The 122,543-nt window shown below is 36.8% G+C and overlaps 1 protein-coding gene and 1 pseudogene across 1 annotated transcript; both read right to left on the bottom strand.

Annotated features, from left to right (window-relative positions):
• Positions 1-2,482: 2,482 nt before the first annotated feature.
• On the bottom strand, positions 2,483-64,027 carry LOC128022194 (protocadherin-17). Its single transcript, XM_052609502.1, has 5 exons — positions 63,463-64,027; positions 59,890-62,692; positions 37,656-37,714; positions 37,337-37,509; positions 2,483-6,219 (listed from the first exon to the last, which is right to left on the bottom strand). The coding sequence occupies exons 2-5, from the start codon at positions 62,368-62,370 to the stop codon at positions 5,519-5,521; spliced, it is 3,414 nt and encodes a 1,137-aa protein (XP_052465462.1). The 5' UTR covers positions 62,371-62,692; positions 63,463-64,027; the 3' UTR covers positions 2,483-5,518.
• An 8,929-nt stretch (positions 64,028-72,956) lies between these two features.
• LOC128022860 (uncharacterized) lies at positions 72,957-73,053 on the bottom strand (annotated as a pseudogene).
• Between the last annotated feature and the right edge of the window lie 49,490 nt (positions 73,054-122,543).

The following is a 122,543-nucleotide window of genomic DNA, read 5'->3' as shown; positions in this document are numbered from 1 at the left end:
AGCATGAGCTAGTTTTTCAAAATGTGTGTGTGTATATATATATATATATATATATATATATTTTTTTTTTTTTTTTTTTGTTATTGAAAGCAGCAGAAATTAATTACAGATATTTATTTAATCATAGTAGACATTTTACTAGTGCCTGTTTATTTCATTTTATAATTGTATTTATTAGTCACATGGCATTTGCAGCTTATTTGAATGGCTCACAACAACCTGGCTTAACTCAATTGGCATACCTACTATATTTTGCACACATATAGTATTATAGTATACTTTTCTTAGCGAGTGTTGGCAGGCTGAGACTATTTCGGGTAACTAAAAGGTTTAGTCAAACACAGAAACTATAGCTCTCTCATGCACACACGTTGACATGAAGCATCCACCAGTGCTTGCCTCTCACATTCATGAGCAGTACAAAATTAACTTTAACTAAAGGTATAAAGGAATAAAAAAGAAACAAACCGAGATGAGCGACAAGCAGGGAAGTTATTTCTATCTGTGTGGCTTCGGTTTAAAGTGTTCTTAAGAACCTTGATGTCTCTTGAAGGCGTTGTTCGTGTAAATGAAACTGACTGAACCGTGGCAGTGCGCTGATCACAGAGAATCGTCTCAGTAGAAAATAAAAAGTGCTTGTGTCACACACCACTGCGAGATCTGAGATGCAGCCGCTGTGCTGTGTATTGTTATTTGTTGCGGTCGTGTCAAGTGCGTTGGCATGTCAAACTCATCACTATGTTTGAAAAATATATAAAAAATCCTCATTTAGAAATGAACACAGTGCTTCTCTTTCACTTTCTCACAACAAACTGCTTCTCTTTTTCCCGGGTACTGATAAACCCACTGTGCAGAAAAATAAAGAATGAAACTAGGAAAGTCTAGGAGTACATCCTTTGATACAGGAAAACAGATGCACGGGGTAGAATGAATAAATATATAAATAAATAAACAAGCCAACAAATAAATAAATAATGGAACAGACACGTTTGTGTCTTTACAGAAGATGAGAGAAGTTTCTTTTCCCGCTCCCAGAGGTCGATGTGCAGGTCGACCTGTGTTTAACGCACACCGCGGGCAACGCCTTCTGATGACATAAATAGCCGATCTTGAGCATGATTTTCTTCCCCTTGGTTTTTTGTCTTCCTGTTTCTTTTGTGATCGTGGCAGCTCATTTTAGTCACAATGCGGCAAAACTTTTAGAAACATAACATAAAACTGGAGTTCATTTATGAGGAGTGCTTTTTCATTAAATTGCTGTGCCTGGGAATAGTACAAATCCCAAAGTACACTGTGTGGGCAGGGTACCGTTCTAATAACACAAATACATAGACATATATATGTATTCATATATTCATTGTTTATATTCTCATATTCCATGATGTGAGCAGAGTGCACAAGGTCATTATGAGCATTAGAAGCTGAACTGGATGGATAGATTGCGATACCAAAACTGCTAAAACTGAGCTCCATTTGACATAGAAAACACAAAAGCGTTCCGAAAAAATCTGGCGAGCTTCCTCAACGGGAACATTTATGCTGCTGATGCATAGGTTGTTGCAAAAGCCATGTTTAATTATGTTCTCTTCGTTTTGGGTCATATTCAAAGGCAGCAAGTATGAAACACTGAATAATGCATTGAAACAAATTCAGTGAAATATATATATATATATATATATATATATATATATATATATATATATATATATATATATATATACAAATATATCCAAAATGTCAGGTGACAAATGTTTATTCTATAATTCTGTAATTAACTTTTAATACTTTTAAGTGTTGATATGCATATTGATATGTGAAATTGGTTTGTTTCTCTTGTATTAAACTTAATTGAGAACAGAGGCGGTGAGGCAACTCACTAGTTTTTGGAACAGCATAGAAGTCATAGCAAAATATATATATATATTTTTTTGTGGCAGGTTTTATGCATTGATAGAAAGAATAGAAAATATGATAAACTAAATTCATGACTTCTGATTTGTTTCATGAAACAGCATGTTCTTTTCCCAAATCATTCCGACCCTCTGAAGTACAAATGACCTTAAAGAGAATAGACGGCACCACTAAACGTTCACAAAGGATTTGCTGCTGCTGCTCATCAAATCATATATAGAGTTAGAAGGCTGGAGAGAAAAAAACAAAACCTTCAATTAACCCAAACAATGACCATTTTCGTGAAATTAGCTGCCCATAAAACAGTCTTTGTATTGCAAAAAACTACGCAAACTGTAGTCATGTGTGGCTGTTTTTAGTTTTGTATCTTGTAGACAAAAACAAGTTGCTGTTGCACATAAGCAGTCTTTTCCAACACGTGTTTAAAACAACATAACCTGTCCAAACGCACAGCAGCGAAGCAGAAAGCGAGAGCGCAAGAGTGAACCAAGAATGAAACTCAATGGAAATTAAACTCATAGAGTTTGACGACTGCTAAGGCATCAGTTGCCAAGTACAATATAAGCCCATGTATATTACAACACAACCATATATTAATTTAATAAAATACACAATATAGCTCTTTTACACGTAACAATTTGGCTCAAATGCACAGAAACGGCAGAAAAAAATCAATAAAAATGTTGTTTTGATGTAAACACATTAAATTGGATACATTTTGCACATTAAATGGTATTGTGTATAAGTGACAATGTGAAGGGACATTTTTTATTTTATTTTGTTGTTAATGTATTGTTTTTCTGGAATCGAAACAGTTTCATAAATATTTTCAACTGCGTTTTCATCCTGTGCACACCCTATTGTTTAACCCCTTACTAGTAACCCCCCTTTTTTGGCATGGAGACCGAAATTACATACCCAAAATAAAAAGGTTTCTGCTCATGATTCTTTCTGACTAGATACATAATCAACCTTTGTTCACAAAGCTGACACTTTAAAGTTTACTGTTCAGGAATCAGAATCACTCAGACTGTTATGATAATAGAGATATATAAGCTCAAACATAAAAACAAAAATAAAAATATTAAAAACATATGTTTTAAATGTATTTAAAAAAATGTTGATGTAGGAAATGAGTTTGAAAACACAGTGTAGCTAAGGCCACAAGTCTTCCAAGACTTCATAAAAAATTTCATAATCGAATCTGTAAAACTGTGAATTTTATGAAATATTTTCTAAGGCCATGTCATGTGTGTTTTTAGAGAAGGCTAATCAGATTGATTTATGGCCCTTGTCATCTCTGTAAGATCTCACATGTAAACATTCCTGTGCTCTTTGTGTATGTTTCACTGTTGAAAACTGCCCGAATCATGATTGTATTGTTCTCACCAAACGGTTCTTTCACACCTCCGCCAAGTATGACACATTATCCGCATTATTCTTTTATCATTATTCTTTTGTTTTTATTCCACCTTTATTAGCCTTGATTGTGGTTTTTCAGGCTTTACAAAGACACAAAGCAGCGATCTCACTTCAGTCTCTCTTTGCATTTAGCCCTTATTTATCAAAAGTCTTACTATAAAAATACAACAAAACATTTTCTTACGACCTTACGTGAATTATTGAGACAAAAATGCATTATGAAGAAGAAAAGCACCTGCTATTAGTAGCATTGGTGCTAACGTTAGCATCAAGCTACATCTGATAATTTATGAAATTATTAGTACACTTTTACTCAAAACTCACTTTAAACCCCGATCGAGTGTTTATAATAACTTCCTTTAGCGATCAGGGGCGGAATTTGGTCGTTTACTGTTGTAAAAATATGTTATTTGTAGCCTTTTTCATCGCTGCACAAGTTAGCATTTCCGATGTACATTTTCGATTTTTTTTATAAAAACGCCCCAGATCTCAAGAAATTCTCATACCAAGCTTTACTATCGTAATCGCGGGTTTATTATTCGGATATTTTGTGTGTACAGAGGTGTTTCAGTGTTGTTTTGGCCAGATAACTACCAGGAAGTGTGCAGGAAGCATGTGACACGATGGGGCGGTGTCCAGATATGAAACTCTAAGATTGACGTTTGAAAGACCCAATCAGAGTCTGAGTCACACACCGCACAAGCTGTGACTACTGCACGCACACACAGATCGCTGGGAGAGGCTGTTTATCATCTGATCGCGTAAATCCGTGGAAAATGAATAGAAATTACGATTCTGTCTGAAGAAATATGAAGTAAACATCAGTAAATATATCCATATATCTCCGCAGATATGCATCTTTGGTCTGTAAATCCTTATTGACGCTGTTCAGTGAGTCTATGTGAACACAAATAAACCGCTTTTGACGTGACTGAATATAAGTGAGTTGTGAATTTCTATTCAAAATGTGGCATAATACGGATTTATTATTTTGCACTCCTGACATAAATCACTAAATATCTGTCACTGCAACAATGTTTTATCAAAATATTGGTCAAATATCGAAGCTAGAGTCTTTAAACTTTCCATTGATGCACAGTTTGTCCAGATGAAGTAAGACAGTGATGTTTAATGTGCTGTGAAAGTGAAACAATAATAAACTGGGGCCGTCAGCGATGCTTGCACGCAAAGGGGTTAAGATTGTTTTTTCCCCCCACCTTTGTTTTTTTTTTTGCTTTTTTTTTTTACAAAATGTATAAATATTTTCATTGTTATCTGGACAATATACATAAGTTCATATATTTATATATATATATTAATCTATATGTATATATATAGATATATCTTTTCACAGTTGAAGAAAATTGTCCCTAATATACAAGAGAGTGACTGTTATAACTTAACGTCAGACACGTGGAGAGTCACTTTAAAAGTAGTGAAAAGCTGAAGACAGATGATCACAGAGGACCAATAAGTGAGCAAGAGTAACAGGTTCACCGTTCTGGAATGTTCCATATGTACGTATACATGGGGGAGGGCACAGTATACACATGATTAAAAATGACAGGTGAAGAATGGTTACATTTCATAATCAACCCTCCCCACCCGCCCTAAAAATTCATGGCCCCACACACCCTCAGAGTTTGCTGATATCATTTGTACTTATGCTGATATTACAAAGCCAATAAAAGTTAAAGAGAGTGTCTTTGTCTTGGTGTGGTCCAACCATTCTGGGGCATCCGATGCACCCCAAACCCTTTTGACTTGCGATTGTCAAAACAAACCATTTTCGTCCATCCCTTCTCCTACAAAATTCCCTGTAGGGGAAGGGTGGGACGCTCCATCTGTGGTTCAGTGACATAAAGACGTCACTGTAAGAAAGAGTTTGAAGCTGGTGGGCACTTGAAGAAGAAGAAAAAGCTCACAAGAAGCCAGAAGCAGCAACTTCTGCAACTCCGAAGAAATTCCCTTGCCACAAACAAACACAACACAGCGTCCAAATGAACGAAAGCAAACTGTTCTTTTGCTCCCTATGTTTACTCGTCAAGATCTTCACAACGTACACATGTTTTTTTTTTTGTCCTCGCAAAACGTCCTCATCTGCTCCAGCCACACTCTCTCGGAGAGCGCCTCAACTTGGTCCATGTTTCCTCCAGTGTAGTTTATTATGCTAGCAAAGTTTTTTCTACTTTCTGACGGGGGAGTTTTCATTTCCCCGACAATCCTGCAGCAGTTTGTCGATATCTCTGACCACCTGGTCTGCGTCCATGGTTCCACGGCCCATCTCTCCTCTGCCTTGCTCCAAAACGCTGTCCATTTCCACCGCCGTCTCCTGGCTGATTCGTGAACGTGCTGCGGCCAGGACTTTGGCTACGGGGTCGGAGTGAGGCAGCGTGGAGTAGCCCTGCTCTCTGTTCTGCTTGTTTGGGGAGATGTACTGTCCATCTGGGGGTCCGTAGTGGCTGGTGCTGGGCTTGCTTTCAGCTCCGTCACCCATACCTTTGGCCGAAGAGCATGGGGAACCAGTATTGCAGCCTTTGGTGGGGCTACATGAGGCAGACGGGACCTCCTGCAAGAGAGGGCTGAGGGCACGTTTGGTCTTTAGGTAGGGTTTAACATTTGCCACGAGGATGGTGTGGTCCCGACGCTCCTTTCCGAATGTGCAGAAAGTTTTTTTGCCATTGGGGTTGCAAACCGTCTCATAAGTTTCGGTCTCCACTGCGACTGCCTCCATGCCTGCTGGTACGAAGAGGTTGGTGCGGTAGTCCGAGCCCTCGCCTTGGGGAGTTCCCGCTCCTCCGGCTCCTGTGGTAAACTGGGGCATCCAACAACGGTCAGAGTGACCGAGCACTCGACACTCTTCTGTGCAGTTGACACAATCCTCCTCTGGAGAGAGAAAGAGAGAGAGAGAAAAAAGATAAATTTTGGCTTGTAATTTAATTAATAAATAACCATGTGGAAAGTTAAACAGAAAAAGTTAAGTCAAATGTAATTTAAACTCAAAAAAATTCAAAGATTATTCGTCACAAATGAATAAATGTCATCAGGGCAAAAACATCTTGTCATAATGTAACACAATGTTTCCTGCACCATTTTTAAGCAAAGCTGAATCACTAGAACCATTTACAAAATAAAGACATTTTACCGTAGTTGTGAATGTGAGTTTGCAGTCTTAATTTAATTTGGTGAGATAAAATGACAGTGAACCGGCACAATGAACATTCACACAGAATGAGCGATAGAATCTGATTCGTGAACAAATGACTCGTGTGAGCTGATGCTTTTATGAATCATTCAAAAAGACTCTTCCTCCGAATTCTAAAGAAAGGTAATCATGGTTTCCACAAAAGTATTAAGCATATAAAATATATATATATATTTCTAAAGGATATATCTTTTGACACTGAACACTGGACTAATGATGAAATTAGCATCACAAAATAAATAAATAATAATAATAATAATAATAATAATAATAATATTATATATATATATATATATATATATATATATATATATATATATATATATATATATATATATATATATATATATATTTATTTATTTATTTTTTTACAGAAAACAGTTGTTATAAATTCAAGAACCTCATATATATATATATATATATATATATATATATATATATATATATATATATATATATATATATATATATATATATATATATATATATATATATATATAGGTCTTACCAACCAAAAAATTCTGAAGAGTGATAAAGATATACACACACACACCACAGCCAAGCTAAACAAAGAATCAGCCTGCTCTCCTCCCATCATGCTCATGCATTCTACAGTACATCCTCCCTCTTTCCTCACCACACCTCTCAGTAGAACAACAATAGCTCAGTTTTGGCAAAAAGTGTGGCACTGTTATCATAAATTTATGTTACTGGGCTTTGAAGCTATCCCAAGGCAGCCTTTCCATATCACAAAGCCAAGTTTCTAATGCAGCACTGCATGTGTGTGTGTGCATCTTCACTCCTTTCATCTCAGCTCAGAAGAAACCACATTTTGGATTATTTGTGGCTGTTCCGATGGTGTGTCAAAAGGGTCCAGGAAAGTGAAATGGATTAAAAATTATGTTTTTTAAGATGGGAAATGAAGGGGTGGGGGCGGGGGTTAACAAAAGAGAAAACATGAACAATTAAAGTAAAAAGAAAAAAAGTGAAAAGGAAAGTGCAGCTGTTGTCCTGTGAATATAAATGCTCAAAGAGCTCAAGTAAATCTGAGACCCGGGTCGTGAACACATGCAGACCTCACACACGGGACCCCGTGTCATTAGTTCAATGTGCATTTGACAAGAGAAATTCAGTGATTTGAGCAGAACAAACAAAAGACTAACATCTATATTTAATAGTTTAAAATGATGTCTCTCTTTTGGGAGATGAAAACATGGAAACACAAACAACCTCATGAATCTATGAGAAGAAACATTTTCAATAGTCTAGCAGTCATCATTCACCCAGTTTAGACCTTAAAAATTGTCTTGGAATAACATGATAGCGGAAAAATGACTATAGCATAAATGCTAGAAGAATCTTCATTTGTGGTATTGATTTCCCGAACTGTAATTCCCAGCAATATTAATCTATCCTTCACCTTAAACACTGCATGAACAGATTAGAAACTTTTCTTATGAAAATGTAATTTTGTATCTCACTTTCATCAATCGTTTATTGCTCTATTTTCACGTCGCTTCTGTTTTCATTTTTCTTGAAAGAAACACTGGGACACAGTAATTCATAAAGCCAGTTAAAGTTTGAGAGCACTGTGATTTAGAAACGGATCCAGACAGATGTACTAATTTTCCTTGGATGACATTTACAATGCATATTGAAATACAGGGATATTCAGCTTGAGGAAACAACAGTTTATTTTCCTTATTCATTGGAAGTGCATTAATTCTCTGTGCTAAAGCGTTCATGGCTAAATTGTTTCTTTCATTTGTTTCTGGTCTGTGGGGGTTTTGCTAACCTTGAAAAAGTTTTTAAAGTCCCCTACCCATTCTCAATGGTAATGGTACACTGCACCTGTTTCTCCTGAGGTCAAAATATTTATTTTCAACACACACAGACATCTGCAAGGAAGTTCTGTATCGGGCCTAAAACAAAACCTAGGGGGGCACCTAGGGTTTTGTGCCATGTATGACGCCTGTTTGCCTATTTGTAGGGTCAGCAGGCTGGTACGTCCTCATGGACACTTTCTACAAGAGTATGAAAGGACAGGGGTAAGTACTATATAAGAGGGGAGAGAGAGAGAGCTTGACATTTAGCATGTGGTGCTCTTCTGTTGTGCGAGAGAAAGACAAAGGCTAGTCCTGAGTGGCACGAACTAGCATGCATGACAAGGTGAGCAAGAACATGCTGTCCACTTTAAATAATGAGATCTCCCACACACACACAAACACACATAAACACACAGTGTCCTCTTCAGATCCACAAAGGCTTTGAACTTGAGCTGCTTTGCTAGATTTTTCAGCTGCTTATCATCCCCAAATATAAATTAGCATGGATATGCATGTAAAAAAATAATGCCTGTGTGCATATGGGAATATCTTTGTATTTCACACTTTCACACATCACCGTTAGATGCAAGACTAGCAAAAGAAACATTTACACAACCGTTCAAAAGTTCAGGGTCAGTAACGTTTTTTAGAGATTAATATTTTATAAATATGAAATATTTCTTCAGCATATTAAAATAATTTTTGATAGTGTCATATGACATTGAAGACTGGGTAATGGCTGCTAAAAAAATATTACAATTTAATAAAAATATATTCGATTTGAATATGTCATAAAATTAATGTTTTACCATAATTTTGATTACATAAGAATAAGAAAACCTCTTACCAACCCCAAACCTTCAAGCGAAAGAAGAAAACAACAGAAATGCATTGCTACGCTAAGAAAGCAAATCAGTTTTGCCTTCTCCAACATGTTTAGAACTGACTGCTCGTTCAATGGAAGCACAATAAAGCATAAATAATCCACTCTGACACATCTCCATGCAGCCAGTGAGGAGGAACCAATCCTTCAATAGATTATTCATGCCTGGGTGGAACAGTTGACCTTGAGACTTAGCAGGGTCGCCATGACTAACAATAAGACATGTGACACTGGCTGAGGCCACTAATTCGTCGCCAGATCCAAAGCAGGAGGCTGTGTGTGAATTATTGCCACCCCTAAACCTCCTTACGTACAGTCGGCTCACAAGGTAACAAGCTGTTTTGGGGACACTTCATTATAATGGTATTTTCTGACATCCCTGTGTTTTCTTGACAGTCCACACACAGATCTATATATTGAATGGCTCATCCTGAGCTATGGGCTCCTCATCGGCCGCTCTGCAGGAATGTCAAATCAACTGCCCAATTATATCACAAGCAGCACACACTCAACTCTGTGCACCATTTACTAGTATTCGCAGACTTCAGTTTCAGAGTGCGAGGCTTCTGCTAGCACAGCGCTTGTCCCACTCATCAAGCTAATGATGTGTGTAGGAAAAATCTCATTTTACTTTGCACACAAAGTCCCAAAGGCAGAGCAACAACCCGAGATGACTCCATATTTATATGACAGTCCTAACAGAAGGTCACATCAGAACATATTAACTACTATTTGTTCTCTCTTGCATTTGGAAAAATAAGAGTTGAGATGTCTTATATTGTTTTTACATCTGAAAGGGTTGTAGGTACTACATGACTTGCTTAATGGACTTAAGGTCTGACTCTATAATATTAGCACAACCTCTCACTATCAATCTGGAATCAACAAAATTATTCAATTAAATTACAAAATGAATTCTTATGATGATGCCATACATATGTGTGTGTATAATCGCTGACTGCTGTCTCATTTGAATCAAGTCTTACATGTAAAACTGATTAAACATACAAAATCCTGCCAACAAAACTTTGTGACTGACCACATTAATTGGACGTAGGATCACACAATTAAACACTGGGCACTGTCTCGACAGTCTAATAAGCCAGCAGCATGAGCTGACATAATGAACATAGTCCTCATCCTCACCCTCATTTGATTTTTACCCAGAGAAACTTTCCTCTGTGCCTGGTGGGTGAGAGAAAGAGTGAAAAAGACAGGAAGGAGAATCCAGGCCACTTAGAGAGTTCAAAGCCATTTAACAAACACCTCACACTCTCAGTTAAAGAGGAAGCTTTCAAATGTCAGGGTTTCTTTCTTTCCTCACTCTATCTCTCAGAAGAATTCGGGTGGCTGGGTGCTTTATTTGATTCTCCAGCTGGGATGCAGAATGAGGGAGACAGAAAGAGAGATAGATACGTAGTATATTCTGACTCAGTGCATTAAGGCCCCCTGCCAAATCTTTTATTAGCATCTCGTTTTTCAGTCCCGTCGTTCCGTTTCTCTGTGCTCATTCGCCAGTGACCCCTCCCGATCGCAGCACTGCATTACCAGCTTCCTGCTTTCCTTGATTCACACCGTGTGTCTCAGCCAACATCAATTTCCTCTCCTCCCTCCTTCTCTTCCTCTCTCAATCTGCTGTACACCACCAGCGGGCGCAAACAGGAGGTGATGATCCAAGACATCAGTTATAAATCTGTCCTTATTATATAATAATAATAATAATAATAACAACAATAATAATACTAGGCTTTAAGCCATGAAAGTGACAGTAAATTTAAATAACAGAAATGAACAAAAACATATTTTAATATGAACTCTAAATTATAAATTAAAAAATAACAAATGTATCTAAAGTGGTGGTGCAAGGAAGTAGTATATGAATGAAACCTGAAAAAAAAAATAATTTGCAAGTGTATTTGCAAGTGGTGAAAATAATAAGTGGAATAATTTAATTGTAATCCTTTTATATGACAACACAAAGGGCATAATAATAATCATAATACTACTACTACTACTACTAATAATAATTATTATTTTAAATTATTTTTTTATTTTAAATATATATTAAAAACAAATAATATTTATTTTAGAATAAATAATTATAATAATAAAAATAATTATGTTGATGTTGTTGTACAAGTGTGTACATTTTGACTATATTTTAGGATTTCTAACTTTTATGTCTTATATTTAGACAAAGTGATACCTTTACAATTTATTATTAAATTAAAACATTGGGTGTACACTTCAACAATTCATTGGTAAATATTTTATTTATGACAACATGTAAAAAATTTAAACGTAAAAAGAAAAACGTAAAAAAAAGTCTAATACAAAATTATTAAATATATTTACAATTATATAATTTAAAATATATCACAAATAAAATATATTATATTAATATAATTATTTAACAAATTATTTTGAATGAAAATATTAAAAGAGGGGAAAAAATAGAACAGCAAAAATTTGATTGATATTCGGTTGAATGTTACATCAAATATCAAATATACATCTTAGATCTGAAAAGGTGTGACACTGGGGGTGATGTGGTGTGAGGGTACATGAAAGGGCACCATCACAGTGGGGTGGGGATCGTGAACACAGGCTTTGTGTAGAAAGTGTGATACTCGCACCTGTGCCCTGGCAGACTGGGGTGCAGTTTGTAGGGGGATATACGCGTGTGTGAGTTTATGTGTAGTCAGCCTTGTACCTTAAAGGTTCACAGGGCAGCTGGAACAGGCCTGTGTGTATGTTTGTGCAGTTGAACATATCACTGCAGATCTTTCACTTATTTTTGGTTATCTATGGTTCCATGAAGAACCTTTAACATCCATATACTGTTTAAGATGAGACACTACCAGAATTTTAAGTCTTTTAGAACACAACAAACTCACACAAAATCATGTGCCTTATTGCTACTAGATACATAGCAGATGAAAACCATGGGTGATCTAAAATCGGCTCAAGATATCAAATATTTTTGATATCCCCCTACTGGATGGAGTCATAAGATAAAAGCTAAAACAGTCTGTGAGCATCATATAGTACAGGTTTTTTGGTAGCATTTTATTTTACAGTCCTGTTACTCATGTACATACTATGTACATATTATAGTAATTACAATAACTATGTAATAACTAGGTACCAACCCTGAACCTACCCCTAAACCTAACCCTACCCCATGTAGTTACCTTGTGTTACCAGAACTTTCTTAGATAAATACACTGTAAGTACACTATAAGTCCATGTAATTACACATACTATAAAATAAAGTGCAACCGTTTTTTTTATTTTTTATTATTAAATCTGTCAACTCAAATCTGCAGACTCGAAAATTAGTGTCAACTTGTCCAGACATTAAATCGGGGAGAAAATCTGGGCAAAATTCTGAAAGTAGGCACAAAGCTCTCTGTAGGTCAGATCAGCGAAAGTTGCATGACCAACTTAAACATGAGCTAAATCTGTATGCCAAACTTTTTCAGTATTTTTTATCATTAAGAGTGTACCAAGGTGCTGTTTTACCAAAGGTTTGAACTTTGATCCAAGATAAGTTGGCAGGGATGGTAAGGCAGAAAATACCCATGGACTCCAGGGAGGCTTATCGACAAGCCTCCTGAAAATGGCAAGGGAACACGGAGATGCTTTAACTAAGCCAAGGACAAATGTCTTTCGATCAAACACTCTTTTTCATTATGCATTCTCAGTTGAGCAGCAGGCAGCTAATGCCTGGTTAAGTTGCTCTAAGCCGAGGCCTCAAGGTAGCCCACCTCCAGAGTAGACACCGAAGGAGACGACTCCAAACAAACACACAAAGCCGAATCAATGGCCATTCACTCGCAGGACCTCCTTGAAGACGGAAGTTGGCGGAACGAGACGAAAGTGCAAGGCAGAGAATGGGAGCTGAAGGGAGGAGAGAGGTTAGCAATAGATGTTTTTCTTCAGGCACAGCAGGGGCTCAGCGCGGGGCTAGCAGGCCTTAGCACTCACCTGTGGGGGAAAGATCTGTTGGCCTTTCAAAGTGAATGTGCTAACCTTCACAACACACATGAAAGGGACTTTGGAGGTGGAGGGCCGGGGCAACTTTTATGGATCTCTGGACATCACATTTCAACAAAGCGTACTCTCTTGGGTGAGTGTGTACTCGAATGCGGTGAAATTAGCTCCATTATGTTCTGCATAGTTCTATGCACTTTTGTGCCTCTCCCTGAGTGGGTTTAAATGTTTGTCTGGTCGGCAACTAGTTACATATATATATATATATATATATATATATATATATATATATATATATATATATAATTCCCAGATGATTTGATTCACCCGCACCATCAGGCTCTTCATCATCAGCATCTCAGCATCTCTGATGACACTCACACTCAGATCTGTCCTCTACACTCTAGATGAGTTTACACACACTTCTAAAGATTGAGCTCGCATTACAAAATCAGCTCAATCATTTCTTCCTCACAATATTTATATTAAACCACCAATATATGCACCATTATATATGTACAAAATAAGTACAAAAGAAATAGCTGTTTATATAATTTTCTAAGTTATTAGATGTATAATATATACATATAAATATATGATTTCTGATGACGTGTACCTGAAAAAGACTGAATGAAACCGGAAGAGATGTGCACACTCTGTGGTATGCCTTTTATGTGTGCAGTAAATATTGAAGAGCTGCGGTGACTGGGGCGAGACACCGGTGCAGCTCCTCACCTGTTTGTGCATTCAGAACGCGAAAATGGTGGAAAAGTCTAAATGAAGCTTTGCAATTAGGAACGGAGGAAGTCATGCTCATGCTGGGCAAAGTTTTTTGTAATATCTTTCTAGTGAGCAGTTCACAGTCAAGCTCTCCTTTGGTTTTCGTGCCATGATGGCCCGCTGTTGCAGCCAAAGTTCATTCTTGCAAAAGATTGAAAATCCACTGCGGGATTCCACAGGCGGGAAAGAACTGGATAGCAGGTGCAGGCACACACATACAGAGAGAGAGAGAGAGAGAGACAGACACACACACACACACACACACACACACACACACACCCACACAACCACCCACCCACCCACCTACTGTGAATCAAGTCCCACTTGCATATACTATATGGCTAATTACACTAATAAACACACAAAACACCTTTTTCATTAATTGTATTAATCTGTTTTAATTTTCCCAAATGGAATTAATGCAGTATTGCTTTTTTTTCCTCTCCCCTTCTCTATTTTTCATCTCTGTTTACCTTGATATTTCATTTTCTACAAAAATACACTGATGTTAAGCCTGGAAAACACTGACTCATCCAATTACAAAAACAAACCACCAGTTTTTCAGTAATGACAAATACAAAGGTTTTAAAAAGGGGACTGTTCCTTACATGACAATTATTAAATAATCTGGAAAAGTCTATAATACATGGATATATAATATAATTATAGCTGTTAACATTCCCAATTCAGAAGTATCAGTCTTATTTCTCCACAAGAACCAAGAACCACCTAAACACACCATGTCAGTGAATGTTATGTATTATCTACTGTATATAATTTTTATTTAAATTATATTTATATTAAATTAAAAGAATATTATATTTATATTTATTATATATAATATTACATTTATATTCTTTTTCTTTTTGTTTTATATTTTCGCCATTATAGTATTTTTTGTTTGATTGTTTCATTTAAAAAAAAAAAAATTGCTTTATATTTATTTCAGTTTCAGTTTAAGTAGTAATAAAAAATAAAAAAAATAAAAAACAAGAAAATGCCTCTGCAAGTAACTGAAATAAAATAAGTATCAGTAGAAGTTTTTTATTTACTATTTTATTTCAGCTTTATTTAATAAAACTTAGAAGAGTTTTAGTTTTAGTCTACAATACAACATTGGACTAATAACTAAAAACCAGGGAAATTACATTACGACCGAAAAGAAAGCTAACCAACCAAACATGAAAAAAAAAAAAAAAACCCTGTAAACAAGTATTTCCATCATTCAAAGTCAAACAAAACCAAACCGCTGCCCTGCATGGGTCTAAATCAATGTGATCTGAGAGGAATGGTAACTGACAGTAAGAAACTCTTTTTCTAAATCACTTCCTATAATGTAAATGTCACTCTCGGTCTACGCTCCTTCTTTCCCCTGCTGTTTTCCCACAATTGGATTTAATACTTTTCCACATGTCATCACTTTGTCACCGTGATGGTTCCCCGGAGTCCCATCCGGAGGAAGGATTATACGTCTGTCAATTATCTCATTTTCTCCGAGATGCAGGCGGATTGCTGTGGCACGGCGAGCTAACCAAACACACACGCTCGATGATGTCCAATCACTCATTACTAGACACAGCAGGTGTTATCTGTACTCATGTGTACAACTTCACAGTAATAGAGATGGCTTTCACCCCATTACGTGGTGGAATGGGAGGGAAGGATGCAGGGAAGACAAAAAAGAGAGACAGAGAGGGGAAAAACTCAGATGTGACCTTTTAATGAAGACGAGCAAACAATAGATGGAGAGATGGAAGATGGAGGAGGAAGATTTAGAAAAAAAATAAGTGAAAAGAATACAGACAAAGGGTCAATGACAGACGGAAAGTGTCTTTAATCAATCCTTATATGAACTAGCATGTGCGCGAAACCCCCTCCCCATTTAATTCTATAGCACGAGTGGAGTTTCAATCAAGGATTTGATGAACGTAATCATAGTGGTAATTGATCCATTGAAGCCGGCCCTCTCAGTGTGAACATTGAGGGTCTTGGGGAGAAAGCTGTTGAATCTCATGAGTGGCTTTCAGTGGGACAGGAAGAGAGCGCAGCCAGATCCCTCTCTATTCACACAGCTTTACACACAGCTGTAGTCCTTTCATTTTGCTTTGGCTTCCTTGCACCCCTCCTAATCAGGCTCTCTATTCCACCGTCCACTTGTTTCGTCCACTCTCCATTTTACAAATTGAGACAATTCAGTGTGATGAATAATAATAAAAATTATAATAATCTGCAATAAAATTGTAATGCTATTAATTATGCCTCCTGACCCTGTAAATTTTGTAATAAGGGATTTGGGATTTCCTACCATCAAAGCGATTCAAGATTGAAGTGACACTTCATGTTCTGCGAATTCATAGTCGGTGCTTAGTTGAAGAGTTGAATTACTTAACATAGCGTCTTAAAAACCGAGAAGCATATGTTCAATACAGAAATAATATATATTTACTTCTTAAACCGGTATTTAAGATGTCAATGTAACACAACATGAGCTTTTTCCAGAAACTACTGATATATGTAAAACAAATTACTGTTAATTTGATGAATGTAATTAATGTAAGGATGTTATTAATTTGATTAGAGTTTTGCTGATCCATTGGGAGCCCTAATTTAAACATCATTAAAAATATATTCAAATTTTATTGATATTTTGTCATTTTGTTTCTGTGATCAAAGCAACTTAGATCCTTAGATGACACACACACACACGCAGCTCAAGGAAGAGTTACAAACAAAGGAACCGTGAGTCATGGAAGCCTACAGAATGCGCAACGGCTCAGGTTCAACAGGAGACCTGACCACTTTTAATGCTTTCAAGAATGTCCCTTTAAAGAGTTTCCATGGTAACCATTGGGTTCTGCTATAACACCTTAGTTATTCTAATAATTGCTATCATAAAAACATATATAAATATTCTGTACTTAATTATTTTTCAATCTTTCGCTAATTTTTGCTCAAAGCAGTAGTTACAAAAAATAGAACTGTTTTATTACTAAAACTGGAACAATCACGGTATTTTGGTTGACAGTATGGTTACCATGGTAAATTTCTTAAAGCAAAGTAAACTGCATTAATATTTACGGGGCTTAATTATATACACTACTGTTGAAAAGTTTGGTGTCAGTGAGATTTGTTTTTTCAAAAGACAATCACAGTCAAAACAGGAATATTGTGAAATAATATTACATTGTAAAATAATTCTTCTATTTCAATATATTTTATTATTGTGATGACAAAGCTACACACACACACACACACACACACACACACACACATATATACATATAATGAATGACAACAACCTCAAAACAGAACAAATGAGAAAAGCATGACTATAGTAAGAGATAAGACAATGGTCTCTCTGTTTAAAGTATCAAATGTCTGAATCCTGGTGCTAACCTGGTTACAGAGCAAACGAACACGCTCTGAACGCACGTCTGTCCAGCTCTCATCCTGTATCTCCTGCTTCCATATCCTGCCGTGCTACCTAGCTTAGCATGCTAGCAGATTTCCGTTTCACTTTATTAAATTAGCATTGACCTTTCCTTCTCTGACAGGCACAGCACTGCGCCGTCTAGAGCCCCACCGCTTCTGAAGCCTTCGTATAAATACATATTTACTCTCTGCTTCATAAATTTGATCAAATTACAAAGAGATGTTTGACTGAAATGCAATAACAGATGCTTAGCCTTCGTGTAGTTGAGGGACACCAATTTGGAGATCTCACTTCAATATCAGATTTCTGTTTTTTTTTTGCTGCTAATTTTTTTATTTGTCCACATCTGCAGGTTGGTAATTTATATTGCAGTTTATGAAAAGTGCACATTTAAGCATTATAAACTCCAATGACTGCTTTATTGACTCCCCCAATGAAAGTAATTACATTTAATTCAAGTTTATTTGTATAAAGCTTTTCACAATGAATATCGTCGCAAAGCAGCTTTACAGAAAATGTAAGTTTCTACACTATATTTAGTAAAGGGATAATCAACATCAATTTTTATTATCATTATCATTTCTTTCCGTGTTTAAAGGGGTAAAAAAAAAACACATCTCTAAATCATTGTGGCACTTTAAGATTAAGGTCAAAGACTGGCGGGTTTACACGGGATGAAAAAGAGATTATATACGCTCAACAATGTTAAATCTCAGATTTGAGATTTCATCAAATCACCTGGCTTGTAAACAACTTTAAAATACATGTACATCTTACACTGACAACCAAACAACACATTACTGGAGCCGCTAACTATGCTTTTTGTATTTAAGAGCATAGTTGCAGCGTAACAGAAGAGGAAGTGAAATGTTCCTGAAAGGATGTTCACAGCTGATGACAGACTGTGGTCATTGTAAAGCCGGTTCACTGGGATTAGATATGCTCCACGGGCAACTCTGTTCTGAATTACAGATTAGATTCATGAGTGTCCTCATGTTTGCTCTGGAACCGGAGAAATGTGGAGCTGAGTTTCCCTATAAACAATCAAGCAATGACAAAAAAGGACCCGAAACCACAAAAAAAAGTTTGGGTAGAAGATATCAGAACAGCATTTGATTTGTACACGTTTAGTAGAAAATATATTAAAAAAAATTATGTTTTCGTTGGAAAAGTCATCTGTGGGTGGTTGCCAAAGCACTGCTACCGTAGGTGGTTTATTACAAATCCATACCCAGTGATAGCCATGCTATTGACTATTAATAGGATTATTCACACAAAAATTTTAATTATGTCATCATTTACTCACATTCATGTCATTTTAAACCTATATGGGTTCCCACTGAGGAATCTCAGGGAGAAATATTAGGGAGAGTTAAATACAAATATTAGACCACTTATATTAAACATCAATATTGAGAAATGTGATGTTATTGAGGACTACTGAAACTTTTAAGACTGGTAGATTACAACCAGGCTAAAAGCAGAGCTTAATTGCGCATGGCTGTCTCACTTTCTGCTTTAAGCAATAAAATCTGAGAGAGGTCATAAACGTATTTGCACTTGCTGAGCTGAAGCTAATTTAAACGAATGTGTCCCTCTCCACCACTGGAGCGTGAGATTTACAGTGAATTCAAATGAACGAGCAAACACTACTGATTTGGAGCAGGCTGTGAGTTCTTTCAGAACGACAAAGCCTGAGGTGAAAGCGCGATGAGACGGCCTGTTTGAGCATGACTATCTCTCTCCCCTCAGTGCAGGCCCAGGTGCTCGCTCTTCAGAGCCCAACAGCAGAAAATATCCCCCGACGGCTGCCATTGCACTTCGATTACTGGTCAGTGAACAATGAAGAATGTTCTAGAAACACTTGTCATGTTGATGTAGCAGCTGCACGCCCAACGCGCCTACGAGAGGCGATGGGGTGAGGCGATTGTGAACGGCTGGTGGGAAACCGAAGCTCGGAGGCAAATACTCCGATGGGCAGCTCACGATCTGTGCAACTGATTCTCAGAGGCAGGGCTGTAATTGGCAGAAGTGGTAATGAAGCATGAACTGAAAGTTTGCTCCATTCTGCATTAACTGGTAGAAACTGGTTTACAGAACATGCAATTTCAAAAACACAGTTGGTTTTTATTACACATATATATATATGACATATTCAATGAAAATGTCATAAACCAGACATAAATATTGATTTTTTTGCATTGCACTGCATTGCATTGGTTGCCAAGACATAATAATGGCTTCAAATCTGGTCCATCCAATCAGAGTTTAAAATTTCTAACAATCCATTTTATAAGTCCAAGTATAACAAATAAACATTGATTTTACCTGTTGAGATCTCATTTGAATGCCATTAGCTGTTGCTTAGCTACAACAGCAGTGTTTTCTCTGTGACTCGTGCCCTCCCTTCGTCTTGAACAACATCCTCATCTAAAGAAGCATCATCATAATCTCCAGACGGGATTACAGAAGGGGTCACTCCTGTGTCCAGTTTGGACTCAGCGTGTGAGGGTGAAGGAGAAGATCAGTAGGCCTGTGATCTCCAGATTTGCACTTTTTAATCAAGACAGATTCGGAACACCTCAGCCCAGATGGCCAGACAGATTTTACAGACTACGGGCACACGCCTGCATGTGACTGTGGATCTATAGCTCCAAAATAACCGCCTTACGAAACACACACATACCAATATAGCCACGTATGTAATGAGAACCATAACAGAGAATCTCAATAACTGATCCTCTATGCAGGACACTGATGCTTAATTGCTCTCTCTATCTGATGTTAATTGCTGATTGTATTTACAGTTGAAGCCATGGCCAAGGCTGATCCACTAAATACACTCCATGGAGATAATAAGAGAAAAGGGGTGCTTGATGGTGCAAACTGGTAATTTCCAAGTGAGAATTGTTTCTCGACCACATTCTTGACAAGGTAACATATTTGAACATCATATATCAGGAACAACATTTCTCCGCTCCCTGACTCCTTGTTGTCTTGGGTGATACTTCCTCCCTGCTCTCTGTTATGATAGTCAATGGATAAGATGCGTGTGTGTAGTGAGACAATAGACTTCCAATTAAAATAGCTCTTTCGCTGCAATTCCTCAAGGTGCTGCCATGTGACAGTTTAATTAACAAACCCTCTTATCTTAATTTAGCAGGAGAGAAAAAAAAAACACAGAAAAATGCAACAAGCTGAGGTTATCGAGAAAAAACACTCCCAACATTTACACAACTAATCACAGCCAGATTCAAACACTATACTCTGTATATCTTGTAGTATCAGAAAGGCCTGTGTTGCAGTTTGCGTGTTTGAGAAACTGACACTCTCTGCTAGATAAAAAAGCTTATGTTAATAAGAGTAATGGTGATATGTCAAATAATGTAGTAATTATGCACATCAGGATGAGACATGAAGTCAATAATGCTTCATTAAAGTCAAATGAATCAGCACTGGCAACACTTCTTATCAGTAATGTGACTCATTTTCAAGTGAAATTAATATTCAGTAGTGGACAAACAATCATTATAAAATAAAATTAATTATTACACTGTATATATATATATATATATATATATATATATATATATATATTCAAAATGCATTTTATTTTAAAAGTTTTTTTCTTCTTCATATATTTCAGTAAACATGCATTATACTATTAAACTATAAAATAATACAAAAATAATAAATAAATGACCAGCTATTCAGAAAGTATAGGGGATTTTAACATGAATATATAGGTACCATAAAGCAGAACGATTAATATCACAGTAAGTTTCATGGTAGGAGATACTGAAACGATCCGTCAAATTACCATAAAGCACACAGACTCATTCGCTCAGCAGCTGGTCTTTTGATTATTATTTGAACTGTAGGTGGCTTACAGCCCTCAGGAAACAACAGATCTGTACTTAAGCTCACCTCCTGAGGGGAGGCAGCACGCCTCCCGTTCCTCTCTCGGTCCGTTTATCTCTGTCTATCCTCCAACTAGAAACAGTCTGAGAGTAGACAGGAAATAAAAAAGACTGGAGGATAAAGTGGGATGTGGACACGACCCAAGTCAAACCCATGGTCGCCCACACATAAAAGTGCATCTATGCAATTCACTAGAGTATGTGCACAATTATTAGTATAATCTGCTATTATTATTTTATTTATACAGGAAATGTTGGTGAGAAGTGGGGGAACTGGATCAGAAAACTCAGATTCAAATAACATCAGGGTTATTTGAATAAAAATTATTAGATATATACTTTTTTAAATATTTTAATTAATATGTAGAATTTGAGTTTTAGTAATATTAGTATTTTAATTTAAATCTTTTATTTTTTTATTTTAGAGAATTTAAGTTTGAGAATATTTTTATACCATGGCACATTGTCACAAAATCCTAACTGCTAGTCTGTGACCCCAACCTCATTTTTATTTATGATATTCCCCTCTTCCTTTTTCTTATCACAACAAAACCTGGTTTTCCAGAAAGTATTCAGAAAGCTGCAATAAAATATAACTGATGAATTAAAAACAGCAGATAAAGCAGAATGCACTTTAGTTTTGAACATTTCAAACCCACTAAATTATTTCCCATCGGGGAGAAAAACCTATACATACAAGAACAGCGCGATAAGCCCAACGGGTGCAAACAGCTTTCATGTGCATCGCTCTCTAAACCCTTTCGCGAGTATGAATGTAAGGAGACCTCCCGTGGAGAGGTCGCACTCAGCTCGCTTAAACACAGCTTGAAGATGAAGTGCAGAAGATGTCACTTAGAGAGTACAACCTTGAGAATCTTCCCTAGCTGTCAGAACAGGAAGTCATCATTTATAAAATATGATAGGCAGACAAAAGCAAGAGCAATGGTGTTGAGCACAGAGCTTTATATGACAATAAATACGCGAGATGACAGGTTTGAATTACACAAATCTCAAATTTTCAGAGTGTCTAGTTCAATCCGTCAACATTGTACTCATCCTCATGTCGTTCCAAACCTGTTTCTGAACTGTTCCATTAATAATAATAAAAAATTGCTATATTGAAAAATAATATATATATATATATATATATATATATATATATATATATATATATATATATATATATATTATTATTTAATTTTTTTATTTTATTATTATTTTATAGAGAACACCACACTATGTTTACTTTTGTACTTCCTTCTTAACAATGCCACTACTACACAAGTGCACTCAAAACCCTCACTGAAGACAGAGCACAGATGGGAAGGAGTGGCAGAGATCCAGGAAGTGTGGACACATCATCATAATCTCCTCCTGGGGTATCATTGCTATGGCGATGCTGGACAACACGTTTCCCCCACTGAGTTTGAGAGGCGGAGGCGGACACACGCGAGTTTAAACTTACAGAGGTACAGATTTATTCAAGCACGTCCACATACATGTTAAAGTAGAGTAGTGTGCCAAAGAAGGGTCAGGAGGACTTCTGTAGGCCTGAAGGCCCGGCAGTACCCACACAACTAAACACTCATTACAGCACTCCTGTATGAGACCAGGGTCACATTAAACTTCCACTAATGGCAAAACAATGTCCAACAAATGATTTAATGCCAACTGGTTCCCCTTAAAAATGGCAAAGAACAGGATTTTTTTTTTATTTTGAATGCACCAGTGCTATGTGTAACTAAGCTGTTTTGGGAATCTACTTTGGGAATGGTGCAAAATCCTGTTAGCCCCATGGTTTAGCCAAAAATGAACTTTCTGTTATCATTTACTCACTCTTATAACTTTCTTTCATCCGTATGATAGTATCATAGTCAAAAGAACAAGAAAGTTCTACGTACCCATTAAAGTTCATTTGTTAGAACTAATTTAAGTTTGCCCTACACAAGTCAAGTAATTATTCTGAGCATTAGAGTTTACAGGGAATTAATTAGTTGGTCTAATTCACAAAATATGTCTAAATTATTTATTAATGAACCATTTCTCGAAAAAAAAAGTGAGTGATTGAAGTGACATGTGGCCAAGTATGGTGACCCATACTGGGAATTTGTGCTCTGCATTTAACCCATCCAAGTACACACACACACACACACACAGTGAACACACACCCGGAGCTGTGGCGCTTGGGGAGCAGCTGGGCGTTTGGTGTCTTGCTCAAGGGTATCATCTCAGTCGTGGTATTGAGGGTGAAAGAGAGTGTAGGTTATTAACTCCCCCAAGCGAAAATTCCTGCCAGACCTGATACTCGAACCCGCAACCTTCGGGTTACAAGTCCGACCACTAAGCCACGACGGCCCTCTGTATAACCTGCCTTTGAGTTGAACTCATTGACTCTAACACTATCAGTAAATCTTTTATCACATAAAGCTATCATGTGGCTTCAAAAGATACTGTAATAATACTAATGGTGCTTTTGGATTTCATTTTTTCTTTTTTAAGCATGAAAGCTTCACATTCATTGTAAGCATAGAAGAAAAAAAATGTCCTGAAATGAAAAGAACAATACAAATTTAAATAAATTAATAAATTATACAGGCTTTTGAAGACATGAGACATGAGTAAATTACGAAATGTTTGTGTATAGTTGAACTATTACTTTAACTATTAAATATCTGATGTTCAGCTTTAGTTCTAACAGGCCTTAAGTGGTTAAGATTGCCTTGAGGAAAGAGTTAAAATTAGTTCAAAGTCATGAGTAGAAACGTTCTTCAGTTCTTAATGATTCATAAAACATTCCCTGGATCGCTGGTAAAAGACATTGCAATCTGAAACAGAGGACATGAGGACCCTGAGGACAGAGGACATGACCATGAATTATTTCTAACCTGCTTCCAATCTGACACAGACATGGAATGGAATATATATATATATATATAGTATGGCTGAGACTGTTTCCAGATGGAAGACGTTGCAGAGAACAGAGTCCTCGTGCATGCGGTCACATTACGCTGTTCATCACAGAGGGAGGCCAGTGTGGATAAAAGGGAAATAATGGATAATTCATTATCGCAGAGAGACTGATAGAAAGGAGAGAGAGAGTGGGAAAGGACAGATAAACTGAATTCGTGATTTTGATAGACTTGATTAGGAAGGGTGGCTGTGTAGATGATTGGACACTTGAACCAAGGTCTCCGATTTGTGTTCGCGCAAAAGCCCAGCTTAAGAATAAAAACCTCAGGCCTGATTATTATTTGATAGATCCAATCAATTTCCATCCATCAGAAATTGAGTTTGCACAAGCTCTGCCTATGAAAACAGATGGCGCGGTCCAAGCAACAGCTAGTCGTGTTGCTATTTAAAACCAGTCAATTTCAAGTAAATCAATGTGTTTGAATGAACTGCATGGCAGTTCAAGTAAGTTTCAACAACTTTTAAAATCCTCCAGTCAGACAGTTTTTTTTCCCCCTTTGAGTCCAGGAGATACTGTCATATCTCAGGTCTTAATAACTCACTAATTAAGCCAAGCTTAATTATACACCAAACAATGCCTTAAAGTAAAAGGTTAGAACTAAAATGTGTGCCCAATCGCCCTGGGACTAGACTCAAAGCATTAATTAATCCAACATATGTGTTCTTATCAAAGTTAATAATCAGTTTAAGTGGAAATAAAAAGGGAGGGGAGGAAAGAAAAAAAATGTGAAGAAAAATGATCTACAGCTACTCTGAATGTCAAAAATAGATCAGGCTAATAGGACAAAACTCCTTTGATATAACATTTACAACTCATTTTACTTTCCCAAAGTTACATATTTTGTACGTTGAAACTTGATTTTATACATCATGAATTAATTGTGAACAGGACTAATGTATACCAAAAAAGTGTGCACGGTAGCACCAGAAATGTGTACTGAATGGTTCGTTCTTCTGAGAAAAAATTCTTAAAAAAAATAAAATAAAAGTTGCTCCAAACCTGCATTCCTTTCTTTCTTTTAAATTGTTTTTCCAATGTTCCCCACGTAAAGAAAGAAGGTCAAACTGGTTTGGAACATGAGGGTGAATAAATGATAACAGATTTTTGGGTGAACTACTGCTTTAAGAATGAACACGGTGTCCAACTAAATTCTTTGTGCTTTTTAAAGTCAGACTGAAAGTGCTGTTCTTTACACTTGACACTTGCTGGTGACGCCATTATAAATCCAACCTATATGTCTGATCTTCCTCTTAATTCTGTTTGCAACAGGAAACTACATTTGTTTTGACCTACACAGAAACAGGCTGTGTGAAAGCACAATAAATGTAATCCAATCAGTGACCTTGAGCACATATTTGTCAGAAACTGCAGTGACATAAACAGAAAACAATAGACTCTGTGACCCTGGACCAGAAAACCAGTTTTAAGTGTCAATTTTTTCGAAATTGAGATTTAAACAATATCTGAAAGCTGAATAAATATGCTTTGCATTCATGTATGGTTTATTGGAATCGGATGATATTTGGCCGAGATAAAACAATTTGAAAATCTGGAATCTGAGGGTGCAAAAAAATCTAAATACTAAGAAAATCGCCTTTGAAATTGTCCAAATGAATTCTTAGCAATGCATATTACTAACCAAAAATTAAGTTTCAATATATTTATGTTAGGAAATATAATAAATATCTTCATTGAAAATGATCTTTACTTAATATCTTTTTTTTTTTGGCATTGGATTTTTGGCATAAAAGAAAAATCGATAATTTGCACCCATACAATGTTTTTTTTTTCTTTTCTTTTTTGGCTATTGCTTAAAATATACCCCAGTAACATAAGACTGGTTTTGTGGTCCAGAGTCACAAATGTGGCGCTGACAATGAGGTTTAACAAACATCATCAGACATGGTTTGGGCATTCCCATCTGTCTGTGATTGAGCATGAAATCTGCAAAAAAGTACCGTGGGTCATGTATGACAGAAAACAAAGAGGCAAACAATTTTTGTATTAATGCTGCAGCCTACATCTGGAGCTGTCAGGTTTGTTTTATGAACTCATATGTGAAAATCTCTCAAGCACCATTAAAGTATATTAATCTACAGCTGATGTTCTTGGGATATCGGATGTAATAGTTTACAGCCACTGAGCCAAGTTTAAATGCTGTCTCTACTCAAATCTGATTGCTTTCATAAAGCATTTTTCCTTTCTTAGACAATAATAAAAAAATAAGGTTCAGGTCAATGAAACTGCACTTTTCTAAAGGCTGCTTCCCCCCCTAAAAAACATTTTTTCCAACCTTTATGTCAAAGCATTTGAACAAATGATAAGGTCAGATGCAAAAGATCATAAAGAACAAGTGTGTGAGTTGCACTTGAGCTGCTCTGCGCTGTGACTAGCCTCCAAAAACCACTGCTAAAGTTCTCCTCGGAAACGAGTCCTTGTCCACTTAGCTTGTGAGGGATAAATTAGCTCCTTAAGGATTAATACCTCCTAATTTCTTTATTCCAGCACCGGCTAGGGGGGGGGAAACACCCCGAATAGCATTTAGCACACGTCAAATAACGAGTTTTCATTTAAGAGGAAAGGGAGATGATGAGCGAGCGGCCAATGAGAGCAAAGGAAAATGCGTCTACGGCTCCGACGGGTCCCTTTTTAATCATGATCACACTGTACCGTGTGAAGAATAAGCCATTACTTATACAAACAGATCATAATTAGTCACTGCGGCGACAGGGGCGGCAGGCTAATGTCACAGATTTATGGTTTGCTCCCTCAGAAGGCAGAGGACACAGTGTCGTTATGACTCTCAGATATCATAACCATGATACTCGGGGCTAATGAGGTTCCAGCTTAATTACACGAAAAAGAGGTATGTGGGTATTTGCGCACAACAGGCTAAGGATTGGGAAATAGAGCTAAAATAGAAAAATTCTCTATATTGCTGAGCCGTTTCATGATAGTCAATATTTTTATTGAAAACGAAAATGTTTAAATGTAATAACTAAAACCTAGTTAAAAGTAATCAGTGTTTTCCACTGTTTAAACTAAATGGACATGGAACATAATTCATAATTTAACAATTTAACCAATAATAAGCATTTACCTACATATGTTTTTACTAAAACATTGAAATATGTGAAGACTTCCAGGGATTTTTTTATTTTATTTTTTTATCTGAAATTAATAAAGCTGGAGTTTAAAAATACAGCATGAAGTGGTTCACAGATCATAATTTTTGCTTGTTACTATGAAACATATGAAATAATAGTCAGACAAACAGTTGTTTCAATAAATGTATGGTCTATTGAAAAAAAAATTAAACATACATTTCTTTAAGAGTATCATAAAAGAATACTGAACCCACCAGAGGAGGGAAAATCATCTCAATTTTAGGAAAAAAAATAAAAATAAAAATGAAGTAATGTAAATTAAAAATATATTTTTTCTGTATAGCAGACTAATTACACAAAATGCATATTAATATCGGTTGTAGCTCGATATCTCCCAATCATATGCCTTAGTAAGATATTTAAATGCTCAAAATAAATAAAAGCTCTGTATTGTTATTATGGAGGGCAAAAAAGTAAATAAATAAAAGTAAATAAATAAATAAATACTGTGATAATTTAGGCTTTATAAATGCGCATTTCAAATACGATACAGTAGGCTAGATGGCTGAAAGATCCTGAAGCTTTCATCAATCACTACAGGCCAGCAGACACAGGACATCTTTTCTTAACCTCAGGGAAGACTTAAGGTCCACAATGCATCCGTTACCACACTAATACACTCACACAACAAAACAAAATGAAACTTTGTGTAGAGTGAAAGATAATCCCTTAAATCTTCAATAATAAAGGAAACTAAATCCTAAGCTCCAGATATTGCCCTTAAAAAGATTTGCAGCCTTTCCGTGGGATTGCGCTAGCTTAGACTAAATTGTTTTAATAGTGCGCGATGGGGCTTAAGAGTGTGAACAAGTGAGGTGAAGAAGACACAAAACAACAAGAGTGATACATGAATGATAAGACTCACGCTACTCCAGATTGCTCAGGCTTCTAATTTCCCTCTCCAAATGTTTCTTCTGACATCCGCATGCATCAATTGGGTCGTGCTTATTCAATTAGAGAACAAAGGCTGTTGCAGGAGACGCACTATTAATAAGTGTGAAAAACAAAACAAAACATTGATTTCGGGTTGATGAAATGATTATCTGAAATAATCAACAAAAGGCTGCCATCTGACAACCAAAGTATGCAAAAGAGCAGGTTTCACAGAAATAAAGCTCCTTTCATGAATCACTACAGGAATACTTCCTTCCTTGTTTTGATTGACGCCACTAAACTGAGGCATCTTTTTTCGTCAGTAGAATTGAGATGCAAACCATTAAACATCAATTAATCACATCTACCAGACAGATGTGATATAGACATATGAACCAACAATCTCCCATGTGGTACCTGTTTAGGTCCTATGCGTACGAACTCATTAATTAGAGTTCTCAGCTGAGGCTAGCGGCACCAGCTGTCGTCCTTAACATCAATACAACATTAACGTGAGTTTTCCAGACAAACAGGGGCGCCACTTATATATCATGTAGCCTGTGAACAGCCAAACTAAAACTAAAATAAAAACTAAAAAAAATTAATTGAAATAAGCATTAGCAGAAATAACTTTAAATATAAAAGAGTTAAGCTTATTTTATTTCAGCTACATTTCAAATTTTCGTTTAGTTTAAGCTGAATTTTTTATACAAAACTTTAAAAACTATATAGACATGCTAAAAAACAACAACATCTATGAAAAGTCCATAAAAATAGGGCTCAGTCGACTGTGTTAATGCTGAACATTTTTGTATTGAATTATCATAGATGATTTACTAATTTTATTTTACGAATTGCACTGTGTTGTGTTTCGGACTTTGAGGAAATTTTCACAAACTCAGTGGATAATGTTCTATCAGAAAATGATTAGTGACGCTGCTGTTTTTCTATCAATTGTTTATTTTTATTATCATTATTATTATTAAATATAGTTTTATTTATTTATTTTAGATTATTTAAACGTGCTTTACACTAAGAAAAAAAAAATATATATAATATATATATATTCTAAGAACTGTTCACCAAAAGGTTCTTTTGGGAACCAAAACTGGTTCTTCTATGGAAGTTTATGAGTGTAACAGTGTAGAGATAGCCAAATAGCTAAAAATCTAACCAGATATACAGTATATCTTCATTGGAAAATGCTGGGAGTCTGAGGTAGCATTCAGTATGCTAAATGTTTAGATAGATATCTTAATAGCATGAATATTACTTTGATGGTCCCTGAAAACAGCCTTCAGTGCTCCCAGAGGCTCTGTAGAAATAAATGGACGTGGTGTCTTATTGCGTTTGAGAGTGCAACAAATCTTCAGCTTTATTCCGTTATTGAACAATGCTGTCCGAGATCGGCTATCATTGTTTAAGTCGTGAGAGTCATTGCTTAGCCCCTGGTAATTGCATTGCTGGCGATTTGTAATCGTTATGAGGGAAAAGCCGCTCTTTCCCACGGGACTCGGCAGGTCAGCTGCTTTCATGCTCACGCAGTCACAGGCTATATATCTGCTATTGCCGAGCCTGAGCTCACATGACTGTGCCATATCTCTCACGCCAATGTTTCTAGGAACATGACTCATGAAAAAGGATGATCAGTTCTGATGTATGTTCTGATCACAATCTCATTTGCACAAAGTTAATTTAGAGAGTGTGAAAAAATGCAGAAAAGAAAGTGATTAACTATTCAGTGATTTTGACTGATGAATCACCGCACCACTGCCGAGAGGTATAAAAAAACATGAACAAAATAAATCAGAAGAGATTTGCTGACCTTTCAGTTTGTCTACGTTGTTAGTTGCATTTTTCTCCCGACTGCAAATCAATTACATTATTGCGACATGTCAGTTATTGTCGGAATGGATAGAGAACAAATTCGAGAGCTTATATGGCTAAATCTGATGCATGGTGACAGCTCTTACCAGGAAATAAAAAAAGAGATATGAAACTTGTCAGACATGAAAAATACACCGCCATCTAAAACTGTGAGATTCATGTGATATTAATGCATATTTGAGTCACTTTAAAAGGAAGACAATGACAGTGATTATTCTTACTGACAGTCGCCTTACGAAAGCATTGATGACACTGAAACTATTCCAGCGAAACTCAAAAAAGCCCTGCTTCCAGACTATCTGCAATATAAACCTCAGTAAAATGCATTTAGGAGATTACAGAGTGCATGAATGAAATCCATATAAAGAAATGAAAAGATCAATGCACTTTGATCTCTAAACTTACATATCAGTATATTTACCTTTCGGAGTGCATTTTAATTTTTATTTCATTTGTTTTCTAATTGATTTTGTTAAAAAAAATCAGCATATGACGTGGAAAATATGATTAACCCTAGTGAGTCAAGATTAGAAAGTGTAATATTAATAGAACATTTGGAAATTGCACATTTCCTCCACAAGCCTATGCTTTAACGGAGTAGACATTTGAGTCACAAAGTGTGTGTGTGTGTGTACTGAGGCTCTATGGTCTTAGAAAACAGGCTGATGTCACATACGGCATTCATTCATACACGTCTTTCTTTATCTGTATTACACAGACTCGCTTTTCTTTGTAGAAAAGAGAGAATAAAACAGATGTGGAACTTAAGGAATAGAGGTGAATGAAGCATTGTGGAAAGAACTGACAAGAAAGCCAAGAGTGCTCATACATTCCACTGAGCGAGTGTGTATGAATAGCTTTGTAGAAGTGTTGAGCCGTTTCAAAACACCGCACCGTCATCTAAACACGTCTGCATTATATGCTCAAAATATGACAGGAAATGACCTTTTTTGAGGGGTGAAAAAAAGAGCAAAAAAACAGTAAAATCTGTCAATATGGATTCCGCTAATGCCTGAGTGCCAGGAAGAGGAGGTAACCTAGGCAACAAGTGGGAAAAGGGCTTCAGTCGGAATGTCATTAATTAACTGATTTTGCTTCTTTGAAGTGAATGTGTTTAAGTATCACAAAGTGGGATATGCACACAAAAATATAGCAATCATTTTAGATATATTTTCAGTGCTTTATGTTTTTTCCTGAAGAAATATGATCTAAGCCCCTTTATTACACAACTCATCAGTTATTAAATAGCATTGCATGCATGCATGCATATCCCTCTTTAGTGCTTTCCATTAAAAAAGGTTGGAGCCATGTACAAAATGGTGCAAGAAAAGTAATGCACAGTTCTTTGCATAGAGACAACGGAATACATGTCCTTGATCTTAATGAATGAATCTTCAGTGCATGCTGTTCTGAAGGAAAATGTAATGATGTCCTCTGCTTTTGAAAACGACGTTTCTGCTAATGCAACCACAACCAGCGTAGGTAGGGGGAAATAATGTAAATTAATAATATCATAGCTTAACGAGTCTGATCCAACCAAATCCCAATGGAGAACATAATATCCAGTGGGCATATTCACTCTAAAATTAAAACATTAGACACACCAAGTTTAATGTCAATGCTACGTGTGAGAGGTAATGGCGTTATTGAGGAAAAACTGGACAGATGCATTTTGGTAATTATGGAGGGTCTTTATCGTTTAAAAATATTTATGAACTAGTTCAAGTTATACGTATTATGAATGCCGTTTTTCATCTAGTCTTTAAACACATGGGTTTTTCAGCACCGATTTCGTTAACGAAGGCCCTGCTGTATGAATCATGTATTGATGAATGAATCATGTTGCTGGAAGAGTAGTTAAACAAGGCTTGTAGAATCAGGATCATAATCGATATGTCTGATCAGAGCTTTCGTCTGAGTGTGGTGTTCTGACACGTTTTGGAGTCTTGATGTAGCGTCTGTTGTTTCCCAGAGCTCTGCCTCCACCCGACTGTTCAATTTAAAGCATTGCAGCAGCCACGGAGAATCAATCAGCCATTGCTCTCAGGTAGTTTCAAAACTATAATGCGTGTGTGACCAAGCATCACAGCGCTATGTTCCAATAGATAAAGTGGGTAAAAGAGATCTTGATTACTCTGCCAAAAAAGTGAAGGAAATGAATGACTGCATGGGTTTGTGTCTGGAGAAACTATGCTTTAGCATTCTTATTCATTTCAATGGCAGTTGCTTGGCTTGCTGACATTCTTATTTGAGCTCATTTTTACAACTAATCACTTTGGAGCTGCACGAAAATGCTTAAATTAAATTCTTTATTATTGATTATCCTGTTATGTCAAATCAAGAATAAAAACAATAAATTTTGAAATAAAATAAAAATAAATTATAGAATTAAAATAAAATATTGCTATACATACATACATATATACTTCTGCTTCTTTACTTCAGCCAAAACAACATTTGTCATTTTCTTTCAGTTTAACCTGAAATTATACAGTAATTTAATTTATAAACACTACATACAAATATATAAATCAAACAAAAACTAATAAAAAAATAAAAAATAAAAAAAAATAAAACACACAAAATGAAATTGCTTAACTTAAAAATGGTAAATATGAAATTAAAAACTAAATCAAGATATTTATAAAAAAATAACAAATAAAAAAATATATATAATAGTATATCAATGATACAAAATAATACCATACAAAATAATATCTAGCCTAATATAATATTACATCAGTGATACTAAAATAACACTGAACTAGACCAAGTAAACCAGACAAACGTGGGTAGTCAATGGGTCAGTTATTACAATAATTTTATCTTCTCCCATTTTGCTGCTTCAGATGAATAATCTGAAGCATTACAGTGGAAAAGAGGTGAGACAATTTGATTATCGTCCTCCAATCAAACACAATTAAGGGAGGTCATCTAGAACACTTACACAGCAATCTAATGGGACCTTTTCACGCACGCACACGCACACATTATCGTAGGAACACATCTAGGCACTTGCATATAATGGGCCGGTTTTCATAACTTATATACATGCCTATTGGACCGTGTGATGGCCGCTGATGAATTCCAATTGAAAAAATGCTGCAGGCAAAACTTTACATCAATTAATCAACAATTAATGCAAAAAAAAAAAAAAAAAAACTTTTCTGCCTACTTAATACACAGCTCCCAATTAAGAGAGCCTAATTAATCAATTTCAAACTAGCACACACACTGGCGACAAAAAGAAGAAGTGGGGAATAAAAGAGTATTATGTATTAAATAATATAAATATATAAATACATAGTACTCACAAATATTGAGCAAAATAGTTGCGAGAGTGCCTATGAAGCTTTAAAACAATGTCTAGGTAGACAACTTGCAAGTTTTTGGAACAAAGCTCATATTTGTTCTAAAAACAACTTGGTTCTGATCCAATTAAAAGCAGAGAGAATAAAAAAAGGTGAGAGGAACATGGCAGATAAAACAAACTCTTCTCTACAGGGATGAAAACATGACAATAGATCTATGAGGGACTGCGGTTCTATTCACAATGCGGATATGTTTCCAGTTGTGATTCCTATAAGTGTGTTTGCGCTAGAGGGTGAGCATAATTAGAGTAGATAGTGAGAGAGAGGAAGATGAGAATTGTCTTCTACTACCCTCTGTTGTTTATGTCTGTGTGAACAAGGTCTGGTCTCTGACTGAATTACAACTCAATACACAGCCCCAGGAAACACACACACACACACACACACTTATATGGGCATAGAAAATTCCCAACCTTGAAAACTAGCCAAGGTGCATGTCCAGAAAGAAGTGAAATACACATGTATATATGGGATTGTCATTCAGGAAGCTGAAGACCAAAACTACATCATAAAAGTCCAAAACCTGACACCAAATGGGGAATATGTGATAGACATAATGAGAAAGTGCATGATAAGACTCTGTCCAGCGATTGTGATCAACTGTTTTTTTTTTTTTCTGTTTCTCTTTTCATTCTCATATCTGCATTTAATTTTGCCCTTATGAATACACAATTTGCAATCAGTAATAATAGGCATACACATGTATCTAAAAATACATTTAGGGAGTGGATTCAATACCAGGGGTACGCATACCCGAGGGACTCACTTAAAGTCAACATGAAATAGCATTTAGTTCTGTAATGTGACATATTTTGGAACAAAACAGGCTATTTAATGAAAAAACAACAACAACAACACATGACTTATCAATTAGGAATTAACTGGAAATGTCTAGACCAGAATGAAGGCAACCTCAATGTCTGGCTATTGTTTAATATTATTTACAGGACTTTCCTCTCTTGGGAACAAAATCCGAAAAGGAAAGTTGTTCAGAGGCAGATCAATGTGCGATTTGTTTCCCAAATCAGTGCACTTCTGAAGATTTCATTGGTCATTAATCATAGTGCTGACTGCCTACACAACACTGTAACAAATATTAAAACCCAACCCTAGACTTAATGTTAGTATAGCAATGCTTATTAATGTTTGCTGCAATTGGATGCATCCATGATTTTTCTGATATGTGAACAAAATACTTAAAGTCTAAACTTTCTTGACAGGTGAGTGTGACAGAGTTGATTGCTTAAATGAGCTGTGGGGTGGGTTTGAGATGATTATTTTAATCATCTATTCTTCACAATTTAAAATACAATTACACTGAAAACTGTCAAACCTATGAAAGACAAACAAGCTCAGCTTTCTCATTAAAGAGTGAGGTAAATACTTGGTAAGTCCATTTACATCCAGAATATCGATTTTTTTTTTAAGTTTAAAAGTGAATAATTTTAATAATGTGCACTTTAATAACTTTAAAATGATTATTTACACAAAAAGTATCTAGTGTAATACAAGTCAAACCAAAGTTTTGAAAATAAAAATAATCTTCCTAAATAATGCATTAAACTCAACCAGCTCCACACACACACACACACACACACATCCACTGACCATAAACAGCTATAAAACTCCACAGTTAAAGACACCACTATAGCAAGCTGCATATGCAGTGAAACATAACATTCACTCAGTGTTGTTATAGCCTTCCAGCAACTGTAAAATATCAATTTCAAAAGCTTTTAACACAGATTTAGAAGCTGGCTCTAGTGGAGACGGTCTAATGTTGGAGGTGATAATGCTTACAAGAGGACACAGGGGATCTTTAGGCTAGCCTGGGCTTTCTCTGGACTGTCATGCGTCATCTCTGTGTGAGAGAGAGCATAGAGAGCACCTGCCTAAGAGAAGATACACCCAGCCCTCTGGAGGGATACTGGCAAAACAGACAGCCATTCCCAGTCTTGAAAAAAGAACATTGATTTAAATATTAAATATAAGAAAAAACACATGCAAAAAACACTGTTCGCTGTCAGGTTTTTTCATTGTTTGTGGTTTAGATTATAAAGCTCGTTGGACATGCAACTAGTGCAACTGTAGCTCTTGTCTTTGTGTGTGTAAGTGAGCCACACCGTTAAACTAGCTAATTTCAGCCATTCTCTAACTGTTCCCATGCACCATTAAATGGCTACATTCTCAAAATATCAAACATATGGGTCCCTTTAATTGGCCAATTTCTCTTGCCAGTGCATTCAGTCTATCCCTGAATCCCAATGAAAACACGCACACACATACACACACACAAGCCAAATCAAGGCAGACAGACTTGGCGCACTCGTCATCTGCCTCGGCTCAGATAGCGGCAGATTCCCCTCTGTTCTATTGATTAATTGTGCCATTATATTTGATGTATTGTTTTCTGTGGCCCATTTATTCTCTTTTTTTTCTCGGATTGCCATTTGAGGGATACGGCACCAGTGTAATAGTCTTCAACATGACCCAACAGACCTGGGTCTAGATGAATAAAACCATCCTTACATGCTTCCTTCCTGAATGAGTGCAGTGAAAAGGGAGCATGGGACTGCTTTCTTATCAGAAGTTATTGTTCTACCCATGTCACAACTAATTCTCCTACCAAGAGAGACCCAGAATAATTGTTCATATTTAATCAGGTGGTGAATATGACATGGCCTGCTGGATGATAAGTCATTTTCCATGTTTCATTATCAAAATTTTAAAGAAAGCGCCTCCCAGCGCCTAACCAGCACTCACTAAATGGAACGTCTAGAGTGGTTTGGCTTATAAAATCATAATGGGCCTGCCTGCTTTGATAAACCGAGAACGTGGCTAGAATACAAGAGAGAGAGAAAGAGAGCAAAAGGGAGAGGGAGAAAATGAAAGATGGACGAAAGAGAACAAGGAGAATAAGGGGTCTTAATGATGGAAGATAGTTTGGAAAGCAAAAGAGAGCAAAAGAATAAGAGAAAGAGATTAGCTGTTTCGAAAATGAAAGAGATTTTGAAATTGTTATGACTACAGTGAATGGAATATCAATGCAACCGATCGATGAAATTACAGTATGTTCCATGCTACATATGATTATGTCAAGGAAGCCTCCAAGGTGGAACATGCCAAAATTTTGCATCTAGTAGTATAAAACCATGTAGGACTGCTCCGATCACGATCGGCCGATCATTAATGCGCATCTCGTCAGTAAAGCCGGTTCCCTAATCAGCGGTAAATTCCATCAGGTGCGTGATTTCACATACACAGAGCCGTTGTTAACCAAGAAGATACGCAAATAAACGCTGAACATGAACATGGATTTGCGCAGCTTCTCAGTTAACAATGGCTCTGTGTAGTAACAGCTTCTCTATGTGAAATCACGCAACTGATGGAATTTACCGCTGATTAGCGAACCGGCTTTACTGACGAGATGCGCATTAACGATCGGCCGATCGTGATCGGAGCAGCCCTAACACCATCCAACACCAAAATGTACTGCATTTGTGGAACGTGCCACGTGGAGTAATGTGAGTAAAAAACGAGAGTAAAACAACACAAGGAACAAAAGGAATGTCCAACAACGATGAGCAAATAGCAAAAAGAAAGACTGTGAAAAAGCACACAAAAAGAGAGACAGACTATAAACAACTCAGTCTTTGGCTCCTAATGAATTTCCTGATGTTGAAGGACTCACCCTGCTCAAGTGGTTGAGGCTTGAGCCCAGTGGCCTTCATCTTGAGCGCTTCCTTAGCAGACATGTCACAGCAGGAGCCTTTATTAGTGTCCTGATCGCTGTCCGCTTGGTCGCTGTCCCCGTGCCCGCTGTCTCTGAGACTGGCTCGCTCCGGATCTTTGAACGTCGAGCTGCTACAAGTCAGAAAAACAAGCCGAAAACGATCAAACGGATTAACCCAGGCATGGATGCATGGCTTTATAGTTCTTATCTGAAGAACATTTGAGTACAGAGGAGTTTAAGACAAATAACGCTGAGAAAACTGCTAAATAGGCCTTACCTTTGAACAAACTGCTGCCTGTTACCCATGTAATTGGGCTCAGCAGGAAAATTGTCTGTCTGTGAAGGAAAAGGGAAAAGAGTTTACATCTTGCGCAACACTGAAATGTGTCCTGGTGTGCAACAGAATCTCCTGGTGAAAGAGACTGATTAATTATTCATAAAAAGGGTGTGGGAAAGAGGGAGAAATGGAGAGGGGCTTTAATCCTTAGATTTGTGCATTTTAATTAGCCAAGGAAACATGCTAATTAAACCTCCAAAACACTCAATTGCACATTTGTGAACTTAATGACCTGTTAGATACAAATAAGCATGGAGAAGCAAGTCAGAAAATGGAATGAAGTGGATGGAGATTGTTGGTATAAGAAAACGAGAGGATGAGTTGTTAAAAGCTTTGCACACTCACCCACACAAGCACAACCCTCTTTATCCATCAGGGAACATCCCATTTACTGTTGTTCGTAACAGAAGCTAATTGTATTTACTTCAGACTGACACTAACTGTAAAATAAATAAACAGGATCACTGCGATGCAGTGTGATCTTCATATCTACGGTTTACTGTCTGCACTACAGTTTAGTCTTAATGCTTATTAATGTCTCACTTAGTTTACTTTATTGCATTAGATTTTATACCTTATATTGCAGATTCATATTATTTATATTGAAAATATACATATATATATATATATATATATATATATATATATATATACACTTTTTTTTTGCTTTGTTATATAATATTTCTATGGAAAAATAAGGAAATAAATAATTAATAAATTATTTAGTAAATTTAATAAATATTAATAATTCTATTTAAATCATATTATATTAGATTTTTTTCATTATTTTGAGATTTTTTACTTTTTTGCAAGGTAAGCATATTATACTTCATCTCTGAAGACTTTGCATATCTGTCATCATTATATGGAGAAAAAAAAAAGACGTCCCAATGTCTACCAATCAGTTTCACCAATCAAAGATAAAGGTGAGTAATAAGAAGTGATTTTTTGAGTAAACTTGTAGTAAACTGTCATTTTTTTTTTCAGAGTTACGTCCACTCCTGTCTCTCTCTCTCAGTCTCATCAATGGCCGACGACCCTCACAGATCTCTCTCCAATGGGTTTCAGTTACTCAACTCAATGTTACATCAATGTTGCCACAAAGTGTTTGTGCACCGACACAGAGTCAATACAAAGTGGAACAGAACAGAATCTGGACTTAGCTGTGGTCCAGACAATATTGACACGGCTAAACGCAAGACTTAGGGAGACTAATGCACTGGTTCATTTCTCCTCTCCCTCCCATCCTCTCTCTCTCTCTCTCTCTCTGCACCATCATAAAACCTCTCAGACATCTTGATGGTACAGTAATGCAGTGCAGAAACGTAGTTTATTACTAACATACGCTTTTATGCCTGACATTACCACATGTACTCGGTATATAAAATTATTATCAACTTGTTGTTTCAAAAGACATTTGAAGGATGTGACCAGGAAAAGGTCCAAGAAAACAGATCTGGGTCTCTTAGATAAAAAAGCAAACTGCTATGTAATCAAAGTATAAGAGCAATGTTTATCTTTTCTATTATCTTATTTGCTTCGGAAACCTTACACCATTAAACAATATCTGGAGATTTGCTAGAAAGTGATATAATATTTTTCTTCAATGCACTGTTGGACTTCAAAAGAAGATATGTGAATGGTACGTGATGTCACCGACTGTTGAAATGATGAAACGAGATGGCCAATCCACAGCAGGAGGGGATTGTGGGATTGTGTGAAAGGTCACGTTGGCCTCTCCTTACCCTCGTGACCTTTACGTGACCTTTCGTGACCTCTATTGCAGTGTGGAGCGTGTCTTTCAACCCCAGCAGTTGATAAAAAGCACAGATGCAGAAGTCGAATCAAAAGCTAAATCAGCGATTGGAAAGCTTTACAGCTAACGTTGTAATTGCCACGAGTCTTTTGAAAATTCAAGGCGAACTCGGCTTTCTTTTGACTTATGTAACTTTAATTTCTGAGAAAAAAGTGCAGCACGTTTTCTTTAGCAAAAAGGTCAGGGGACAAATCAACCTTTTGCACAGCACTGATGCACGCAGTCATGGCATTTCAAGGTCTAAAAGGCACTGTCTGTTAATAACATACTTGCAGGGTTGCCAGAATGGAGGAAGACAGTTTACTATGATAGTAGCGTCAGAGTGCAGCGACAGGAATCGCAGGAATACAACGTCCACACATCTACGTTTTAAAAGGCTGATAAGAGTACTTTTCAGGAAATGTTTTACAACATCCTGCCTGTATGCAAACTCCCCCTGGAGAGAACGTTTGAGCGATAGAGCAAGGAGGATAGTGCTGGTCTAAATCAAGTTTCATGAGGCTTTTCTGAGATTACGCAAGCTGTGTCCGCTGGCCGTGGCGGCAATGGGTCATGCACGACTCCTTGCAGCCTTCTTATTTATCTTTTCTTGGCCCTGTGTCTTTAGCAAAACCTTCATCAGAAGCATCCAACCTGCAAAAATCCACAATCAGGAAAAACACAACACAATCTTGCAGGCTGGCAGCCAAAGTCTCCTGTTCGTTCCAACAGTTTTGTTATAAGCCACTATAAATAAAGGCTTTGAATCAACAACTAAAAGCTAATAAAAAGTACATTACAGCAATATAGATCACACAGTCTCCTGCCAAATAGCACACAGTAATTTTTACAACTCTTGGTCCTGGATTTAAAGGGGTCATATGATTGCTAAAAATGTGTATTTAGTGTAATGCAATGTGTTTATGTGGTTTAAGGTTCAAAAACCACATTATTTTCCGCATACTATATTTATTATTGTTTCGCCTTCATGCCCGCCTTTCTAAAACATGTTGATTTTTACAAAGCTCATCGTTCTGAAACGCGAGGTGTGCTCTGATTGGGCAGCTATCCAGTGTGACGTGATTGGCCGGTAACAGCAACAATAAAGTTATGCCTTCTTTCTTTCTTTGCGTTAACATTTGGGGGGTGTTATACAAAACTTTCCACGTCGTGGCATAGACATGTGGGGGCTTGTTTAAACGAGGCATTTTAGGTGGGAGTGGTGGATTTTAAAGATCGTACATATTTACAAACAGCTTGTAACACTCCAAAGATAAAGTAAAACTTAAAATCCCATCATATGACTCCTTTAATGAGACACAGAGGTGTACGGCATCAGGTAGCCATCAGCTGGATTTTATAAATAACGCTGCACTGCATGTCTGCTGTTTTCATATCCAGTCCAGCTGTTACATGCTAGCAGACAGCTAATGACCTGCACTACTTATTGCTGTTAGTAAACTTACGCCTGTTTTAATTTAAATGTTTAACTTTTAATTGAGGGCTCTGGACCATCATCTGCAGTACTGCAGTACCTCTTTATTAATAGAGACAAAGACTAACTGCTAACTCTTGATATTGGATAATAGTAAAAAAAAAAAAAAAAAAAAAAAAAAAAAAAGGACTTCTACACAGGCAAACCTACAGCTCCAGTTTTTATTTTCTTCTACTTTTCATGTTGTTTTACTACATAATATGCCATTAGAAATAATAAAACTTATAATACTAATAATAATTAACATCTGTAACACACACCTTAAAGTAAAAAAAATAAAAAAATAAAATAATAATAATCAAACTTCTTTCTTAAAATTAAGAAAATGTCTAAAATTAATAATATTATAAAAAAAAAATCATCATTAAAATATAATATAATATATACATATTATATTATGTATAAAATGTATATTTTTTCCCTAAATTTTATTGATATATTTGTTACTTTATATAATTTATAAATACTAATAAAAATGTATATGAATCAAAATGTATGACCCCCAAACCTACCCAAATAAGTTTTGTAAGATAAAGCTAACTTTTGAACATAAACTTTATATTCACCAAACAAAAACTAAACAAGCTCCTGCAACTCTTAGAAACACACAGTTGTCATCGCAAATAGTAAAACGTTTCTTTAAGCTCCCAGTCCGAAGAGAAAGTACAAACCGAGAGGAAATCTGTATGTGTGAGGGAGTGTGTGGGAGAAAAACAGGCTCTCTCAAGAGATAGGCGGAAAATGGCTCATCTATTTCAGTGAATCCTCAGTACCCTCTCTGGAGTGTTTTCACAGTGACCAGCCAGAGTTCTCCTTTCAATAGAGACAGATGATCAAAAGACAAGCAAATCTGTGTGTGTGAGTGTGTGTGTGTGTGTGCATAAGCGTGTTTACAGGACAAACACAGAGAGAAATAGAGAGGCACAGTAAGTTAAAGGTACTGAGATGGGGGGGAGATGCCATGGGGGAAAGGACAGATGCTTACGCAGCATAAATGCCCATCTGCCTTTCGGACGTCACTGGAGCTCTCCAGCTTGTGAAATGCATCTGGGTATTCTGGTGTGCCAGATATCTGCCCTCTGCTGTCTGACAACACAAACACGACTCGGAGAAGAGAATGTGCATTACGTAGAAAAACTGTACAGTTTCACCTTGCAAGTCTGCCAAGTGGACACAAAAATCGTTTTCTAAAAAAAAAAAAAAAAATTCACTCTTTGGGATGGTGGCTATATAGTTTTTTTCATATACACACAAACACCTATTTTCTTGTTAATTGAGTTTATTATTTATATTTATTATATGACTATATAATGGTATGTCTTTATTTTAGTATGATGTCTATTATTATAAGGATATTATATTTATATATTTATTCATTTAGACTAAATTGCTAAATTCTTTTAAAAAATCTCACTAAATTACTGACATAGTTTACCACCATAACAGATGTCAGCTTCACTGATTTATTGATATTTTGTTGCATTGGATTTACCAGCGAAACCTTTAATCTGAAACAAACAGCAATGAGAAATGCATTACACTAAAATAAAATTACATATAAAATACCTCTAACTTATTTTCAGTATTTTAGTTCATTCTTTAAAAAAATATATATATAATCTATAATTGTGTGACTTTATTCTTGTATAAGGCCTATCGTAATGAGGAGGAATATATATATGGGTTTATTCTCCAAATATTTTTTACCACCAAAACATTTATTTGGAGAGAAGCAACTATGAAAAATGCATTAATCTTTGGTAAATGTGAGCTACTGTAAAGCATGCAAAGATGCAAATGAACCTCAAAAATGGCTCACTTCCATGATTTAGATATATTCATGCAAAACTGCATACTGTACCGGAGTCCACATTAACTGTACCCCAGAAGAAAACTTTCCCAGCAACTAAACAAACCAAACTCTGACTGCAAACAGACTCGGGTCCAATAGCTCCTTAATTGAGTGTAAAACAGCCATCTGACATGACAGGCTACCGAAAATCAAAGGTTTCAAGGGCAAACGTCTGTTTGTCTGGCTGTTTGAACACTAGGCCCCTGGGTGGAATAGCATTTGCGAAATGTACACAATAAAGCTTCATAAACAAATAGCGATCGATGTTTACAACTACATGGCAAACAAGACCAGGACAAGTTATCCCTGTGCGTGCTGAGCCGAATCAAATGAATAAGAGAATAATCGGACTCTCAAGTGATGTATTCATTACAGGGGGAGAGACAAAGAATGGCACGAGCATTGATTGGGTCATTTCTCTAGTGCATTACCAAGTAATCAAATTCAATTAGCCGGTCATGTGTTTTCCTGTGGTTACTGAGCCTATCAATCGTCTGGCCTTAACGAACCAAATGCCATCGCCGCTCATTTCCTGCTCCCAGCCCCAGACCCCCAGTTAAAAGTTTTGAAAAATTAATTGCTTCCTTTGAAATTAACGCCACATGACTCTAGACATTTGTGGTCAGAGTTATATTCATCTTGATTAATTACGGGGAGCCCAACAGACACCGCAGGTCATCCGTTTTTATCTAAGCCTGGATTTGACAGGAACCTTTTAAATATTATAGCCACGGCACACTGCTTTCTGTTGTTTGAGAGTTTAAGCAGTGCTGATGTGCACGGACACACTAGATAAATCACCATTAATGCTGAAGTCTAATCTGTGTACGTCCCAAATGTCTATGTAAGATGGATGCTACTTCTGAGTGATATCATTGTCCTAAAATGATCCCAGACAGGAGCATAACAACCATTGTCACTTTACAAACCTCTTTATATTTCGCTTTGACTACAAAAAATTGCTCTTCATTTACTTACCCTCATGTCGTTTTTCATTCTTTTGTGAAACACATAAGAGGATATTTTGGAGACTGTTTCAGCTATTTATTTATTTATTTTCCATACAATGAACATCATTGGGGTCTAAGCAACACAAAAATGGACTCATGATTCAAAATATCATCTACTGTATTGTGTTTCACAAAGGAAAGAAGAAAATACTGACAGATTTGTCAATTTGTCACTTTTACAATTTTTGTTTTAATGACCACCTGCAATTTAGTTAGAACTATATGATGTATGTCATGTTACTATATTCATAACTAAAGCTAATAATAATTATATTGTGTCTCCCTTTACACACTTTTGTGATCCTAGCCTCTCCAAAAATTATTAACTAATTGCTATTTTAATGCTTGAAAAAGAACACTGGCCAAATTAGGCTTAAATCTAAACACAGATCCCATCACAAATTTACAGTGTGTTGAATACATGATATCCTTTCTGAGAGCAATTATTGGGATTTTCAGTTCCAGTGCTCATCACAACTACAGATCAAGTGATCTGAGCCACAAAAGAAGCTCTTATGCCTACTTAAGCTACAGTGTATCTCAGTGAAAATAACCACATCTAGTCACCATTTCTTTTTACAAATCCCAGTTTCAAAAATGAAGAGGGAGATTACAGTAATCCCGGCTGGGATTATAAGCGCTTCAGGGCAGTTCTGCTTCTATCTCCCAACCGCCCGTGTCCGGCCGACATGGCTGCAGTCAGTAGCAACTGTCATACAGACCAGATAAGACCCAATTTTCTCTTTGGATAAGGCAGAACATAATCCCATAAGTAAGTATGTTAACAGAAAAGACAGAAAAGATAGTGTCTGTTGTTTTCTAGTATGAGTACAGTGAGAAAAAAAAATATGTGTATATATATATATATATATATATATATATATATATATATATATATATATAATTTGCATTTCAAACCTTGCCTCTTAGGTTTGTTGAATGTGAAAAGCAAAAGGCTTTCTGACATTCAACTAACCCTTACAGCTCTGGTCGTAGTTCTTAAAACAAGTGAAGTGGAAAATACATTTCTTAAGCTTATTATGACATATAAAAAGGCTTTTACTGTGTAATTTTTCATGCTGAGACCCTCTACGACACCGCATTGAGACCTGAGGCAGACGGTCAAGGATAGAAGGACAGAGTTAGAACGAGAGAGAGAGAGAGAGAGAGAGAGAGAGAGAGAGAAAGAGTGTGTCTTGGCTTTTCAGTTAAGCACATTAGAGGTGCGATACAAGGTATAACCTCTCTAAGTCGAAACTTGGTGGATGGTTTAACCATGAGGCTTTAGAGAGCATGACTTGTGAAAGAGAGAGCAAAAGGCTTAGGGGTCATTCTAGGAACTGAGTGTTTTTTCCAGTTAGTAAGAAAATAAGTAAATAAGTAAATATAATATTATATCCAATAAATAATGGGTTTAAGTGTTAAGGAATGTCTTTGTTCCACTACATACCAAATCTCTCTCTCACACACAGACACACACACACACACACACATATATATATATATATATATATATATATATATATATAGAGAGAGAGAGAGAGAGAGAGAGAGAGAGAGAGAGAGAGATTTTTTATTTATTTAATAAGAATAAGATACAATACATGCACAATACAATATCCTACATATAATATAAGTATGTACATACACACACACACACACATACACACACTAAAACTAAGGGAAAGAGAGAAATAAATGGAGATAAAGAATCAGGTTTATTCTCTGCACCTCTTGTTCCTGTATTATTCCCTTTCAAGTAATGAGCCCTGCGGTTCGGCCAAAATATGCCCCTCGATTTCACTGACAGTTTAACAACCTCACTTCCCACGTTGCACTGCATGTTTTACCCATGCAGAAATCTCCCACATAATTTGATTTCGTTTGGATGAAGTGTGTGGGACTAATTAGAATTTCAAAAAGGTGTTACATGAAAGAGAAGCCCGGATGAGACAGTTAGCACAAAACAGTGTGACAGTTAATCCTTATCTGAAGCCTGTAGTTTGGAAAAAACCTAAGTGGTTTCTAAAAATGCAAACACGATACTATAAGATATAATAGTATATTGAGTTTTCACTCAATATCCTGTTAATCTTGAGTACCTATAGAGTAGTACTGCATCCTTCATAACTCCAAAAAGTCTTTATTTTTATTATATTTATAAGAGAAAGATAGTCTGTACCGATTTTTCCCGGAAAAACACGAGCGCCTAGAGGCGTGACGTGTGGGCGGAGCTAAAGAATCACGAGCGCCAGTAGGCTTTGCGTTGAGAGCGTTTGGAAGCTGTTACACAGATCCAGAGGCTGAAACTGAACAAGAGCAGCATCTGCAATGGCGTCTCTATGTGGTATGTACTGAAACTGTATATATTTGCTTAGCGGTTTTGGAAAATTACTAAGTTCCACTTTATGTCGTCTTTTTTTTTTTTTTTTTTTTTTAAGCTGTACATGTGGATACTGCAGTTTGATGACAACATCGCATGTTGTTTACTTGATGTGCTTACGCGCTGATAGCTAAGTTAATAACACAGAGATATTTGAAGCAGTTTTACTCACGGCATGTGGTTCCAACACACGATCGTGACCCTTTTTCGTTTGGACTGCATTATCCTTAAGAAATAAACGATGTGCAAATCCGGCGTCAAAGTGGGCCTTGTTTGTAAAACAAGCATCTTCGAAATGCAGGGAACAAACACAAACACTTGCACAACTCCGTTGATGCTCTGTAAAAATAAACTCCATCCACTGGTCCCTTAATGCTGTTCCTCTTTTGGTAATCTGTGCAGGGTTGTCTTGCCCTGGCAACCAAAAACACACTTCTTTTGTGACTTTTCGCGACGCTCTCGCTCTGATCAATGAAGTCTGTTGTGCTCTCAGTGCTGTGCTATACGGGAGCGCGCGTCTTCCGGCAGAAGTGCCTTAGGACCCATGTAAGGAAATTCCGCTCCATCTAACGTCACACAGAGCCATACTCGAAAAAAACTTTCCGAAACTTGTGACAAACCGGGTTTTTTTGGAACAAAAATACTCCTTCAAACGTACAACTTAATTTTTGAAACTTTGTCCATGTTTAGCATGGGAATCCAACTCTTTAACAGTGTAAAAAACTCAGGATGCATGAAATAGCATTTCACCCCCCCTTTAAGTACATTAGAAACAGAACCATACATAAATGGACGCGCACTAATTAAGAGCAGTTCTGGATATATGATGCCAAATTTTCAATGTGTTTCTTGAGTGGAAGGGTGTTAGAAGTTTCTGCTGGCAGCTTTGAGGTACTGCTTTGGAAATGTCAATCACACTTCTGCTTCATTGAACATGAAGACAAACAAACACATGTGCAATCTGCTCACTCTCATTGGATAAGTCACCCGTTGGGTTCACGGCTGGAGAATGCCGTCAGACCTCGGTCAGGGTGCAGGGTGTTTCGAATCGGCACAGCTCCATGCTGAGGAAACAGAGCTAGAGCACATGTCTCTCCACTATGAAATGCATTGGCGTGTAATTGATTAGTTAATCGTCCACGGTTGCTCTTAAAAGCCTAGAGCCTCACACAAAAGACATTCCTCCTGATTCTCCTTCAATGGTGGTCCAGTTCTTCCCGAGGACACCTCATCGTTTTTAGAGCACTTCAAAAACATCTAATAATACATCTAATAATGAGTCAAGATAGCTGTGCTTAACATTCACACACAGAAAGATTTACATTTACGCTTTTGATATTCAAAATTATCTTAAAATGAAATCCTTGAATGTAACGTCTTACATAATGCATTCCTAGGAAATCTAACAACCCTAGAGCAAAAATTGCAGAGCACTGAAAAATATATGGCGAGGGCACGAAAGATAAACACAGCATAGAAGAGTGTAAAAGTTAAGTAGCGCAGGGTGGAGACAGCAGAGTTGGAACAGGAAAATCAATACACTCAAATCTGCCCAAGCTTCTTAGCAGCTAGCTATATCAACCCACTTCATCTCAAACGCATCTCCTCATTAAAGACAACGAGGTATGACAAGAAAACGAGATTGAGAGATAAACTGTAACCTAAACCCTGCAAGCGCTCAACTTTTTACATCAAACTTTTACAGCCCATGTTGGTAAGAAGTGCACCAAGCAATCCTCCATGTTGCTGGAGCCTCCATTATTAGTTTTTCCATTTTACATAACGGGGGCCTTTAGAAAATTTCAAGCCAAACCACAAAATACATCCAACTAGACATCGGCCCTCGATATCATTCCGATCTGCTCGCTGTTAAAAGGCTGAAGCTGGAAACTTAAATGGAGCTGTGGTCGGGATTCTCCGGCCTCGACGCAAGAGATTAAATTATCGCTGGATAAGTATCTGAGAGGTTGTGTGTGGGAGCGCGTTGGAAGTTGGATCCCGAGTTGAGCTGAGGTGAAAACACTTGGTTGTCGTTCAAATGCAAAACAGATAATGGGCACGCCAAGCTAAACCTATTTAAGCACAACAAGCCTTCAGCCAATAGCCTTACAGCTCCCACCAATAGGGTTAACTAAAGCTAAAGGTGTTAAAAGTAGTGTGCAGCAGGTCAAAGACTACTTAATCTTCCCTTAGAAAAGACATCCACTGAAAAACACCCCATGCAGATACAGACGGTGAGTGCAGCCCAGTCTTGGACCACCTGTTAGTGAATTGGGAGCTGAGGCTATCATCAGCTTTGCCTAAGCCACCCCCAGGTGTTGTGCGAGTCATGCTGCTTTGGCCTCTGCGTCGTGGGTGTGTGGGGAAGAAACTGTTTATATTAGAAATTCTCAACTGGTCTGGCTTCAGGATCTAGATTTTACATTGGATCAAGATTGTAACCCCAACCCTAACCCTAATCCTAACCTTAATCGTTATGTTATAAATAAAATTATACATTTTATATATAATATTAAATTATATACTATTATATGCTATTTTATCAAAACATAAAAACTTGTCAAAATAAAAGATGTTTTGTATTTCATTCCTGTCAACAAAGGTCAATAAGCATATTTATTTTATTACCTTTAATGTGTGTGTGTTAAGAAACCTTATGTATTTATCGGGAAGTCCGATGTGAATGAATGAACGAACCTGATCTCTGCAGAAGAAATGATGGATTATTTATGTGCAACCCTCTCAGAGGTCTGAATGCAGAAAATACTAATGCATCAAGGAGCAGTGATGAGTATATGAGCTGCCTCTCGTCTCTCATATAAGCATGCTTTTATGAGCACAGCTATTGTTAATGGAAGCTTTTTTTTTTTTCTTCAAAGAAGATGAGAAGTTTAAAACGGGATGCTGGCTATGTCACTGGACCGCTTGTGTTGGTATCACTGAACCGCATCTGTGACATGTACAGTCTCAGGGAATGAAATATTGCTTTTCTCCTCCCCTTCTCCCTGAAATCCCTAACACAGCAGTTCACACACTTTCTCAAAATAGAGGCTGTTTCATCCCAAACAACTTCCTGCCGTTATGCTGGAACAATCTCCACAGACCATCAGGCCGGCGTGTGAAATTGGTTTTAAAATGTATTGAATAAATAAGTGGTTTAAAAAAATAAAGTACACTCAATTCAGAGTGTTATGTCCAACACAGAGCTTAAAGGAGTGCAGGAGATGAAGAGAAAGGAGGTGGTCATCTCTGATTGCCTCCTGAAGGCTCCCAAACTCAACCCTGCAATCCCAGTGAACAGCAGAAGATTAATTAGTAGTAGTTTAGATGGAGATGGGAATGAGAGACTGTGTGTCGCTGTTGACCTCCAAAACATTAGATTTTGTTTTTTGTTTTTTACTGCCAAAACCTAAATGGTTGTATCTAAAAAAAAATTCTAGGTGGTTGCTAGGGTGTTCTTGGTGTTTACTAGGATGTTCGAGTTGGTTGTTACGGTTTTAGGTGGTCATTTCCATGCAGAGATGCAGACCTCATGGTCTGTTCAAATCCCTAAGTATGAATGATAGCCTAAGCCTTAGAGCAAGCACCACTAACTACAAAACACCAAACTTGCTGGAGTGCTTTGCAACGCATAATGAAAGGATAGCGGTTAAACATCTCTATTCCCAGAGCATTTTGGAAAAAAGCTTAGCAAATGAGTTTACCAAATTAGTTTATAGCATACCACTTCAACACAAATGCTTTTTCTTACAAACACATGATATAATCTATACCAGAACAAAGATCACGTAAAGTGGTTCCCATGAGCCAGGGGTAGAATCCAGAATCCCTGAGACCAGACTCCATTAGACTCCATTCATTAGCGCAGCAGCCTTCCTTTGCAATCCGAAATGCTTTGATAAAGATTAAAATGTTGCCAACTGACTCAGCAGAGCAGCAGAGCCTTGAATTTAGGTCACGGGAAGATGATAAACAATTCATAAGCAAAGTCCAAAATTAAATATATAATATGATTCAATATAGTAATGAAAGAAAGCATTGTTAAGCTGCTAGACTGCTCTCCAAACAACTCCAGAAAGAGATGCCATGCACACAAAAACACTTACGCGTTCACACATAAAAGCCTGCATCAGTTGTGGCAGCACTCTGAACAATTGTCTTTCACTTCAAGGTGACTTGCTCTCTCTCCATTTCTCTCAGGGTCAGCTACGTGCATCTCTTCTCATACGTGTGTATAAATTGAGAAAAGCAAGGTTTGCCTAATGCAATGCTGTCAGAATGTCCCACAGCAGCCCTGTCCGCTGTGCATTAAGAACCTGTCAGCCAGAGTATGGAATTAATCAGCAACCCCCTGAAAAACAATTGCATAATCTAAAGCTATAAACTCAGCCGACCTTGCCTTCAAACGTGCTTAAATTTCCACTTTCAAATGGAAGACTGAGGCAGCTAAAGGCTCTGAGTCAATAGATTTCTCTCTCCTTTCAGCCCTCCAATCTCTTCTTCCTATAAAGAGGAATGATTTACTGGTCTTCCTGCCTTTCCAAAAGTTCTGAGTAAAATTCCATATGAGGATTTTTTTTTTTTTTTTTTTTTTTGAAAGTGACCTCTGCTTTGGCTTCGCCATACCTTTTGTTTGTTATGAAAATACTGACTTCTGCCTCAAATTCCTCATAATGGTGGTGCTACGGGTGAGATTCTGTCCCGAATATTTTTTTTTTCTGTAGGCTAACTTGTCTTTACTTGTTTTTTTATGTCTGCAAATTTTTTGTCAAAGAAAATGTTCTCATCATTTACCCTAATGTCTTTGCAATTCCAAGATATTTCAAAGGATGATTGTATAAAAACAAAACAACAAAAAAGTATATATAGATTTTTTTTGTATGAACTATTATTTTAAAAACACCTAGCCACAGCCACAAAGGCATTCATATCTCTAAGCCCTGAATGTTCACTGACCTTAGATCCGTCTAAGGATGGAGGCAACAAATTTCACGGAAAGGTGTGAAGATTGCTATGTTGAAAAGATAATCTAATCATCAGAAATTTGAACTTTGTCATCAGTGACATCAGCCATGGCACCTCTGATGCAAAATGATAAGAGCGTAGAGAGATCATATAAGAGAAAGTGAGGCTGCGATTATCAGCTCCGAGTCTCTTAGAAAACAACCCTCTGACTGGACCGGGGAGTTATAAACCGCTCACTCTTTAGATCAATCAATCGCACAGACACCGTGGATTGATCTAACTTTAAAAGGGCACCGATAATGACTCTCTTAAAGGTGGTGCATCCTTCAAGGTGCATCATATTTTTTTTATATATGCTTAAAACATTAGCATGTTTTGATGTACTGCTTTTCCAAATATGAGTGGATGGATATATATATATATATATATATATGTATATTATGGAAAGGTAGAACTTTCCTACATTTCTTCAGGCACAATAATGAGCATTACAGTTTCCCCCATTCGCGTTCCTATGAGTGGTGTCACCTGCCACCTTATACATATGTCTTACTGTATGTCTCTGCTTGGATGCTTTATTATTGAACTCAAACACCAAGGAAAGGACATAACCCTCACAAACAGAGAGATAAAAGGAAAAACAGACAGAATAAAAGAACCATAAACAGATTTTTGCCAGTCAAGCATTCTCACACTCTATTTACAAGGGTTAAGAAAAACAAACAGAAATACGAGCGCGATAAAAACTGCCAGCCATTTTCCTTGGGTGCTGACAGCTCTCAGCCCATCAGTGCAGGTGAAGATATGTAACTGTAGACAGATAAGACTGTGTACAAAACATGAGTACTGACAAGCTCACTCATTAAACTTGACTAAGCCACAGAGGCATGGTTTGTGTTACCAGCCGGCCCTGTCACATGACAATCCAATATCTCGAAAAAGATCCATCTTCCAGTGCACAATACATCACTGGAAGGACAGACCTAGAGCCAGGAGCTATATTTAGGTTTTTCACTAAAGCTAGAGGATAGCGCAAGGAATAAGAGACGAGAGAAGTATGAAGAACTTGTTCGAACATCACCCTAAGGTGGACAAGAACTGCACATATTTACTGTTTATGCTAACAGGAATTCTTTAATTACTGTTTTCTTTGAAAACATTTATGGAATCAGGACGTTGCAACCAGCAACATGTCTGTTAGAAATTGCCGAAAGAGTTCCGCAAATCGTAAAATGACATGATACGAGAAAAAGGAGACGGTTAAGAAGTAAAAAGCAGATCTCTCTTTACTTCCCAGAGAAAGAAAAGACCACAATTCCCACTGAGTAAATGTACCAAGAATACATCTGTTGAGAAAAAAAAATCTGTTTAGTGGGCAACTGCCAACACATAAAACACGTCATTTAACATTCAAACAAGATGCCATTTTTACCATTACCTTCTACAACACTACATGCAAATTCCCAGATCTGAATCTTTAATGCTAATGTAGGAACGTAGGCCTTTGATAAAAAAAAAGGAAACCCGGTGAATGACAGAAGTAAATAAAAGGAAAGCAAACAAACACAGCCTTAAGTGGATGCTGCCATTTAAACAGTTTAGCAGAAGTAGCCCCATGGGAGGTATCCCAAGAACCCTTCGGGGTCTAGAGCGGCCTTGCAGGGGAACTGACGCAATCTGCAAATAATGAAAGGAGAGATGATGTTTGAAAACACAGCTTGTGATTGAACAATGCTCCACGATTTCTGCATCACAGAGAAAGGATGCAGCCAGAGCTGAGAGGACTGCTTTCCTGTGGCCAAACAGGCCGCAACAGACAGCTGTGTGTGTTTTTGCTGTGAAGACGCAGAGAAAACGATCTGTTCGCATTGATTAAAAGCAGAATTTAGATGTTTTTGCTGTTGTCTTTGGCTACAAAGTTTGGAATTAATTATTGCAATTACTAACAGGTGCGACTTGCGGTTTGCTTAATCTACATAAGATTACAGCAGTGGTTCGAATACTGTTCGAATATCACGAACAGTGCACATGCAAAAATTTGTTTGTGAAATCTGTTACTGTGTGCATGTAGTCTTTCATTATCTGCTGATATGTAGGACTTAAATTCATTCATTGAATTCAATGTATATTATATCCAAATGTAATTTGATTTTGGCTTTATGTTTAGCAGCCACACTGTTCACAGAGCTAGCATTAACTATTTACAAGTTGCTACAGTAGCATTCAGACAGAAGGAACAAGGGCAGAGGTCAGCCATTTGACACATGTAACCTAGCAGATTTCTAGCTTAGCGTCTGCATCATTTAAACATGCAGATGATGTTTTTGTTTCTAATTAAAGAGCAGTTGTCTGATTGAATGTCTCATCTCAAAAACTAAGTGCCACATGGCTAAAAAGGCTATCTGGAATTTGGTGCCAGAGAGACAGAGTAGCGTACACGCAACCATAAGCCATCTGAAATGTGGGCGTCACTCTGCCCGACATCACTGACACAGTCTAAACCATGTTCATCAGTGTTAGCTTATCCCACTATCCAAAACAAACAAGCACATTAGCAACCAAACCTTTGACAGCAACAGCAACTCCAACGCCAATGCCCTTAAGCGTTAGCAAGGCTAGCTTTAGTCATTACTGTTTGCGTGGAGGAGCCAGAACAAATATTGAAAGGGAGTAACTGGGACTTGTTTCCCAAACACCCCACCGTGCAACATCCTTGTAGACAAGGAAAGAAGAACACTGTTATTTACTGTGAAATCAATAGAGAATAAAGAACATTTTATTGCAGGTATGATTTAAACATACATCAGAAGTATCCTGAACTATGTACTGCTCAATATATGATTTAAAAACTCAAACATAAAACCGTTTTGGGCAGTTCTAATTCAGTATGTCCTTCTCTGAGTTTCTTTCCATTGACCAAGCAAATTTGTTTAAGTGCCTCAATGTTTTCTGCCTCGAGGGTCAAATCTTGTGGTCTAACAACTCTTACCGGAACATTTCTCCTGTTCACATTCAGAACTAATAGGTTTTAGCGCTTACTTAAGTAATTAAATAATATCTGCACTATGAGAGCATTACTTGCCTGACACACTAACATAAATATCCAAAATTATCTGTGCTATACTCTCCTAAATCAGCGGTTCTCAATTCCGACCCCCTGCACTTCACATTTTGTCTCTTGTATGTATTTATTATGTATTATGTATTTCAAACATTTCAATTCTATTTTCTTAATGTTCACAAGGCCTACAATTCAATAAAAAACGGAACAGTAGGAACAGACTAGGACACAGTAAACTATTGCAGTCTATCTGGCTCCGGATTCATTGAGATAAGATGTATTTGGTCTCAAAGAAGGATAGGACAAAATCCGACAGCCATATCCGTTCATTTCTCCACACCATATGTATCATTTACCAATCCATCCACCCATCCATCCATTCATTCAGAGCCACGTCGTCAATCTAGCCCAACGACTCCGGCACAATGACTTTCTGAAGATTAATTCCATCGTTCAAGCGGAACTGTACAGGGACGGGGTAAAATTATGAATGTGTTTATGAGTTATTAATGGCCTCGGCCCGCTGGTTCCCAAACGGGTCTGGGGTTTCAAACCATGCATGGCAGACAGAGCTGGTTATAGAGCTATACAACTCAATAAATAATTCAACGGCATTACTTGGATTTCCAGAATTGCCATACATTATACATGCAGTTCAACAAATGTCTCTGCTATTATACACATATCTGTACACTTCAGCTGTGCCGTAATTAATCACCTAAATGTGTGCCAAAAAACTACAGAGATCCTTGCACCCCTTCTTGCTAAATTTTTTCATGCCAAGGTTTTGACACACTCCAGTGCACCCAAAGAAAATCAGCAACCATGTGAAGGAGGAAGGGAGGGGAGGACAGACGGATGGATTTTTGTTGTTGTTGTTGTTTCTGGCTCCGCAGGATTGATTTTCATCTCCTGAAGAACTGGGCTAATCTCAGTCCTTCTTCTAATCTGGATCCAAAGCACTTGAAACCAAAGGCTTCTTTGCAGATGAATAAAAAACAAGTGTCTGTTTGTGCAACATAGATGATTGCGTGTAGATGAAAGATGGACGCTCTTTTATCCAAAATATGAACCTATTTTCTAAAAGGTTTTGTGGTCACACTCTTCTGCTGCTAACAAGAAGCGGCGTAAGAAATTCAAGACGTATATCGCAACATTCTGGTATGGTCTTGTTCGGTTAAATTTGATGATTTATTAATGAGAGAGTACATATAGCAGAGGATCATATGAGTTCAGAATACACACAGATGCGATAAACAGCCACACAAACAGCGATCACGAGGTTAAGAAAATAAAACCCCTGCAACTTTAGAAAGAATAAAGCCTGGAGAAATCAAACAAATACCGGTAGGATTTACTGTAGGGTCTTATGTGCACCGTTTAGGCCTGGCAGACAAGAGCTGTTTAGATTTCCCTCATATACTGCAGAACACATCGATCATGTGTGTATATCAAAACCGCCTATCAATAATTCAGCGTGAATGCACCATCTGAAAATATGAACAAGACACCAAGGGCAGAAGAAAGAACAAATTTAATACACGGAAGCTTAAGAAGGACAAGCTGGGACAGGATCTTTTGTCTTTAACTCAAAGCCATAAACAAACCATCTATTTCTCAGGCAGAGAGCTTAAAGGAGGAGGGGGGTGCATTTCAAAATCTCTAAGCCTCAGTCCACAGAAGAGAAGAGAAGAGAAGAGAAGAGAAGAGAAGAGAAGAGAAGAGAAGAAACAATGGGTTGTTACACCCATCAATGAGGAAATGTTATGACACAATTTGCCAGCACACACATACACACACACTAATACCCGCTCCTAAACTGCACACACACGCACAAAACAGACTTTATAATGCAGCATGCAAGGACAGAACCATTAGCATGCATGACAGTGCTCACACTCCTGCTGTCCCACCGCAAAACACACACACACACACACACACACACACACACACACAGTGCGTGAAAGAGAAAGAGGGCACTAAACAGATTGTCATACATTGACTCTCTCATGCCTTGCCATTTGACAGTATTTCGCTTCAGTTCCCAAAGCAATACATCTAGAGCTCATGCAGCAATCTGATTACCTGACAGCCGCTTTTATCGCTCCGTTTTGCAAAAACAAGGTGACAGAAACCCAATCTCTATGAAACACAGCGACTTCACTGCACCACACAACAGCATTATGCCACAAGCACAACTACAGTCCTCATATCAAAGCATTTACTCAACAGCGTGATCCGTTGTCAACCTCTTTCCACTTCTCTCTTTCTGTTTTCAGGTGCATTTAGGCAAGGCCAGGCAAGGTTTATTTATATAGCACATTTCATACACAATGGTAATTCAAAGTGCTTAGTTTACTTGAAAGGAATGAAAATAATCATAAAAATACATATAATAAAAACATTTATATTCAACTAAAATTCATTTAAAATGAATTAAAACAGTAAAGAATAGAAAGTAAAATAGGAAATAGCAAATTCCATTCCATTTAATGGAAAGAAATGGCTCAGATGGACCATCCTTGGAAAGGCATCACTATTGTCCAGCGGAAAACTCCCTCCAATCACTGACCTTTACAACTGGAGTGTGTTAAGCCCGCTGCCCTCCCCCAGAGCTACATGAATTGCTACTCCTGCCTTACCGGTTTGACCTTAAGCGCCTCAGTTGACCTCTCTATTTAGGATAAATAAATGAAAAGGAAGGATTGAAGCATCAAAAGATTTTAAACTGCATGCAGCTTACAGTTCATGGACACCATTTTATAGTCACACTTACATAAAAAACTAAAACAAACAATCATAAATTTGACAGCATAAATCGAGCCTCATGCACTTTGCTATGCTTGCAGCACACTGAAGGCAGACTGTCGCCACCTAGAGGACACTTTTATAGCCAGGAGCACTAACCCTGCTTCTCCTGGCAGCTGTATCTGCCTCCCGCTCATACTTTTTACTCACATTTCCGCTCTCTAAAACTGAGGAAAGTTGTTATCTTCACCTAAAAAGCAAATTAAGTCCAAATAAAGCTAATAAATTAATTTCCCTGAGCATGTTTATTTATTTTTGAAAGGATGGAATAAGAAGTCTGCAAATAAATCTATGACTATTTATTAGCATTTTCTGGCCTCAAACATGCTGTTAAGTATGCTGCAAATATGAGGATGGGTATTAAATGCTCTCTTAACGACAGAATTAAGAAAACCCCCTGCTACCAGGTTAGAAAGATAGGCCTACCCCTGAAGATTTTCTTAAACCTCAATACACACCATTAAGTAATAGATCTGGACGCCTGTGGTGCAATTAAGTGTTATTACATGCCTTTATCCAGGAAACTTTTCTCGGCCAATCGAATTACACCCCTCATTCTGCTGTGTTCTCCCCGAGCAGACAGCCCTGGTTCTGTAATTGACCCTGAACCTCTTTTCATTTCAGACGTTGGCTATTACTTCAATGGCAAGTTGTTCGCAACCTCTCGATCAGCTACTATAAAACACCATTAAGGAACCCCTGGTCTTATCTTCTCACTGCTACTGTTGCCACCAGGCCTGAAAGGAAGCATCTGAAATGCCCTTGTGCAGTTGTGTGGCAATCAGTGGGGACACTAAGGGTTCCATATATATATATATATATATATATATATATATATATATATATATATATATATATATATATATATATATATATATGAACACCATATATGCATGTGTGTGTGTGTGTTTGTTATATCATTTTATTTTCAGCTTTCAGGCAACCTCAAGCTTTGATGACAGATGTACATGACAGCACCCGAACACATCGATCGACAGGGACTGGAAAGGGAGGGATTTCGAACATTTTTTATAACCTCTCAACTGGGATTCGCATTTCTATGGCTCTGTTTTTATCTCACTCTCTCTCTCTGTTCCAGGCCAGAGGAGAGGAGAGCCAGATTGCTTTACAGGCTCAGTAACAGGATAGTGGCTCTGCCTCTCACCACACTTCTGCTGTAAATAATGGAGAGTATATCCTGTAATGTATGGATCGGTGTAAACATAGAATGCACTCCAGGTATGTGTTTTGGAGCTTGTTTGTTTCAGTGACAGTGTGAAGGTAATGAGAGAAAAAGCCATGTATCTATGCTGTAGTGCTTGCTTCTGCAGTTTGATGAGACCTCTGCAGTTATTCTGCTCATCATTAAAGGACCTAGAATAATGGGCCCCACTCTGACCTTTGACCTGCAGCTGGGATGCGATGAATAGCAAAGTACACGCTCACACAATCATGGGCAGACACATGCAGCAAACACACAGATCTAGAGATCACAGGACACCCATGAAAACATACAAATACAAATTCATTCTCAGCCACAAAAACACCCACTTCGCACTTCTGAAATCATTCAGATAAAAGTTATATTTTTATTTTTTCATTAGCCACAATGCTGGCTATGGTTGTTTAATGGTAACATGTCCACAACAACAGTGTGAGACGAGTTATGCACCAAAGTTAGAGGTTCGTTCAAATCCATAACCCTAAATATAAGTAGATATATTACAACTTAAGTAGAGATATTACAAAGATCAAATTTATTTAAGGCATTAAATAAAGCTAGAGAGAGAGAGAGAGTTAAATAATGTTTGCCTGCTGTAATCTCAATCTCTGCACATAAACCTGAACCTGAGAGGTGACTTTAGCCTCATCTGACACGACAGATTTCAAATGACTTTAAACTGGCTTAGCAGCACAGACACACATAAGTTGTCACTGGCTTAACCAAATCGCTCTACACAAAGACGCATTAGCAAGGAACGAGGAAATCTGGGAAACCTCTTTCTTTCTTTCTATCTTTCAAAATGCGGTCTGAGCATCTTTAATAGAGAGAGGATGTCACAGTGTTCTTGAGTAGGAAGGTGAGACAAACCTGCTGAGTAAGTAATACAGTAAGGGTTTAACAATGCCAAGACTGAGAATTAAAATGTTTTAGCTCAAGACAAATTGCATTGCGTTGGTTGAAAATATGTTTTTATGTATTTATTTGACTTAGTGTTTGAGCAATAGCAGAAAAAAAAAGAAAGAAAACAAGAACATTAATTCTGTCACTGTGAGAGGGAAACCGTAGGAACCTTACATTCAAAGCACCACAGGAAACTACATATTGATTGAATCTCTATTCATTTGCAATATAGTAGCTGGAAATATATTCTAGGCAAGAGCAGCAAATCATCACGGTACCGCCGTTATGAAATAACAAGCCTTTAGGGCTGAACCTGTCAGTGCATCAAATCTCTCCACACCAGAAGTAACATCAAAACAATATCTCCTGAACAGAATTATGTTCCATACTCAATTTCCTCTTAACGCATTACCTGAAACAATATGAGCGAAGCTAGATCTCAAAAAATGATAGCAAGGTGCTTTTTGGCATCTGGCGAGAGCTGGAGAGAGACTCGAGTTTCATATTATCACCAGCTGTGATCCCCTTCTCCCCCCCCCCCCCCCCACTATGATTCTCTGGCTGCTTTGTATGCGCGCACATATCTACTCATCCATTCATGTATTGACCTAGTGAGACAGAGCAGAACGAGAGGAGGATGGAGGGTAATAAGGAAGAAGAATATAAGATGTCGTTCCTACCTGTATTATTGACATCCTGTTCACTGGGGTCTCGGTGGTGTTCGTAACAGGTCCCGTGAAGCTGGTATGACAGCCAACGTGCCCTTGAGGAACACTGAGGTTGTTGGTGGTGGGTTTGAGGTACATGACTTCTGACCTTGGAGAGCTGAGGGGCAGACGAGTTTGGTAGTCGAAGTACATGGGCGAGGTGGCCAAAGAGGGACTGCTAACAACGTTCATCACGTTCATGGTGTCCCGCTCCTCCACTTCGCTCTGCACTAGCATGATGTCATTCTTGTTGATCTTCTTCTTCTTGCCCTTGCCAAGTTGTGGATGAGTGTACTCGGCGATGCGACAGTTGTATGTGCGGATCTCCTTGTTCTCCCGTTTGCACTTGACTGCGATGGTGATCATGGCAGCGAGGAGCATAATTGAGATGATACTCAGGGTTACTATTAGTGGGAGCGACATGTCCCAGTTATGGTGTTCTGCGTTGATGCGTGGTTCACCCTCTGGTAAGGGCCCGGAGTAGGCTTTGACGATAAGTTTCGCCATGGCAGACAGTGATGGCTTTCCATGGTCAGTCACCTTGATGATGAGTTCCACAACAGGTGCCACCTCCTCCCACAATGGCTGGGCTGTCCGTACCTCACCTGTCACCGAGTCAATCTCAAACAGGTGTTCCTCATTGCCATCCGAGATCTCGTAGGTGAGACGGCCGCTTTCACCGAAATCATTGTCCACCGCTCTCACGGTGGTGATAATGTGTCCGACTCCCACGTTCCGAGGCACATGGATCTCAGCAGTGTCATTCTGAAGTAACGGAAGGACAATGACAGGAATGTTATCATTAACATCCAGCACACTGACACGGACAGTGGTGTTGCTCTCCAGGTGAGGGTTACCTGAATCCTTCGCCTGGACCTTAAAGTCAAAATACTTGGTTTGTTCATAGTTAAAACTCCTCAGGGCATAAATTGCACCATCAGTGGGTTTGATGTTAACATATGTAGTGATGGATTCCTCACTTACATTAGAAGGAAGAAGGGAATAGGATACTGTTCCATTTTGGCCCAAATCTGGGTCATGAGCAAGAACAGAACCCAGGTATTCCCCTGGGATGTTGTTTTCAGGCACCTGGAGGAGGTAGACCATTTTTGTGAAGCGGGGTGCATTGTCATTTTCATCTAGAATCTTAACAGTGAAAGACTTTGTTGAGTTCAGGGGTGGGTTGCCATTGTCTTTGGAGACAATTGTGATGTTATACTCATCTTTAACCTCCCTGTCCAGGGGTCTGTCAGTCACTACTGTGTAGAAGTTATCATAGTTCTCTTCCAGCTTGAAAGGAACATTCCCCAAAATCCTACACTGGAGCTGCCCATTGCGGCCTGAATCTTTGTCTGTGACTCTAACGAGTGCGATCACTGTCCCTGGAGCTGCTGCTTCACTAACCGCCCCCTGACGCACAGCTACGAAACCTATTGATGGCCAGTTGTCATTCCTGTCAAGCACTTTAACGGTGACTTTACAATGGCCAGGAATTGGGTTGGGGCCTTGATCCTTTGCCTGAACATCAATCTCTATAATTGGGTTCTCCTCAAAGTCGATTTTACCCTGAATCTTTACCACACCCGTTCGGGGGTCTATTGAGAACAGCTCTTTGATCCTGTCTGAGACATAACAGCTAAAAGAATAAGTAACCTGCCCATTAACCCCTTCATCGGGATCTGTAGCATTTAAATCTATCAGTACCGTGCCTGGGGGTGAATTCTCAGGGACTTCCACTACATATGTGGGCTGTTCAAACACAGGGCTGTTGTCATTGGAATCAGTGACTTTCACATTGATTTGCATTGTACCTGATTTGGGATATTCCCCTCCATCTGTGGCAGTTATAATCAAGGTGTGATGGCTACGTTCCTCTCGATCTAAGGCCCTTTGAACGACCAATTCAGGGAATTTAGTTCCGTCCCCTCTGGATTTAACATCCAAAGAGAATATGCTATAATCATCGCGCGTGATCTGATATGTTTTCAGGCCATTTTCCTTAGTGTCAGGGTCAAAGGCAGCAGCCAAGGGGAAACGTGTGCCTGGGACTGCGTTCTCAGATATGTCGATATCGATCTGTTCTGCAGGAAAGCTTGGTGCGTTGTCATTTATATCCTGTATCTCAACTTTAATCATGCAGATCTCCTTGTCGTTGGCAAACACTTCCATGGAGAGCTGGCACTTGGTGTTTTGTCTGCACAGTGTTTCCCTGTCGATCCTCTGTTTTGTGTACAATAGCCCACTTTCAGGATCCACGTCGATAAGGTGTGGGGCGGAGTTCTCCAACACCCTGAAGTTGGATTTTTTCCCCTGCTCTCCCAGTTCCAGCTCTGCATCCTTGGCAATGTTTCCAATGACGCCCTGAATTTTCTCCTCAGGTATAGAGTAGTTCAAGTTTTTCAACGTCAGGGCTTGCGCCCATAAAAGTAGGAAAAGGAAAACAGAAAGATGCATCCCTTTCAGTGAGAGTGTCTTGGGTTTCTGATGCGTTTTACGCCTCCGACCTGTTGATCTTCCCGGCAATATCACAATTTCTACCTTCAATTACTGAGGACACATGCCGATTCATGATAAAAAAATGGATAAAGTCATTATGTGGGCTTTTCCTTTGAATGCTCTTTTCTTTCCTCTGTAGCAGGGATCCCTTTATCCTGAGTTTTTACAACAAACGGTGAGGCTGTGCAGCTAATTTATATTCTGCTGAACGCCCAGGCGCATTGGAGGCATAATCGCAATCCTGTTTCCACAAAGAAATAGCCTTTCCCAGCCTTTTCGCCTATAATAAAAATAAAATAAAATAAACAAATCTGTATCAGATTACTGCATGTAATATTGCACTTGATCTTTACATTTTGACATAAAGATTTAAACAAGCACCTTGCGTCTCAATATATGCGCGTTTTTCCCTCTGTAGTGTGACCGCGTAATTCTAATGCGTAATTCCTCGTTCCCTGGCGAACGACGTGAATGGCATGTCAATCCAACCCTAAAATGCGTCGGAGTGCTTTACCGCCGAGCACAGGTGGATGTTTGTGTTATTCTGCTCTCAACATGTAGGCTAAGTAATGAGTCGAGGATGCGCCATGTGGCACGAAGAGTGTTACGCGCATCACACGAGTAATTATGGATAAAGGTGGTGAGCAAATTAAAACGGATAAATCGCTTTATATGTTCAGGCGTCCTCAAACAGCTGCTTAACTGATGTCATATCTATACCTTGCTGTCTTAAGGCAAACCCCTGAATGCAAATGCGTTGAAATAAGCCTCTTAACCGGCATAATCCGGCTGTTAAATACAATTCTTACATAGTCGCATAAAGCAGAGCAAATGAAACACAGTCCTGGATGGTTATTTATACTGCGCTTCTTGAATAAATACAAGAAGAAGCTGTTGCATCCTCTCTGGCACTGTGCGTATCCAGTAGCTGCAGGGACATTTATGACATGTCATTTCATGTTATTTTTATTATTATTATTATTTATTTATTTTTTTTCCAGGATGACACTTTGGAACAGAAATATGATGAGAAACATAACACAGGCTTACCTGTAATTTTATATCCAGTCTAAACACAACCATCACCAAAGACAAGTTACATCCTTCGTGCACCTTCCCAATGAGTGGAGGGAAAAAATAAAAATAAAAATAAAACCTCCAACTAGATTGTATGAAAAAAATAAAGTGCTCCGCAAAAGTGCGCTTGTAATGTCAATGAGGCTGATTAGGATGCAGTGACTCTCCACCGCTCTTGGACTCAGACTGGAGGCGCTTCAGGACAGATATGTTGACCCAAGAGTAAAATATACATCCACAACCGTTGATATCAACTGCGCGAACAGCCTCTTGTACTGCATTGATGCGGGGTGAGACATCCCCGTGATAAATGCGTCCTGGCACTCACAGGAGGCTATACGTCCAGTCAATAATACAAAAACCGAAGAGGGGAAAACAAGAGACTCCAAAGTTTAAATGTGGATATCAACCGAAAGTGTTCAGTCCAATCCGACTGTCACTAAAGCCAGCTGTCAATAACGATACGGGAATTAAGAATAAATGCACTGTGGTGTGCCGGTGTCCCTTCAGCCTCCGCTGCGCGTTTCTCTCTCTGACTGCCTCACTCTGTCTCATAGTGCGTTAAACATTGTTACTGATCCGCCGCCAACCAATGGATGGAGGAGGAGGGGGTTAACGCAGCCAATCGGATTCTTAGAATTCAAATTGTGGGCGGGGCTTTCAAAGCAGTTCTTTACGTGAGTGATGGGGACACGTTTCGAAGCGCAGAGAAGGGAGTTTATAAAAGACTCTTGTACTTGAGAGCTCGAGCGGGGTTGGGAATCTTAACGTTAAAGAAACGGTTTATAGATCAGCGGGTAGCCAGATTGTTCACTCACACGCACACACACACTAAAACTAGCTAAACTAGCCTATAGAGTAGGCCTATAATATGCATTTAAAAGAAACATATTTCTGGTTAGGAGTTGATGAGGATCACAAAAGAAAAAAAGTTCAAAAACACGCTGTAGGCTACTAGATGAATGATCAATAAGCTATACAAGATCATCAAGTTGTCTGTCTTGGTTTTATTTTTCTCTCCACACTTTGACACTGGTTTTGCAACTTTATATTTGGCCTTCGGTTCGAAAGAAAGCTATAAAAACAACAGTAAATTATATTTTTAGACCTGGATTTAAATTCAGAGACTCTAAGGAGTCATTATTAAGTTGTTAATTTGCTAGTTTGATGTAAATCTCATAAAATAGGCTTACCGTAATGTTTAGAAAAGGAAAAATTAAGATGCAAGAGTCTTGCTCAGACGGACTTCACATCAGCTAAAATTTAATTGTTTATTTTTGTCAGGTATGTCTGGTAAAGCGAGAGACTACAAAACAGTATATATCTCTAAAGACAGGCAGCCAGGTTTGAAAGTATTTAGAATACTTTGCCTATGTTTGCATACTTCAAAAATGTGCAAGGTTTTCATTCTGTCCTTCACTCAGGAACAAAAAAATATAAAAAGGAAAGATAAATGCTTTTAAATGCTACATAAATGCTTTATGAGATGTGCCAAGCAGTTAAAAGACGAAAAGAGAACAGGAATCACAAGGTGCTTCCACCAGCTCATCGGGCCCTCTAGTGGACACCCTTGAACCTTCAAATAGAGTTTCCATCATTTTTCAGTCTAACTTATGACGGCACATTACATCATACATTGTGTGTATATACTTTAAATGTACTGTATGTAGCACACACACACACACACACACACACACACACACACACACACACACACACACACACACACACACACACACACACACACACACACACACACACACACACACACATATATATATATGCAATTATAGTGCAATTATTTGAAACAAAAATAATGATATTTAGGTAGCACTCACCTTCCATCCACTGATCTGGTGTCAGTCACGCTCTGTAATGCTCTTTGATATGGCAAATAATAAATCTTATTCCAGATCTGCTGCCTTTTGTCTGATGCAAGATGGATTATATGGAGGCTGTTCGCATGGGTCTGACTCATCATTGGTCAACATGGGGATTGGAGCCGTTGTCTGGATTCATTGTGAATTCCGGTGCACGGCACCTTAATATTCTAGAGATGCTTCTCCATTGTCTTATCATTACAGGGCTGCCTCAGTAATGCAGGCCGTTTGAAGCCCCTCTGTCTCTAATACCCTTTGATTATGTGCAGATAGAGGAGTGTTTGATAGTGCTTCAGCTGTAAATCTTCCTGTTCAGGCTCAATATGGGCTGCCGAATCCTTGACCTTGGACGTGACCTCTCCTCTTGACGTCGGTGATGAGGTTTTTCCTGAGAAGTGTCGCACATATGTCCTGCTCACGAGGTGTGAATATAAATGGGTATAGAAATGGGAGTATACATCCATCTTTTTGCATCTTTCCTCTTATGTCTCTTCTTGACTACATGGAAGATGCATGGCAAGCTGAAACTCGAATGACTTCAGAGGATGTTGGGGAACTTTCTGAGAGAATACGGCACATGTGCTTGCTTGCATGTATATTGTTTTCAAATCTCTCTCCATCTTGCTCTCTTCTGGATTCCAACTGGATCTACTTCAGACTCTATCAGTGTGTCCCGAGGGTTTGGTCTTGATGAAAAACCACCAAAGACACACAATAGAAGCCCTGCTATTAACAGCTGTCTCTATTCTTCCAATTAAATTGCCTTAAGACATGTCGGCGACAGAAGCCACATTTGGACGGATGGAGGCGAATAGCTACATTAAAACACAATTTTGAATATTAAATTTCAATCTAATGGAACAGTTTTTCTTCAAGTAATGAGACTGTGCAAGGGCCTGCTCTTTTTGGAAAGGCTGCCTTAAAAGCAGCGTCTCTCTCCTTTTTCTCTTCCTTCTATGGAGATAAGGCTTTTATGTGGTACAAAATGCAATTTTTTTCATGTCTGCCGAGGACAATTCTCAGAGGAGCCGGTTCAGTGTAGCTGCCCTTTCCAGTAACATTTTCATCTGCGTTTGCTCTCTTCTCCTCTTGTTCTGTTTTGCAATGGTAAGGGACTGAAGGTTTATGTTAGAATCAGAGCTTTTCTGTCCTTGCACTTGCAAAATGACAGATGATAGAACTTCACACGTTTCTTTCCATCCATCCATCTATCTATCTATCTATCTATCTATCTATCTATCTATCTATCTATCTATCTATCTATCTATCTATCTATCTATCTATCTATCTATCTATCTATCTATCTATCTGTCTATCTGTCTGTCTGTCTGTCTGTCTGTCTGTCTATCTATCTATCCAATCCACCCACATACTAAAAGGTCCATAAACTAGTGAAACGAATACACCCCTGCTGTACATTCAGTGTTGAGAACAGTTAAGCAGGATTAGACACCACAATAACTCAAGAAAAAGGCCCAGTGTGTGGCTCCATCTCACTGTGAGCCTAGCAAGAATGTCTGGGTCAGACCTGGGAAGGTTTGAAAGAAGGTGTCCACTTTACCCTGCTAGACACCCTCAATCCGCCTTACAGCGGGGAGGTCTTGGCTGAGCGGAGGAGGAGAGATCGACAGGTTTGTGTGGAGTCCCTGCCATGCTGCATTCAGAGGACTCGTAACGGCGCTGAGGTGATGTCTGTGTGTGCGAAAGAGAGAGACCTTGCCAAGCTGGATTCAGAGACCTGACGCTGAGGTGTTTGTGGGCCATTCTGGTTTCTAAGTAAAATGCAAGAATCTGAGTGAACGTATGATTTTTTTGTACCAGATCGCAAAGATTTTGTACAGTTACTGAGGTGCTGAATCTACAGAGAGATTTCACTCATTTAAAAAGAATCAAATGAAAACAAATTGAATAATTTAAAAGCCTGGAATCAAATATTGCATGCCATTTTCGATATGCTTTACATTCTTACATATTTATATGTTCATGCTTAAAGAACAACATTTTTAGCAACTAATTAGATGTTAGTGTTGAGCTTATATGTATTCATTTGGCATATGTTGTTATACCAAGACATTATTGGATATTAGTGGTGGGGATTTTTCAGAGACTTTTTCTGTATGTTGCACCAAAATGCAAGTAGGTGGTGACGAGTGTGATGCTGACTCATTAAAATATATAAAATACCTGATTCATTCAGGTACAAAACGAGTGCCCATATGAATAAGTTACTAAATCATTCACTTAACTGATTAGTTCAATGCAATTTATTCTTTTATGAGCCAGTCACTGAATTGTTGACAAAATATTTGTTCAAATGCTTGGAAATGCATTTTTTTTTTTTTTTTAATAGTAGTAAAAATAAAAAAAATAAAAAAATAAAAAAATAGTATGCTGGTCCTGTTACTGATTCTTTCAATCAAAATGTTTGTGAGAAAATGGGATTCATTCAGCAACGAAACAATAATTTTTGAGCAAGTTATTCACTCAACAGAGACCTTTAAAAAACATATCCATAAAGCAACATCACTGTTGTGTGTGTTGCTTGGAAACGCACAATGCTTAATTTTGCTGTGGCTTTGTTTGGAGCTGCTTTCATTAGCAGAGGAAAAACATAAGTGCAGTCTATTATATTGACCTATTATTGTCGAAGCAGTTTGTGTTTAGGGTTGAAACGTCTATAGGATGTTTTCACGACACGTCATTAATCCATATTGGCGGTATTGAATTTACACAGTGCCACTGAACCGTAGGGAACTTGTTTATGTTTTTGGCATAAAACCTAAAGTATTTCACTATAGCTGCACTTCCATTGCAGATTTGCTGAAAACTTTTGTGATAAATGTAATTTAAAAAATTGTTATATATATATATATATATATATATATATATTAAAAAAATCAGCTACGGTGGCCATGTCAGAGCCGCAGTGTGTTGCAGACGTGTGCAGTGTAAATAAGGGGGTATCCAAGCATTAATGGCAAGGAAAGCCCCTTTGTATATGGGAGTTTTTGCAAAATCGACGTGTTTCCATTGAGCGTATTTGCAATTTCAATTTGCACAGTTTGAAGGGTAATGGAAACACATCTTTTGACGGGAAAAGAAATAGAAGGAAGAACTGTCGGGTCCTTCTGTCCTGCAGGTTTGAGATAAGCTGACAAAGGCAAAATTCTAATTAATGTTCTGTCAGCCTGAAACACCCCGAGAAACGTGAGATCAGTGGACGACAGTGATTTGGACTGCACGCAAATACAAATATGCCATTTTAATTAATGTTTATAAGATTCAATTAAGTAATAAACAGCTGAAAGTTTCTCGAGCTAATGGTACAAGCAGCCATTGTAGTCACATGAAAACACATTCAATCACTTGCTTTCTTCCACCATGGATAATTTACTCTTTTTTTTATATGCCTTATAAACATCACACAGACAAACCACTTAACTGTAATTGCCACTGTGTTATGAAAGTAACAACTCATAATGCAGGAGATGACAGGAAGTTACACATCACATCAGTCATTAGCGAAATCATTCCACTAACCTTAAACCCAAGCTCACCAAATAATGAATACAACCTGTGTAATTTTTTTTTTTACAACCAGTTTAAAACTTCCACCATGCATAGTTTCTAATGATTATGTATAAATAAAGTATGAATCAGAACATTTGAAAAATATAAGCACTGTAGAAAAAAAAAAATTGTAGTGTAGTTTCCACTAAACATTTGCATAAATCAAGCATTAAGTGTAGTAGTATATATCAAAGATCTACCCATAAACAGACCCAGATAAAATACTGATTAATGGTATCAGCTCTCAACAGCATCTGTTGCAGTAATGCATTTAAAACGGAAGTCAAAAGGACATTTTAGAGGTTTTAAAAGCCAAAAGGGGGAGATTCAATTTTTTGATCAAAGCACTTATTAATTATTTGGTACCAAATATGATGTATAGTTATCTTATTTGTCCTAAATCATGCTCCGAAAACTTAATTCAGAAATGACTTGACCTATAGACTTTTCTTCAACAAGTCAGCACATGTTTTTTGATTATTTCTATGAACTCAGACACAAGTTTTATGCCTTAGATGCTGTATTTAACCCGGAAGCGAGCTTTTCAGCTCAACTTGAATCATTTCCAACATAGAGATTGTACATCTACCCATCAGAATACAACACCCGCTTGAACATAAACACCCATGTTTTCAATTCAATGTAATTGGTGGGTAATTCTGTTGTTCTGCATTCATCATATTGAGTTGCCCATTGTTTTAGGCGTCTGCAAGGTTGGTGTATATATCTAAACAGGACACGAACTTGGCAGGAGAAACTAGTGCTCTACATGTGATTATTGATCAGCCCTGAAGCACGGCCAACTTTGAAGTGTCAGCACTGCAAGCGAGCCACTCCACGTGACAAAACGAGAAACACTCCAAACACACTTCTTGGTTTTGTTGTGTCTTGCGCTAGAGTTAAAGACGGGCTGTTACAGCGTAAACCCACTGAGTGCATTCATTGTAGACCTGGGATAGTTAACCAGCCTCCACAAGCCAACATCTCAGCACTTTTACATCCCTTTTCTCTGTTTTCTAGCCCTACGGGAATGATCAAAAATTCATTGTCTACATGAAAACAGAGCACGATCACTATACTCAAATCTATTTCTGTCCTAGTGGGAATTGCAATAAATTGGTTTGTGTTAGACAATGCTCTTTATAGACAGCGGGGACGGCCTCCGCGCTCTCATTTGTTCATCTCTGCCATAAGGCTGGAATAGAAACTTGCACTACTTCACACTAAAATGGGACAGAGGGATTTTTGTTCTTTGTTTTGGGGAGTTGGGTCAGCACATGATTTCAGGAATAGCACATGAAAAGGTAATGAAATGATTTTAAATTGTTCAAGTTTTTAATGAAGGAGCCCTAATCATTTACTGGGAAATCATAAATCAGACGTTAAAAAAAGCCATGATGCCACATCCTTGAAAACAATAAACGGATCTTTGCAAGGTAAAAGAAGATATATTTTTAGACGATAGTAAATACATTTTCACTTGGCCAGGATGATAAAGGTGATTTGTGCTGCAGTGTCTTTGCCTGCTGAGGAAATGTAATGACGTTCAAGCAAGATGTAAAAATTGTAATTAAAGGCTAGTCGATTTTCCCTTTTAGCCAATTTCATGTGAATATTTTTGCATTTGCATATTATCTGCTAAAAGTGAACTCTGTCAACGTTTGCAACAGGTTTTGCTTAACCTCAAAAGTGGGCGACAATACACGATATTCTAATATTGAGTTTATGGTGCCTTTAAAATTCTAACAATAGTGTATATTACCTTTCTTTAAGCGCAAGACTTCACAGAGCATCTTTACTATGACCATTTCATGTAAATCAATTATAAATGAAACAAATATAAATTACTTGAATAAAATAACTTCAGACATTTAGCTGGAAACAGTACAGCTAAACAATGCATGGACTTTTCTGTTTTATCTCTAACACACACACACACACACACACACACACACGTATATATATATTTACAATGTCACAAGTCATGAAATACATGAAAACCAGTCAGAGTTTTTTTGCTCTAGGTTACATATTTAAAGATGAAGCATCCTATCTACAGTAAATACATCATCTGCTCTCACATCTACTCTATGACAAGTGTGTGTGTGTATGTGTGTGTGTGTGTCAGAGACTGCTGAGAGCTCACAGCAGTGAATTCACATGACTGACAGCCTGACTCATAAATTAATAATGTGAATCACAGTCAACACGAAATCTATAATAAATCCCTAGTTACTTTAATCAGAAATCTCTCTCTCTCTCTCTCTCTCTCTCTCTCTCTCCCTCTTGTGATCTATTCTGCTCTCAGAGAATGTCATGTTTTCACTGCAATTAACAGTGTCAAAAATCAAACTGAATAAGGTTGAGTAAAATTATTTTGTTCCATATTCTGTAAGGTTGCTGCGCAGAACCAAACATTCAAAATCATTTATTTCTTCATTCCAACTAACAAAGTAATTATAACAAGGTCAAAGACTCCATCAATGATGAAATTCTTTTCTCAGCTCTTAATTTGGTTTGTCCTTGACTAATTCGCACACTTTTTGTCCCAACACATGCTCTTTATTAGAGCTTGTTGCTTGGAATCCTCACAGTAGATCTGTCAAACCAGAACCAGTTGAGGGTGTCACACATTCTGTAAAATATATAAGTACCGTAAAATAGAATGAAGAAAGGAATATGTGCGTACATATTTTAGGTGGCTGTTTATATGACGACAGAGACCATGTGTGAATGTCACAGGGCCAGGATGAGGCTGAAATCATGCCTGAGGAAGCTACTGAGAGACAACTCTGTTCTCCAGCTGCAATTTAGCCCCCATTTATTTTTATTATTTACCAAAAAAGAAAAAAAAAAGATTTGTGGACAAGGGGTCATTTTAGAGGGAAGAGAATGAGCAGGAAGTGAGGAGGAGAACAATACACAGAGCTTCTCCCCTTATTCATCGTTGTTTAATTTGGAACATTGGGAATAATAAAACGGCACATCATCTCTGTTCAGCTGGGTTTATTAAAGCCTTATAAATGTGTATTTTTTTTTTTAGGATACATTTGGGAGAATCTCATGAAAATGTTACCTCTCAACCCAAAAACAACATAAAAATTATCATTACTTTCACCAAAAATATCATTACCATAATGTGCATGGACATTTTTAAATATATATTTTTTAGAAATTCCTTTTATTATCAATGGGGATCTTTTTTTTTTTATCGTGTTGTTTTACAGAATATGAGAATATAATATAGTTTGTTGTTATTTACTGTAAATACTACCCTTAATATACATACTTTAGAATTTTTTTTTTTTATCACATCACAGTTATGAGATAATTTTTTTTATTTTAGTAATGAGAATTTGAAAATAAAATAAATAGTCAATTTAAAAAGTGAATTTGAATGGTCCTAAAATTGGCTTCATTTTCATTCAGCAAGATAAAATGTATTATTAACTGCTTTTTGTCTGTGTGTGTGTGTGTGTGTGTGTGTGTGTGTGTGTGTGAATTTAGAAGTATATACATGTTTATACTGAAAAACTTTGATTCATATTAGAAGAAAATTATTGAATGAAGGGACAATTCGAATATCAGTACACCCTGCTTTTCTGACTGAGGTGGTAGAAACCAATGAAAACCAGTCATAATTCCATTGATGCACTGCTGGATCACAATATAAACCTGTCCAACACACTTCTGAGGAAAGAGAGCTTTAAAAATAAGACACACAGTCACATCTAACTCGTCCTGACTCTTATTTTGCCATAACACTTATGTTAAGAGTAGCCTCTTATGATCTCACAATGCCTTGGCGCACACTCTTAAGTGGAAATCAAGGGTGACAATGTTACTGAACGTGATGGGGTTTACATACCACTCCTGCACACCCAGTGGCTTTCAATAGGAAGATACGCCAGGATGCTCAAGGGTACCTAAGTCATGGTATTTCCGGCCCAAGACTCGAACCCACAACCCTAGGGTTAGGAGTCAAACTCTCTAACCTCTAGGCCACGACTTCCCTCAAAAGAGGTGGAGCGCTTCACAGATTTGGGTGTCATCCTTTCGCAGGGGCCATGCTAATCTTCTCTGTATCGATCCAATGTAGGGAGCACTTACTCTCATGTTGTTCTTTCTTTCACTTCTGCAAAACAAAAGAAGATATCAGTCTCATTGCGATATGAAAGTTGATAACTGACTTTTGTTGTACGGAAAAAAAAAAATTACAAATAAATTGTGTGTTTTATAGTTAGAGGGTTAGTTCACCCAAAAATACAAATTAGCCCATAAATTACTCACATTGAAGTCACCCTAGGTGTATATGAATTTCTTCTTTCATACGAATCCATTCAGAGTTATTTATAAAATTGTCTTTGATCTTTCAAGCTGTTTGATGCCACTCAGCATGTGTTACACTGCATTGGTTGAAGAGAAGTTTAATAAAAAGTGCATACATTTAAAAAAAAAAAAAAAAAAATGAACAAAGGTCTCCTGTAGTGAATCGATGCAATTCTGAAAGAAAAATATCCATATTATAAACGTAATAATCACTTTAATCTAACCTGCACTCACTGTTGTAAAATGAAAGCAGGTGAGTCTCAGCGTTTGTTAAAAGGAAGCAAAATTTCCTTACTTTAGCAAAGGAAAACCAGTTTCCTCTTGGCTTCTTTACAAATCCTCGTTTTGTAACTGCTAACTGCTTTGTGTATATCTATGAGGGCAAGCCAGATTAAAGTGACTATTATGCTTTGAAATTGATATTTTTCTTTCCAAAAAAAAAAAACACAAAAAAAAAAACCATTGAGTGGCATCAACGGCTTAAAAGATCAAAGTCATTTTTTTAAAATAACAGTAATAGTATACCACGCATGATATTTAGACATTTGGTCAAATCCAGATGTGTTTTTCAAATCCAGCGCAACATATTGATCAATCTTTCTTGATGTATTTCCACCCCTTAAAATAGCACCTATTTAAATAGCTCTCAAACAGATCTATGTCCTACTGATGCCCCTGCATAGAGACAATGATTAGAGATTGATGTTCCTCACTTCTGAGATAAAACAAATCACTCGCTCTTTCTCTGACTTGCTCTGCCCCTCCTTCCTCTCTCCTCCTCTCCCTAAATAGCTGTTAAGTGTTTGTTCTTTCTCTTTCTCCTTCTGCCTCTCTCTCCCTCGTTCAATGCGCTGGCTTGTGTTTCTGCGGTGTACAAATGGAAGCGTGCTTGCGCAGGTATCGAACAAGCAATTCACAGCTGGTTCATGCTATTATCTTCAGCTACAAAGCCAAGTCAGGCATGTAACCCGTTTCAAGTGTCGTGTCCCCTCATGCATGAGCTGTGTTCACTCTTTCTGCCTGGTCACATGTGCTATTTCTCTCTCTCTATCGCTCTGCACTCTTTCAAGCTGGGAGCAATCAAGGTGGAGTAAAACAAATAATATTCCTTACTGACTTCCAGGTGATGTACCAGTCCTCCTGCCTAAAGAGCAAAACACTCAGTCTCTATTATTTATGACTGTTGAGTGCCAACTCTGTTATGCTGTTAAGGATGTTTAGCTGTGTTTAATTCCCTCAGGAAATATAGAGACAACTTAAATTTACCCGTTACCTCATGGGATGTTGTATCTCGCTACAGAAACAACGTGTAGCTGTGCAAACAAGTACCGATTTTTAAAAGCAATAATTCACTCAGAAATAAAAAAAGTACTCACCCTCAGAAATGTACTTATCTGCACATTAGTTTGTTTCTTCATCGGAATATGCTACACTTATTTGCCAATAGATCCTCTTTAGTGAATGGGTGCCATCAGAGGGGTCAAACAGTTGATAAAAATATCACAATAATAGACAAATAATCCAAACAACTCCATCCCAGTGAAAAGTTTAGTGCATGTTAGTAATATACTTATTCATCATTTAATGCGTTTTAACTATTCCTTTAGGCACAGGTTTAGTATTAAAGTGTAGTATTAAAGTCCTTTCAAATGAACAGGATTTGTAGAAAAACAATGTAGGGAACGACTTGACTTGGAAATCAATCAATCAATCAATCAAAAAAAAAAAAAAAAAAAAAAAAAACATGACAATGTTACAATGGCCATCTTGCCTACTTGATACTGCACCCAATAGTTTAATTGCATGTGAATGAACCAACATCTAAGAAAGGTATTATTTTTCCTTACATCCTATCCTCATTAAGGCTTAACTATTTCTGATGCCTCATTTTTCAAATCAATTTCAAGCTAATATTCCTGAGACAGTCCATGTAATCATTTATGTTCAACACTAATGTGCTCTTTTGTCCCACCTAGTGGTACCTCCAAAATGGCCTCAGCACTTATTGCACCTTAACTTGAAAGTTTCTGCATTCAGTTTATGATAAGTGTGAACTAATGAAATATTCAAAGCTCAAAGATGATAAAAAACAGAGCAGCAGACTTTTGAGGCAGTGCACTTATTGTGCATAATTTAACACTCATGCTCTCTTTAGAGTGACTTCTTTATGGTTAGGGTCTCATGCACTGTTTAAATATAAGTAATAATATTAACTTCAAAAACAGCATATTATGTTTGCTTCAAAACTTTAATCTTTAACCCTGTGCGGTTTCAAAAAGACTTGACCTTTTCAGATATCTGGCTGTTATCCAATATTGTAAGGAAAACACATTGCAGAAAAAAATTGAATAAAATACATCTGTGAAATGCAACAGTTCAATTCAATAAATAATTAAAAAGATTTGTAATTTGCTACCAGTGTTCATTCCAAACCTGACTATTTTCTGTAAAAAATGACAAACAATTAGAGAAACAGTCACATCTCAATCTTAAACTATAATGTCAAGAATGTTTTTAAGATTAAAATGAAGGCACTGAAGACAAGGACCTTCTTTCATTGTGACTTACCTGAAATCATAAGGGCTTAATTTTATTCAACTTCAGTCTATGATGACTTATAACATTTTGTAATTCATTGCATTTATTTATTTTGCCCTCGACCTTTATTCTTCCTTCTGTGCTTTCATATTTACCCATTTTAACCTGTGACCTCTATCGTTTGTCCCCAACTTTCTGTTTTTTCATACACACACGCGAGTGTGTGTGTGTATGTGAGGCCCAGAGGTAGCAGGTACAAACACAGTTATTTTGCGTGAATGTAGTTAGTGTAATTGCTGTTATTTGCTTTGGCCTCTCGAGGAACAAGGTGTGAAATCATGTATAAAAAGCAAAAAAAAAAAAAAGCAAAAAAAAAAAAAAAAATCCCACAGGATTTACATAATTACTTGATTTGTATTCTACACGTTTTTACATTATGTAGCGTACAAATGAATTTGGACAACGGTACAAAGAAATAATTAACTCTTATCAGTGACATGAAAAATCGAGAATGATAATAATAAAGGAAACAAGAGGTTCATAGAAGCATGTGCATCTAATCCTCCCAATCACATCTCCAATGATGCATACAAGGCTGCTCAACTTAGTCCTGAGAAAATTCTTCTGGCATCCCTACTACACCTACTCCATAATTACATCCATAGCACTCACTGCCCTCAAGCCCTTATACTGCATATAGTTAGCCGTATCCATTTACATGTATTTCTGTAACCCACAATAACTATAAGACGATTCTAACCAGGTGTGACTCTACAGGTTTCCAGCAACAAGTCATTTGTCCGTCCAATCTGAAAACGAAAACTCTGTGCAACACCATACAATCAAAGCCAATCTGAACATATTTGATGTTTTAAAGTGATAGCACATTCTGTGATCGTTTGCAGCATAATGACATTCTAAACCTGTGTGTCCTTTAGAAATAACAGGAACTGGTTTTGTCAAGCTCTAAAAATAATTTTTAATAATATTTCATGGCACTGTACCATTAGGGTTCAAGCATGCTGTTATTGAACCAGTCTTAAATAAAATGAATTTAGATTCACAAGATTTAATTTTTTTTTTTTTTTTTTTTTTTTTTTTAGGGCTATTTCTAAATGTGTTTTATTTATAAGATCTTAGAGAAAGTTGTCCATAATCAGCTTGTTGTAATGTTGGATTTTTGTTGAGGGAATTATGGTGATGCCAAATTTTGGGCTGGCCTACAAAAAAAAAAAAAAAAAAAAAAAAAAAAAACATGGTTATCCCTGCAGCACTCTATATACAGTAAATCATGAAGGTGACAAAATGTCCCATCGTAGCTGGTTAGGGGGAAAAAAGTTTGATTTTAAATGGATTTTATAGTTTTAAACGCTTCTTGTTTTATCATATTACGCTAATGTAGTTTAATTTAAAGCAAGTCAGTTCACTTAGTGGTGAAAGCATGCAGGATCCTATCTAGTTGAATAAGACTGAAATCTCCACAACCGGTGGCTATGTTTATGCTCCAAAGACATATTTCAAATCACCGATAAAATCTGGGCCAAATGTTATCAGAATATTTACTTCTTCAGTGTAGGCTAAAAGAAAAACTGTCTTTTTCAAGTTGGCCTTGCCAATGTGCATGCACGCTCTACCAATAAACTTACTGGTTTAAAGGTTGGACTTTCTTTCCTTCTTTTCATTTTTCTGCAAAAGTCTATATCTTTGTGCTCATAAGTTCTCCGTTTATGACTTTTATTCACTTTGAAACACGTGTTACAGTGTGCTACAGGGACGAAGAATAAAGCTTGCCGAGGTTGAGACGAGAGGTTAACGGTAAAGTACGCACCAATACAGATGCGAGGTTAACAGTAGTGTGCTTCGGCACAGATGAGAGGTTAACCGTAAAGTTTGATGAGGTAGAGCCGAGAGGTAAAGCGGTCTAGCTACAATCTAACCCTTTAAAGAGAGGTCCCGCACCCGATGTGTGCGGTCTGATAGGAGGTTATCTCTCTGTTCAGGAGATGAAAATAAGGAGAGAAAGTGGTTTCATGTTCCTCCGGTTTCCACGCCATCACTTTGACACACACCAGATAGTACAATCTGAGCTCGACCAAGCAGTTCCTAAGCAACCAAACACACTCATCTCTCTGTTTCGCTCGCACTCACTCTTCTCTGTTGTATCTTAGTATTTCCCCAGGTTGGAAATTATAGAATTATCAGTCCGCTTTGATGTGGGGATGTACAGAGAGTAATCATTGGAAAGAAAGTGAGAGGCAGGGAGGAAGAGAAGAGAGAAAACAGCACATAACAGCCTAACCTCAGTCCATCATCTGGGCCTGTGGCAGCACTTCATCATCTTTAGGTGTCTCTCGCTCTCTTTTTGCAGCTAAAAGGTCGCTTTAGAGGACCCGCTATATGGTGTGATCATGACACTGCTGCTGTTTCGTGGCTGAATGTTATCATCCTTCTGCTGAAAGGACAGTCAGACACCTACAGACAGGCAGACTGACAGTTCTTCAACACGAAGACTCCAGTTTCTGCAGCAGTAAACAGAATCACAAAACTAATTACTAAGGGGGTGTTTACACGACAGTTTTCAACTAAAAATGGAAAACTTTTAATGCATTTTGGCCGTTCATTTACACAACAACAGTGTGTCGAGGGCCTGAAAAGCAGACTTTTACAAAGTGCTCGTTTTTGAAAACGATTTCAGTATTTTCTCCATGTAAAAAACGCAAATTTATGAAATAGTGATTTCATGCACCTGTATTATATCTTCACCTTCAACTGCTGGCTTGGCATGCATATGCGGTAATGCAGCATTTTTTGTCATTTTCGTGGATCAGTCTGTGATAAAACATTTAAAAAATGAAGAGAATAAATGCTGCGAAAAAAAAAAAAAAAAGGTTGCTCCCCAAGAAAACTGCACAAACCGTATAGCTTCAAAATAGAATACTACTTTAATAATAACAAATTACTTGTGTTATACACATCATAATGCCTACTATTTTTTAAACAGCATGTGACACAGTAGGCATTGTTGCAGGATCAACTCCTCAAATAGCAGTACACTACATTGTTGTGACTTGAGGTCATTTAGCTTGTGAATGAGCCTGGCTCCAGAATGGCTTCAAGGAAATAAAAATACAAATGTATATGTTATTTAAAAGAAAAAGACAGAGAGAGACGTTAAACATGGCAGCTGTAATTATGTCTGATTCATTCATCACACTGGAAATGGAAGGTCAGTGTACACAGCAAATGTAGCCTACTACAGACATTGTAAGAATAGTACTACATTCCAGTATTGTATTAGTGGAGGAGGACTGTTGAAGGTTACTTTTGTGAATGTATGCGTGTGTGTGAGAGAGAATGTGTGTCATGTCTCCACCTTGAGAAGACAAATGACAGTTTCCCAATAGAATTTGTGATATTTATAGTAAAACGGACCATGGAAACAGACTGAGAGAGGCAGCCTGTTGATCTTCTTCTTTTGTGATATACAAAAGAGTATACTAGGAGGAGAAATTGGACTGTACAGTTATCAAAGTAGGGTTTCATAAGATGTGCACCAGTGTCTCCCAAAATCTCTTTCTGTTAAAAGGCTGAGTAATATCGTTATATCTTGCAATTACAGTTTTTACCCACCATTTTAAACATCTATTCTCACATTATGACTTTAAGAGTTATGTTAAGCATTATCTCACAATTAGTGGTTGTGTTTCTGCACTAAGATGGAAACACATAATTCAGTCTAAACATTATCTCGCAATTAGTTATCCAGCTGTTTAGGCTCACTGACTTTTTAAATAAAATAATTCGCAGAGAATACTTAGAAACAAAACGCTCCCATAAGTGACCACTAAATATGGCACTGATTTGCGAACATTTACAATTTGCACTGCCTCTCTCCTGCCTCTCTCCTGCCTTCCCTCAATTTCAGTCCGTCCATCTTTATCTCTGAATGAGAGCCATTTTAACCCCTGTGTCAATCAATGTGTCAGAAGGCAGTGCAGTTTGTAGAGACACTTTGCACTAGATTACATCCCAGGCCATAATTAAACTGAAACGAGACACCTCAATCTCACACACACTCCCCCACAATCGCTCCCGTCACACCGCCGGGCCAAAGCTTTTAGCACTGGCTTCTGTCTGGGGTTACAACTCACAAATAGGTCAGTGAACAACCGCCAAGATGCGATGTGTGGGTTTCACATGATTTCAGCGAAGCGGGCAACAAACCAAGCGTGGGGAGAGTTAACATCCTAAAACCACCGAGGTAGACAACTATTTTCTGTATTTTCTGCAGTTCCTTGTTTAGAACAGAGGTGAGACATGAAGCTTATTAGCTGTAACTGAGACAAATAAGAGCAGAGAATGTTGTGACAAGCAGAAGTGGTTTTGCAAAGGTTGTGCTTGACGCTCGATAACATGTAAACACTTGGTATATGGCTTGCATCAATTTACAGCACTGTTAAAACACATAAATTAAGCATTGTTATCTTATGGCGTTTGTCAATTTAAGCACAAACAAATTGACTTGTTGCACATCAGGGTTGTATGTTAAAAAGTTAAAGTTTTGAAAATGTAGTTAAAAAATAGCTGACTAGCTAATAACAAACGCATTATTTATATTGTGCCTACTTCGTGCCCAAATAAATGTATTATTTTATTATTTAACATAATAATTTAGTTATTATAGCTTGACAAGTCCAGTAAGTATACACATAAAAGAAAGTGCAGGGTCAAAGACTAATTAACTAAAAGTAAAACTATTAAAATATGTTTTTGTTGGCTGAAATGAAGCCAACATGAAAAATACATATTAGATGAAAACTGTAAATGAAAATTAAAATAAGCTGAAGTGCTAAAACTATTAAAACCAAAACTGGTAAAAAGGTTAGGCTAAAATAAAAATAAAACAACAATAAAATAAATAAATAAAATGACAAAAGCATAAAATTGCTCAAATTAAAGTTATTTATATTAGAATAAAATGTAATATATGAATAATACTGTAATAGTAAATAATAATAAAAAACACACAATGCATAAATGATTTTAAATCTTAAGGACAACAACAAAAAAAAAAATGCTTATTTAGCTATTTAAATGAAAAATTATTTTACATACACTTTTTTGACATGCAAAAGTGATGAACAGGGAAATAAAGGACATAGATTTGACAGATATTTAGATTTTTTTGATTTTTACATTACATGCAAAACAGTTATGTCTAGTTTCTGCTTTCAGAAGGGCTAGTCTTTCGCACAATTCTTGAGTGACAGGTACCCTGCTGATACCACTCAGAGACTGACTCGAACCATTTCACACACTCTTATTTTCTCCCTTGTTCCTTCTCTTTTTCATTTTCCCTTTATCATCATTGAGAAGACCAGCCTATTCTCCCCTCTGAAAACAACACTAAGGAGCTAAACTGCCGAATGAAAAAAAAAAGGAGAGGGAGAGAGATGAGAGAGTAGGAATCCCTCTGCAAATGGGCTTTCCTGGATGAAATTAAATATCCAGATCAATGGACCGAGCCCTTGACCTGAAAGGAATTTCAATCTGAACAAAGATACACATACACGCAGACACATACACACACATTCACACAAATATTGATGGCAAAAAGAAATGCAATGCTTAATGTCTGACTGGAATTTCAGCTTTCATTGCTGACAATACCAATAAACAAACAAAATACTCGGAAAAACAATAGAAAAAAAGTGCACATAAGTCCTTGACTCTTATTTCTTTCTACACAATTAGTCTAGTAGAGCCAGACTTTAGTCTATCAGCTTATTCTGCCCCAAACTGCAAACTTAAACAGGAAGAGGCTGACATTTAAAGCAACAAATTATTGGCATTGTTGTCCTGTTAAAAATTGTGGTTATATTAACCTACTTGAATTTCAATTAATTTTAATTTCCCTATGTTTAAACTGCAATTCTCCAGAGACTGAATTGGAATTAAAAAGGCATTCTCAATTCATTTCTGAATAGTGTGTAATCCTGGTGGCTAGGACTCAGAGGATTCGCTTTGGAGCTCAAATGGTGTCTGGCAACACCAGTGCATGATATACCTGCCTGAGGCATGCCAACGGTGCTCTTACTTGCTAATTCTAGGCATTAATGCGCATAACATGGCTAAGAATGGCCGCTGGTTTCTGAACTATGCTTTGAAAAAAGGCCTTCTTAATTAGGCATCGTTCCATATGGACCTTCAGGTTAAAGAGTCTGGCTTGTGGCTGCCTCGCTGCAAAAACTGCATCACTGGTAGGAGAGCTTAAAATAAATCACTCATGTACTTCTTGTGAAAAAAAAAAAAACATACACTATAACTGAAGTACATTCTTTCCAGACAATGTACATGCGGACTGACAGAGGAGGTGTGTTTGTTCAAAATGCATTTGTGTTTGGGTACATGGCTTTGGGGAGATGCTGTGTGTGTGTGTGTGTGAGTGAATGAGCAAACACAAGTGAGAACAACACAGTTAATTCAAGCTAACGGTAAACAGACTTCTCCCAAAGCCAGACAAACACGCACATGCACACCATGCTCGCACACACCATGTATACCCATTGTTTAATTCTCATCTGAGCGCTGTTTGGAAATATCTGGACACTCCAAATATTTTTTTTGGAAATTAAGTGCTCGGGAACAAACTGAAAAAATGAATAAGACTGAGCAGAATGGAATTGGGAGACATTTTTCCAACAAATAAAATTTCTTATTTGCAATTGGAACATTATCTGTGTGACTCATTCATTCACTTGATTCATTCATTCATCAATTAAGTGTCTTATGCTTGACGTAAATGAGACTTATAAAACTAAAAGAAAATATTAGACTGTAAAAATGATTTTTCAAACTTAAAAATGTAATTACAAAATTTAACCCAACACCTGGGTTAGTCCATATTTGACCCAAAGTTGGGTTGAAACAACTCAGCATTTTTTTAGAGTGTAATAAAAAAAAAAAAAAAAAAACTAGTTCATTATGAGTATAAAAACTAAATATTAGAGTATAAACACACACACACACACACACACACACACACACACACACACACACACACACACACACACACACACACACACACTGTATTACAAATAAAGCATCACATCCATTAATGGAACATATATTGTGTCTCTCGGTCATTTCAGGTATCCACTTGTACTTGTTTTCTTTTTAATTTATTTTATATATATATATATATATATATATATATATATATATATATATATATATATATATATATATATATATATATATATATATATATATATATATATATATATATATATATATATATATATATATATAATCTTGACCCTCTACTCTCAATTCTATTTCTATTCTATCTACGTTTTCCTTTTATTTATTAAAAAAACTTGACCCTCTAACACTAGCACTCTTATCCCATTTCTTTTCTCTCTACGTTTTCTTTTTATTAAAAAAATGACCCTCCCACACTTGCATTCTCTTTTCTTTTCTATTTTATCTGTTTTCTCTTTATTTGTTATAAATATATTCCTTTTTATTTATAAAACAATGCGTTAGACTAATAATTGTCACAATTCTTAATTACTATTGCTCTTTTGTTGGTTTGATTTCTTCTGTTGCCCTCATTTGTAAGTTGTTTTAGATAAAAGCATCTGAAATGTAAATGTATAATTGCTACCTATAGAGTGTTTTTCTATCTATAGACATCATTACTCTCTGCTGTTTCAGGGATTTCAAATCATCCCAGCGGCTGGAGCATCTGCTAACATCAGTGTAGCTGTGAATGTGTGTGTGCTGCTCTGAACAAAGTCTGTAGATGAACGGCTTTTATTTTGTGCTCCGACAGAATAGGATCTGATTGGTTAAGTTGTTCTAAACGATGTGTAACATCAGCGTTACAGACAAGGAATTTGCAGCTCATGATTTTGGTGATGGGGTAATGTTTGTTTTTCACACTGGTTTAAGCGCACTCTCTCGCTCAGCACTCTTAAATCAGGATTAAAGCTTAGACACAATCATCTCCTAATTGGATCACGGCAGCTCTGTGGAACACCTTAATACGGGCCACTGGCCTCTCCCTCTGTCTCCTATTTCATATCTAACCTGGGCAGAGATAAATAATGCACTTTGTCGTCAATACATGTCAAACTGATAATGCATACATCCCCTTCTTGACAATTTTGTGTCATATTTTTCATTAAAATAAAAATAAAAAAAATTATATTTTGATTTGCCTGTTATAGGACAGCTTCTATGACATTTACAGTTATTTATTTATTACTCATTTAATTGTAATGTTAAGCATTAACACAAGGTCTAACAAGTATTACAAAAAAGAAAACAAATTAATAATAATAATAATCGACCCTTTATTTCATGTCATTGGTGTTTTAAAAAAAAAGAATATTGTGATGTGACATTTCTTCATGACAATTAAATTGAGAATTTATGACAAATAAAATAGTATTTCAAAGTATTACAGTTTTATTGTATTTCTGATTAAATAAAGGCAGCCATAAATGCTGTGCCCCAGTAACTGCTGAAAGGCTAGAAGAGCCCCTGGTCGACATTATTAGGTAAGCAGCCCTTCTCATCATAAGCATGCATCTGCCATGACACATGAGCTAACATTCTGCTTTTTCTCAGATTACCCTGCGCAGTTTGTTTCAACACTTTCCTCTAATTAATAGGTCCATCAGTCATCATAACAAATAACCAAAAAAAAAAAATATATATATATATATATAGATATATATATGCCGTCACGATAATACCGTTACTCCTTCGTGAGATATCAACCGCCATTTGTCAAGGTCACAGAGACACAGGAATGCTGATTTGCGTGGTGTTTGATTGACAGCTCTCACCCCGTTGCACACGGGCTCAAGATCGCGTACGTCCAAAAAGACACACACGTTAAAATGTGTCAGTGTCGCGTCTTTGCATTATGCAGTATTATGTCCATCTGAATTGGTCAGGTCAGTTTGCATAAGGAAATATGGGAATGTTGTCAACAGCATAAGCAGCAGGACAAAACCTACACTCAACAGCTAAATTGATCTGGATCCATAAACGAACTTGATTATAATGATAAATGTGCAGGAAAATAATAGTAGCGAGCAGAAGAGAAAAAAAGTATATATATATATATATATATATATATATATATATATATATATATATATGCTTTGCAACTTACTTTAGTATACGACGGTTTGTGGCTTCTTTTTTTTTTTTTTTTTGGTACAAGCTTGGCAAATGTCAAAGCCATCAATTTAAAATGAAAACCAAGTACAACAACGAGCCACATGAGTCTGCTTCCAGGTCCTCGGGGAGCACAAGAAAAGAAAAGAAAAAAAAGATGAAAAAAAAAAACTTTCACTTCTTTTTCTTTTTTTATTCTTTAAAAAATTTGGTCTAAGTAGTTTGGTGAGCCTTTCACAAAAGATGTCCCAGCATGTGTGTTCCTTTCGTTCTCTCATCTTTTAACCCAGCGGGGAAACTGTCACCGCGCTTCCGCGTGCCACCATACGCGTGCTTTGGCTGGTTTTGCGCGCTCCAGGGGATCCGTCACTCGGTTAGGAGTGCGATACGTGCTTCCTTCATGCGTTACCGTTTCAGCGGACTTCACTGAAGGACTTCCTGTGCACGCTTCGGTATGCTAACTAAATTTGCTGCTTTAACACTAACATTAAACCATCTTCACTCTAACGTTCACTATATATAAAGCTATAAACTAAAGCCGGACTAAGACTACAGGACAGGAGAGACAACTTAGACAATTATGCAACCTGCTTGCAGCACATATAGAACAATAATTTTGCTGATTTTCTTTCCTCAAATCTTCATGCACACACTACACAATTTGAAAATTGTGACACATCACACACTACAAGATATTAACCCTGCATTACATTCGGAAGGGCTCACCCCTATGACCTAATGAAGGGTGTAGGGGTCAAAAAACTCTTTTTTTTGGAACCCACTTCTGCATCTGCATTCCCACTTCCCTTCAAAATCCTTGAACTGGAACTCAGGGAAGTCGTGGCCTAGTGGTTAGAGAATTTGTTTGATGTTAGGCAAATCCTGAGCAGTTCGGGAGGTGCAAGGTTCGATCTGTACATGCCTCACATTACCAGATAATCCACAAGCCGGCCGAGGTCCTCGACAAGATTTTTCCTCCGATCCTTGGTAGGGGTAAATCGGAGATAAAATGGCCTGAAACTCCTTTAGTGTGAGCCCGCCTTAAAATGGTTCATTTTAAGATCCATTTTTATCTTAAGCATAAGAGGCATGCTACAATGTACAGAATAGACCTTTGACAAATTGTCTGGTAAACATTTAAAACATTTACTATAGTCTTGAGTGTCAAAACATTGTCAACAAATGGAAAATTAAACGTCCTAATAATGTTTTTCTGACATTCTGCAGTGACCTAGTTGTTTGAAAGCCTTCACAGGCAATTTGTCTAGTCAGTTTCTCTAACTTTTCTTCCCGTTGACAGTGTTAATTTATAAATAAATAAATCCTGTTGTTGACAATATTTCCATAAGTACATTCTGGGTAACAACAGCCTCGTCCTCAGAGGCTGAGCTGTTAAATAGCCTGAAGCTTGTTAAAGCCGCATCAACATGTTCTTTCCATTCTGTCTGTTAACAATGCTCATTTATAAATTAAGCATCATTGTTCAGAACCTGTCCATGCTTAGTAAACATATATTCAATACAGCACTACAACCCCGTCCTTAGAGGCCAAATGTAGTAATGGACCGGATCATTGTGCATTTCAGATGGTCTCAAATCCATATCCATCAGTATCCATGCCCAAGTTGCATAAAAAAGCAAAAAACAAACAAACAAACAAAAAATTATCTGATATTTATATTAACTTTTTAAATGGTTAAATTAAGGTAGATGAATACTGTTAAACAAAAAGACCAATGTACACATTTTCATTTTTTAAATAACAGTTACAATTATTATAATAATTTAGCTATTTTTTGCATTTTGTACAATAGTTGCTAGGACACATACTTAAAAAAATAAAAAAATAAAAATAACAGTAAATGAATAAATAAATACCTGCAAATGTCAAGTTTTACTCTTAAGAAAGGCAAAATTTTAATTCACCTGTCATAAAAATAAAATAAAATAAAATAAACAGCAAAGAACAATGATTAAAACATACAATTTAATATTATTTAATACAATTTTTGTAAGACATGTTCTTGAACATCTGAATAATTTTCGTGACTGAAAAGACGTATTTTTTAAGAATGACCCATCAAAAATATTGAGCAATGAATATCTGCAAGGGACTTTGGTCAAATCTACAATCAGATAAAGTGACTTGTATGTTGACTGTGGAATCGTACAGTACACCGAAACCATGGCTGAGCTGGATTCATCTAATTCATTTGTGAACTATATTGATTCTGTTGTCAAGATTTTTATTTGTTGTAATTCCCGCCGCTCCTGCTTTACCCTTGTCAACTCATGTAAAATCAAGTGTAATGAGATTCAAGCCGACGTCTGCTCTCAGAACACGCATGCATATGGTACATGCACCTCCAGGACATGCATTCTCTCCGCAACTCATTCCAAATCACAGCATCAACATTTCTGGAAAACACAATTTCATCTCCATAAACAATGAGATTATTACAGTGAGATCAAAGCCGTGGCAGACAGTGTTGGTGGATCAAAAGCGAGGCATTTTTTCTACACTGCCCTGATATAGGCCCAATTCCGACCAGGTGGTGAATAAAAATGCATGTGGAAATCTCATTGCTCTAAGGTCAGTTTGGAATTCTGCTCAGGCTGGTTTCATGTAAATTGGATGGGGGCTGTTGCCACGGCAGATTTAGAACAATCCATAACAGCGTCATCCATCAGGACCTTGTAAGCTACAGATTCCAGATTGGATCTGGGATTTGTGATTAGAAGACAATCTTGGGCGGAACATAAAAAAAAAAAAAGACTTTTAAACTTTATCCAGGATTATACTCTTTCTCCTACATTCTAGCTCTTTCTCTCTCGGGAGAAGGCATATGATCGACAGCATCTTTAAAAAGTTGAAAAAGCCAACCAAGGATTTGAGATGGCATTCAGAAGTATAAATAATACAACTAATGTGTTCAGGGTTTAAAAAATAAACAATCATTTGTTTACGACCTGCTTCACATTGATATGAGTCATAATCAGCACAAATCTGATTCACTGACCCTGTGACTGGATTTACAGTATGTGCCAATGGAGGGATAATACAATAATTATTCCAGATCTTTTAATGAGATTTTTAATTAGTTAAAAACATCAATGTCAACATGATGGGATTTTTGTGTATGTACACAAAGCATAATACGGTTTGATAATTACAAAAATACACCATCTGCCTACACCATGCTTCTTTGAAATGAAAGAGAAAAATCATATTAGTCTTTTTTTTTTGGCTTCAAATGAATACAAAAAGGATGGTCAATGAGGACACGAATAGAGTACTTCTTGTGCTTTAATGGGAGCAAAACATTTGCTTTTTTGCAGCCCATAGAACCTGAATACTTATTATGATGCCGATTGTGCATTATTGCCAGCAGTTACCTCAATTTTTTTCTGAATAGGAAGGTTACGACCTCATGGCATTTAAGTACACTTGCTATGTTTCCATTTTGAGCAGATTAGCGCCACACTACTGCAACTCTTGACCTTAATGCTTGACCTCGAGGTGAACGAAACACATTCGTACACCCTACTCTATGTGTGCAGACCCTTGTAAATACTTGCACAGAACAAAAAAAGGCCCCAAAAAAGACCAACAACAACACAACAAACCGACCTGAAGTCCTCAGATGGTCATATGAATGAGATGACGCAACCTGTCATATTGACAATGCATACAAATGCAAATCATACAAATCTTTCAGGTTCTGTTATTTACACTAAACAATATTTGTTTGGAAATAAGATGTGGAAAGCAAACAGGTTTGGTTTGCAACCTGCAATAACAGTAGTTTGAGAAAAAAAAAAAAAGTCATGGTATCATATAGTGATACTATGGTTCTTTGATAAAATAAATAAATAAAAATGTTTCCTATATTATCATACAGGGTATCCAAAAACATGCTATTATGTTGCGAACCATGGTATCATGTCAGTGTTATTTTAGTATCATTTATAAATAGTACATTTATATATATATATATATATATATATATATATATATATATATATATATATATATATATATATATATATATATATATATATATATATAAATAGTAAATTTATATATTTATAAATAGTAAATTAATATATTTATAAATAGTAAATTTATATATATATATATATATATATATATATATATATATATATATATATATATATACACACATATGAAACTGCAGCAAGATACAAGTAAGACATTTTCTCAGGAGACTAAACTTTAGCAAAGGTGTCTGCATTTTTTTCCTATTGCCTGAAAAAGAACTGGAATATTAAAAACATCTCATCAGTGCATTTTCTTTGACTTTTATTATAATAAGCTTGAGGGATGATTAAAATTAAGTATTAAATTTTAAGTAATATAGAAGTTCAAATTGAAGTAATTATTCTCAGGTGATAAGCAGAAACATATGTTTGATATATTGCAAGGCATATTAAAAGGATGGCTTTCAAATATAACATTAATGACTATACATACTCCTTTTATCCTTAGATGTAGCTAATATTAAAAAGGAAGTCTAATATAGGTATGGTATTGATAGTGGCAATACTGGTCTTGGTAGTATTGATATCAGATTGGATATAAAACGACAGGAAAATATTGTTGGTGGGAATGTTTTAATTTATTCGATGACCTAAATTATCTCAGGCCGCCGACATTTTACTCTCTCAGCATGACACAATATTAATCAAAACAGAAGAAGATGAGACCTTTTCATTGTTAAAATAAGTTATAACATAATAAAAAAAAGCTGGTTGGTGGTCGGCTTGGAGAGAGATTACAGACGATTTTATGGAAACACACACATACACACTGAGAAAAAGAGAGACCTTTAAATACCCTGTTTATCCTCCATCAGTAATTTGTAGGGGAGCTCTCTGTTCCTAATTGAATTGTTCTGTTTCACAGAAAAATAGCCACGCCTGGGCAAACTTTCAGAGTGCTTTTCAGATTGTGTTTGTATATGCACGCCTGTGGGACTCAATAGTGGAACTGACCATCTGGAAAAAGAAAAGCTCTTTCAGTAGAGATATGGCTGGGGTTTATGGACTGGCAGGCTGCAAATGAACATTATCTGCGAGCATGTCACCGTCCAGAGGAGGACTTCTAATAGACAATGTGTTTACCAACATCGTTCACTTCACGCACTCATCTGAAACAAGGACACACACTCGTACACTCCCACTGACCTTTTTTGCATCGTTACACCGATGGAGGTTGGTGGGATTCACAGCCGTTCGCACATATTAAGCTGTTGCACTAAACAAATTAAAATTGAAATTTCAGGTAAAATGCAGTCACATGTAAAATACACACTCAAACGCTTGCCGACCTTCCTGCGCTAGTGTTTTAATGAGCTGATATGATTAATGGATCCTGATATAGACTCTCTTTCTCTGTTCATAACACACACACACACACACACACACACACACTGACTGCAGACACCGGAGCATAGCTACCTCTGCATTCTTCTATGAGCTGAATCCCAAGTCCATTTTGAATAGACCTCGTTATTTATTCAAAATAATTATTACGACAGCATTTCAAGAAGCCGTAACCTGGCAACCATTATTTCAAGAAGGGGGAGAAAAAACACGCTGAGAACAAAAGAGAGAGAAAGATGATGATTATTAGTGGTGCTGGCTTAGGCGAACATCGCTAACACTGTTGCTCATAGTTAAGGTTAAGCATTTGAATAAATTATCTTGAATAAAAATGTAACTCCTAACTCCACACTGTTTGTAATTTGATTAACACCTTAAACTGTGTGACTAGACGAGGAGAGGTGCACTGTTATTTTCAGAGAGATATGATTTTCACCTCACAGATGATACAATGGGTGTTAAATAAAGGGATCACAGACATACACTACTGTTCAGAAGTTCATGTTCAGTAAGATTTTTTAAAATTATTTAATTTATTTTTGAAAGAAGTCTCTTATGCTCAACAAGGCTGCATTTCTTTACTCAAAAATACAGCGAAAATTATGTTTCCTATTTTATTTTATTTTCATATTAAAGTATTTATTTTATTATTAATAATATATTTTTATGTAGTTTATTCATGTGTGATGGAAATCTGAATTTTCTGCAGACATTACTCCCGCCTTCAGTATGACTTGATCCTTAAGAAATCATTTGAATTTACTGATTTAATGCTCAAGAAATATTTCTTACTATTATCAATGATGAAAACAGTCGAGCTGATTAGTGTGAAGTGGAAACCTGGATACAGTTTTTTTTATTTTTTTTTTATTTTTTTTAATAAAATAAAATACCACCCTAGTATTATTTCAACAGGTTTTGGATGGACAAACACCACTCATGTATTACAGAAATTGGTATGATAATTAGATTTCATCTCGTGTTCTCTTTGTAGCTGTTTGGACTAGTTCAGTAGATCCGAGGACAATTAAAGGGAAAGGCATAGGGACATGTCAGTCACAGTCCTCCCAACAGACGCCTCTCCTCCACTTTGACCGGATGGACAGACTAAACCAGGACGACAGAGGCCTCAGGCCTTCTCGCTATTTTTTTCTGTCTGTTCCTCGACTGTCCTTACAGTCATAGTTTCTTGTCACACTGTCCTTGCATCCTTCAAATCACTCATGTCTCCACCTACACTTTAGATCTTACTCTTCGTCCTTCATTTGTTGCTCTGATAAAAGCCTCCCATTTCTCAATTTCAAAATGTCTTTTTTAAAGTTCCCACTTTATGTCATGTTTAAGGTTCCTAATATTGTTTTAAGAATGTCCTACAATGGGATTACTGTACATGCATGCAAGGTAAAAAAACACTATAGTTTTCTCAAAATATGCATTTAATTTCACCTTAGTTTCCAGCAATTCTCAAACGATTCGTTCTAAGCAGTTCTAAGATTCAGTCTCTCTAAACCCCTCCTTTCCGTGAGACTTCTCTACTCTGATTGGTCAGATGGCCCAGTCTGCTGTGGTCTACCGTGTAAAGCGTGCATCGGAAATGAAACGCCCGTTACTATACAATTCGTAGTTTGAAAGCTCAATAGAAAATCTAAACAGCTATAATTTAGCATACGTGTGATTCAGTGGAGCCAGCTGGTCCAAATGAACAGGGTACTGAGCAATCTTTCAAGAGCAAGCGTGAACTGTTAAGTTCACTGAACTGTACTGAATCCGGCATTAAACAGTTTTTATTTTTATTTTTTTTAACTCCCCGAGATTAGAGAAGCCATCATCTATAAAATGACATGTTTGTGGGTGGAGTCAAGTAGTTTGTTATACATATATATGTGAATGTTTCAAACTAGATTTTTTGGGCCACAATCTGCTATTTCTATCATACCATTACCATATCTGGTCTACCATGTCTACCAGAGATAAACTACTTAAGTTTTAGAGCTAATATAGGGTGGGCATTAACATGATGACAACATTAACGGCACAGAAGACGATAACCAATTTATATATTTTTATTTTTTTAACAGCATTTTGATATTTGCTCATCACAATTATGGCCATTCAGTGCAAAGGGCCCCATCATCTGGCTCCACAGTGAAAAGGGCAATGAGCTATTCCTTTACACAGGCTGCTGCATTATTACACATTAAAAACTCATGAAGCCAGGCCAATATGGCCAAGCACATGAACACATATTGAGGAGATGCATTGCAAGCATTCATAAACGAACACACACACACAGTCAAAATGCTCAATCGCAACCTGACGTAAATGGCTCCAGAAATGGGAGTGTTTAAAAGAGATTCAGGGGCCCACTTGGGCAGTAATGTCAGTGACATTAGGAACATAGTAAAATATGAGCAATAAGCCATTTCAGCTGATTGTCACACACATTTGTAATACAGTATGTGTATGTGTGTGTGCGTGTTATTATGTATGTGTGAATAGTGCTGGGTAGAGTAATTTGTTGCCTGGTGCTAGTAGCTGTCAAGGGAGTGATGAAAGATGGAGGTACAAGGTTAAATTATAGTAAAAATTTTGCTTAAAGCCGTAGGGAGAGAATTTCACACACACACACACACACACACACACACACACACACACACACACACACACACACGATAATGGTAGGGACTTTCCATTGACTTCTATTGTTTTAATACTGAGCTAAACCTAACCCTTACAGAGACCTATACTATATATTCATTTTAATATTACTGTTTAGATGTAATTTAAATGTTTGTTACACCACTTGGGACATTGGCCCCTATGACACAGGACAAACCTGACACACGCATACAATCAGCGTCTGAAAAAATAACAAATAAAAATGTAAATAAAAATGATGCCTATGCATTCAAATACTGTAAATAATACTCATTGTGGCATTCCATAAGAATTAATGTGCTTGAAAGTGAATCATTCACATCTTAATATTATCTCTCCTAATATTGCTGGATGACCAAATTTGATTGGGTGACTTTTTGTGTGGTCCATTTACAAAGCTATTCAGGGACCCTTTTCCATTTTCACATTAGTCTTGTCCGTTTTGCATCATCTGTTGTAATTTCAAGTCTTTTAGCCTTTTACCAGTTCTTTCCATTCTTATCATTCATTAGATAGGTCGTACAGGCTGGTTTGTTCAATGTGTCATACTTTTCATGAATTTGAGATTGTTTTGTGTGGCCTTTCCTAAATTAAATCCATTAGGCTTTAAATAGGCCACAATGCAGCACAGCTTTTGACTGTAAAATATTTTTTAGCAATGTCATTCCTGCACTAATTTATATGCCAAACTTCACCTGCTTAATGGATGACCAGGATGAGATTTGCAGACCCTAGTCAGTCAATCAATCACTCACTCAGTCAATCCATCCGTGCGTCTGTCCATCCATCCATACATCAAAACGTCCAACCATCCCTCTGTCTATCAAACTCTGTTTGTCCATTCATCCATTTAATTGTCCATCTATCTATCCATCATCAATCCATCCATCGCATTGTCCATTCTTCCATCCATCCTTGTATTGAAAAATATATCTATCCCACTGTCTATTTATTAAACTGACCATTTATCCATCCATCCATCCATTGAATTGTCCATCTATCGTCCATCCATCTTACTGTATTTCAGTCTATCTAATTTTCCATCCATTCAAAATATTACATGCACTATAGCTTTCTTCTAAAGACTGGACCGATAAATTGTTATGTTTAGATATTGACTGTTCCCTTTTGGGGTTTTTTCCACTGGGTACAGTTCCTGGTACCTCGGTTGAGGTTCCAAGTGAACCGTACTTTTACCAAACTGTGACCAAAAAAAATACCAAACTGCACAGCCAGTGAAGGATTGAACATTTTGAACAAGTGCAGCTTTTTTAACGTCTGTTGAGGAACTACAGACATTCCTCTCGTTGATAGCAGAGTGGCGGATTCAGCAAGATTTTGATGGGGTGATGCGGAATCAAGACGTTTTTCAAAAGTCGCGGCAGTAGTTCCAGCGCAACAATAACGACATGTGAATAATCCCACCCTGTCTAAAGAGGTACTAAAATTGCAGTGGAAAAGCAGTGGAAAAGCAAACCCAGTGGTGGAGGAAGTACTTAAGTTTAGTACTTAAGTAAAAGTACAACTACCCTGCAAAATATATACTTAAGTAAAAGTATAATTACTATATCAACATCTTACTTAAGTAAAAGTCATAAGTACATACTTTTAAATTTACTTTAAAGTATTTTTTTAAGTAAAAGTACAATCAGTTGTCTCAATGTCTGGGCTGTTCAATTGTAACAATCACAAACAATATCTATTGTGTACTGGAAAGAGTTGTTGTGCAATACTGACACTGTAAAAATCTGGTTATTTACTAATTACTCATTAAATAATAATTAGGCTAAGCCAATTATGACGTACAATTTATTTTATTATGACATACATTTTATTTTATTTTTACTATACTATTAAGAGCAGTCAAAAGTACACAGGTGAGTGTTATTCTGAACACTTTAATCAAATTTGTATGACCAGTTTATTCTGCACAATATTATTCTGCTCAATATTACATTTATTTCTGTATTTTTGATCAAATAAATGCAGGCTTGATAAGAAGAAGAAACTTCTGTCAAAAACATTAAAAATAGTAATGTTTCCAAACTTTTGGCCTGTACTGTATATATATAAAATATCATGATATTGACGAAAAACCACTGTCATAGTTCAAAATTGTTCACAATCGAATCAAACCAAGATATAGTTTTGCCTGCATGCTTACTTGTGAATGTCAAATAAATACCCAATGTTGTATGGTAAAGAAGCTAGGAGCCGACGCCGTATAAATAGTTTTAACATTTTTTCATCGAGTCAAAACAAACAGCTATTTTAGCCAACTACGAATGTGTAGATATAGCAGTAGTTTGCTCATCTCCAAAAATAAGCTATCGTCCCTGCTGTGCTAATAACCAGCTAAAGAAGTTGCCCTGTTAGGGTAAGAGTTACCACTAACTTACGTCAAACAAATATTATAATATCTTCGATTTACATCAGTTCCGCTTGTGTTGTTTCAAAACACGCGCTGAGCGCGTGAGTTCTTTGGACAATCAGATCTCCGATCTGTTTCAACGTGCATTGGCCAGCAACGCCAAAACGTCAGTCGACCAAAATATTTTTTATGCAAGATTCGGAAGGATGTAACGACACGCATTTTAATAATGTAGTGGAGTAGAAAGTACAGATAATTGCTGAAAAATCTACTTGAGTAAAAGTATAAGTATGCATTATTTTTTTTACTTAAGTAAAGTATAGATACGTAAAAATTTACTTAAGTACAGTAACGAAGTACAAATACTTCGTTACATTCCACCACTGCGCAAACCGAGCTGAGTCGATCCGTACCGAGCTGAGTTGTACCACGCAGTGGAAAAAGTTCCATGATACGTGTACCATGGACACTGTGAGGCCAAGTGTTTCCATTTTCACTGACCATACCAATGTAACAGCTGACAGGCAGTCGATAGTTGATACTAAAGCAATAGCCAGTAGACTACAATGCTTGGCCAGGAATCAGCGGTAAACTTTACATAAGCTGCTTTCTCTTTTGCCTTGGAAGTGATTATAGCATGGATGGCAACTCCTGTGGTGTAAACAAAGATAGACGATTACAGCATTAATGCCTTTATGAAGAAGCCAGGCTGGTGTTCTATTGTGTGATTTTCCCTCTCCACGCACTCAGTTTAAATCTATAAAAACCGAAGAGATTAAGGAGGTAAAGACATATTAATACCTTGATCTTCTGAAAGATTTAATCAAATTCAAAGCAATGAGGGGGATAAATTACTTTTGTGAGGTTTTAATTGCTGGAGACCAGAGATGCACACACCAGGTTATGACTTCCTCACCGATTCTTAAAGGAACGAGTCACCCTAAAATTAAGTTGATCATGATTTACACATTAAATGAAAAATGAGCTAAAATGTGTCATTTAAATATTTGATTTTGGCATGAACTGTCCCTTTAAGAACATGCCCTGGGCTTTTGGATCAGACAGTCAAATTTTATATGAAAGCGCTGATTAGTATCAATGTTTACATGCGATTGAATGTGTGATCAGGTGTACAATCTTTTTTTTTTTTTTAGCATACTCAGTGAACACAGCTGGATTTAAGCCTGGTTTTGGGTTAATCACACCCCTGTTGCTTTTGACATTATTCTCTCAGATCATAAAACTCCTCTTCCACTCCGCAAAGAAATTTTTTATTTATTTGCCCTCAAAACTTAATATTGTCTTTATATTCAACCAGAAACTTCTTCTATCCCTAGATCCCCACCATCAAATCTGCTGTGATCCTCCTTATTGCTCACTGATGGAGCCAAAATATCAGAAAGTTGCATTTAAATCCTAAAATGATTTAAATCCTGAGTTGATTTTCTTACCAGAGATAATCCTGTCTGGTTTAAACCGTTTGCAGCAATGGTGTTAAATTTCGATTAGGAAACACTACACCTGTCCAAAATGGCACGAGCACAAGCTGCCAGATGGCGAAAAAGTAAGTCCATTGTTGCATTTTTAGAAATACAGTGTCTGAGATCACTAGTGAAAATGCTTGCATTTTTCTATAATTTAATGCACTTTTTTCAAATTTGATATATATATAACTTGTATGCTTTAACCAATAAACAACAGCTGCAGCTCTGTCACATGAAATTGCGTTTGCAATACATTTTATTTAAGTAATATGGCCTGAAGCAATGTGAACTGAAACACACTATTTATGTAATATTTATTAACATTCAGTGACCTAACATGAAATTACATGAAGTGAAACAATATTTCCTCACTTTTCCTGATTTATATTTCTTAATTAATTTGACGGTTAAATGATATATATTATTAACCAGCATAACAATGAAAAGCTGAATAACAGGAACAAGATCTGTTTAAATGTCAACTCATCACACAAGAACAGCATTTAAAATAGAAATATTATTAGTATACACTACTGTTCAAAAAAATTGGGGTCAGTAAATTTTCTTCCTTTTTTTAATTATCTTTTTATTTATCAAGGATGTTTTAAAATGATTTAAAAAAGTGATAGTAAAGACTAATATTGTGAAAAAAAAAAAATTCAATTTTGAATAAATGCTGTTAGTTAGAACTTTTTATTTATCAAATAATTCTGGAAAAAAGTATCACAATAAAAAATAAAAAATAAATAAAAATAAATAAATAAATAATTAAGCAGCACTTTTTTCAAAATTGATAACAAATGGGCTGAAAATATAGCTTTGCATCAAATAAATAATTTATATTTTAAAGTATATTCAAATAGAAAACTATTATTTAAAATTGTAATAACATTTCACAATATGAATATTTTTATTTTCTGTATTTCTAAACAAATCTGTGCAGACACGATAAGCATACTGTATGTCACACCCGTCAGACTGTGTGTGTGTGTTTCTTCCCCTACATGCTCCATGCACTGATCTATAATATAGAACATATATATATATAGATCAGAGGCTCCATGTTATGTTTCTTTATGCCCATATTTGATTCTTCCCATTCCTGTCCTTATCATTTGTTCCAGGCGTTCCCTGTTTTGTTCTATTTTCTCCCAGGTGTGTTCCACTAGTTGCTGTGTATTTATAGTGAGTCCTGTTCTGAGTTTCTTGGTCTGGTTTTGAATGTCTTCATCTCCTGCTATGCGTGCTCCTTCCTTCCTGTAAATAAAGATTATTCCATGTCCCTATGTTTCCCTGCTCCTTCGCTCCTCGTTCATGCGCAGCAGCAGAACCCTCACAGCATAAGAGACTGATCCCAAACTTTTGAATGGTAGTGTGTAATATATCATTTTAACATTGGATTTTAAATCCCACATTCTCCAATGTTTAAAGGTATCACATTTGTTGTTAAATGTATTCTTTAATTTCTTGATGCACATTTTAAGTTATTGATTACCATAACATACACCACAGAAGGTACAATAAGCCAAGTGTGTGTTTTTCAGAAGGATTTTTCTTCAAAAGGATGTTATTTAATGTCTATATAAAACAGAATTCTTAAAAATGTTTTTTTTTTTTTTCATCTAAAAACCTTGATATATTATAAAATGCCTAAAGGATATAGTAATTAAAGGCTTTGAAATGTTACTTGAACCTTGAGAGCCACCTTGATCTTTCTCTTCCACAGTAGAAAGTAATTTGATTTTCTAAAAGCACACAAGAAGCCTTTGTGTTTCGTAGCTTTGGTTTGCTGAATTCGTTCTCAACAGATCTTCATTAGGAGTCAAACGACTGTCCACAGGGGTCAGTGGATAATCATCTGTCCTCATCTAAACCACCATCTGAAAAAAAAAAAGTGCTTAATGGCAGGTTTTAGAGAGAGAAGGAGAGAGAGAGAGAGAGAGAGAGAGAGAGAGAGAGAGAGAGAGAGAGAGAGAACACATTTAAATATGATTGCAATAATTTAGGACACAAGACAAATCTGGCTCCGGAGCACATGCTTCTTTTAGAGGAAACACAAATGGCTTTGTTTCATAGCTCATTTGAAAAAGCAGTGAATGAGGCTCGATTGAAACATATTGCCTCAGGAGCCAATTAAAAGAGACGGGCGATGCTGTGTCTTGGTTATTGATGCCTGTTGACAGATGTGGTGGTTTTTCCACATCACTCACTGCTCTTTCCATCTCTCTCTTTCTCGTTCTTGGTTTTATACAGCACACAAATAGCACCTAAGGCAGCGGGTTCCACTTTGCTTACCAAACGAATCTCATTTGCGATAGGTGGAGTGTTGCCTAACATGTCTTGAAGAGCCAGCGAGCTGAAGATGTTATATTAGCATAACAAATAGCCAACATCCCTCCAGATACGACGGCAGCCGATCGGAGCCGAGCGTTGTGAACAAGAGCGTCGATTCGTTCATTTAACACATTCATCTGGCACCATCGAATCCCTGAACGCAGTCAAAAGACGGGCATGTCTGTTTTTAGATCCCTGACCTGCTTCTGAGGAAATAGAGCTGTAATCTGTCAGACAGGAGCTCGGTCTACGCGAAGATTAATTGAATTCTCTTAAATACATGGTCAATTAAATCATCCAGTGTAATCACAAAGCTGTTGTTCACTAATAGGAAAAAGTGGGCATGCTAAGAGAGAAAAGGTCCTAATGTGCTTTTTTGCCTTCACGTGCTGATCATTTCACATCTGTCACTATGAGTCATCAAAACCAGATGAGGCTGTTGATTATAAGTCGCTAAGTGCTTTTACTTAATGAAGAGGATCTGGAAAGGGACACATTAGCATCAGCATCTGAATCAGTTATTGTCTTTCACTGGGCCTCGATGGAGTTCACCTGTGCAGAGGACACAAGACACATGAAATGTGATGTCATGGACATCCAACCCAATCTAACAAGTCTAAAGGAACCTCGTTTGATTTGAAAGCAACATTGGAGAAGCAGTTTGTGCCTTTTAGAGCTTGACAGCTGTGGCTGTGTGAACAGATGTTGTGCATGAAGATTCTTTTGTATTTCACTGACAAAACAGCACAATAACAGGATACAGGTGTGGAATAATGTTGTCATTGTTGACTTAAATTATAATTTTTTTTTTTTTTTTTTATTAAATTATTTTAAAAAACTTTGCAAAACTTGCCTTGGCAACTAAGTGAAATAAAGGTATTACAATTGTCAAATTAAAAGTGAAATAAACAAAGCTAAAAAACTACAATTAAATTAAAACTGAACAATTAAAAATATTAAATCGAAAGCTAATTTTGTAAATATTAATATATATATTTTTATAATATTATGTTAATTATACTAAAATAACATTGGTCTGAAATCACGTGAGGAAGATTTTTTTTTTTTTTTTTTTTTTTTTTTTTACTGCTCCAATCTCAAATCTGATCGTCAATATGTTAATATGGCTGAAAACTAAAACAACTGATTCATTTATTAAGCTGGTACTTAAAAATAAAACACAAACAAGCCTACATTAATAACATTTATAATCAATGTTTTTTTTTTTTTTTCTGAAACTGTTGTGAAACTTTTGTTTTCTGCTTTTTTAACTCAGGCCTACATTATTGTTATTTTCTCTTAATTGCTTTAAAATGCAATATGACAGGAATAGTTTACCCCAAGCAATAATTATAATAATAATAAAATGTAATTTACTCAAGCAACCGTGCATCTGTGAGACACAGGAATGAGAGGATCGTGATCAGAAGAGATCTCAGTGTCATAAAGACATCAAAGCCTGCAAAAAAGGTCAGAGGTTTCGATATGATTGCAAAGATTGAATCATCTGGTCCTGGAAGTATTGGAAGTACACTCATTTTTATCACTGAGCATTTTATATTTCTCTTTTAAGACACTGTAGGAGAAATATCTCCAATTGATAAAATACTTAAATAAAAATATCTCATAACTTATTCTTCTCAAAACCTCCAAAGCTTTGCACGAGCTGTTAAAATAATCCAATGGGAACATACAACGGCTGGAAAAAAAGAACAATCGCAGTGAAAAAAACAAACTTGACTTTAGTTTATGAGACTAAGCTTATATAGTATTCCAAGCACGTGTTGTCCTTTCCTTCTTCATAAATCCCCCTCAAAACTTTCCTCGTTCTCCACCTCCCACTTCCCTCTTTCTCCATCTCTGTTGTCCATTCCAGCAACGTTTTAATCCCTATTGCTCAGACCTGTCGCGCAGACAGTGCAGCATCTTGATATGGAGTGTCCTTCACTGTCACCTATAGTCTTCATACAAGAAGGACTTTTGGCTGGACCTTTCAGCTCCAGATTTATTACCCTGGACTGGATTTAGGTGCTCACGCCTTTCCCCGATGATGTATTCACACTGATACACAGACAATCCAGGCACCTGAGAGCAGAGATGAGCTCCGGCCATCAATAAAGCCCATGGGGATTGGCAGACGGTGGCGTTTTGAAGGCTTTTTTTTTTTTTTGTGGTGAGGAGGAGCCTGGGGGGAAAATTATTATGGTGGGACAAGCTGGGAAAAATGAGCATTATTTAAGAGTGACCTTGAGCTTTTTGGAGATGCTAGCCTGGGGAAAGCACACTGAGGGCGTGTGTTATAAATTACAGGGTGCGGCAGGAGGTTTTTGGCAACGTTTCAGCAGGTTTCCTGTAATGTACACCCATACAGGCATGCAAATGAACATACTGTGATGTAAAACCAATAGTGTCGGAAATAAATAATGATGATAGGCCAGAATATTTTTCGACAGATCGGAATCGAACAGCAGGTCTATGGAAGTAAAACAATGTCTGAGCGTACATGCATGTCAACGGGTACATAAGCTATGAGGTGTGTGGATGCCTGTGCGTAATTATGAGCCAGCTGGTTGAGGGTATGGGGTCTGAATGATGACTGTGATGGTCTACGACTGATCCTCCTTGAGGTACTGGGGCTGATATACAGACACTTCCTTCAAGTAGACTGGGCTTGATGGATTTAGAAGGGTTTTGGGGGATACAAATGGCTTAAATCACTTTTAATAGGTTTGTTAGTCTAGGCTTGCCACCAAATAGTTTAAGCTGGTCTATTTTAGAGTGGTTTTGGTAGGAACAAATAAAAATTGGCCTAAACCAGCCTAAACTGGTTTGCTGGGATTAGAAGGGTTTGGGGGAAAATAAATGGCTTAAATAGATTATGCCTGATTAACTTTATTAGGATAAAGTCCTTTCAAAATTAGTTAACCCCTACAGTAGCTCGCAAGTCAAACAGTGAAACTATCTCAAAACCGTCTTAACCAGTCCAGGTTAGTTTCGAAAACCAGACAGGTTTAAGATGTTCCGGTCTCGGAAATTCAGCTGGTCCAGAAAAAAAAACATATTTCATATTCCTACTGATTTTATATACATTTCCAATTAAAAAGATCTAAAATGCCTTCAAACAAACTCCGTTTACTTGCTGGTCCAAAATGGTAAATCATTGTACTTAGCTGGTCCTAGCTGGATTAGAGAATCTATAGACATGGTTTAATCCTGGCAGACCTTGGTTAAGATGGTTAGATTGGTAAATTAAATTCAAATATGTTCTAAAAACCAACTCGAGCACCTTAAAGGCCCCGTTCTTCGTGATCCCATGTTTTAAACTTTAGTTAGTGTGTAATGTTGTTGTTAGAGTGTAAATAATATCTGTAAAATTCTAAAGCTCAAAGTTCAATGCCAAGCGAGATATTTCATTTAACAGAATTCCTGCAGTAGTTCCTGCATTAATGATGTCACTAAAACGTTTTTAAAACTGTTTTTTGACTAACCTCCGCCCACAGGAATACAAAAAAGGGGACGTGGTCTTGTTGCGCTCCGACGGAGAAGAAGGAAGAGTTGCATTTGTGTTTGTCGCCATGTCGGCGAAACGCTGTTATTTTCATCTCGGAGTCCAATCATCTTTGTTTGGCCTTACCAGGGACGCTGTATTTGGAGATTAATGGTTACAATTTATGTTTAACTCGGTTCCCGATAATTATAATCCACATGCAAAACTATGTGCAGCACATTTTGCTGAGGACAGCTTGCTGAGGACAACTTCCTCAATCTCAATCAGTTTAATGTCGGATTCGCAAAAAAAGATTATTCTTGAATGATGGAGCAGTTCCCTCTTTTTCTGGAGAAGGTGTTGTTTATGGACCACAACCGGTAAGTGTATTTTATTATTTAAGTTGGTGTGTTTAAGCACATCTCGTCAGCAAAAACACTCCCGTGATTATAAGTACATCTCCAGCACATGCTCCTGTCCACTTGCTTCTCAAAACTAGCCCAATCGTGTTTCCAGGAGGGCAGTCTGCGCTCAGCTGCTGTCGAATCACATCACAGGAACCGCTGGCCCAATGAGAACTCATTACATATTTCTAAAGGAGAGACGGTAGCACTTTATTTTACAGTCCTGTTCCTCATGTACATACTATGTACTTATTATAGTAATTACAATAACTATGTAATAACTAGGTACTAACCCTGAACCTACCCCTAAACCTAACCCTACCCCATGTAGTTACCTTGTGTTACCAGAACTTTCTTAGATAAATACACTGTAAGTACACTATACGTACATGTTAGTACACGTACTGTACAATAAAGTGCAACTGGAGGGACTTTAGAGAACAAGGAAGTCATCAGCCCGTTTTTATGACAGTGAAAACAGCGGTATACAGATAGGTGAATTGTGGAAAAATACTGTGTTTTTTTACACACGAAACATGAACACATGTTATATTGCACACTGTTAACACAATCAAAGATTAAAAAAAGCACGAAAAAAAGGGACCTTTAAGATCAGGGTTCCCTGCAGGGGCGCATTCTCATAAAAGCACTGCATGAATCAGTTGTTATCTATAAAACAAGCTCATTTGTCTGTGCTATAGATGTATGGCCTTGAATTAGGAGAATGATTGCACATCTTGTGTACTCTTCTATATTCTTAGGGTGATGTGCTGTTTACTGCTGAAGACCTTGAGAGACAAACAGCAGTGTGTCAGGCTTTGCCAGCTTCTGCGCCTTAGCGATAACATCCCTCCGTTGTTGTATTTGAGATGTTTGTCTTGGCACGGTTCATCTGTGTGCCCACATTCGGTCTTGGTATGCTAAACACGCACACATACACATGACGTTGTGTCTAATGAAGATTACATTTGATAAATACCAGTAATGTCAAAACCACTGAAACGTGATGCATAATAGAGGGAGATTAAAAAAAAATATATAAATAAATTCTGGGAAGTGATTCATACATCTCCATCTCTGCTTTTCCTTATCTTGCTAAATAAGGAAAACAAAAGAGGCTAGCTTTTAAGAATAAGGGGAATTCAAGAATACATTACAATAGCTGATAGCGACTTTTATTTGCCTGCACTGTTTGTGTTGATTAGTATTCAACTCATTGAATTAGCATTCAAATGCTTTTCATCATCTTTAAGAAGCTAGAAAATGTACATGAACATCTGTTTTTTTCCTTATTAAAGTCTGCAAGAAATGGAAAATCAGCCTATATGTTTTCTAAATGCATGTTATTGATCTTATTGTTAACTGTTCATTCATGCATATGTTTCCTTTTTAATTTAATTTTTTACCTTACATTTTTTAAACATAAATCTTGTGGTGAAAACAACATCAAATCTCGAATTTCAATTTCAAATTTTGAAATAAATCTGTGAAGCCCTACAAACAATTACATACATACACACATATATACGTGACCCTGGACCACAAAACCAGTCTAGGGTAGAAATTTGTGGCAATAGCAAAAAATATATTGTATGGGTCAAAATTACAGATAAAAATCATTAAGATATTAAATAAAGATCATGTTCCATGAAGATATTTTGTAAATGACTTCATGTAAATATATAAAAACTTATTTTTTAACCCACAGATTCCAGATATTCAAATAGCTGTATCTCAGCCAAATACTGTCATATCCTAACAAACCATACAACAATGGAAAGCTGATTTATTAAGCTTTCAGATGATGTATAAATCTCAATTTAAAAAAATTGACACTTAAGACTGGTTTTGTGGTCCTACACTCGGGTGACCACCTGCTAATAAGCCCAAGTGGGGACAAGGGGTATGTTTCTGAGGGACAATGTGGGACACTGCCTTGCGCGGCGGTGCCCCCACCCCATGGGCAGACTCGCTGATAGTGGTTTACCCATTTCTAGCACATACCACCTTACATGGTATATTAATAATGCCCTATTCCCCTAAACATGTGTAATTGCTGGTGTATGCTCATGACAGAATTGACAGATGCATTTCCACTTACGATTTACTTTAGCTATTTAATTTCTTCTTAATTACAATTTATTCACTAAATTTTATAAATTATAATATTAAATTATAGGATTAAAATGAATTGTAGTTGCTCAACACCACAGGAAAAGTAAAAAAAAAGTCTAAACTCACAACTCCAGTGGTTTACGGAACGAAAAGGGGGAGAAAGGGATGGTGAACTTGCATGTTAGTAAAGGCAGGCCCATGAAAAAAAAAAAAAAAAAAAAAAAAAACAGTTTGAAACAGGAAACACCTTCTCTTTTTTAATTGATGATTGGCGGTGGCTCACTTTCTCCATTTTTCGAATTGGAAAGCATGCATCTAAAAGTTCCTTCCCAGTGCGTGCACTGTCATGACAACAATGAAAAAGTTGACAACAACCTAGTCAGCAGTTCAACTGAGGGGTGGGCGTGGCAACAGTAGCGTGCTGAACTATCAAGTAATGTTTGTTTGGCTTCCTGGGGCTCGAGGATATAGAGCGACCAACTTTTTTTGAGCAAGCATTGATTATGCATGACACAGTCTCAATTTGTGTGACGCATGAATTGGGCTTCAAACGATGTGCGCGCACGTGCTACATGGGACGGGCGGTCACCCTATCCTACACACACACAGACACAAACACAGACACAGACACAGACACAGACACGCACACGCTCACACACACGCACACACACACACACACACACCTAGACCTAGTGGCTAGTCAATAAGTTTTTAAGAAATATGATTTGCTCTATGTGAGGGAGGTGAGAGAAACTCCTGTCCAACAGAACATGGAGTGAGAAAGAACTCACTCAAATCTGTTCTCAGCCAATCAGATTGTAGGACCTAAAATAGCTGTTTTAAAAAGTGTCTGGGAAATGCTTCTTGTGAAGACATGGTTGAATTTATGGTTTCAAAGACTTACTATACTACTATTCAATCCGCTCTTCAAAAGTCTCTGAATCCATGCTGAGTTTCTATTTCCTGAAATTTCCCGTAAAAGCAGGAAGCAACATTGAGCAGTACAGGCACAAATTGATCGATCAGTGCTGAGAAGGAAACAATAATTGGCCCTGACACTTTTATTACAGCATTTTTTGTTCCCCTTCCAAACCTCTTTCTTCCCCTTTGTCATCTCCATCTTTGTCGCTATCTACTTCCTCCCTTCCATGTAGTCTTTTCTTGTCCATTCCTCTGATAACAACATGTCCTTCCCATCTCTTGCTCTGGCTGTTGTGATCAATAGAGGTCATTGTGAGCAAATGTGCAAGACTCATTGAAATGCCTGTGTGTACCAGTGTGTGGGTGGAACAGAAGTGTTGACCCACAACCTGCCCTCGTTCCTGTTTTCATAAAACTTTTTGTCAAAATGAGTCAATTTGTTTGCACAGAGTTATGAAAAAAAGGAATTGGTGCTGCCCCAGGGCCAAACTCTGAAAGGCGAACAAAGGCCGCACATTTCAGTCATAAACTGTCTGATGTTTGTGATCATCGCTTTTGGATAATCAATTTAGCTGCCCTCGCTTCTGATTGCAGAAGGACAGTGTTATATATTCAGCCTTCATCTAATAAAGTAACATAAAGCGTGGTTGTACACTAGTCATGGCGCCTTGAGGAGTGTGTTGGTAAAAGTGTGACAGGGATTCCAGGGGAATCTTTTATAGCTCTGAAGTGTGGATTTCTTAGTCATAGTTCATTTATGCATCAACTTCGTTGGACTAAGTTGGCCAAACGTGATTGAAACTGTTGATGGAAATTCAAATAAAAAATGTTCACCTTTGATTCTAGACCTTGGATCTTGGAAAACATAGGAGCATAGCAGACAAATGCGAGATTACTAGAGAGAGAGAGAGAAAAAAGAAAAAAAAAAAAAAGAAACAAGATAAAGGAATAATTCACACAAAAATGAAATTTATGTTATCATTTATTCACTCTCATGTCAATCCATTAATGTGCTTTACTTTTTTTTTCTTTCTAAATTCAGGAATCAGTTTTGCAAACAGGATCTGTTTCAACGTAGTGTCATTATTGCTAACAAAAACTACTAACCAACCAACCAACTTAATTAAATAAAAAAATAATTAGTTTCTGGTAATTTAAATAGAATAAAAATAATTAAATAAAAATAATAATAAATGTTGACTTAGCAGTTAACTATTTTAATTTTTTATATATTTATAACATAATATGAAAATATAAAAACAAAAGCTTAATAAAAATATCAATAAAAGACTACAACAGTATATGATAAAACCGAACTGTTCTAATAAAAATTAATAAATAATATTGCTTCTCTCCTGAATGTGCCAAGGGGCGCTAGAGCAGATGTCAATATTTTCAGTCAATAATGACTTAAATTTGGATTTGTTCCTTCCCGTTCGTGAAAAAGTGATACAGAGCACCTTTGGGCCACTTCTTTGTCATTTTGGAGCTTGACAGCCTTCAGTCTCTTTCATTTCGCTGAAATGAAAATAAACAACGATATTAGAGAGATCTTATTTGTAATTTGTCTTTCCTGTGGGATATTGTGTCCTCGGTTAATGAACATTTGACTGAAGTCATTTTCACGCTCGCTGTTGATGCAGCTGTGTTGCACCACTCTCTATAATAATTATGACATGATAAGCTTTAAGGAGATTAGCATAAACTCCTTAATGTAATTATCTTTAGTAAGGCTATTTGCAGACTTCATGCACTGTTTGATTTGATGTGTTCTGGAAAGGAGCGTGTTTTGAGCGAATCGAGGCTTCTGTCCACCGTTTGGCCTTTTCAAATGCGTTCTCGTTTCTCCCCATGAACACTCTGAAGCGCAACCGGATTGACGACTGCTCTGTAGTTCCATTTTGAGCAGTTTGTGATATTTGATGGAGTGGATGTGACAGGTGGCAGGGAGCTCTGGATGACAGCTGCTGTTCTGAAGGGAGTCTCTTACACAGATCAGAGAGTGTGTGAGTATGTCCAAGAATCTGTGTGTTTGTCAGCAGGACACAATCAAAGGGCCTGGTCGCCATCCATGTGTGTGTCCAGCACACACACAAACACCGATCTGCCAAATAAATAAATAAATATATAAAATAAACATTTTATGGGTGTGTGCTTAATTGCACTTTCATGCGTGGTCACTTCAATTGCTCAGTCTGTCACACAGTTTTTTTTTTTTTTTTTTACTCTATATAATGTGGGATTTTAAAATGAAGTTAAAATTGAATATTCATCAAAATGTAAAAGCTTGCTCCAAATCTGAAAACGTTTTTAGCTGACATTACATCTGTTAATGTTAACCAGCAACTATAGCTAATTCTGCAGGCTTCTGTTATATGTAATGCCGGCCTTTGTGAAATTTTGCCGGTAATTATTGCATTCATTAAATGCTGGCTAATGTTCCTGTAATAAAGTTTAAAGCAATAAACATTACCTTTGGGACACGTTGAGACACTCTCAAGGGTGAATGTAACCTTCAGCTTTCTTAAAAGTGTGTGATGGTGCTGTTTCTCAAGGGGTTTGACTACATTCTGGATAGAAAAGCCCAGTTTTCACAATCCAATTAATTCAAGATGAATACAGCTGAGGAACCTGTTTAAATTAGAAACAGTCTGGCGAAATGAAAATATTCATGTTCATTCGTACAAGCATTATTAGTAAATCTGAATCTGTTGATTTGTATGGATGATTCATTTACAAAAACTGGTTCAATAAATGATTCGGATAACATATTTGCAGAGAATGCATGTGTTCAGTCTATTACTATTTAAAACCATATGTGACTGAATTTGGCCATTTATTACTTTTTTTTATTTATACATAGTGTATGTATGTATGTGTATATATATATATATATATATATATATATATATATATATATATATATATATATATATATATATATATATATATATATATATATATATATAGTGAGAGAGAGAGATAAATTAGTAGAATAATAATAATAATACAATTAGTTGAGTAGCTTGTAACTTGATTACATTGGTGCATTTTTGCATATTTATTTTCTTTTTAATGACTTGTTAAATTTGCTTTGGCTGAATAATTTATTTATTTATTTATTTGTCCAGTAGACTCTGAACAGAGAAACTCTTCTCCTCCAATCGGCTCTCAGATCCTGCTTTTCTAATTGAAAATGAATTGATCTCTGGGGAGTGGACGTGCAAATTTGATGGGCTAGAAAGTCCAGCTACCAACATCACAGATGTTTAATCGTGTCAAGTCCTGGATCGGCAACAAGATTAATTAACCTAATTATAGTTGAGTACAAGCATACAGGAGCACCCACCGCTCATCGCTTTGTCCTGAATATCAAACATGATTGTTTCCACTGATTTGAGATGTAATGGTCTGGGATGCTGTTCCAGGCCTTTTCCGCCCCTCTTTGTTGTTATGCCCATGCAAGCTGTGTGAAGTATTGGACTGCTGTGAAAAGCACAAGTTTAGGTGTTAGATGTAGTTGGGGAATACAAGTCCATGTCATTAATTAATAAAGACACATGTGTGACAGATCTCTCTCTCTCTCTCTTCATGCAGCCATCAAAACCCACTTTACATGTGTAATGTTTCATATGTCATATTTCACATATATCACAAGCCATACAAGAATACAATAAAATAATGTTTTTTTTTACACATCCGGAAATGACGGAATCATAATAAAAAAAAAAAAAAGATCTCAGCATGATGGATAGTTAAAGGGGAGGGGTTTAAAATAAGAGGTCTTGGCGATGTCAACCTAAAGGAAAGTTGTTGTTTTTTTGTTTTTTTTTACAATTACATTTAGGAGATCTTTAATTACAGCTTAAAATGTAGCTTTCCCAGATTCAATTAAAAAAAAAAAAATACATCCAAGTTCTCACTTCCCATTTAGGAAGGCAACATGTGTAGAGATAGTTACTACATTTGATTATGCATAAAATAATTCACTGGAATAATTTTTCTTTATCGGCAGTCTTGATGAAATACAATTTGTAACATAACTTTTGTACCTTTTTTCTTTTACTTTTTTTTTTTTTTAGAACAAGACTTCAAGAGTTCAAGTGACTATTTGCGAAAAAGATCCTTTCGTTTGTGCCTGTTGATTGAATCTACACCGTGTGCAAATGTAAAGCTGAATGAAAGAGGAATTACTCAGACTGAGATGGAATTATATATATATATATATATATATATATATATATATATATATATATATATATATATATATATATATATATATATATATATATATATATATATATATCCACCTATGCATTTACCTGCAAGCTCAGTGTCCTGGGCTGTAACACAACTCACAACTTAGATTTTCTATAGTCATAGCTTCCAGAGATTTTCCTACAGTGAGAAATCTGCAGCCGAAACTTCTTTTATGCTCTTACTGCCACATTACAATGGTAAATTATTCATCAACTTGTTTAGCTACCACATAATTTATGACCTCTTCCACCTCTCTCTTTCTTTTCCTCTTTCCAAAAAGACACCAATAACATTAGACACTGGCTCTCTTAGATTTCCTATGACCAGTTTAATTTTCTCATTATCAATCAGCATTAGAGTACAGAAGAGCTCCATCTGCTTAATCTACACTACATGGGCATTTCTGCTTCAAAAACAGTCCAGTAATGAGTTTTGCATTATAAGAGCAGATTCCACAGTCACATTGCACTTGAGGAGCACAATAGCTATAAACAGCTTAATAGTGCTGAGCACAAAAGAGCATCAAGGTTGTTTGACAGCTCAGGCCACTTGTGTTTTGCCGCAACTGGAATTTACACTTCCAAGATACGATTAAGCATCAGTATGAATAGTGCTCAGATATTTCAACACAACATTTTGGGTGTGGGGGATGGAGACCCATTCATAAAATACACTTACAGTACCACATGAGTCACTGTACACTTTGGTGCATGTCCAAATGTGTTCTAGATTTGAATGACACCTTAAATAAAAGTGAAAATTTCAAGTGGAGTGACGTGTGGCCAAGTATGGTAACCCAGTCTCGGAATTTGTGCTCTGCATTTAACCCACCTATTTAAAATAAAGAAAAGAAAAGACTGGAGTGGATCAAAGATTTGCAGTGGGCTTTTTGACTTGTTGACTGAAAAAAAAAAAACACAAAAAAAATCCCAACACCTAAAAACCAGCTCAACAAAAGTACTGCCAAAACACCCTTAGCTTTCGAGTTTCTCCTTTAAAACTGGACAGGCTGATTTTCTTGAAGCTCATTTCCTTCGATCTGTACTGCCATTCAAAGTGGCGATTTCTAGCAGTCTACGTACAGAACCTTCAATTACAGTCAGAACGTCTCATGTTGTCCTGCTAGTCTTTAAGTCATTAGCGAGTCCCAGTTTAATGACAATGCAGTTCAGCAACAGTTCTGCTCATGTAGTCTGAGAAAGTCAGATGAAAGCCTTTTATCTGAGCATGCACACAATGAGGTGATTGTTCTCTAGATGTGAGCTATTACCTATGCGTTCTGCAGAGGTTTTTGTTGTTATTGAAAAGGGTTTTTTTGTTCAGTTTCATCTGAAATTATGAATATAACAGATGAGGCCACTGTTGCATCATCTCAGACGTCCTTAAACACACACACACACACACACACACACACGCTGACTCGAATAAATAATACTAAATTTGTCTTTAGGTTTATTCAGTTTTTCAATTTCAAGATGAATCAGTGTGTGTCAAGTGGCAAAACTGTAATGCACAGGGAAATAAGAATATGCAATGCTTTACTACAGCTCAAATGCTGCAGTACATTGGCAAAATTGCAACATATAAAGAAATGTGGAGGTCTTAAAGTGAAATGCGCAAAACACTATATTTCACCTGAGCAAAAGCTAGAGCCCAACTGGTTATCATCACTTACTTCATCTTCCGGTACTCCTACATGATCGCCATTGAGGCTCTAATAGCCATACCGCAGTCGCATGAATGTGCTTTGACAAACTGTGCGACTGGGATGAAGATAGGTTAAATGACTTGCCATGGGGGTTGAGAAAGAAACCATCACTTCACTGCGGTAATGAAGGTAAAAGATGGTATGTCCTGCCACCTTAAGGTCCAAGACATTAGTTCCCACTCGCTCCAGCTTTACTGACACACACTAAGTAATTGATAGCCCCGAGAACCTTGGCCTCATTACCATAAAGGTTTCATAAAAAGCCAGAATATTAGTGTTTGGTTATGAAATTCAAATGAGCCAATGCAATATAGATGGCAGATATTGATAATATGAGATAATTGACCAGCACTGGATATCAGAGGAATAAGCTGAGATTCATATTGAAGCGCAGTAAATTATGCATCCATGGTCAAAATGAGAGGACATGACGGATGAGTCTGGAGAGGAAGGCCTGGGCTGGAGTTCAGCTGAAGGTGTTCTGCATATTTTTTCTTTCATTTAAAAAAGGTTTGATACATAATTAAATAAACAGTACATTTAAAAAATATGCACATAAAAATTATGTACACTCACATGAAATAAAGTTTCCAATCATATATGTGACCTAAAAAATGTTTTATTTGACTTGGGGTCACCTTATTAGCCTCTATATTGAGATCACATGATCTGATCACATGATTATGATATCCTGATATTTTCTATGAAATCCAGTATCAGACATTTTTGCTTTGTGCAATAAATAAACTTAGGCTAACTTCAAATAGGACTTTTTAAAACGTCATTAGAAGACCACTGTCACATCATACCTTTAAAAAACATGATTTCAGGATTGCTATTATTTAAAAAAAAAAAATCTTCCACATAGTAAAGATAAGTTGGGATATTAAAGTTTTTTTTTTTTTTTTTTTATACATACAGTAGCCACAAACAATACATATTGCTAGTTGCTCTTAGTTATTTTCACATAGACAATCTTAAATATGTCAAACAACAAGTTAATTCATACAAAAATGGATTACGTTTTTAATACATCAATTTACCATATGAAAACAGTAAATTTTAACACTGTATAAACTTTTTCTATCCACAGCAGTCCTGGGATCTAAATCAACTCTTTTAAATGCCAAAAGAGCACTTGATAACAGCGTATGTCTAAAGATATTTTCAATTATAATGCTATTCTCAATCACTTGATGAATTACTGCTACCATTATCAGTACAACTATAAACAAATGTTTCTTTAAAAATAAATGAATACATAAATACATAAATCTGTTGCCTGCTTTCCATAGGAGGTAATAACGCAGCTTAAAAGGTGGCATCTAAATTTAGTTTCATTTACATATAAACAGTTATATACAGTTATGATGATTTAACTACCATATTGTGCATTTATAGGCAGATTAAACTGGATTGCAGGATATTAGTGAATAAGATGCAGTTTACACCGAAATTAAAAGTGTTTTGCAAATCACTTTTCAAGGTTCATAAATCAATTGGGTTTCATTCTTAATGTTCTATGCATCCCGGCTATAATTGCCAAAGCTAATAATGAATTGATCCAGAAAGGGAGACTTAGCATAATGGCTAAATTAATAATTCATATGCACAGGCTGTTGGAATTAGAGATCAGAGCCTGCTGAGAGAGTTTGTCCAGATTCAAAGCTTTAGCAAAACTCCACGCAAATAGATTTCAGCAGGCCCATTGATTTAATATCTGTTCTGTCGGCAGGGAATTTGCATTTCACTAGCAAAAATATAGGTTTCATAGTTCAGTCATGAGGGGAATCAAGTTAGCCTGGATGTTATATGCTATAGTGCAAAGCTAGTGTTGTGTCATCTTTATGCTGATTGGCCAACATATGCTCTTGAGCAAGCATTTCATTATAGGAACTGCTTTCATCTGATACAAAGAAAACTAAATAAATAAAACAATTCACAAATGAGATCAACTGTTTATCCTAGATTGCAATACGAACAAATGTAGAGCAAATGGTTTCAAAATATATCAAATTTGCCTAGACATTTCAGATTCCAGTTCTCATTAAAATCTTATAAGACCAACTTATCTGAGCAGCTATTCACACTAATAGTTATTGTATACCTCCATATTGTTAACATAATAATTGTCTCCTTTTTTTTTTTTTTATAATACTAAGAAATTTGGGGAGAAACATTGGAGACAAAGTTGATATGTCAATGAAACAAACAAGGACAATGAATATTCTATAATTCCCTCACATCATTCATTCCAATATGTCAATATGTCCAAACAGATTTTTCTTTTTTTTTTTCTTTCTCACATATTAGAGTCATTAGATTGCCGTGAGTAAATGCTGGCAAAACTACCACAAAACTAGCCCTAACTATGAAGAGCAACAATAGCAATAAGATTTCTCTGGATCTCTAGTGTTGTGAGTCTTCACAGACAACGGCCGTTTCAACTTCCTGTATCACTCCCTGCTCGTGTCAGTTCTGGGTGTCAAACTATAACTGCATTTCTCTTATTCTGAACTCACAGAAAGCTCACACAATCCTATGCGGCCTTCGGGCCAAGCTGAACGAGGAGAAAAAGAGACGACAGAAAGAAGAATGAGCTTAAATGAGGAAGAGAGAGATGGATAGAAGTCCAGACAATGGGCCACCCTGCAGTGCTCCTCTCTCTCACATCCAGTCAGGAGGGGCACTGCAATATCAAACGGGTCGATATTAAGATAAATGAAGGAATCTAATTATTTATTTATACAGCAGAACCGTCGGAGAGCCATTTAAACACAGAGTTGTCCCATACTCAATATTATTTGAAAATGTTTAATTGTCTACAGTGACATCATTTTCTACATAAGAAGTAGAAATTTTAGGTGACTCACTCGACTGAAGCTTAAGTTATTTATTTTTTTATTTTTTTGTGGTAGGAAACAGAAAAGTTTGGTGTCCTTTCTCATTTGCACATTTTGAACTTGCCATCTTTGTCAAAGTGGATGTCTGCTGTTGCCTAAAAGGGTGCGGATTCTGTTCTTTTTTTTTTTTTTTTTTACTTTAATAACAAGCCAGAATAGAAATTAAATGGATTGCAGTTTCAGTACTAAAGGGGCTTATTTTAAACTTTGATAAGGACAGTGCAGGGGTGCCAGCCGTCCTCGGTGCTGGGCCTTGAATTTAATTGCTCATGTATGTGTGATCGGGTTACCTTGGTGGAAGATACAGACGCAGATCTATCCGGAAGATTCTGCAGTGCAGGAAAGGCTGCCCTTGAACACTGACTTAGAGATATTCAACAGCAAAATCTCCTTTTCCACCCCTTTTGATCAATGAGGTGCATAGATTCAGCTTTAAAGTATTTCTTTACCTTTATGAAAAAAAAAAAAAAAAAAACTATGCAAATTTACTTCCAAACTTAACTTTTTCTTGCAGTCGTTCCCCTATCTGTATAACCCAGTATTAATGATGTAGATTGATGTTTTCACCTTCTGTCAAACTGATATATAATATTATTTATAGTGTCTTCTTTAAACATACCATTAATACAAAACTTAATACAAAGCAAAATAAATGTGAAAACATACACTGTAATAAAAGTGACCATTAATGTTAATAATGTACAGTATATGATTAGCTACAACAGGAAGTAACAATATCATGTTTTCTTTTTTTCATTGAGGAAGACAGATAGGATCTTGCATTACCATTTGGTTAAAAGACGCCCAATTAAACTTGTTCTTTGGCCTCTAGGTCAAAAAAGCCTCTTCAGCATTAAGGAGTGTAACTGTCCCCCACAAACCACAGAAATCTCACATTTAGGTTTGCTATTTCATTCCATTTTTCATTATCCAATCAATTCCCAGTGCCAATCAAAGTTTTGTCCCACATTTATCTTGGTGAACATCCTGTTGCACTCAGAAATACATCACATAATGGATATGAAATGGGTTGTGAACACCATTTCATGTTGACTTAAATCAAAAGCTCTCACTTAAAGCAGATGCCAAAATCCACAGCTGTAGCATCATCATTTCAATTTAATTAGATACTCCCCAAGTTGATTCTCATCAGTTCACTCCCAGATGATAGTAGATGCATATTTTGCACAGCCTGATGGCTCCTACTAGACCATCCAAGACATACAAAACCGCGTAATATTATAGCTTTTTACAGCTTAATTAAAGTTGCAATAAAAATATTAATTTGCTTTTTTCTCCCTGTATGTTAATAGCATCATAATTACCAAGCCCCTTTTCACTTTAAATAGATGTTACAGCAGTACTTACACTCCACAAGGCTGAGGGCAATTCTTCTCCTTTACACCAGATAATAGTTATAATAAATCTGGATGTGTTTGTGTGAGAGAGAGGACAACGGCAGCAATTATAGCCGTGGATGTAACTATACTAACTGTTGGTACAGAGTGCTGGCTGCTGGGTTTGCTACAGGCCAGCGGTCTGTAGTCATGTCAGCACATAATGATGAGGGCGTGCATAACCTGTATAAATAAGAAAATATACTGTAAACTGGTCAAAAGGAGCCCCCTGGAATTGGTTTAATCATGCTATCATAAGGTGACCAGATGTTCCATATGTTTTTGTTTTTGAACTTGAATTTGACACCCTTTTCAAATGTTCTGACTTTCTTGACATTTGTCTAACTTAGTACTTTAGAAATACATATTTTCACAAAAAAAAAAAAAAAAAAAAAAAAAAAAGAAAAGTATATGAATAGTTTGTGGTTTTAAACAAATATGACAAAACTGAAGCTTTCATATACATAACTGTAGCATTAAAAGAATACACAAAGCAAACCACTTTTATCAAACTTGTAAAATATATTTTTATTTTACTACATTTTATTTTACTACTACTGTACATGATTACACGTCTGTCTCTTAAATGCACACAGATCCTCATACTAAAACACATCCATGCATATATGATTACACATGAAATAGCACATTGGATAATAACTTAATCTAATTTATTCATTAAAAAGGAAATTTATCATTTCCTTCCCCGTTTTTCCAGCAATCTCTTGGAACAAACCCCACAGTAATTATGTGATGACACAGTTGGGTCTTTTGTGAAGATGCATTACAGATGCATAGAATATCAACTGCACCATTGAAACTTACTAAACATTGATTACAGCTTTAATTTGCATGCCTCTCCAATGATTCATGAAATTGTCACACCCAAAGTGGAATTGATTACCCACAGTGCACTGCTGCTAGGAAAAATACCCTTGACCATAGCTGACCCACAACAGGCTATCATTGAAAATGATGAACCTGTAATGTATCTCAATGAGCATGTGAATCATTGAATCAGAAAGGTAAATTATTACCCAAGCATTATATAATGGCCCAAACACAGTTGGCCCCTGGAGCACCATGCCGGTCCAATTCAGTATTCAATGCATTACTTCATATTAATACATGCTTTGTTGTTCAGTGCTCAGGCCTCCCAGGTGAGACTCACTTGTAGTAAACAAATGAACAGGATATTGTGAAAAAGCAATAGCATTTGAATTAAAGAAATAATGTTTACAGGCACCGGCTGTATGCCAGCAAATGGGTTTTACGGCTGGAATGTTATCTAAGTACAAGTGGACCACAAAGAAGGGAGAGCTTCTATATAAAAATACATTCAACATACACTGTATGCAATCTTTTCAGCATCAAATAAATACATATATGACATCAGCTCATAATATAGTATTGATTTGTGATTAAATGGGACATATTGAGATACAGCAGACAGTCTAGTCTGTGCAGCATTCAATGCATAATGTTTTATCTTGAGCGGTACATTTTCACTGATTGAATTAGTTGGGGATTCACTGTGACCGTGAGTCTTTGTGAATAGCTTCATGTTGAGTGTGTGAGTGTGTGTGTCCTCGTGAAAATAAAATGCTCTAGGGAAACACCTGTAGAAGACTTATGGTGAACATAACTTCCAAACTGCACACACATATATATATATATATATGTATATATATATATATATATATATATATATACATACACACAATAATAAAAAAAGGAAAACGGTTGCTGCAAATGCCATTTATTTGAGTGTATGTGTCATACGATTTGTCACATAAAGTGATATTTTTTTGTTGCAAAAGTGTCTGAGTAACCGCAGAAGGCCTGGATGAAGAGGAGAAGGAAGTATGGAAGAAAGGGCAGAAAGAAAAAAAACAAAAGGAAATATGGATAACAGAAGGTAGAGCAGAAGGAAGAACAGGAGTAAGGAAGTGTAGAGGAAAAAAGCAGAACACGGAGGAAGGAATGTAGAAAAATGTAGAAAGAAGGAAGTGTGGAAGAAAGAAAAGGCAGAAAAAGAGCAGAAGGATAATGAAAGGTAGAATAGAAGACAGAAGGCAGTGCAGAAGGAAGAACAGGAGGAGGAAAGAATTTTAAGGAAAAGCAGAAGGGTGGAATGATGGAAGGAAATGCAGAAATACGGAAGAAAGGAAGGGTAGACAAAAGCAAAAAGAAGTATGAGTGACAGAAGGCAGTGCAGAAGGAAAAGCAGATGGCGTAAGGAAGTGTAGAGGGAAGAAAATATATAAAGAAGAAATGAAAAAAGGAAATGCATAAGTAACTGTGAAAAGAGGGATGGAAGGAAGAGCAGAAGGGCAGAAATGACAGAAGAAAGTGTATATGAAAGGAAGCAAAAGTGCTGAAGGAAGGAATGAGGAAATAAACTGCAAAATTGTGGAAGGAAGAAAGGAAAGGAAGGAAGAGCAGAAAAAAGCAGAAGGAAATATGAAAATAAGTATGGATGATGAAGGCAGAAGTAAGAGAAATTACGAAATCAAAGAGAAGGGGAAGGAAATGACAGAAGGAAGAATACAAAGAAGAAAGCATAGCAGGAAGGAATGGAGGAAGGAAGTTCAGAGGAGAAAAAAGAAGAGAAGAATGTGTAAACGGAAGTATGGATACTGAAGGGCAGTGAAGAAAAAAGGAAACATGGAAAGAAGTGTAAAAGGAAAAAAAAATAATTAAAAAGATGGAAATGTAAGATAAAGTATGGAAGAAAGAAGGCAGTGCAGAAAGAAGAGTGAAAGAAAGCAGAAGAAGAAAAGGATGGAAGAAAGTGTAGAAGAAAGGAATTTTGGAAGGAAATGCAGAAGTGTGAAAGAAAGAAAGAAAGAAAGAAAGAAAGAAAGAAAGAAAGAAAGAAAGAAAGAAAGAAAGAAAGAAAGAAAGAAAGAAAATGCCAATTACTGATTGGAATATTCACTGTGTTCAAATTTTGGAGTCAGTAAGATTCTTTAATACTTTTATTCAGCAGGGACACATTACAATAATCAAAAACAACAGTAAATATGTTATACACTGTTACAAAAAACAAAAATCTATTTAAAATAACTGGTGTTATTTTTTACTTTATTTTAGATTGGATGGATGGATATATGGATGGATGGATGGATGGATACAGAAAGCTAGCTGTTTGAAAACAGACATTGGTTGTGCATACTGTAGTTTCAGATCCTGTCAACTGATTTCAGTCATTTAGGTTAAAAAGCTTGTGACTGTAAACCAACACATTTTAAAGCTACATTCTAAATGAATCATTTCTTTATGTTTGTCATAGCATCAGAAAAACTACATACTGTCAGCTGTGAGACTTATTTGATTTGGTTTCTTATCAATAAAGCTCATCTAGTCAGGCAGACATACTGTCAAATTTATGACAGATCAAGTTAGCATTAAGCAGGGATAACATTAAATCAAAATTTCTTTGGCCCACACATGCAAGGTTTCCTCATAATGACGGTGTCACTGTGATTGACACATTACTGTTCACATTGCAAACTATAAGATCAAATTACAAACTTACTACGGATAAGTCACATATATAACTTTTCACCAGCTAATGTGCTGAAATAATTTTTCTTCCCTTCACTTCTCAATGATTTATAACCAACTTTTACCTATTTCAGGCTTTTTGCTCAGATTCATAATTCATAATTTGTTATGCAATCCAAATTTTAATTAGCGTCCTCAGTATGGTTTGAAAACCCAGGCACTGTAAAAAATTGCTGTCATAAGTCCATGCTATCTTAATTATAACTGTTTGTTCATGGAATGGCTTTTTTTATATATAAATGTGACTTTTTAATGATTCTATAAGAGAAACATGAATGCTTTAAATGGAATCGGAAATAGTGACAGTTTTCGGACATTTCCACCATGATAGTACCATGGAATTTCTTTAAGTAACCACTAGCGTTCAGAAGTTTGTAATCTGTAGAATTTTATTCATGTTTGTCAGGGAAGTCGCTTATACTCACCAAAGCTACATTAATTTGATCAAAAATACATTGATACTTTGAAATATTACTGCACTTTAAAATAACTGTTTTCCATTTGAATAAATGTTAAGATGTAATTTACTTCTGTGATGGCAAAGCTAAACTTTTAACCTCAGTACTCCAGTCTTTAGTGTCACACAATTCTTCAGATGTCATTCTAAGATGTTGGTCTAATGCTCAAAAAAGAAAAGAAAAAAAAGTTTGAAACATATATCATATAAACATATATCAAACATATATTATACATGAAACATATATCAAAGTACCATGCTGTTATTATCTAATTCCGTCTCAGTATCGCAACAGTACTGGGAAAAGAAACAAAAAAAATATATAAATACACTGTGATAGAAGAAAGAGAAGGCTGTGAACGAAGTGTAGTCTGTGATATCATTAGGGTTCAATATTTTCTCCCACTTTTGCTTGTCCACAAAGCATACCAAGAGAGGACGGAAATGAAAGTCAGTAATGAACAGAGGAAACGCAGGAGTGAAGGCTGGAGAGGTATCAGGACAGCTGTGGCACGAAATCAAGCAGGGGTTCGCCGCCGCTGAACAACGGACAAAAGCATCAGGCTTTGAAGTTGGGCCAGTCACGCTTTGAAGTTCTTTGAGCACCACTGATTCATCATGAAAAAAAAAAAAAAACATTTCCAAACATAAATACTGAGGGAATAACACAGCAGATCCAGAAGCTTCTAAACTTTAGACTGTTTATTTTCACTCTGCACTATTATTATTATTTTCATTATATGAAAGCATTGTAGCATCTCTCTTACATGCAATTCATGTCTTTCAAACATTCTATGCTCTTGGTGTAATGGCTGGACAAATCAGACTGATTATTATTTATTTTATTGAACGAGTAATCCATCAGACTCCTCGCCCAACAACTGGACTGGGGGCCAGGATGTTTGTGAAGACTAGGGCTTGCATAGACTAGTCGAGAAGTCGAGTGATGAATACTTCAACCACTAGTCATCGCTGTCGTGAACAATCGACTACTCAAGAATGCATTAACCATTAATGCATACACAGAGTTTCACAATGTACATTTTGGGATTACAATATCGCGTGTTACTTTTTATGACTTTATCTATGTTGAATGTAAAATGTAAATATGTAATGTAATAATTAGGGGTGTGCCCAAAGCCAAATACAGACTGGTATTTGCTAGATAACAGTTGAGCCAGGGGATCAGCGCAATATCATACACAGACCTCTAAAGTAAATGAATGTAAACTTTACGAAACGAAAAGAGTGCAAATCAAACACCACATTGCTGTTGCCTCTCCGTGAAATCAGAGCTTGGCAAGAGTAACATCACCTATAATAATACATAATACACGTTCTATTGTTTGTATATATTTAGAAGTCAATTATTTAAACCGTAGGCTACGATATGATACGAATGAATGGAATGAGCACAGCATGCTCACCATTCAAACCACCGTCTTTGGAGTTTGTCACTCTTTCTATTCAACACCATCAGAACTTCAAACCATCAAGGTTTTCATTCGAGACTGCAACTGGATGCTCGTTCAACGGCCAAGGCAACACAACTATTGTAGATTTAACTAAACGAAACAGGTTTAATATAAGCTGTAGACCCCTTTGTTAATATCAATTTGAATTATGCTACAGTTAGGTTTGGCAGTTGAAAAATAATTATAATGTAATTATTTGTATACGTTTCCCTTTTTAGCTAATTTGGATGTTTCGTGTGTGGATATATTATAACTACACAGATTGAGGACCTTGAATTAGAGAATATAAGTCCTTCTCTCTTCCTTTCTTCTCCGTCTCTCACATTCTTTATCTCACACAAACAAATACACACATACACACACAGAGAGACTCAAACAGATGGATGGGCAGTGATCAATCTGCCGTGCACAGCAGTCAGCTGTCCACCTGCATTGTGCAGACAGTGGAACACAGACCGGCTTTAGATTAGCAAAAGGCTCAGGAACAATAACAGATCAGCTGGAAGTGAATCCGAAGAAGAAAACAACACCTTTAGCATTAAACTGTGCCCTCGAAGTATGTATTATGTTTTGTAGCAGTGGTAACTGAACCA

Source organism: Carassius gibelio, chromosome A11 (genome assembly GCF_023724105.1).
Source record: "Carassius gibelio isolate Cgi1373 ecotype wild population from Czech Republic chromosome A11, carGib1.2-hapl.c, whole genome shotgun sequence".
NCBI lineage: Eukaryota > Metazoa > Chordata > Actinopteri > Cypriniformes > Cyprinidae > Carassius > Carassius gibelio.
This window is presented reverse-complemented; position numbering and strand designations above follow the sequence as displayed.

Excerpts from the sequence above, each read along its gene's own strand:
- LOC128022194 (XM_052609502.1), bottom strand. The coding sequence starts at position 62,370 with ATGCATCTTTCTGTTTTCCTTTTCCTACTTTTATGGGCGCAAGCCCTG. Across the intron at positions 37,510-37,655 it reads AGGCAGCAGTTTGTTCAAAG|CAGCTCGACGTTCAAAGATC; the intron begins GTAAGGCCTATT and ends TCTGACTTGTAG. Across the intron at positions 6,220-37,336 it reads GCCTCAACCACTTGAGCAGG|AGGAGGATTGTGTCAACTGC; the intron begins GTGAGTCCTTCA and ends TTCTCTCTCCAG.